Source organism: Pipistrellus kuhlii, unplaced genomic scaffold (assembly GCF_014108245.1).
Source record: "Pipistrellus kuhlii isolate mPipKuh1 unplaced genomic scaffold, mPipKuh1.p scaffold_m20_p_5, whole genome shotgun sequence".
Taxonomy (NCBI): domain Eukaryota; kingdom Metazoa; phylum Chordata; class Mammalia; order Chiroptera; family Vespertilionidae; genus Pipistrellus; species Pipistrellus kuhlii.
In genome coordinates, this window is record NW_023425551.1 from 15,772,365 (window position 1) to 15,894,260 (window position 121,896).

Consider the following 121,896-nt stretch of genomic DNA (forward strand, 5'->3'; position numbering starts at 1 on the left):
GAAGTGATTCTGGGCTTACATGTAAAAGAGGATAGAAAGTTAATTGTGATAACGTCTGGAGGAGATGGAACCACGTGAAAATATCACAGACGCATTAGCCATTTCAAGGTGTATAACTATGGTCATGTCCATATTTTTAAGGCAAAAACATGGAAAATGTGGCTGGAGAGGAGTAAGGGAAAAAAACCACTTGCATTTCATGTTGAAAGGGAAGATGTCATATTTCTTTAGAGGTATAAGGATGGGCTTGAGAGGAGAAGCATATAAAGAATGACTAAGAGAAATGAGAAGAGTCTGAACTAAGCAGTGTGGACAGATAGGAAGGAACAGTCAGGGCTTGTGAGTGGTGTACTAGTAAAGGTAAGTCGAGTCTCCAGTTTCAGCATTGGTGACTATGAATGAAAGTGGCACTACGAGATAGGGAATATAGGAAGCTTGGGAGCAAGGCTGGCCATTTAGTTTGGGACTGGATGACTTTCCATAGTAACAGTGTGACAATGATAAAAAGTTAGATTTATGTCCAGGGGGAGTTCAAGAGAAGACTCCTTCTTCACTCCAGGTAAGGATTCTGTAGTCGTTAGTACAGTGGTACTATGGAATTGCTAAAGTCGAAAAGATCACCCTATTTATTTATTTGTTTGTTTGTTTTTATTATCTTTATTGTTGAAAGTATTACATATATCCCCTTCCCCCCACTGACCCCTTCCAGCCCCCCCACTCCCTTCTGCCCCAGGCCTTCACCACCCTATTGTCTGTGTCCAGGGTTACGTATATATGCATACAAATTGTTTGGTTAATTTCTTCCTTCCCACTCCCACCTCTGCCTTCCCTCTTAGAAGATCACCCTCTTTCAGTTGCTAGGTAGAATGAAAGCAGTGAACAAGAATGGAATCCTGGGAAGTGCACAGTTTGAAGGGTAGGCAGAGGATGATAAGCATAAAGAGAAAGCTGGAAGAAACTAGGCATAAGTGAGAGAAAGGAACCATGGAAAGTGCACTATACTGAAAGCCAAAAATGCAGAGCATTTCAAAAAAAAGAGGGAGTAATCAGTATTGCTAAAATAGTGTGCTAATTCAATACAAAATAACTGAAAATATCCACTGGATCTGATAATTAGATTACTTATGACCGTAACTGAAGTGCTTCCAGCAGACTGCTAGCGGAAGAAGCCCGACAGAGCTGGAGTGTGTATGACTCTATTGAGACATTCAGGTAAGAAGGAGAAAGTGGAAGTCAAGCAGCACACTGGGTGAGAAAAGCATATTTTTATGACGGGCAATACTTGGCATATTTACAGGCTGAGGGGAAGGAGCCAGTAGAGAGAGAGAAGAGGGGATGGCTGAGCAAGGGTGATGAAGTGGCTGCAGGTGATGGAAATAAAAGCAGAGAGGGGGGAATAGATTGATTTCCTATGGCTACTGTAACAAAGTGCCACAAAGTGGGAGTCATGAAACAACAGAATTGTATTCTCTCGATGGAATCTTCTTTAAGTATCCAAGACAAGCTGGTCCCTATCCAAATGCTGTTAGTATGGCAAAACCTCCATTCTTTGGTCTCCAGATGGAGTAATTCGCTTTCAACGCCCCCTTAAAAACTACCAGAAGTCTTTCAGTATGGTGAACAATAATGTATCATTTTTACCAGATCAAAAAGCAGTAGACTGTAGTATCACTAATAGTGTCAAAGCCAGGCTGGAGTGTGTGAAACACTCTCCATCTATTGGGTGGATAAACTCGTCCCAGATGTTTCTCTTAAAGGGGCAACTTTCCATTCATGGTCTGTGAAGTGGGAGCAGTCTACTCCTCCCTTCCTCCTTGCTATAGGAGGCATGGCAGCCAGCTCAGGAGATGGGTCCCCTACCTCAGAGGGTGACTCTTGATTACTTGACTGATGAAAGTGCTGGTTGGTCCCTTTGCCAGCATTTGCAATGTGTTCTATGAAACACTAGTTCAATGTGGTTCCCTTCCCTTCCTTCCCTTCCTTCCTTCCTTCCTTCTTTCCTCCCTCCCTTCCTTCTTTCCTTCCTTCCTTCCTTCCTTCCTTCCTTCCTTCCTTCCTTCCTTCCTTCCTTCCTTCCTTCCTTCCTTCCTTCTTTCCTTCCCTCCTTCTTTCCTTTCTTCCTTTCTTCCTTCCCATTTCAGAGAGGAAGGGAGAGGGGAAGAGAGATAGAAACATCAAAGATGAGAGAGACTCACTAATCCATTGTCTCCTACATTCCCCACACTGAGATTGAGCTCACAACCCAGGCATGTGCCCTGACTGGGATTCAAACCATGACCTCCTGATTCATAGGTCGACAACCTATGAATCATGCCAGGTGGGTATGGTGTTCATTCTTATATAATTTTGGGAAATACCACATTCTCCTTTATCACCTTCTTGGAGACTCAAAACATACATTTTTATATTAATGCCACGTTGAGGTCCTCACTAAGAAAGTTGCTTAATTTATTGTTTTTTTCCATTTGTACTTGATTACTGTTTTCATATTCTACTTGTTACCAGCCATAGAAGTAGACTTTCAAGAAACAGACTTTGGGAAATGTTGCATGAGTATTTAATGATTGCTTTCAAGTGATTTATGCTTTAAAGCACTGGAAGACTGTTTTATAGTCTATTTGCATCTCAATCGTTTACATCTAAAGTATGTCCCTGTAGGCTAATATAAAAATTATCCTTAGCAACTTTATTTTGGAGGAGATGGCTTGGTGAATCCTGTGCCAAAGGAAATTGGCTGAGTTTAAAAAATTCTCTCAAAAGTAAACATTCAATACACAAAGTAATTATTCATTACATAAAGTAAATATTCAATAGTGACTGTACACAGACACTTACAGGACACTTTGGAAGTCCTTACACAACTTTGAACTGTAATAACTTTGTATAAACACTGGCAATGCCTAACATTTTTCTAGAATAGACTTAAACATAACTGCAGTATTATATTATCCATCTGCCAACATGATTTCTCAATCTATTATAAATACACAGCATACCAGTTGGGCTGCTGAGGGGTTTTATAAATTGAATCTTTCATTTAATGAACACTGAACAAAGGTTTTATAAACAAATGCTCCATCACAAACATACAAATAGATAACATATGTATTCCTGCTTATTTTATATTTGATTCTGATAATGAAATCCCACAATTATCACTAAAAAGAACAGTGTGTGACCTGGAATCCACATTTGCTTGACAGGTATTATAGCAATATGGCACAATAGCAATTAGAGAGCTTCTTGAGATGTCCGGGAACTTCATATTTGGCAAAAATATCTCTAGAGCCACTACATGGAGGCCAGAGACCAGAGACAAATCTGGGTCTCTGAAGCAGCCAATTATCTTGCAGAACCTATAGGACATACCTCACAAGTACACAGTATTCCTCAACTATACTGACATGTCCCTGCCTCATGTATTTCAGAGTCATGTGCCTTTTCAGCTGTTCAACTACTGGATGCTGATTTTTCAAAATGTTTTATCCAGATAAGAAGAAAAAAATCCCACCCTGGATGGTTATTAGGTTGCATGGAATTTATAAATAATACTTTATTTAAAGAAAAGGTCTATGTACTTAAATTACAAATGTGATTAAAATTAGGAGAATATCTTGGATTATCTAGGGGGGTCCTAATTGCCTTTATGAGCATCCTTATAAGAGAGCCTTTATGAGTGTCCTTATAAGAGGTACACACAGAGGAGAGAGAAGGGGACGTGAAGATGGAGAAGCCACTAGAAGATGCCTGGACTTTGGTTCTATCCCTGTGGGGGACATGCTGGAGGTGGCCTGACTGATGGTTCTCTCTCATCATTGATGTTTCTATCTCTCCTCCCTTCCTCTCTGCAATCATTAAGAACAAAATAAAATAACGGAGTATGACTTTTAATTGATATTTTTATGTTTCACACTTTGAAGAGGGAGATAAAGGTAATACATCCATCACTCTACATCCTCCACTAACACTCTCCAAATTGTTGGATCTAAAAACCACCCTCATGAGAAGTAGATAATAGTACTTTTGGGGACATTTCCAAATGGAAGCATATGCACCAAAATGCTTCACACATTAATGAAATATCTGTCATCACACTATTTTCATCTAAAGGTTTCAAAACACTTGGAGCACGGATTATGAAATGACATGTAGGCTGAAAAAATATGTCATTTTTAAGGACATTTTACATTTTTGAGGACACCCTACTGACTAAAACTAAAGAAAGAAATGCTTTGTACAAGCCTAAGATGCAGCTGCAGAGTTTCAGCAATCTTTTTCTCATCATGTTGCTCTGCTTAATTTTTTCTTCTTGCCATCTGAAGCATGCATGAAATGACAATATGAAAATTCAATTCTTTTATCCTTGAATCTGACAAGAAGCCAAAGTCACACTATTGCTTACACAGTCATGCAAAATTCCTAAGAAAATTTAACATTGACAAGAAATTAGAAAAGTTAATTTAAATTTTATACATAATAGATGCTCAATAAATATTAGTTGATTTATATTCTAAAAACAAAAATGCTCTTGCCTGGCTGGTATAGCTCAATGGTTAAGTGTTGACTTATGAACCAGCAGGTCATGGTTTGATTCCTGGTCAGGTTGTGGGCTCAATTCTCAGTGTGGGGTGTGCAGGGAGCAGCAGAGTGATGATTCTCTCTCATCATTGATGTTTCTATCTCTTTCCCACTTCCTCTCTAAAAACAATAAAAATAAAATATACTTCACTTGAGGAATGCACTTCCACTGTATTTTTTGAAGTGAGATTACATACAGAAACAAGTATGAAGGAAACACCTTTTTTGGCTACTTTGGAATTAAGAGTATCTCATAATTTATTTTGATTTAGCAATATTTAGTGGTATGAAAATTGATTCATTCTATCTCCATTATAAGATTGAAACCTTTTGGATTAACATTTTTAAGAGACTGAACTTTTAAGATTATCAATCCATAATTGACTCTAATTTAGCACTTTGTCATCACTACATTTTTTAAATAGACATTGAATCAATATCTGATAGCCCACACTAAAGTATCTTACCTATTAAAGAGGGAATGTGCTAATTGATCCTCACACTGTCCCAAAGATGGCAGCACCCACAGCCAATAAGGAGGGAATATGCTAATTGACTGTCCTGCCCTCAAAGCTGGAGGCGTTCGTAGCCACAGATGGCGGCACCCAGTCCCCTCAGCCCTGCCAGAGAAGCAGGCACACGGCAAAGCCAGGCCTACCCTCAGGAAGACCCAGCCACTTCAGACGCCTGCCTCCAGATTCCACCATTCCTCTTAGTCCCCCAGCCACTCAGGGCTGGCCTGAGGCACAGACAAACTTCGGATGGTGGCTGCCCAGCTGCCCAAGGCTGCCCAAGGCTGCCCAAGGCTCAGGTAACCAGGGCCAGCCGAAGCTTGCCCTGCTGGCAGTGGCAGCAGCAGAGGTGTGATGGGGCATTGCCTTCCCCTGATCTCTGGGTTGCCTCCTGCCCCTGAGGGCTCCTGGACTGTGAGAGGTGGCAGGCCAGGCTGAGGGACCGCCCCCTCCAGTGCATGAATTTTTATGTATCTATCTATCTCTCTCTATTAGGGGAGCCTCTAATCTCTCTCTCTTTCTCTCTCTCTCTCTCTCTCTCTCTCTCTCTCTCTCTCTCTCTCTCTCTATATATATATATATATATATATATATATATATATATAATATTATATTATATTTATTAAATAAATAAATATAAAAGGCTAGGTGATCAGCCGACCAACTGGCTGGCACATATGATGTGCACTGACCATCAGGGGGCAGATGCTCAATGTAGGAGTTGCTGAGCTGAGGTGACTTGGCAGCAGAGGTTCTTGGGTGAAGCACCCCGGAACCAGAGAGGAGGGAGCATGATTCCTCTCAGGGCCACTTGATTCCACCTTTGGCCATCAGTTATGTTGTTCCAGGGGAACTGTCGGCCCCGAGTCTGGTTTACTGCTGAGCTGCGGTAATTAATTTCCTTTCAATGTGCACAAATCTGTGCACCAGGCCACTAATGAAATAAATAAAATGATTTGAAGACTATTTAAAAATTATGTCCAGGAACTCTGAACAGGGGGGAAAAACAAACTGTTAGTGTTAAATGGAACTTGGTTAGGAAAAGAGGTAAAATAAGATCTAAAAAAAATGTTGGTTTTTTTGTTTTGTTTTGTATTTTTTGTTTTGTTTTTCAGAATGGAGGACTTTTTTCTTTTGGTTACAAAGTCTTTCTCTAGTCTCTGCATTTTCAGTCAATGGTGCTTGTGACTTATATACACTCAATTCACACTCTTATACTTACTTTAGTGAAATAATTTCTTTACTAGGAATCATTGTGAAAATCATGAAAAATCACCAAGATTTCCTGGAATTGGGGACTCCTAGTTTAAGTTTTTTACTTTCAATGTTAATTTAGTAGGCATGCTTAGCTAAGTTATTTAATTGTTCAAAATCCAGCTTTCCCATCTGTGAAATTAATAATAAAGACCAGGGCTCAGTCCAAAGTGCTGATGCTAATACACCGGTACTTCAGAATAAAATCCAACTTTGCACAGCAGATAACACTGCTCTCCCCTCCTCCTCCCTGTCTCCCCTCACTTCATCTGGTCTTTTTTTTTCTGCCCCTCCTGTATTATCTCAGACATCAAATAGGCTCTGGCCAGATAAGGAAATTCACCAATCCTTGAGTTTACCCTGAAGTTTGTTGATTCTGGTGCTCTAACCTCACTTATTCATGATGGTCTAGACCAGAAAGCCTCAATCCTGGCACATGTTAGGATGACCCAAGGGGCCTAAATCCTACCTCAACCATTTCTCTAGGCATCAGCATTTTGTAAAAGTCCCTTCAATTTGCTTCAAAATTCTAACATAATATGGAGAGTGTGGGACAATGTAAATGTATAGGTGAGACCAGGTTAGCTCTGCCTAAAGAATTGTTGAAATTGGAAGATGAGTACAATGGGGTTCCACAGTGTACTGTATAAATGTTTGAAAGTTTTCATAATGAAATGTATTTTTACAAAAGCTTAAAGGTAAATGAATCAACAGAATCTGTTTCCTGGTGATCTCAACCTTGTAATGGAACTACACTCTTCCTTCTTTTTAACCTTTCTATTAATGAACTATTTCAAGAAATGTTTATACATGTTTGTTCTAGGCTGGAATAGTCCTCGCCCTGTGTCAGGTTTTAGAGACTCTTTAAGAGTCTTAGGCTTAGACTATAGCTAGATGAGACATATCTGCAAACAACTAGGCTATCAGTCCTGGGATCGGTGTGTTCAAAGGAGAGCAGGGCATAAAGGGTGTGTGTGTGTGTGTGTGTGTGTGTGTGTGTGTGTGTGTACAGGTCAGTTGTTCATTGGGAAAGAAAGAATCAAGAACTGCTTCATGGAAAAACGATTCTGAAGATGGGTTTGGTGAGGTCCTACCCACCCTTTAAGATCTAGCTCAAGATAAGTTTTTCATTTTTGTTATTAAACAAAATTAAATTCTGTTATTAAACAAAATTAAACAGTTTCCTCTCTATGTTGTAACCCTTTGCTTTTACAGATATTTTTCAGTTATAGTAGGCCTCATGTTACTGTTTTCTGAGATTAAGAATTGTTTTACTTTGCATCCTTCAAAATCTTGTAGAAAAGTGACCTGAACAATGTAAGAACTCAATAAAATTATGCAAATTCAACAGATTATCCTTGTACTTCATTGCTATTTTAAGCAATTTTGTCTTATCATTTGACATTTGAGTTTACCCAGGTACTTTAATTGGCAATCAATATTAATTTAGGAAAGAGAACTGGTTTAAAGGAAAAATATGTCAAGTTGGAAAGAGAACCCATTTTTTGTTGGTCAAAAATGGAGACTGCTCTTTTCAAAGAGCTATAAATACACTCCCTAATTTTTCTGCTCACTGAAAGAGGCACACTATCTAGCCAAGTGCAGCCTTGAATGTTAATTTTGTCCTATTGAGAGCACCTGGAACTCAAAGGCTTTTCCCTCTGTGGCTTCTACAAGAGCCGTTTTATCTGCTGCACAGAATTTAGAATGACCCCATTCTGTCACTGTGGTGGGAACAAATAATTAAAAGAAAGTTGGTTGACAGAGATAAAAGGCACAGAAAGAGAAAAAAGCAAACCACAGGGGAAAATATCAGTGAGGTGCTTACTTGGCACTTTTGTTTTGAAGAAAGTCCTATTCTTGCTTTGGACTTGATAATACAAGACCATTTCTAACGCTTGGCTTAAAAGTACTGGCATGGCTAGTAAAGTGCCCGAAGGCTCCCACCAGAGTGTGTTAGTAGACCTACAAACCAAGGGTGGAACCAGGAATGACAGTGGCACAAGAAGCACAAGGGAGGATGGATGCCTCCACCTGCTTGTCCGGAGACTGACTAGATTCTTAAGCCTGCTATTCCTTTAACCCGTAAGCCTCATCATTTGCAACTGTCTCATGAAAGCAAGCAATTTAGAGATGAAATCTACGAGAAATAAACAGAAATTCCTAAATAAGTGTGTCGGCTATCAATTACATCTTTTGTGCTTTTTATTTTCCCAACTGCAATGAAGAGAAAACCATGGCATGATAGGTCAGGATGCAGTGTAAGTACATTTACTACAGAAAAGCTTTTTAAACATTAGAAAACCCATACTGTTAGAAAAATCATGAGATATCACAAACAGCCACAGGCATTAAAAAAAAAAATACTTTTGTCTGCTTTTTTGCTGACTTTTGCTCCTGCCAGGAGCAGTTAGAAACACTGGATAAAATATTACAAAACATCTACTTGAAAGTGTCAGAGACCTACCAAGGTGGTCATTGTTTAGGGGGCCAGAATTCCAGAGAGGAAGCAAGTATAATGCTGTGAGCCCAACATTCAGCCAGCCTTATCTCTATGTGCTTGCCAATTCGAGAGCAGCATCGAGAAGCTATGAAACAAAACTCCTATCAGCCTTAGGAGACTGCAATAAAAATAAAAATAATAAAAATAAAATAAAATAATGGATTCAGAATCTACTAAGGCGGTCAGACCTAGGTTTCCAGTTGGGATCTAAAACATGCATACACTGGGGGCAGGAGAAATTAGAGGTGGAGAAGCCCCAAATGATCAGCTTTGAAATAGCTCAATCCGTGATTGGACTAAGGCCGTGGTCAGCAAACTGCGGCTCACGAGCCACATGCGGTTCTTTGGCCCCTTGAGTGTGGCTCTTCCACAAAATACCATGGCCTGGGCAAGTCTATTTTGAAGAAGTGGTATTAGAAAAAGTTTAAGTTTAAAATTTTTGGCTCTCAAAAGAAATTTCAATATTTGTACTGTTGATATTTGGCTCTGTTGACTAGTGAGTTTGCCGACCACTGGACTAAGGCAATTTGTCCTTACTCTGGTTGCCAGAAGGAAAAGCACCATGGAGAACCTTACATTTTACTTATATGTTTTTTTAAATATCCAATATCTGACAACTCAGTAACAGAATATAAGATGAAATGACTAAATACAAAGAGAAAAACAAAATAAAATACAAACTGATTTTGGAATCAGACACAGAATTTAAAACATCTATGATGAATGAGTTAAAACTTTTCAGTAGAGGATTAGAATCCTATATTTAAAAATTCAAACGGAAATTGTGAAAAGGAAAATTTTCAAAACTGAAATTAAGGAACTGGATAAATAGATCAATAAGATGCCAGCTGAAGGGGATAGTGCCTGCCTCTGGGGAATAGGGATGGGGTGGTGACGTGGGCTTCGGGGAGTCTTCCCGGATTCCAGTGATACTCTCATTTTTTTTCTGGTTACATGATGTGCTTACTTTCTAGTAACCTCTCAAGCTTTAGATACATGATTTGTGTTCTGCTATTATGTGTGGTAACTGATGAGACCTACAGAGAAATAGAAATAGATGCATTTTATGAGGATTCTTTTTTCAAATTCTATTATAAAATAATTTTCTGACTTAGGTGAAAACTTGTGCTCTCCCCCAAATGGCCAAATTCTGACTGTATTGAAATCAAGTGACCCCCTAGTAATCATTTGAAATGTATGCAAATTATATGGATTCATAATACTTAAGCTAATTTTCTGTGGAGATAGGAATAGAAAATTAAAAGGGATTGTTCTAGTTGACCCCTGATTTAGCCATAAACTGAACAAGTAAAATAATTCTTGCCCCTCAAGAAATATTTGTATAACTGGAATGGCAACAAAAGTCTACCTAATTGATTTATTTGTGTCTGAATGTGTGAAGTGCTTACTAAACATTTATTGACTAAATGTGCTAACACAAGTTTACTATTTGTGTTGAGAAATTTAATTAAAGGATTATGATGAAGGATGGAATTTGTTCCTCTGAGGCCTTTTGGATTGGGTTAAATTGTCATGTCAGAAGGGGTTTGGGCTAACTCCCGTGAGGTCAGTAGTAGGGACTAGTATAACCTACTGCAATCTTTTTCACAGTTTTGCCTCTAGAACTAATTGTGTTAAACTTGTGGGAAACATCAGAGTGTCATGTACCAGAAGTCATTGTTTTTATCTTATTCTTTCCTGAATTCCATAATCCATTCAATTAGGGCATTTTAGGTTCTAAGAACTTGGATTCAAAGCCTGACTCACCATTTTTCTTCTGGCTCCCAGCTGCTAAGTAACCCTCCAATTAGTAGGTAAAAGGGAAGTTTCACTTAATAACCAGGCTTCTTCAGATCCCTGCTGAAAAGAAATCAGGTTCTTGGAAGGGATCCAAGGCTCAGGATCCAAGGGTGCCATGCCTGGTCCAAGTGGGGGAGGCACAGTTTTGGGAACGGGTAACTAACCTCTCTCTCCACAGTTGGGAGGATGTGAACTGCTGGGCAAGTGAGAATAATTACCTGCAAGTGACTGTCCTGCTGCAGAGAAAGAGGCTGACTCCACCCCATTGCACCGAGAATACCTCTTATTTTGGCTAAAAGTCCATATTGCCACCACCTCCAATCCCTCTCCTGGTTTGGGCCACTCTAGCCACACTGGCCTTGGTGCTATTCAAAGGAGCAACTGATCCCTGCCTCTGCTTTATCATTTGCTGTTCTCTTTACCTGTCAATGATTTCTTCCAGAGCTGTGCACGGCTTCTGCCCTCACTTTTATCAAGTCTTCTCCCTAATACCATTTCTTAAAAAAGGTCTTCCCTGACCACCCTACAGCTCATAGCACCCTACCCTCATCACTCTATTTCCTTATACTGCTCTATTTTAGTGTACCTATCCTGCCTGATGTATTACTTCTTATCTGTTTATTTGCTTAGTATTTCCTGGGTCCCCCACTTGAGAGTAAGCTTCATGAGGACAGAACTTTATACACGGTGGTTCCTCAGCACCTCAAACACTTAGTAGGTACATCGTAAATATTTATAGAATTAATGAGTATTATCTTGTTAGTTCTTAATTTCTGTTTGCATCAGGTAGGTATTTCATATGCACAGAAGTCTGAGAGGGTGTAATTTAAAAGCTGGATTGTGGAAAAGTCTTAAAATCCAACCTTGGATCATCAGAACCTGTGTCTCTCACTGAGGAAGGTGCTTTACAGTGGGTGGTACTACTTTTTAAAATATATTTTTATTGATTTCAGAAAGGAAGGGAGAGGGAGAGATAGACACATCAATGATGAGAGAGAATCATGGATGGGCTGCTTCCTGCATGCCCCCTAATGGGGATCGAGCCAGCAACCCAGGAATGTGCCTTTGATTGGAATTGAACCTGGGACCCTTCCGTCCACAGGCCAACGCTCTATCCACTGAGCCAAATTGCTAGGGCAAGTGGTGGTACTATTATGGAATCTCCTCACCATTTTAATCTTATCTAGATGGGAAAATATGTGTGCACAAAGTGTAATTGGTAATTTTATACTATTTTTAACTATTGAGAAGAAAATTCTCCCACGATAACACATTCATCATTGGTATATGGTTATCAAACATATGCATGTTTTCTGGTTTCCATCCTATGTGAAAGTAAGATAATTCATATTCTTAGGAAAGGAATTGCTTTCCCAGAAATTATATGCATTTTGCCATGGGCCTTGATCCAAAGACATTAATACTTGTATCTCTTATATTCTGTGGAGATGGTGAGGATGGATTATTTTTGTGGGGTGGTTTTTTTTTTGTTTTGTTTTGTTTTGTTTTTTTTGTCAGGGGACTTGACCAAAGTCCACACTACTTGTGTCTTTGCTGAAAACTTAACAAGATGAAAGTTCAGCACTATGTGCAAACTCTGATGGTCAAACTGTATGTGGCATCCCAGCTCATGTGAGAAAAGAAGGTCATACAAAGTTCCCAAGAGGAGCACACATTAAATCCTTCTACCTGACACCGGATGACCACTGCCTCCTGCCTCTGAGACCAGTGCTCCATCATACTCCCCACAGTTGACATTTCCATGGCTTTCCTTACGTAGACCAAGCAGCATTGGGTCAATGTCACCTTCAGATGACAAGTGCTGCAAACCATCTAAGCAGCTGTCCACTGCTTTCCTAAGTAAATTAGACAAAACAAACCCAACTCCTACTTATCTACTTTTCCTCAAGGGCCAGCATTCTCAATGAAGAAAAAGAAAAAAATTGGCTCCAAATTTTCCCTTTTTTATTTAGCATATTATAGTAATATTTTCCATTGTTTATATACCCCAATACAACTTTTTAGGTTAAATTAAATCTTTGAAGGCCATTCTGATGACCTACTTTTTGTGCTCAATATTGTTTCTATGGGTAAATACATTTATAGTTTCAAACTATTGAGTTATTAGAATTGGACTTTTAGTTTATAAACTCCGTATAGTAGTAATTTGGAAGAAAATATACACACACATACTACCACCACCACCAGGTAAGTATTTTACCTCAGGATGAAAAATGCATTATTTTCTTTCACTCTTTAAATAAAATATAATACTTCCCATTTTCCATCTTGCTATAATGTAATCACTCTTTACTAAATTCCCTTTCCCCAGTTCCACTGGGTTATTCAAGGGCTCAAACTTCTCCAGAATGTTCTTTGCCTGTTCTCCCACCACACAATGCCACCTGCCCAGGTGGGGAGGGTCCCTGTTCCTCCATCAGACCCCCAACTGCTTTCCTGGTCAGAGAGAGCTCAGTTCAGGGCACCGTGCACACCCTAAACCCAACCCCAACCCCACAGACCTCCATTCCTCATCCACCACATCCATAAAGCTGACATTTAACAATTTTTAAATTCTGTGCTGGGAGTAAAGGAAGCCACAGGTCTTCTGGACCTAAATCCTTGTTCGTCACGGAGTTCGAGATGTGGGGGAAAGACAGATTCCTGCTTCTTCCAGAGGCAAACAAAATAGGAAGCAAGCAAAAGTAGCAGCGAAAACAAACAAAAAGCCCCACAAAATTATGATCTTCATAAGCTTCCCATCAACAGATGTGTACTTGTGATTGAACTTGGATTTTCTTAATCTTGTAAGATGGTGTTGTCCATACTTTGGGCAATTAAATGTCACACTTTATGAAACTGTCATTGAGTCTGTGAAACGGCTAATGGTAGATACTGTTTGGATTGTTTTTTGTGTGACTCTAAAGAAATATGCTATTCTAATTTTTTCAATTGAGATTATTCTAGAAAGGTTTGTGTAATATTTGAAAATAATTTTTGAGGTGAGAGGCCAGGTTTACTGGCACAGTGGCAGGTACTCTTGAGTGATGCTTCCCATGGAAAGGAAGTGAGCCAGTACTAACTTTTCTTGCTCCCCTCTCGATGCGTGCCTCTCTCTGGAGTCATTAGCATAGTCAGAAAGATTTAAACAAAGCAATGAGGAACAAATCTATTATTTATTTTCCTTCAAAGAAAATTATTTCAAGATAAAGATATTAATGTAAATAATACATTTTAGATTTGAATAAATTTTCGCAATGCCTTTTATCAGATACTTTATTGGCTGTGACTGGTAGAACAGTGAGTCGGTGTCCGAACAGTGTGGGGATGAGGTGACCCTGCTCCTGTAGCACCCCATCTGCTCACAGGGACCACGTGATTCCTCCAGCAGCCAATCACATGTGATAAAGGAGGAGGCAGGGTCACCCTTCACCCTTCACCAGCCTTGTCCAGGACCCATACCTGAGCTGCTCCGTGGAGCCGGAGAAAGTGCATGTTTCCCCCTCAGCCTCTGGGGGCTGAAGAGGCACTGAAAGAGCGTGACACACTGGGACCCAAAACACAAGTCAGAGTGGGAATCAGCGAGCAAGGTTAAGCGCATCTCAGCATTGTTTAAAATAACTAAAGTAGAATAGAGAAGAGACAGAGCTATAGCTGTGTCCGTCTGGTGTAGTAGCATAGGAATTATTTTAAGAAACTTCTGTGTCATGCATTCACACAGAAACAAAAGCATTCAAAAGCCTTTGTGAAGTCTTAAAAAGCAAATGCCTTTCTCTCGGTCATTGTCCTAGCTTTGATACCAAATAATAAAATTCATAATGAAGAATATAGCCTTTAAGAATATATATATATATATATTTTAGTTATTTAATTTCAATTTGGACCCTGAGTCTTTTTAAGAAAAATATATTAGGACAAATTCAGAATATGATGGCCGAGATAGAGAAAATGACAAACCTGTAATGTGTTTTGTCCTTGCCCATCAAACATCAGGACAGTAGATGTCATGAGAGAACTTTAGGTACACACTTCCTATACACATGATGTCTTCAGGCTACAAGGCTAAATAAGCAATGATTATGCTGCAATTGTTGCTACTGGTACAAGTACTTCAGTAGCGGAAACAAAAATATTTGAAATCTACTCAAATCATAAATCTTGGGTAAAATTTTCTTCTTGAGAATATGTTATCAAAAAGTATGTCCTGGATTTCATTGCCCAGATCCAGAATCAATAACCTCCTTCAACGAATCTACTGAGAGGGGCCATGTTCATCCTGCCACTATTCACAATAGTCAAGATCTGGAAACAATCAAAATGTCCAAGGAAAGATGAATGGGCACTAACAGTATATACACAATTGGAATATTCCTTAGCCTTTCAAGGGGGATTCTGCATTATGTAACAACATGATGAACTCTGAAGACATTATGCTTAAGTGAAATAAGCCAGTCATAGAAAGACAAATAGGCATGCTTCTACTTATATGAGGCATCTAAAATAGTCAAATTCATGGAACCAAAGGATGTCATGGTGGTTGTCAGGAGCTGGGGGCAGGGGAGGGGTGGGAGTTACTGATCAACGAGCATAGCATTTCAGTTAATCACGATGTGTATAGTAAGTTCTAGAGATCGGCTGTGCACCCTGTATCTTTGGTTAACAATACTTTATTGTACACTCAACCTTTTGTTAAGAGGGTAAATCTGGTAAGTGTTCTTACTGCAATAAAATAAAAATTTTTTAAAGAAAAAGAGAGAATTGGAGAGGACATGCAGACACAGAGGAAACGATGGAGAGGGAAAGAAAGAGGAGCTTAGACAGAGTCTCTTCTGTGGGAAAAACCAGAGAGAAGCTTGGCCTCCCGTAGAGCAACAGGCAGTGATAGGTCATCAGAGAGGCAAGCAGGGAGAGAGCAGGACACAGACAGGGGGCAGCGAAGATCAAGGGAGGGGAACCGAGGGTTTGAAGTTGTGCAAGCTGACGGGATTATAGGTGGTGCGAAGGGAGAAATAGGGGACAACATAAGCGCCTTGTCCTGTAATGGTAGGCAATCAGTAACCAAGGGGATCAGTCTGCAGTGGCTCAAGCACATCATCACCACATCCAAACCCTGCGCTGAGATCCACCAAACCAGCGTGAGTTCTGGTGCATAAGGCTATGTCCTAGGATGCTCTCCCCACCGTCAAACCCCCATTAGAAAGCTCAGTGCTGCCAGGCCAGAGTAATTTATGGTTTGTTCTAGCTGATACCTGCTAACAGGCCCCTCACTTCCTTTCTTAAAGCAAAATGCTTTTTTCTTTGAAAACTAACTACCTTCAGTTGTTTTTTTGTTTGGCTGGTTTTTGGGGTGTGTTTTTTTTTAAGCCTCCAGAGCTGGTGATGATAAATCCAGCCTTTGGCCAGCTTTGCCTGTGTTGGAGGTGCTGATGTAGTTTCCTTTTTTTAGTTCTTTCAGGGAATTGAGCTCATTTAAATTTCACTATTTTTTAAAAAGCCACACAGTGCTGTTTCATGTTGGTTGAATAATTCACGAATGGGCAGATGGATGTGCACATATAGCTACAAATTGAGTGTCCCCATATAACCATCCTTCTGCTAACCGTTCCCTGCTCTGTTCCATCATGGCTAAAGCTCTCCATGAGAGGATTCAGCAAATCAACTTCTCCATGAAAATACATTTACGCTGATGTATTAGAAACTTCCTAACAAAGCACTGTGTCTCCAATATCTAACAAAACAAGGACAGACTAGTTAGTGAAAGATGAGACAGAGGGGCCTTGCCTGGACTCTCAATTTTTTAAAAATATTACCAAAAGCCTGGAATGACAGATCCTCCCTTCCCCCAATTGATGGATGAAGTATGACGTAAATTGCACCTGCAGCTGGGACATTCCTGAGCACCTAACCAGGCACTTTATATGAACCACCAATCAGTACCTGCCAAATACCCTAAGCCCTTGATTCCTAAGTACCTAAATGCCTAATCATGTGCCTTATATGAAAGCACCAATCAGTGCATGCCAAGTACCCTAAGCCCCATCCCTTCCCATTCCTCCCCTCAAAAGGCGCTTTCACCCCTGCACATGTGCTCTCTTCCTTTGCAAGGCAGCCCGGCATGGTCCTTCTCTAATAAAACCTGTAGTCCTGGTCTTCGGCCCTCTGTCTCATCTTTTAATTAGAATCCAGGCATGGTACTACCAAATAAACATCCTATCAAAGAATTGTGCTCCTGGTTCTGCTTTTCTTTAGTTTAAAAACACTTTTAAAAATACAGTACCCAACTGATTTACCTGTCCAAGAGCATAAACAGAAAAGTATTGATAGTTCTCAAGGCACGGCCATAGGGCCATGTTCTACTGAGGCTCTCAGCCAGGGCCTCCTGCAGAGTAGCAGGGGTGGGGGGTGGGGGTGGGGTGGTTATGACTCAGAGAATTAAGCATGAGCTCAGCTTCCAGTCTTTCTCTAATCTTCAGTGACCTTGTGAAAATTACTTGAAGTGTGTGTGTGTCTCCGCCTGCTTGTAAGGTGAGGAGAAGATCAGCCTCATATTAAGAAAGTATAGGGCTAAATAGCAAATGAGTATAATTGAAAAAGCATTGCTAATACTATGTGGAGAGCCATGTGCAATGCCAAATGAAAACTTACTCAGTCAGGGTTACTGGAAGGTGTGATGACAAATAGCCTGCTGTATTTCACTCACCCTGTAGCTTGGAAGCTGTTTGAAGACTTGGTCGTAGTCTTAAAGGGCATGAATAACTCATTTTAGTCTAAACAAATGAAACTAACGTTTGCATAATTGGGAGTTTCAACAGGAATGTGGGAGAAATATGTCCACTTCCAGTTTAGTCTAAGATTCTGGAGACCTAAGGAGCCACTCAGCCCATCTGCCCCAGTGGTCTAAGAGCCACATCTCTGAGGAGGGCCTTTTCCTAGGAAAGACACTCACCACCTGCTGGTGATTGTGTGAGGCAGCAATTCTTCCTGAGACTGATTTGAATTCTGATTCCTTATCCTGTTTATATGTCGGTTCTAGTTTTACTCTCTGAAGAAACAAAATCAGTCTGTCCCTTCTTCCACGTGACAGACTGTCACTTTTCTGAAGTCTGAACTCCCATTTTTCTTGAGTTTTTATTTTCAGCTAACATACTTGCCATTTCATTCTTGATATGACATGGTGCTGGGGGAATTACTAAAGAATTTATTATATTGGAACCTCAGCCATATTCAGGATTTCAAGCAAGTCTTTCTAAATTGACAGCTCAGTTGTGTCTTAGAGAATGAATAGGCGTTTGCTGGGCAGAGAAAGATATGAGAGAAGACAATTCCAGACCACTTGTTCAACTTATAGGAAGGTCCAGAAACAAAGAAGAGTATGGGATGGTGCTTCAAAGCACTGAAAAAGTTTAAGATGGGCAGCACAAAAAACCCTAAAGGAGAGGGTGGCAAAATGGAACAATTTAAGCAATGGCCAAATTATGAACAGTGTTATAAGCTATGTTTGAGTTAGCTATATATATTTGGAACTTATGGCAGGACCAACTTGATGTGGTGATAGAGAATAGGGATTGTGGTGGAAAGGGAGGTGGCAAGGGGAACTGGGAACTGGGAGAATGGCAGTACCTTTCACAGAGAATAAGGAAAACAAGAGATTAATTGTATCTGAAGGGAAAATATCATTAATGCACTTTTGTGCCTATTTAATCTGAAGTGCCTGGGTCACCAAGTGGAAAAGTCCAGGAAACATTTAAATCACAACCAAAGAATCAAAACTACAAAAGAGCGATGTAGGAGGAGAGATTGGTTTTTGAATTATCGTGGTAATTGAAAGTCGTGCCAGTGGACAATGTCAGCTAAGGAAAACTTGAGGATCAAGAAATACAAGCAAGCCACATAAAAGTCAGAGATAGAGGAATTAAGAGGCTGGTCCTGCATTCTTGGATGAAAGCAGTCATGTGGTAACTGCCATGTGGACATGAGGTAAGGAACTAAGAATGATCTCTGGCCACTAGCTAGCAAACAAAACAAAACAAAACAAAACAAAACAAAACAAAACTTCAGTCACCTTCAGTCATACAGGCACAAGGAAATTAATTCTGCCAACAAGTAGTGAGCTTGAAAGAAGACTGTAAGCCTCAGATGAGAATTGCAGCCACAGCTGACATACTGATCTCAGCCTGGTGAGATGTGACATGAGTCGCCTGGTTACAAAAAGCACCCAGAGTTCTGACCTATAGAAACTGTAAGATAATAAAGAGATGTTGTTTAAGCTACTGAGGAAAGAAAGGCAGAAAGACAACCTATAACTTAGATCCTCTGCTCTGAAGCCCAAGGATAACCTCAGGAAAGTTAGAAGTCCCATTACCCTGATGACTCATGCTGCATTAATGTAAACCTCTGCTCTGCTTCACATAAACTCTAGCCAGGCCACCTAGTTACAAGTGGCAGATACCCAACTCAAACTAGTTTATGGAGAAAAAAAGAAAAAAGAGAGCATGGGCTCAGAAAACAAGAAGATTCAAGGAAGGTTTCAGATATAAGTGCATTCAAGGGCTCAAGAGCTTATTTCTTACTTGCAGCCTTCTTTAGGGAAGCACCTTCTATGTGGTGGACAAGATGAACCCACACAACTCAGCTCACAACCTCAAAGCTTAGCACAATCCATGGAAAGAATATTGTGTTCTTCAAATGTATATATATTAACCATAGAGAAGACACCCATCAGCCCTGCCTAGGTCTTATGTCAACCATAGTACAATCGAGTGGTCAGGATAATGGAGCATTGTCATTGGCCAACCTGGATCAAGAGTTCCAAGAAAAATTAAAATTCTTGAAATCCACTCCAGATCTTCTGAATCAGATTACCTACAAAAGAGTCCCAGAAGTTAATTTTTTTACAAGTTACTAGAGTGATTCTTATTGAAGGGGCTCAGAGATCATGTTTTGAGAAACACTGCAAGCTCTAGAACTAGCTTGGACAGGATTCTGCTTGCGAAGAACTTAGATCTGTACCCTGTCAGTCTTGAGCCTGAATGTCTTGAGTACATATGCATGGACTTGGATCATGTCGGGTCTAAGTCACTATCTTAAATGCATGCCAAGGCAATTCACTTAACTTTCCTGACATTTAGTTCCTCCTTCTCAACAAACAGGGGGGGAAATTACCTAGAGTAATTGTGTAAGGTTAAGTAAAACATTTGTGAGATTTAATTGACAAGTAGCTCTCACCATTGCTCAGGCACCTCAACCTCATGACTAATGTCTAGGACTTCCATTGCTCAGGGTGTAGGTCCTGACTCCTCTATCATCTACCATTTATTGCCCATGACCTCAGTTTTGCATGTTTAGTCATCCTATATCCTCCTGGCCCCTAACTGTACTTCCAAGATGCTAAACTCACCTGGATCCTCACTGCCCCACCTTTGACCTGCCATACCTTCTAGGTGCTCCAACCTCCACACCTTCTAAGTACTCCATCCCAGTACTTCTGAACCCAGGCTACAGGCCTGGAATATATTCTTATGTACAACTTAGTACAGCAGCATTGTCTTAAGATGAAAGCTAATCTGGGCTATTAGAGGGTGGTAGGTTGCAGGAGAAATAGCAATTATTACTCTTTTTCAGGAGAAAACATCTTATATAAAGGACTTGAAAATAGACGGACTCCAGACACACCACCTTGCAGAGCCACACTTAGATAAATATGGGGGGGGGGGAAACCTTACAAATAAAAGATTACATTCTTCATATATTTGGTCCTTAATCACTTTTTATATTCCTTTTTTCCCAGCTGCCATATTGGGAGGAAAAAAAAAAAAAAAAAAAAAAAAAAAAAAGCAGAGAGGACACAGAAAATCAAGCTGTAATGTAAAAAGAAAATGACTCTACTTATGAGAGCCCTGACGGGTCGACATAGCACATTTTAGAACTGGAACAATGAATAAAATGGTGTTAGAACTCTATGACCTCACCTCACCAGAAAGTGTTTCACCAGGCAAATGGGCAGGCTACCAGAATGTCACCACATATGTGCTGAGAAGAGTTTGTATAATGGCCCTTACGTAAGGACGCTGCAAAAGCACAGATTTTTTTCAGCTTCTAACTTTCTTGAACAGTAAATGCACTGTGCTCTATTATGCATATTCTGCCCTTCTGTGCGGTTGTTGGGTTGGTGCCAAAAGACAAGTTAGTGGAACTCTAACCCAAATCATCCAAAGACCTTTGTTCTATACTTTGTTTTTTATACTTAAGTGGCATTTTTCTTCCAAGGAAATCAAAGTGACAAGATATAATTTGGGTATCGTCTTCTACGATCCTATTTTCCCCTTTCTGCATTTTCTTTGTTGAAATGCTTCAGAAGTCTGGCCTTCTTTACCTCCAAAAGGAAAGTGTAGCCCTAGCTGATTTGGCTCAGTGGATAGGGCATCAGCTCAGGGACTGAAGGATCATGGGTTAATTCTAGTCAAGAGCCATGCACCTTGGTTTTGGTTGCGGTTGCAGGCTTGATCCCCACTGCCCTGGTCAGGCATGTGCAGGAATATTTAATCCATATGTCTCTCTCACATCAATGTTTCTCTCTCTGTGTCTCTCCCCCTCCCTTCCACTCTCTCTAAAAACCAATGAAAAAAATATCCTCAGGTGAGGATTAACAAAAAGAAATTAAAAAAAAAAAAAAAAAAAAAAAAAAAGGAGAGAGAGAAAAGAAAGGAAAGGGCAGAATATATTTGGAAAGCCTCTTTTTATTTTCTGAGTCCTAAGCCCTGGAGGAAGGAGAAAATGTGTGAGCTAGGGGAAAGTGACCTTAATAAGCATGGTGGGTAAAGGATTTCACAAGATGAGAAAAACTGCCTAGGGCCAAAGCGCTGGAGAAAGCGATGGCACAGCTCACACCCTGCTTCCTGGTGGTGCCACTGGAATAAAATATATGCTTGTCACCTATACACAGATACTGCTTTTTCTTCACAAATCCAATGGCAAGTTTGGTGTCTTCACCTCCATCCAATGGTGTCTTTGACACGACCACCCTTTGCAGGTCCTCTCACCTGTCCAGAAGCTTCTACATCTTCTCTGAGTGCTTCTCTCTGGCTGCCTTTATCCATCTATGTTTTAAAAGGACCTTTCCCCTAGCCCTCTTCTCTCATGCTTTATTCTCTTCCTAAGCAAAGCATCGAATCTGGTGCCTTCAATGATTATTTAAAAAAAAAAAATCTCAGGCTGTCATTGGAGTCAATCTTATCTTTTTACCTCCTCAACCTCACATAACATGTCTCCAAATCTTTCAAGTCTTCACCCCAGTATTTTAAATCTGGGCACTGTCTCTTGTATCCATTGCCCAAAACTAACTCTAGACTCTTGTCATCTCTCACTAAGACTTGTGAGGGAGCCTCCTGGTTGGGCCTAGTGCCTCTTCTCTTGGTTCCTTCTAATCATCACAGCCAGAGAGGTACTTCTAAAGGAGAGGTAGGCCAGCTTTTTCTGTAAAGGACCAGGTAGTAATTATTTTAGGTTTTGCAAGCCCTATGGTTTCTGTTGTAGCTATTTAGATTTAACTCAGCCATGGACGACATGTAAATAAATGGGCGCAGATGTAATTCAATCATGTTACAAAATAGGCAGTGGACCAGATTTGGCCTATGAGCCCTGGTTTGTTGTTTCCCATTTTAAAACATAAACTTGAACATGTCCTTCCTATTCTCTTAAGGATTAATTAAAATTTCTTGAAAACAGCTTGACTGGTGTTTCTCAGTGGTTGAGCATTGACCCATGAACCAGGATGTCATGGTTCGATTCCTGGTCAGAGCACATGCCCGGGTTGTGGGCTCGATCCCCAGAAGTCAGCAAATCAATGATTCTTTCTCATTGATGTTTCTATCTCTCCTTCTCCCTTCCTCTCACTGAACTCATTAAAAACACATTAAACTTTTTTTCTTGAAAACAGCTTACAAGCCCAACCAGACCTCTCACCACCCACTTGCATTACAATCTCAGCTCCAGACAGATTGGAAGACCTGAATTACTGCACTATTTTCCATCCACAGCTGTCTGGGTAGATTTATTTGTTGCTAATCTTCTAAATAATACAAGCATAAGAGGCACGGAGCGACATAGATTTGAGTTATAGTTCTAGCTTTAGTAATATTGTGATCTTATGAAAGCCTCAATTTCTTCATTTATGAAAATAAATGGGGATAATTATGTTATCTGGGGATAATATCTGCCTCCTAGATAATTCATCTGCTTAAACATGAATGGTGTAGTGAAGACAGAAATAATTCATAAAATGTAAATTGTTATATAAATGTCCATGTTGCCTGCACAGGCTTGGCCGGTTCCTACCCTTTCCCATCCCCATCAGACTGTCTCAGCTGGTGCTCTCTACATCTATCTTCTTTTTGGCAGTGCCACAGCTCACAGGACCCTGGAGGATTCAGGCCACCTGCATCCCACTCTGATCAACCTACTTGTTCCTTTGCCAGACTGGCCCACTCCCATTCCCTGTCCAGCCCCAAGTCTGGTAATGAAAGTCCCAACCCACCAATCCACCCTTCCCCTCGAAGCTCCATTTCTAGAGCAATTACTCACTGCCACAAGAGCCAATTGGAAATGGTGTGTGTGTGTGTGTGTGTGTGTGTGTGTGTGTGTGAGTGTGTGTGTGTGAGAGAGAGAGAGAGAAAGAGAGAGAGAGAGAGAGAGAGAGAGAGAGAGAGAGAGAGAGAGAGAGAAGATGGTAATAGACAAGGGAGGAATCAGGCTACTTACTATACCTGGCCTCATTCCCTCACTATTCCGGAGAGAAGAATATATTTTTAAATGGAGGAATTATGAGCTGAGCAGGTGTAGTAAGTAAAAGAAAGTCAAATTAATGCAAATTTATGAGTCATTTGTGAAACTGGGGATTATTTCCACCTACTTGTAGCAGCAGACTATAGTCCATACTTAAACATTAAACGGGACCTTTTATTTTTTTTTTAATTGATTTCAGAGATGAAGGGAGAGAGAGAAACATCAATGATTAGAGAGAATCACTGATTGGCTGCCTCCTGCATGCCCCCTCCTGGGGATTGAGCCCACAACCTGGGCATGTGCCCTTGACCGGAATTGAACCCAGGACCCTTCAGTCTGCAGGCTGATGGTCTATCCACTGAGCCAAACTGGCTAGAGCAGGATCTTTTATTTTTATATTTGTGTGTGTGATTTTTTTTTAAAGCTCCTTTATACCTTTTAACTTTGGTTGTCTTATTATGTAAAGATTCTTTGACTCATTCGAAGTTCTGTGCTTGCCTACTGAAAGTTTCTGACAGGCATCAGAAGCACAGGGGATTAATCCTCCACATTCCTTAAAGTTTTGAAGAAACAGCAGCTCTCACACCTGGGCACTGGGACCCATTACACAGGAGGACAGTATAAGGAAGCAGCAAAGGAACAGAGCACAGCTGCTTTTCATTTGCTGCCTGGAACTAGTTCAAATTGCTTTTTCATGATAGAGAGGTAGAAAATGTACTTTAAAATGCTTTACAGAGCATTCACCTTTTGGATTGCGAAATTACTAAGAGCGTGATGAGAGACACATAAATAAAATTCATTTGCTGCAAGTGGTGCCTCTTACAAAGAATCCTTTGTATACACATTACATATTGTCACATTTTCACAAAGGAAGAACTTCTGAAGGGTTTCTAGAATTGACTTTCATTTCAGATTTGATTAGGACTCTATTTCATTGTCTTACTCTCTTTTTTCCTGTTTTTAAAAAGTCTACATTCCTTTATGTAAATAAATTAACTATACAAAAGCTTCTAGACCCTAAATTATGTAAATAAATTAACTATACAAAAGTTTCTATATCCTAGCAACTACTGTATGTACCCCAAATATTATGTTAATTTAAACTGGAAAACATAAGGCTATCCAATCTGTTATTAGATTACTTGGGCATTTTGGAAAAAGCTATGGCCCCTTTAAGTTTCTGAATGGATATAGAGAGGTTTCATTATTAAGCAGGGGGCCAGTTGGAATTTTTAAGAGTGGAAGATTTCTGCTGCAACACTGATTGAATTCTTGTCGATGACATTGATGGGCATGCTTTGACCTATATTCTGATCCTCAAAATAGGGTGGTCTGATGGCTTCCATGGCCCATGTTCCTGTGTATGGGTTATACATCACCCAATGCTAATACCTACTCACAGAGTATAAGACCCCCGTTCAGCAGCTACATAAAGTATTCTCAGATATATTTTTTCTTCTTTCAGAAAGTGCTGACAGGGGAGTCTTGTTCCAGCTACACATTGCTACATAATAAACTGCTCCAAAACTCGGTGTCTTAAAAATTTTTTTCAAAAAAATATATTTTATTTATTTATTTATTTATTTATTTATTTATTTATTTATTTTTACAGAGAGGAAGGGAGAGGAATAGAGAGGTAGAAACATCGATGAGAGAGAAACATCAACCAGCTGCCTCCTGCACATCCCCCACTGGGGATGTGTCCGCAACCAAGGAACATACCCCGGAATCGAACCCGGGACCTCTCAGTCCGCAGGCTGATGCTCTATCCACTGAGCCAACTGGTTTTGGCAAAATTAAAAAAAAAAAATTATCTCACCACTTTGTGGGTTATGAATTTGGGCAGGAATCATCAGCTAGTTCATTCTTCTGTTCTACCACATGACTTATGCTAACACTACATGGAACAGAAGGATACTCCAACCAAACCCTGCAGCATTCCTGGCCCACAATACTGAGACATAAGAGAATGGTCTGAAGGTGTTTTCCCTCTCATGTTTTGGATTTTTGGGGAATGGTTGGAAGGCTGGGCTTAGAGCAGGGACTATCAGCTGGAGTGCCTACATGTTGCCTCCCTGGCTGTGTGACTCAAAAGTAGTCAGACTTACATAACCTCTCAGGGTTATATAAGAGCCAAGTGTTGCTGTAAACAAGGTGGAAGCTGTGTAGCCTTTTGTAATCTAAGCTTGGAAGTCACATAAGGTTCACTGACACTCGATTGGTTGAAGAGTCTCTAGTCCCATCCATACTGAAAAGGAGGGGATATAGACCCCCTCCTTTCCATGGCAGGGCTGTCAACAAATTTGTGACTTTGTTTTAAAACTGCAATAAGTTCTTAAGATACTTAGAGGTCTTTTCAGTTGAACTCTAAATCTCTTTGACTTTGATATGTATTTGTCTCATATACTTGATGTATTTTACAAATACATAACTCTTAGAGATATTAAAACAACTGATTAAATTCCAGATATATTGCATGTCATTGTCTGATAATCTGGCCATGACTTTGAAATATCATTCTATGTGATCAAATGAGCTTTAAAGGTCATTCTAGCTGATGTAATCTCATAAGAAAACTAGAGGCCTGTTGCACGATATTCATGTAAGAATAGGTCTTCCTACCTCTGGCTTCACTCTCAGCCAACTGGGAGCCTATAAGTCCTTGCTCCATGGCCACCCGGGAGCCAGCACCTCCCCTTCCCGGACCACCCAGAGCAGGAAAGTCCTCGCTTCTGTCTGGAGCACCACTCCAGTAGCTCCCTCCACTGCCCCTCTTCCCCTCATAGCAGGCTTCACTCCGCTCAGGCTCCATGCCTGCACATGCAAATTAACCTCCATCTTTGTTGGGTTAATTTGCATACTCACTCTGATTGGCTGTGGGCATAGCAGAGTGATGATTGATTTGCATGTTTCTCTTTTATTAGGTAAGATCTCTGTACTTTATTCACTGAGCCACAGATACTATCTCTTGAAATATAAGACTGATTTTACATTGATGATTTCTTTAAATTTCTTAACTGAAAAATGTGCTATAAAAATATTTTATATTCTCATGTACTCAATTCAACAAATATAAAGTGGATATCTTCTATAGTGAAGTGTATGTTAAAGGAAGTTTGGGTTTTATTGATGGTTAGGGAATCATTCATGATGAGTGGAATAAGATGAGCAATTGTACCTGGAAGTCACTCAACATCTTTGAGGATGACCATGCTAAGAAAAAAAGACAAGCAGGTCTGCAACCCACTTCAGTCAGGCTCATGGTCCCAGTTCCTTGTGTGTCTTCTATCTGCTTAGCTCCTATAAGGATCTTGATCTTGATTCTACTATTTAAATAATTTTGTCCATTGCCCCTCAATGAAGTAAGAATACATATTTGTTGACTTAGTGAACAAATGACCAATTTTCAAATAATCTGAAAAATTAAATCTGTTCTTCACACTAAAATACAATGCTTGCAACTTACTTGTTCAGGGATAAGAGAAATTTTAAGTGCTCTGGTTGTGCTCCAGGGTCATCATTCTAAATAATGTTGCCATTGTTTATCCAAGACCATTTGTTCTGCTTTTCTGAGTATTTTGACTCTAGATAAAGAGGCACGCACTATATTTCTCTCCGACTGGATTTTCTATGTAAATGAGATGATAGGAAATTAGGAGTTCAAGAATTCAGAGTGAGCTCACCGATGCACAAATCACCACCAACTCCTCTCAGTGGCTGCTGTCATCAAGTAGAAATAAAATAGCTTCAGGAACGGAGACTCGCTTGGTTTCAGTGAAATGCACTAAAGGGAGCTCAATGTTTGATGTGAGCCAAAGACAAGATCAGGTTACAAACTCTCCATCCCCTGCACTCAGCTGGCTTTGTTCCCTCTAAATTGTGTCCTGTAATGTGGGCCTGGAAAGAGATTTGCTTGATCTGACACTGATTTCCGTAAAGGTGAAGCATTGTCCTGCTTGTCTGTTTCATTGATTGGTTCTACCTTCACATGAATCTCCCCTTAACCTCTAAACACCACGTCCTCTTTGCTTTGTCTTACATGCCTTGTGCAGCTCTTGAAAAATGCTCTACTCTAGTTAAAGGGACCCAAGAGGAAAAGCTGTACTGGTGATTTAGGGTGATGATTTCAAATCTCAAATGCCCTCTAAATATAGAGTCTACTTGCTTTTTTTTTTTTTTTTTTTTTTAAGGTGTTAGAATGGGATCAGCTTGGCAGGTTCCTTGCTTTTAAGGATCTGAAGGGAATTCTGAACAGAGGGGAGGAATGAAATGTGAAGTGAGTTTCACATTTCTGTACCTTGGCAGGCTGAGCTGTGCCATGGTGGGAAGCAATTCAGGGGGAGCAACATGGGCAATTCAGGAGGTGAATGTGTTATGTTATTACAGTTAAATGACTGGAATGTCAAATGTTTCACTGTCGTTTAAAAACAAAAAAAGGGTTCCTGGTAGGAGGGCCTCTTGCCATTTTGATTTATTACCTAATTTTTAGACACTAGAAATTAAAAACAACAAGAGGAAACAAAAATGGACAGAGAATAACAGAAGTTCCGCAATGATGAGTCATTCATATAAATAAATAAATGGCATTCTTTTCAGCATTAAGACAACCAAGCTGTGGCCATTTGAGAATCAGCAAGGTTTCTGCTGTCTTTATTTTTTAGAATTTCATCATTGTGCATTGTATATTATACACTGATGAAATTGTACAAATGCCTGGTTATGAATCTTAGCTATTTTCCCCAAAACTGATCCATTAGATTTTAGTAAGTAGTCTTTTTTGGGGGGGGAGGGGTAGGGGGGAGAAATAACTCAAAAAATTAAGTTTGAGAAAGGAGGATAACTGATCTAATGTACCTAAAATTGTTTTAAAAATTTACTAAGATAACTTTTTATGCACAAAGATTTTAATGCTGATCTGGCATCGTTTTCCATGGAATATGAATTTGTCTGATTCAGCTAATTCTGTCACATGTTTTAAAACCCAGATAGTACAGTAATGCAGAAAGATATTTCAAGTAGAATGTTGATAGCATGATAGCAGGTTGTAATAAGGAAGAATATAATCTCAGGGGGGAAACAACTGGCCAATTTACAAGCAGAATTGAGCAAATAGAATATAAACAATGCTGATGGGATAAAAAATTGTTTCTCAATGAATCATAGCAATGGCTATGGAGACACAGAACAAAGAAAAATAAAAGATTGGACCTATAGCATCATTTGTTACAACCTGAAAAAAAAAGTGGTGCTGGATCCTTTAGCTCTTATATCATAGGTTCATGGCAAGAACTGTGAGGGGTCTGAGACCTTACCCTACTTTCAAGCTAACAAGTTATCATGGGTGATGGCAGAAGACATGAGACTCCTGGAGCAGAGATAAAGAATATTGTGACACACAGTAAAAACAGTAGGCAGATCTTAATGTTCATTTGTGTCAGTTTCCCATGCCCCTCAAGTCCCTCAGGGGCAATGCAAAAAGCCATGATAGATGCCTACAGACACATTGAGCTTCATTACAGAAAAGGAACACTGGTCATGCGGAATCTACCACTCTTTCTTTCTTTCTTTCTTTCTTTCTTTCTTTCTTTCTTTCTTTCTTTCTTTCTTAGCCAGTTGATTTATTTATTTATTTATTTATTTATTTATTTATTTATTTATTTATTTTCCCCAGAGAGGAAGGGAGAAGGAGAGGGAGAGAGAGATAGAAATATCAATGATGAGAGAGACTCATTGATTGGCTGCCTCCTGAAGATCTCCCACTGGGGATTGGTCCTGCAACCTAGCCATGCGCCCTGAGTGGGAATCAAACCACAACCTCCTGGTTCATAGGTCAACACTCAATCACTGAGCCATGCCAGCAAGATGGAATCTACAACTTTTATAGAATATTCTGTTTGTCTGGGAAAGAAGTACCTTATCCCTTAAGGTTGCTTCCTGCAAACACAATCCTGAGAATGGCCCGGGAAAAGAGAGTAAAGACTTGCATTTTGGCCATTCCAAGCAAGGATATGCAGGAATATTCAGGGCCCACGACGAAGTTTCCTCTCCCAACAAGTTTTTATGTGATCATGAGCTGAGAATGGTATTGGCATTTGAACCTCAACTTTTCTTAGTTGGGTTTAAATGCAAGTACCATTTGCCCCATAAAAGAGAATTCTACTCTTCTCATTAGTAGACCTACATTAAAAAGAAGTTTACTCAATTATTATTAAAATACTTTGAATTTCATCAATAAAAAATATCGCTCTTGTTATATAAGTTTCTACAGAATAGCCTTGATTTTGCCTGTTGGCCTGCAAACCCTTTAAACTCTCTGACTCTTGACAGTAAAAAGTTCGCTGGCTTCTAATGTAGGTAATTGAGAAGAAGTTCACAAAGGATCATGTCTATTTGCCATTTGATTTCACAGCTTAGTTTAGAGGAATGTGTGACGGTTTTGTGCTGGTCTCGGCCTAGGCCTATCAGTACCAATGTTGTGGCTAGACAGGCCCTTGCGGTTCTTATTATCACTGCAAGATGACCTTTAGCAGTAACCATTAGGAAACTTGGAAAAGATACAGCCTGAATACTTAGAGGCCTTGGAAATTGCGCACTCCTTGGGGCCACATAGGGAGGTCTTGGAGGAGTTGGGAGGGGGGAGAGAGGGAGGGGTAGGGAAGAGAGAGAGAGGGAAAAGAATGGACTCGAGGTTCTGCTTTAATTGAAGTAGAGGGTGGGGACCTAAGATTTCGAAGGCTCACTCTTTATTGGTGAATATAAAAACATAAGAGTGGGAATCTGAAGCATGGGAAGCAAAAATCAAGTGGCCCAAAGGGTCAGTTATTGAAATCAACCAAGATACCTAAAACAAAGGAGCCTCAGGCAGGGCAGCTGGCCTGGCTCCTGTGTGTTTATGGAGATAGCCATCCTTGAAGTGGACACCCGGGCAATCAAAGCGTAAGTCGGGCACTTGCATTACAAAAAAAGATACCCTCTGTCAGGATTTATACTATACTAACCAAGGCAGTTCAGTTGTCGGCAGATTCTTTTTAAAATATTTTTGGAGAGGCAAGCCTGTGCATTTTATTTAATTCAAATATGAATTTCAAAGGCTTCTTTTCAGCCTTTTTTTCTGCTAGTCATATTGATCTTGGAAGTCCCCATCACAAAAGCTGAGGCTTATCACTTAAAAACACCTTTGCTTTATAGTTAGTCTGATACTAAAAGAGACTAGCATTCTTAAATTAGAGGGATAGAATGCTGCTTATCTCAGTTTCTTTTTGTATCTTTTCCTCTTCTTTCCTGTCTGGATTAATTTTATTTAGGGCACAGCACAAGTGTCAAACTGGCTAGAGTTGGTGCTTCAGTTATGTATTGGTGCAACTACCTCAAAACTTAGTGGCTTAACACAACAACAATGTACTATTATTTCTCACAATTTTATGGGTTGGCCAGGTGGTTGCCCTGCATTCCTGGATGTCAGCTGGGGTGCTGAAATGGCTGGAAGGACTGAACCAGCCTCGCTGGCATTACTGGCCATTGGTGCTAGCTGCAGCGGGGAGCCCAGTTGTGATTGTCAGCTGGTGGGCTCGGCTCTTCACTAATGGGTCTTTTATGTGATTGCCATGGCTTTTAACTTTATGGAAGTTGGACTCTAAGGAAGAGCATTCCAAACCCAGTCTAGGAAATTACATACCGCCATTGGATTCTATTGATCAAAATAGATCAGAGAAATGTATCCTGGTTATGTAAGACTAGTGCACATTAAAAGGGGATTAATTAGAGGAAATAATTTAATATTGCTATTTGCCCTTTCTCTATAATAGAAGTGTCAGAGGTGAAAGAAAATTAGTAAAATGTATATGAAAACCTTCCTCCTGTCAGAATCTGGGGCTCACCACGGGACCCAGAGTCAGGTCCCCTACCACCCACATGCACCTCAAAATTGCATGAGACCCAGACCCACCCAGCCCCCCCCCCCCATTGGGCTCGATCCAGACCTGGCTAGTTCTATCCTTGTCAAGCCCTGCCAGGCAGGGGGCATAGCCTCAGGTCCCCTGGCCTGGTGCCAGGATGGGGGCTTGGCCTGAGATCCCCTGTCAAGCCCCACCAGGCGGGGGTAGGGGGTGCAACCTCAGGTCCCCCATCAAGCCCCACCTGCAGGAGGGCACAACCTCAGGTCCCCCACCAAGCCCCACTGGGTCGGGGGGACAGCCTGAGGTCCCCCAGCCTGGTGCTGGGGCTGGGAGAGCAGCCTGAGGTCTCCTAGCCCAGCACCAGGATGGGAAGCACACCTTGAGGTCCCCTGTCAAGCCCTGCTGGGTGGAAAAGAGCTAGCCTCAGGTCCCTGCTGATTGCTCATTAAAGCTCCTTATGGGAACTTGGCCTCAGCTGCGGGTGCATGATCAATTAGCATATTCCCTATTTATTAGCTAGGATGTTAGGATTGTGAAAAGCTGGGTGAAGGGTAGACAGGAACCCACTGTATTATGTTCACAACTCTTCTACAAATTAATATTTAAAGTAAAAGTTTATCAAGTAATAAGCCATAGGGTCAGCCCAGATTTAAGAGGAGGGAAAAAGACTCCAGTTGTTGATGGGGAAGTGACAAGGTTATGTTGCAAGAGAGCACATAGGGGAGACAATAACCAGACTCCAATGCCTGAGTCATCAGTATATACAGGGGGTACGCATCCAGCAACAAATTCAGACGCTGAGGAGTGGGATTCAAGTAACTCTTCTAAGCACTGCAGGATGACAGACACTGCTGAGGCCAACATGACTACAAGACGAATGCGTCAGCCTTCACTCCCCAAATTCCTACAGGACCCAACCACCACACTCTTTGTTACTGAAGATTATTTAAAAATTTTTATAAACATTTTTTTCACAAGTGACCTTGTCTTTTCTTATAATGTATTTTATTTTTTTTAAATATATTTTATTGATTTTGTACAGAGAAGAAGGGAGAGAGATAGATAGTTAGAAACATCGATGAGAGAGAGTCATCGATCAGCTGCCTCTTGCACAACCCCTACTGGAGATATGCCCACAACCAAGGTACATGCCCTTGGCCGGAATCGAACCCGGGACCCTTCAGTCCCCAGGCCACACTCTATCCATTGAGCCAAACCGGTCCCGGCTGTCTTTTCTTATAATGTATGCACTCTAGTAAACACTAGGTATTTCCATCTGCCAAGATGGGCTAATAGAAAAATAGAGAGAGAGAGAGAGAGAGAGAGAGAGAGAGAGAGAGAGAGAGAGAGAGAGAGAGAGAGAGAGCGCACATAGGGTGGGAGAAGTTGTTGCAGCAACCTAGTGGGCTTCTAAAATCTGTTCAGGACTTCTTAGCCATGGGATGGTTTGGGGTGTGTGTGTGTGTGTGTGTGTGTGTGTGTGTGTGTGGTGAGGAGGGGAGGTGTGTCTGATTTCTAATGCTTTCCCACTTCAATTTGACAATCTTCCTCTTTCACTTTGGAATCGGCTATTAGGAAGTATTTCTGTGTTTATATTGCTACCTAATCCCCCTTGGATCCAATTTTCTGAGCATGATCCAGAAAAAGTAAGTTGTGTTAGAGCAGTGTTTCCCAACCTTCTCTCATGATGAGAATCACCTGGTGGAGTTGTTAAAACACAGATTCCCGGATCCCAACTAAGAAGTGCTAAACTAGAATTTTTGGGAACATATAGGTAAAATTGTATACTTAACTAGTGCTCTAAGACAGATTTTATATACAGAGCACTAGGTTGGGAAACACTGTGTTAGATAAAGCTAAGAGGCAGTCACTGACTTGACCACTGTGGTGTGCTGTCCCCAGGATTAAGAATCAGACATTTAATTTCATTGTATGGAAACTGTAGAGTTAAAGTAGAGAGTATTATTCCCAAAAGACCTGGATCTCTAAGTTGCAATCTCTAGAATCTAAATGAACTTTCAATCATCAGTATTTGTTTTATGAGCTAATAAATCACAAAACACCCCTCCCTCCCCCTTTTTTTTAAAGTCTGGCTGTGGTCATTTCCAAGTCATTGGCAAACCCCTCAGAATTTATTTACAGCTTACATTTTAGATTCTGCCTTGGCCTCCTTTCCTAGAGTTCCAAATTCTACTTGCTGCTTAACCTTCCTTCATACCCCAATACGGGAACAGAGGATTTACACAAAAAAGAGAAAGAACACTGGGATTGTTTTGGCATGGAAATTCGACCAAAATTGTATTGTTTATGAAAGCACCATATTCATAAATGAAATTGGTCTACACTTCATTTTTGTGTGACCTATACCAGATTTGGTATAAGAGCATGCTAGTTTTCTAGAATGAATCAGAAAGGTCTTCATCTTTGTATATTCAGCAATAATTTAAATAACACCAGAGTCATCTGTTCTTTGGAAAGGGCACATATTTTTAAGGTTTGATACGTTTTTCAAATTTTTCACTGATAATTGGTCTACTCAGGTTTTCTATTTATTCTTGAGTCAATTTTTAAAATGTTGATTTGTATAAAATCAGCAATTTGATTTAGATCTTCCAATTTGTTGGCCAAAAGCTATACATGATACTTTATTATGATCTTCCAACTATATGCCTATCTGTGGTTTTACTCGTTTTTCATTACCAACTTTCAAAAAGTTGTATTTTTTTATTTTTGTCTTTTCCTTTATTAATCTTAGCTATTTATTTTCTTTATTGTATTTTTGGAAGAAAAAGTTCTGATTTTTATTTATTAGTTCTACTTTTCTGTTTACTTTCTAATGCATTAATTTTATTAACTTATTTGGCTTTGTGAGGACTCTCAATTTGCGGATAAGATCCGGGAACCAAGATGTCTGCATGATAAATTTCCTACATGGATATAAAAGTTGCCCAGCCCTATCTGGTTTGGCTCAGTGGAGAGAGTGTCAGTCTATCAATGGAAGGGTCCTGGGTTAGCTTCCAGTCAAAGGCATGTATCTTGGTTGCAGGCTCCTCCCTGGACTGGGCCCTTGTCAGGGCTATTGCAGGAGGGCAACCAATAAATGTGTTTCTCTCACATCAATATTTCTCTCTGTCTTTCCCTCCCTTTTCAACTCCCTCTCTCTCAAAAAAAAAAAAAAGTCAATGGAAAAATATTCTCAGGTGATAATAATAATAATAATAATAATAATAATAATAATAAAATAATAATAATTATATAAAAGTTGCCCAAATTAGTGGCAGGGTACATGGTAGAGAGGAAGGCTGCTAGATGTGTAGGGGCTTCTGAAGGGTCAGTAGATAAATTTTGGAATGGTAAGGACTGCTTTTGCTTTTATGAGTGATATGCAAAGATATTTCTTTTGAATAGTTTCTCTGAAGTATAATGAATAATTTAAAGATATTTAGAGTAAGTAGAGCATAAATGACAGAAAGAAAGTAAGATGAGCACATTTAATGGTCTTAGTTTGATCTACCCTGTTCTGGCTGCTGTCAAATTGTTTTAGAGCAATTAAAAGCTTCATGACTTCTAGAAGGTTATATTTCTAAATTCAAATTTGTGAAATATCTTGTTACTCAGTGATATTTTTTCTTCCATCAATGTTATAAATGTCTCACAACATGATGTGGGATCTCTTCCTTCTTGAAACAAAGGCAGATTCCCAGTGAATAGAATGGGAAAAAAAATTTGGGGGAGGTGGGGGTACATCCTCCTGCCCTCTTCAGTACTTAGAGAGATTGAATGAGGAATGTAGAGTTCTGTGAATTTGCTGTTTTTGTAAAATCTTGTCATACATAAATCCTGTTCTGCTAGGAATTCTTACTGTCCAAGAGTTCCCAAGGAATTAAAATCTCAAAGATCAACAATAGTTAGTGAGTTGAAGCACCTCTTCATTAACAGAAGAACAGGTGACTACTGTCCCGAGCTAGTAAGTACTCTGATGAAGTCTGAGGTTAAAGCACACAGACCAGGCTTGAGATATGATCAGATCCTCAGAATTTGTCCTAGAAGGACATTTATAGCGACAGGAATGATTTTGTATGGTGACAACTTGGAGGGAAGAGCAAGAGTTTAGTTACAAATATTCAAAGTTTAAGATATCAGTTACTTAAGTGAAGATGTTACTAAGATCTCTAATAAAACTTGGGTGTCAGCAAAGATACACGCTAGAGATAAAAATTTAAGCATCATCAATTAATAGTTCATATATCTATCATTAGATTGGATGAGATCACAAAAAAGGTATAAATGGATGAGAGGTCCCATGATTTCTTACATTGTTAAATTACTATTGTTTCAGGTGTGCCTGGGGTGGAAAAATGTTAAGGTCGTTATAATAGAACCTTTTTAAAGCTTATTGTGTCACAGATGTAGTTGGTTAAGATCTTTATTTCAATGTTGAAAAGAGTTGAGGGCCTAGTCAATAAAATGAAATAAGATAGAAATGAGTGAAGAATAACTTAAAGATTAAAATAAAATACCAAATCCACTATATGTATTGGACATTGTTCCTTACTCACCAACATATGTTCCACCTCAACCAATTAACCTAAACTGACTATAATAATCCCACCCCCGCCCCCCACCCACCTGTAAATAAAGTTTTGATAGTGGCCAGGCCCAGAACAATTTCAGTCAAAGGCAGGCAAAGAGAAGCTTATCAGGATCATCTGAAAATGAAGTCATATAACTCTTTTTTGTTAATCCTTACCTGAGGATATTTTTCCCATTGATTTTTTATAGAAAGTGAGAGGGAGCGAAGGAGGAGAGAGAGAGAGGGCGGGGGGGGGGGGGGGGGAGAGGGAGAGAGAGGGAGAGAGAGAGAAGGAGAGAAATATCAATGTGAGAGAGACACATCAACTGGTTGCCTCCTGCACATGCCTTGACTCAGGCTGGGATCCAGGTATATGCTCTTGATCAGGAATCAAACCCGGGCCCTTAGGTCTGTGAGCCGATGCTCTAATCACTGATTCAAACCAGCTAGGTCTGAAGTTAGACTCTTAAGAGAAAATGATGGGCTGAAACCAGTTTGGCTCAGTAGATAGAACATCGGCCTGCAGACTGAAAGGTCCCAGGTTTGATTCCGGTCAAGGGCATGTACCTTGGTTGCGGGCACATTCCCAGTAGCAGGTGTGCAAGAGGCAGCTGATCGATGATTCTCTCATCGATGTTTCTAACTCTCTCTCTTCCTCTCTGTAAAAAAATCAATAAAATATGTTTTAAAAAAAGAAGAAAAGAAAAGAAAATGATGGGAAGGGAAACTAAGTTTTCTGTCTTTTCCACTGAAAGTAACAAGAAAATTCATACTGACACTGTAGATGGCCTAGGGGAGACCTGAATACTTGTTTACATCACTGAGCTGTAAAATTAAGCAACACAGAAATCTATTCTACTATGTGAGCTAATAGATACCCGTATTTCTCAAGCCAATTTCAATTGTTTTTCCTGTTGCTAGCAGCTGAAAGTATCCTAATGACTGCATCATGTGCATCACATAAAATGAATTGTCTCTAGCCACTTTAAGACTGCACATGATATGCATAACTCATGGATATAAACAATAGGGTGGTGAGGGCCTGCGGAGTGGTGAGAACGGGCTGGAAGAGGTTAATGGGGGAAAAGGAGGACCTATGTAATGCTTTCAACAAGAAATATTTTTCAAAGAAAGAAAAGATTACACATGAATGTTTCAGATCAATTTGGACTAATTGCATTATTCATAAAATGCTATGATGGTCTGCCTATGAGAACTGTTTTTTTGTTCAACTTCAGATTGTATTTCAAATATCAGTGAATTAGGTTGATTTCAAGAGAAAAAAACTCCATAAAAAATTCCTATGCTGTCCAGACCAACACTACAGTATAATGACAAGGGGCAAGAAGTGAAGGACAATGCTTCCAAATGAAATAAAGACTCAAGAGTGGACAAAATTCAAAGACAATGGTTGTCTGATTAGATCAGGGCCCTATCAGACTCACTTTGTTCCTGGACTCCAAAATCTGATGTGTATGAGATTTCTCAGGATGATTAGTAAGTTATATAATGTCTAATCACTGGGGTATACACCAAAAACTAATATAATATTATATGTCAACTATAATTGAAAAATGAAAAATAAAATTTAAGCTGAAACCAGTTTGGCTCAGTGGATAGAGCATCAGCCTGAAGGGTCCCAGGTTCGATTCCAGTCAAAGGCATATACTTTGGTTGTGGGTGCTTCCCCAGTAGGGAGTGTGCAGGAGGCGGCTGGTCAATATTTCTCTCTCATCGATGTTTCTAGCTCTCTATCCCTATCCCTTCCTCTCTGTAAAAAGTTAATAAAATATACTTTAAAAAATATCTAAAATTTAAAGAAAATAAAATTTAAGAAAAAGAAATACTTTACAAATAGAACGTTCAGTTTTATTCTACCCAAATTTGCCTTACTCTTTTTGGTAATAAAATCAAAGATAATAAACAACATATTAGGGTTTTTTGTTTTTTTTTAGACTTGGGACATAGTCTATTCATGAGGTTTTTATTTAATAGTTCATACAGTGTGTGAGAACTGTCATGAGTACTTAACATTTAGAAACTATTTTGTTCCCTTAACAAGTAGCAGATAACTTTCTAACTGGTAGATGTAAAATTAGATGCCGGAAACTAAAAAAATAAGCAAAAACACCTTTCCTTCCCCCAGGACACTAACAACACAACATCTAATATATTCACGTGTATGGTGCATGAACGTATAAATTTAAAATTAGAGATAATATGATCAGGTAGTGTTACCTTCATTTCTTCTAACACAGACACAAACAATTGTCAATGTCCTTTTATATTTGCAGTTTTAGATTTTACTGTGAGAGTCTCAGCTTGTCACAACACTAAAAAAGCTTAGAACTTGTCAGATGATGAGATAGCTAGGGGAGAAAGAGATAGCACATTAATTCCAGTTGGTGGGTTGTCTTCCAGATACATTTCAAAGTACATTGATAAAGAGGCATTTTCTTTTACTCAGGCAATAAAATGTGCTTTGGGAAAGTTTTCAGAAAAAAAATTTTTTTTTTAATTTACTTTATTTAATTACTAGAGGCCTGATGCATGAAATTTGTGCCTGGGTAGAGTCCCTAGACCTGGCCAGTGATCAGGGCCGATCTATGGGGCGATGTCTCCCCTTCCCCGCTGGCACTCACCTTGGCTGGTCTGGGGCCTGTGGACTTAACAGTACTTAACAGTAACAATGCTCCTGCATTGATCGTCTGCCCCCTGATGGCCAGTGCATGTCATATAGCAACTGGTTGTTCCACCATTTGGTCTATTTGCATATTAGGCTTTTATTATATAGGATATTTTATATTTAGTGGGTTTTTTTTTCCTCAGATTTTTCTAACGATAGAAAGAATATACAGAACTCACTGGTATTGATGATGATGATGATAATGATGATGATGATGATATTACTGAGCACTTAGTATGTGTTAGGCATTTGATCTGCCTATTTATATTCATAACCTCACTTAATCTTTACAAAAATCTGCTAAGGTGTGTACTATCATCAGCCTCATTGTAAAGATGAGGAATCTGTGCTATAAGGAGCTGAAGTAACTTCTTCAGTTCCTAACTGATGGAGGCAAAGTGGAGAGCATTCTGTATTTCATGGGTTTCCATCTTTCTCAGTAAAGGATCCATTTTCATTTATTCTCAAGGTAAGTGTCACATAGACCATTTGTAGCAGAATTTTTACTATGAGTAAATGTTTTATTAAGAGAAGACATTGCTAGTCCTTTGCTATATACCTTGGATTATTTACTTCTCTTTTGTTACTTCCCATCACTCTATAATTCCAAAATATCTCCAGCCAGATTCTGGGACCGAGAATACTGCCTCTGAGGTCACCATAATGGTGCTCTTTCTGTTCAAAACACCCTCCTCTGGAGCCCTGTTCTGCATCCCTGACTCATAGCACATGCTAATGGCTTCAGGTGGCAGGGATACAACCTGCCTAGTTAATTAGCCCATTAGCAGTGAGCATTGCTGTGGGAGGGAGAGAAAATAACTCTCAGGTGGGAGTGAAATCAAAATGCACACTGTACACTAAAGCAACAGAAAGAACCCAGAGTATAGCTGTGGAAGGCACTGTTATTATTCCCTTAGACCTAAGTAGTGTAAAAGCTTATTAAAATATCTTAGTCTCATCTTTTCATGACTGAAAGTTATTATGTCTTAATGTTAAAAACAAAAACAGAAACAAAAAAAAAGAAAAAAACTCTTCTATAATTTGTCAGCTATACATAGTACAAAAATCTCTCTCCCAGTTTATAGCTTACTAGAGGCCTGGTGCACGAATTCATGGGGTCCCTCAGCCTGGCCGGCAGGATACGGCTGAAACCAGCTCTCTGACATCCTCCCAAGGGCCCCGGATTGCTAGAGGGTGCAGGCCAGGCTGAGGGACCCCACTGGTGCACTATCAGGGCCAGGGACTAGTGCGAGAGATTGGGCAGCTGAGAGGTACTGCAGGAGGGCTTCAGAGCACATCCAGTCCATGTCGCTCAGTCTGGAATGGCTAGACCAGAGCAGCAAGCTAACTTAACAGCCAGAGAGTCTGCCTCCTGATGGTCAGTGTACATCATAATGACTGGTTGACTGGTGGATTGTCTGCCCCCTGGTGGTCAGTGCATGTCATAGCAAGCAGCTGAGCAGCTTTAGCATCTAATTAGCATATTATGCTTTGATTGGTTGAACAAATGAATGGACACTTAGCATATTAGGCTTTTATTATATAGCTTATCTTTTCACTTTATTAGTCCTTTATTAAGCAAAGGTCACTAATTTTGATGCTGATAAGTATATCATCCTTTACTTTGTGAAGTGTATATTTTGCATCTCAATTAAGAAATCTCCTCTTGCCCAAACTGGTTTGGCTCAGTAGATAGAGCGTCAGCCTGTGGACTGAAAGGTCCCAGGTTTGATTCCGGTCAAGAGCATGTACCTCGATTGCGGGCACATCCCCAGCAGGGGGTGTGCAAGAGGCAGCTGATCAATGATTCTCTCATCGATGTTTCTAACTCTCTATCCCTTTCTCTTCCTTTCTGTAAAAACTCAATAAAATATATTTTTAAAAAAGAAAACCCCTCTGACCTAAAACTACAAAGATATATATATATTTTACTAAATGCTTAAAGTTTTATTTTTAATTGTAGGTCTTTAATGCACATAGAGATTTTTTTGTTTATGGTCTGAGGTAGGAATCCAATTTCACATTTTTCTATATGAATAATCAGTTGTCCTAATACTCCTGAACCCTAATACTCCAAAACTGATCAGGATTGACACCTCTGTCAATGTCAGTAACCAAATACTTATGAATGCCCCTGTGGTATCTCTTCTCTTCCATTTTGTTTTTTCTTATCACATTGTCTAATTATTACAGTTTTGAAGTCTTAATGTGGGTAAATCTTGACGTAATACAGTACTGTTATCTATAAAGTTTCTTGGGTTTTCTGTGTAGACAACCATAACATCTCATACTGCTAATACTCATTTATCATGCGAGGGTCTGTGATGTTGTCACTTAGCCAAGAACACACAATTTGAGAGTGGAGCAGCTCAGTGCAAGACAAGATCTGTAGTGCTTTGGAGCCTGTGTTCCTTAGCCACTCAGTTACGCTGCCTCTTCATTACCCCAGTTTCAGTTTTTTGGTTCAGTTTTATTGTTCAGTAATCATCCTACTCTGAAGCAAACTGTAGCAATCCTTCCTTTGATTATGTTCCTGCTTACAATATATTTTGAATTATCTCGGAATAAAAAGGAATTTCAGGTGCATTTTAAAATCCAAGGTGCTAGAACCGAGAGTATTTAATAATACTGTGTTATTTGATGTGTATGAGAAATCTCTTTAAAGCTCTTTTTCTGAGGTTAAACAATATGTAATTCCCTTGGAGATTTTAAGCCAAACAACCTAAGACAGTTCGAGATAGCATATTTTTGCATTTTCAGTAGAGCTGAATTTGTCAACAGGAAAAGAATGGGACCTTTGAAATACACATTTAAATAAGGTTGATTTACTTAGTTTCAACGATCAATGTCTGGAAGTTAAGACGACATCCATCACACAGCTGGTGTGGCCCAGTGGTTGAGTATCAACCTATGAACCAGGAGTGAACCGATCAGGGCACATGCCCAGGTTCAGGGCTCAATCTCCAGGAGGGGACATGCAGGAAGCACCCCATCAATGCTTCTCTCTTATCATTGGTGTTTCTATCTCTCTATGCCTCTCCCTTCCTCTTTGAAATCAATAAAAATATATTTAAAAACAAAACAAAACACATCCATCTATCCTTAAACCCTACACCGTTTTTAACTTAGTCTAGTGCGATGGGAGTGGGGAGAGATTAGTAATATTTTTGGTTACCTTTGCAAAGTTATGAGTTGAATATCCAGTCTCTAGTATGAGACTTAGAACTGTGAGCACGTTTTCCCCTTGAACTTTAATTAGAGCTTTACTGATTTTTTTTCTGCTACATAAAATCAAAATTTTATACTTTGGACATTTACTGGGTATATTTGAAATGAGAACTTGAATGTTTCTAAATCTTTTTTTCTCACTCCTGAACATTTTGCTGATTTGGCCTGCTAACTTCTATAAATAACTTTGCGGATGGAGAAGTGTAAAGTCAGGAGGAGCAAGGCTGCTCAAGTGAACTGTGCTTCAGGACCATACATAATTCCCTTGGAGATTTTAAGCCAAACAACTGTGTAAAAGAATAATCTTTTTAAGGACACGCTGCATCGCCAATAGAGTGTATTTATTTTGACAACTGCTTCTAATTACTATTAAACACATTGCATGGGTAAGAAAAATGCTTAATACTATAAGACTTCATTGCTATTTCAGATCAAGTAAGTAGGATGTGTATGTATTTACCAGGCATTTGTGTGTATGTCTGTGTGTGTGAGTGAGGATGTGAGTGTCTGTGTGTATGGGTACTGCAATGATTCATTCAAACAAGGTGGAAATTTAGCTGTAAAGAGAGATTACTTCCCATATGTAATGTGAAAAGATTCTTCGGTTAATAAATATTGTCATCCTCAGCTCTGAAACAAACAATAGCAAAATGTATTTTAGGTCAACTTATTTACTAATGCTACACTAAAGCTAACTAAGTCAATCGTTTGGTGGGGGATCTATTGTATGTTAATCTAGTGCCCCCTTGTGTAATAGTTTTTAATAACAAAGTTTGGGAGTCAGTATTTACACACTATGTTTTGGCTTCTAGTTCTAAAGGAATGTAGTCAGTGGACAGTGGCACTATTTTACGGTTTCTTCTTTGTTGCGGGCTTGGTCCCCAGTTGGGGGCGTGCAAGAGGCAGCCGATCAATGAGTCCCTCTCTCATTGATGTTTCTATCTCTCTCTCCCTCTCCCTTCCTCTTTGAAATCAATAAAAACATATTAAAAAAAAAAAAAAAAAAAAGAGTAAGCTCTACTGACCAGAAGATTAACTAGTAAGCAAAAGTGCAGGAAATTTATTACAGGCAGATGCAGACTCCCCAACGGGGAGGGCGCCCAAATAATGGGCTGTGCCCTGAAGCCTTGTAGTCCCAGGATACATATTTTCTACAAGCCTGCTCTATGTTTATTCATGTCATCACCTGATTGATTCCCTCATTGTTCTTGCCCAGCGACGAACCTGAACTTTCCCTGTTTCTTTGTGTTCTTTCTCTGTTCCTAGGCTGAACTTTCCCTGTTTCTATGTGCTCTTTCTCTGTTCCTAGGCTGAGCTTCCTCTGCTTCTATGTGCCAGTACACCTTATTGTTGCAGGCCCACCCTTGGTTTCCCATGCCTCCCTCTTTGAGCCCAGAAACATTTTATTATTTCTGCTTGGTTGGTTCCTGTGGTTAGGCTGGCTCAAACTACCATGTCTGCCCCTGCCTATGTTCCACCTGCCTTTGTTTTCCACTGGACCCCTGCCCTATCTGCCTGCATTTCAAGTTAACCCTCTAAAAAGCATTTCCCTATATAACTACTAGTAAAATAACATTTTCTCTGTTAAAAATATTGTTTTAATTTTTTTATATTACCTAACAACTAGTCCACATTTAAATGTCTTTCAAATCATATATAATTACAAAACAGGACCCAATCGGAGATCGCACATTTCAGCTGATTGCTAGTTCTTTTAGTTCCTTTCGGTTTTCTCGGTCACAGTCTAATAGCACTGTCCTGCTGAAGAGACTGGCTCACATGATTTATCTGATTGTTGTCTGTGGCATCATTTACATTTTTCCTGTGAGTTGGAAATTAGATATAAAGGCTTGACTAGATTTTAACTTTTTGGCTATAATATATCCTAGATGACATGTGTTTAGTTTATATGCATCTCTTCGGAGGACTCATCATATCTGGTTATCCACCAGTGGAATGCTGGGAGACCACGTGGGGTGGGTATAATGTCTTAATTCCTCCATTAGTGTTATTATAGCCCATAGAGGTGTCCAGTTCCCCACCAATCAATCTTCTAAGGCAGTGGTTCTCAACCTTTCTAATGCCGTGACCCTTTAATTCAGTTCCTCATGTTGTGGTGACCCCCAGCCATAAAATTATTTTCGTTGCTATTTCATTCCTGTAATTTTGCTACTGAACCAGGTTGGCTGGGTTAATCCAGCATCTTTTGAATAGTCTCACTCTGTTAGGGACTGTGTAGTCCCCCAAGGATGGATAAGGCCAAGAAAAATGGATTCTCATGTCCTGCCCCTGCTTTGCAAAACAGTAGCTACAGGGCAAACAGTAGCATCTGGTGCTCTGTGGGCAGCAGTCATGGTGATGAATCCCTGGCAGGCCCCCTGGAGAGTGACGTTTGGGACCATGTTTTCCAGAAAGCCTTGAGTCTGGTTTTGGAGTCCACCAATGTTTCTCTGGTATCCTTTAAATAAATGCCTTTTTTGGTGCTACATTGGCCAGAGTATACTTTTCTTGCTTACAACTAGAAACTCTGACCTAAATATTCTTTATGAAAAAATAATTATTAAATAACGCTAAATATAGAGAGTGAGAAAAAGGAGTGTGCCATCTGTTCTTACTTCTTTCGTAATTATTGTTGACCCACTCTCTAATAACTTGTCCTCAATATTTCCTTTATCCTCATTTTCATTTTATTTTCTTTGAAAAAAAAAAAAGGAAAGAAAAAAGCAGCCAAATTTTGAATTCTGTATTTTTCTTTCTTCTTGTGCACCAGAATAATAATTTGAGATATTAAACTGAAGTTTAGCCCTCTGCCCAGTGCCACCATGTCCTAGTATCCATTACCCTTTTCTCTCCCTCCCCACCTCTCTTTTTTCTCTCTTTTCTTTTTTGTTGATCCTCATCCAAGGATATTTTCTTTCCATTGGTTTTTTGTTTGTTTGTTTGTTTTGAGGGGGAGAGTGGAAGAGAAAGGAAAAGACAGAGAAACATTGATGTGAAAGAAACACATTGATTGGTTGCTTCCTACACGAGCCCCAGCCAGGGCCCCGGGCCAGAGGGGAGCCTGCAACCAAGGTACATGCCCTTTGGTCTGCACGCAGATGCTCTATCCACTGAACTGTACTGGCTAGGGCCCCTTCTCCTCAAGCTCCGGCAACAACGATTGCTCTGAGCATGACAGCACTCAAGCTAAGAATAGTGCAGAGTTAAATTGTTGAGTTTTGATTCCAACAGAGATTCTTGTAAATTTCCCTCAGTTGTGGAGATGTTAATCTTCAAAACTTTATTTTCTTCTTTTTTAAAATATTGATTTCAGAGAAGAAAGGAGAGGGAGAGAGAAAAAATCAATGATAGGAGAGAATCGTTGATTAGCTGCCTTCTGCTCTACTGGGGATCAAGCTCACAACCCGGGCATGTGCCCTTGACAAGAATCAAACCCAGGATCCTTTTGTCTGCAGGCTGATGCTCTACCCTCTGAGCCATGATGGCTAGGGCAAAACTTGGTTTTTAATTTCAAAAGCCAGATATTTGAGGCTCCCAAGAAATTTGTTTAGTTGGAATTTAGAAGTCCAAAAATATTATCTTTGATTATGTAGGGGTGGAAAATTTTCCCCTTCCTCCCTTCTAGGTTCTTTGGCTAATCTAATAATCAAATTGATGCAGGACAGATTAAAAGGAGAAAAACAAATTTAATCACACATATACAGCAGTCTCACAATGACATGAGACTACACTGTAGTCAGGTAATTGAAGCTCACCAGTCACTCTGAGCTGAGGAGAAGGGGGTCAGGTCTGGGCTTCAGGGGGAGGAAGACAGTGCACAGGAAGATGAGAACATCTGCTAAACAATTATTTGCCTGCCATACAGATAAGTCTTTCTGATTTAAAAAGTTATTTCTAAAAGGGGGACATCTGTAATAGTGTCAACAATAAAAATAAAGAAAATAATTTTAAAATAAAAAGTTGTTTCTGGAATAGCTCTATTGTTGGTACACTCCCCAAACTAAATTATTTTAGGCAGCTAACGGGGGAGGGTCTGCTGGGTCTTATTTGCCTTCAGCTCAAAGTAATGCACATACCAAAGAGGCACATTTTGGAGTGGTGTATTCTGCTCCCCCTCAAATATCAAGAGCAAAACTAAGAGAACTCACACCCTCATGTTTATGACAAAACATAGAGCTGAGAAGAATGAAGGGTGCCATTGGGAGGGGCTTGCATTTGTCTTCCACTGGGAAAGGAGCTGTGGCTGGGAGGGTGAGAGGACCAGGAGAACCTTGGGTGGTTCAGGGAATAGGAGAGAGCTTTGTGGATCTGGCTGCTCAAGAGCAGAGATGAGGGCAGGAGCAGTCAACAAGGAACTGTAGGAACAATTAGCGTCAGCAGCAACTGTCCACAGAGAAGTGACCACATGACAGACCCTGGCCTGCCCCTGGCCTTGTTATGTAACACTTAGCCCTCTTCCTGGAATATGGGAGCTAAGCAAGAATGTTACTCCTATTGCTATCACCATCATAGGCAGGAGCACTCCTCAGACACTGCTGAAATCAAGCACTTGCCCAATTACCACTTAAAAGAGGGACTGGCTAATTCCCAAGAGAACACCAGTGCACAAAAGGGCTGGCATACTGAGACCTCCCGGGAGGGTTAGAGTTGGGAATGCAGTGAGACTTTGGATTCTGGGAAGCTAGGAGCCTTATACCTCCCTGGTGACCCCAACTGTCTCTGATGTTGAAGGAGCTGCAATCAGGTGCATAGATTCAGGAAAGGGGAGTTGGGATAAGGTACTGTGAGCCCTGTGGCCAAGAAAGAAGGCTTGGATATTCAGGCATGATGGAACCTTCAGAGACAGGCCTGGGTAAAGACAAGGCTGGTAACCAGGGTCTCAACCTCCTCTTCATTCTCTTGTGCTCTTCTCTAGCAGAGGCCTTGGATGAGTTCCATTATTCCTCCTTCTGCCTCCCCTTCTCCCTGAGCCTCATTACTTCTGTTTTTCATCTCTTGATTCCTCCCCACCTGTCTGTAAGGCTTAGGCTGCTTGGTATGGTTAACATACAAGTTTATTTTTTAAAAGTGGGTGGGGACTTTCACTCTTTTCCTCATAATAGATTGTAAACACCTTTGAGGCAAGGAGTCCACCTTCTACAAGATGTCTTCTGTTGAGTACTGTGCACACAGGGGATATTTTCAAGCATAAAAGGGCTGACATCAATGCTGATGACAGCACTCCTGGCTCTGTCCTCAGCGTCACAGCTGAAAATGTCAAACAGCACTAGATGTTCCAACTGTGTTTGTTTTTGTTTCCCAAGAGGACTAGCTTGCATTTTCCTAAGCAATGTCACCTCAGTGGCTCACCAAACCACAACCTTGTCTAATACCTGTCTGGTACCTGATGTCACAGAAGCTGAAGCTGATAACCTTTCGGACAAACCATGATTGCTGGCTTTCCCTGTTGACTCGAAGTATTGGGAGTGTTTGTTCATGTTTTCTTAGCTTTATTCCACATCTCATTTTATTGAAACCTTTGCAATGATTGGCAAATTGATGAGGTTTAATTTGACACTATATATAAAATATATCACAGCTTTTACACCAAACAAGCTCTCCCAAAGCAAGCTTTTGTTATGACCCTATCTTCAGAGAAGTCATCGTCTTCATCCTTCTCTAATGTAACCACATAATATCAGACAGCAATATCTGAGTTGTTGAACATGCCCCAACTATTTCCACTGCATTTTCTATGTTCTAAAGTGGTGCCATCTAGTAACACAGGAAGAACTACATGAAAAGAAACTGCATTCTCTGTTCAAAATTCATGGCCTCCATTACCCAGAAAGCACTGGCCTTTTTCCTGTTTCCTCAGGGACATTCTGCATAACACATTCAGTATGAGGATATTTTATCCAGCCTAATCTAGACATCCACACAATCTTAAAACTTGATCAGGAAGCCAAAGGCCCTCTTGGAAAATTGATTTGCAAGAAATTTACTGTCTATTTGAGTCGTATGCTCATTCCAATATATATCTCTAAGAGCACTATGATGAGTCTTACATCTGTAAAATGCATACGGGAGAATTTTCTGAGTTGAACATGCTTCTTCTTCAGCCAAGAAAGTAGTGTTACTCTTCCTACCAGGGAGCTTTAAAGGAGGACCAGCAATGCCAGTGTGTGCCTCATCTAGAGGTTCTCAAATTTTCATCTACATGAAAATCACTTGGCAAGTATGAGCAAAGTCAGAGTCCAGGGCCCCTCCATTCCCAGGTACACACGAATTCTAACTCACTAGGTCACGGAGGGCGCCTCCGGAATCTGCCTTTTTACCATAACTAGTGCACCAGGTGACTTGTTGGCAGGTGGTGCACAGAACCACAATCTGAGAAATGCTGGTAAAGTCCATTCACAGCCTCCCATTCAATGAGCATTGACTGAGAGCACAGAACAAAACTGAGCATCCTGAACAAAAACTGTGCATTAGTGTACTAAAAGAATACAAAACACGGATGGAACAGTTTTCAAAGCATGTTCCCATCCTTTCCATGTGAGAAAGGGAGAGTAGCAATTAGTGTTTCCATTTCATGCACAAAAAAGAATTTGAGTAATCGCCCCAGGTTTCTATGGCTACTGGATAATTGACATGGCAAATATCCAGAATTTTTGACATCTGAGGCTGGTAGGAGGAACGTTATAATTATAGGTACGCCCACACCCCTGAAAGACAAGAGCATTGCTATGTTTATCATAGGGAAGAATTGGAAATAAGCTAAGTGTTTATCAATAGAGGCCTGGCTTTAGAAAAAGCAACTATCATGTAGTCATATGATGGAATCTCCTATAGTCCTTCAAAAGGAAAAGGAAGAACTTTATTAAAATATTGTAGAAAAAGATTTCCTTTTATGGAGAAAATTATGCATGAGTTAAAAACACTGAAAGGCCATTTGCTGAAAGACAGAGAGAAAGAGAAAGAGAGAGGTTGGTTTCTTGGCCCTGCTGGAGCACACCAATCAATGGCGACTTCACTGAACCCTCTGGGGAACGGAGCATTGAGATGATAGTTAACTGGGGCTTTTCTCCTTAGACTCACAATTCTGTTCTTAACTGTAAGTATAATATTTTATTTCATATAGCAACAGTATAATATTAATGTATGTATCCAACACAATAATAGAAAAGTACTAGTTTATGAGCCAAATATTATAAAAATAAAAACTAATATTTAAAAAAAATAATTGTTATACACTTTTCAAAGGGGAAGGCTTTTAGGAATTCTCTTAGACAAGAATTGGATGGAAGGAGGGGGGAAAAAACGACAGATAAGATGATATTGTATTAACATTTCTTATATGCTCTTCAGAGTTGAGTAATGTATATAATTAATATCATTCTACTTTAACCAATTACTGTGTCTCTCTCCTCAGCAGGCCCTAAGGGGACTAAGATTATAAGACAAACTCCCTGCCCTGGAGAGAACAGTCTTAATCTTTATTGTTCAAACTGCAATAAATTTTGTTCAAAGTAAAGCAAGCATAGATGCATTCCTCAAAAGATGGACCTTCGTTTGCAAAAAAGCTCTTAGAGGGTAGGCTAGTGTCTTTGGTGTCTGGTTTATTATTTTTAACAATACAAAATGCTTTTTAGGCTTACCAATAATTAAATTTATTTTTTTTAGAAAACAAAAGTCTACTTTTACGCCCCCCACACATACACTTTATTAATGAAAACAAAAGCCTAAAGGAAAATAACATCTATTCCCATAAGAGTGGCTTGTAACATTTCTAGGTCATGAATTTTACACACACACACACACACACACACACACACACGCACATGCACACTCACGCACCTCACCCCCATTAAGAATCTGATTAAAGTAAGGAGCTAAGAAAAGAAAAAGAAAGAAAGAAAGAAAAAGAACACGAGGAGCTGTCCTTTTCATGTACATAGGCCCATGCTCGTGAAAATTGCAGACCATTTCAAGAGCTCATAGACTCAAACACATCAATGGATACCCAATACTCAAGCTTGCTTTAGAAGTTTGCTCTTTTCAAATGCAGACTTGGCATTATTTATTCAACAAACATTTTTAGAGCACCCATGAAAAAGCATTGTTAGGAGTGGGGTAGCAATCTGCATTTACCAAGCCCTCCAGGTGATTCTGATGCACGTTAAAGTTTGAGATCCAATGGCCTAAACCAAATATGCCATACTCAAAGACTGCCCGGCAGATGGTCTGATTTAGTTGGTCTTGGGTAGTGGGCCAATCATTGTTGTGTTTAAACCCACTCCAGGAAAATTCTCATAGGCAGGCATAGTTGAGACTCTGGTTTAAATACTGGAAATGTGTTTTCTCATTCCTAATAAACATTTATATATTGAGTGGCCAGTTATTATGATCTCTGAATGCATAATAATAATAATCTGGCCACTCAGTGTATATACTATATAAAAAAGGCTAATATGCAAATTGTTCCCTCAACCAGGAGTTCTACCAGCAGACAGGCCGGCCATCCACTCATGTCTCCTTCCCGTGGCCATACACGAATTCATGCACCAGGCCTCTAATGCTATCTAATAAAAGAGTAATATGCACAGGGCCTCTATTGTGTGTGTGTGTGTGTGTGTGTGTGTATTCTAAGTGGCCAGATTACTATGTGTTCAGAGATCATAATAATCTGGTTACTCAGTGTAGTCTCAAAAGGAAGAAAGTTTGCTATCCACACCTATGTGCCTATGGCTCCCACATGTATGGTGGCACCAGGCTGGGAGCTCTAAAGGTATCCAAGTAGGACCAGGCAGCCTGCTTCATTCTCGAGGGCACTTTGCGGCTATGTGTCAAAGCTCCCCCGCCCTAACTGACTTACTGTTCAAGAGCAGGAGCCCCAAATCCTGCTCTCCAGTTAATTAGTAAATGCTAATTTCTCTTTTATAATTGTTTTCATAGAAAAGATAAGATACACCCTCTGAACGTGAAACTAGAGGGTGGGAAATCCACTCTTGGGGTGGAGGCTTTCAACTTCCAATTGCTTTCGTTAGTGGCAAATAGATCAATTTTTGTTACTCATCAGCTGTTCTGCTAACAATTCTGTTAAGACAGCGATTTCATAAGTAATGGAGAAATCTTTGTTTTGAAGAGTATGTAGGCTTTTGATTCACATGATAGATAATATTTGCAAGTCACTGTCCTCTGGAATTTCTGCATGGAGTCACTAACATCACTGCCTTGCCCAATTGAGGGATTTTAATTTAATAATGAAATATATATATATATATATATATATATATATATATATATATATATATATATATAATTTAAAAATAATAAAGCCCTGGCTTGTTTGGCTCAATGGATAGAGCATCAGCCTGCGGATTGAAAGGTCCCAGGTTCGATTATGATGGAGGGCACATGCCCAAATTTCAGGCATGTGCCCTCTATCATTGGTAGGAGGTGTTCAGGACGTGTTCAGGAGGCAGCCAATGTTTCGCTGAAGTCAATAAAAATATATACCAGCTTAGCCCTGGCTGATGTGACTTAGCAGTTAGAGCACTGTTGGCCCGTGCAAGGAAGGGTCTCAGGTTCAATTCCTGGTTAAGGGCACATATCTGGGTTGTGGGTTTGATCCCCCTCCCTCTCCCCAGCCCAGCCAAGCCCTGGTAGGGGCACATGTAGGAGGCAACCAAATCAGTGTTTGTCTCACTCTGATTTTTATTTTTCCCTCCTCTTTCTCTTTCTCTCTCTCTACTCTTCCACTCTCTCTGAAAAATGAATGAATAAAATATCCTTGGATGAGGATTAACCAAATAAACAGACAAATACCAGCTCAAGAAAAAAGAAAGTTTAAAGCAAAAAAAAAAAAAAAAAAAAAAGTAACTCCAGTTAGATTCAACACACCCAAATCACCAAAAACCCAGGTCAAAGAGAAAAATCTTAAAAACTAGACAAAATCCACTTTCTTCAGGAAAAGCCTCAATGGAAACTTAAATAAATTAGTTCTCAGAGCATGAACCAATATATTTATTTTAAAAAAAACAAACAAAACTATATCGTTTCTTCAATTAAGACACTTCTTAATTTTTAAGAAGCTTTAAATTAAGGTTTCCCTTAATTAATAATTATAAGACATTGATATCCAGTGTCAATTAATATGTGGATACACTAAAACTCAGGAAAAAATAAATTTCACTTTTAATTTCAATTTAATTTTCCAGAAAAGTTAGACTTTGAGGGCATCCACCGTTTAATAATAGAACAAATCAAAAGAAAGAAATACTGAGGCATAAAGTAACCAACTTGGTTTGACTTTCTGGGTTTGGGGAGAGGACTTGATGAATTCTGTGCAGCTACTTCATCAAATTTTTAAGTGTAGGGTGCACTATCACTCACCAGTTTACATTTCTGAGAGATTCTGGATATCCTTTTTGTCGTTCATAAGCTAAAGGCTGACAGTCTCATTTACGAGAATAAAGGAGTCTTGCAGTTGGAGGGACCTAAGAAATGTGCATTTCAGTCTCAGTTTCAGAGTCAATTAGCTGTGTGATGTGTGTAAGCCACTCTGCCTCAGAAGCTACAGTTATTTCATATGCCCATCACTTATGTTCCAGGCCACATATGCCTTTGAGTAAATCTAGATCCCACCAGTGGGCATGCACAGTAGTTCTTGGGTTCCAATCTTTGCCCAGGAATTCAGGACATTAAGTCCCACACTATTTCTAGGTGGCACCCAGAGGTCACCATTTGTAGCCATGATTTTAGTGATTTTATTTTCTTGTGACTTATACCTTCATCTTTTTCCCTACTGACTGTCTTTGGGCATTTGTAACTTCCAAAGATGTAAATATCTTCCCCAACAAGCCTGCAGTTCAGGGACCCAAATGAATATTAAAACTATGGAGACCTCAATGCACCAAAATGGCGGAGCTCCTCGTTTTGAGTTACTCTCTGTCACCTAGCACAGTGCTCTTTGAGCTCCCTGTGCAGAGATCAGGGACATTGCTCATCCACATTTTGTTTCCTTTTTGTTTTGTTTTATTAATATATTTTTATTGATTTCAGAGAGGAAGGGAGAGGGAGAGAGAGAGAGAAACACCAACAATGAGAGAGAATCATTGATCGGTTACCTCCTGCATACCCCCCATTGGAGATGGAGCCCACAATCTGGGCATGTGCCCTGACCAGGAATCGAACTGTGACCTCCTGGTTCATAGCTCCATGTTCAACCACTGAGTCACATCGGCCATGCCACATTTTGTTTTCTATAGGCTCCACACTCCCAGGAGTTTGGCTGGATAAAGAGAGAGGAAGGCAAAGACAGAGGAGGAAGCTGTAAGATATAGTCATGGGGTGACATGAGTCAGACACTCAGGGTGAACCTCCTGTTGTGGCAACCCTCTCTGCTTAGGCTTCTAGCATGCCTCACAGGGTTAGGACAGCTTCTACCCAGAGACATAACTAGGTCATTCACCAGGGATCATTCAGTTTGAATATTTTCACAAACTCAGGTGTCCCAGAAGCAGGCCCATTGTTACTGTATTGGGTTTAAAGAGTCTTGCAAGTGACTGAACAATTCTCTGAAAGAACTTGTTTAAAGATTCAGTCATTTGGATTTTGAGTATTTTCCAGTCCTCTATAAAAGTGCTAAGATCCCGGGCTTCTTGCATGTTAGCTGGCTGATTTAAAAAAAAAAAAAAAAAAAAAAAAAAAGGCCAAGGGTTGGAGCTTTGGAAGAGGTAGATAATAAGAGCTATGTCATTTTTGTTGTTGCTGTTCCTCTCATTATACAAGCCATTACTCATTCTTTATTATTGCAAAAACCTTCATTGAGGGCTGCTGGCAGCTATAGTATGTTCTCTCAAAAGATACATTCAACTCCTAATATCCAGTGCCTCAGATGTGGCCCTATGTGGAAATAGTGTCATTGTACACTAGAGGAAATGGGCCCTTAACCTAATATGACTTGTGTCCTTATAAGAAGATGGCCATGTAAACACAGAAACACAAGGAGAAGGCAAGGAAGGATTTCCCTGTAGGTTTACGAATCACTTTGGTTTTAGACTTTTAGCCTTCAGAAATGTGGTGTCTGCTCTTTTATGTTATCCAGTTTGTGGTATTTATTATGGTAGCCCTAGGAAACTAATATAAGTTCCTATGTGTCGATTCTTATTCTAGTGGCTTTGGATCTCAGTTAAATAAGATGTGGTTCCATCCTCAGGAAATACCAAATAGAGAGGGAGGGAGGGAGAGAGGGAAGAAGAGCAGAAGAGAGAAAGAGAGATTGGCTAAGAATTCTGTATTATTAAAAGAAGGGGTTTAAAAAGTCAATATATGTGCTTTAAAATAAATAAAAAGATTGATCTATGATCAAGTGACATAAGTAAGATGATCTCCTCTTACTTTAGGAGTCCTTAAATGACAGCTTTGGAGATTAAGAGGATGGTTTATGTTTACAACAAAGAAGGAAGTAGGGATCACTAGAAGTTAGCAAGAGTTTACTAAGAACAAGTTCTGTCAGGGTCAACTCATCACCTTTGACAAGAAAGTCAGACTGGTAGTTGACAAAAGGTAGCAGACTAAGTATAGCAGTAATTTGTTGACACACCTGGTAATTTTCCTTATGATGTCCTTATGGACAAGATGGAGTGATTGACTTGGGAACAGAGTGAACAACTGTATCTATGAACTGATGATTAAATTTTTTAAAAAAATCCTCACCCAAGGATATGTTTCCATTGATTTTCAGAGAGTGGAAAAGAGAGGGAAAGACAAAGAGAAATACCAATGTGAGAGAAACACAATGATTGGTTGCCTCCTGCACACGCCCCAACCAGGACCTGGGCCAGGGAGGAGCCTGCAACTGAGATATGTGCCCTTGACTGGAATCAAACCTGGGACCCTTTGATCCATAGACTGAGGCTCTTCCACTGAGCCAATCCTTCTAGGTCCTATCAGCTAAGGCAATGATTAATTAATGGGTTTATGCCAATCTGGATTGAGGTATCCAAGGAGCTATTACATAAGTGTTGACCCGTTCACTTGTGATCAGTGACCCAAAAAAGTCAGGCATTACCAAATCTGTCTTTGGTGGCCCAGACGACTTCTTCTACACCTGGACATATGCACTTGATTCTGGATGCGACACATAGGCATAGGGAATCCAGAAAATGTTTTGAAGAGAATGATTGAGTTGGTAACCTGAAGGAAAGAATCAATCATGTAATACAAGAAACTGATGAGGTGTCTAGGGATATTCAAGCTAAACAATAGAAGAACCAAGGAATCTGAGACAGCATGTTTTACTTGGATTGAAGGATTGTGGTCAATGGATCAAATAACAGGAAAGCAATCTCAGCTTGATATAAGAGGAACTTTCAGATGCTAGAGTTTTAAAATGCAGGCAATGAGACTGGCCATGGTGACTCAGTGGTTGAGCATCGACCTATGAACCAGGAGGTCATGGTTCGATTCCTGGTCAAGGCACATGCCTGGGCTGTGGGCTCGGAGATCATGCAGGAGGCAACCAATCAATGATTTTCCATCATTGATGATGTTTCCATTTCATTCTCCCTCTCCCTTGCTCTCTGAAATCAATAAAAATGTTTTTTAAAATAAAACAAAATGCAAGCAATGAAATGTGAAAGATAGCAAACTTCTATCGATTAATCTATACATTTAGTAGAAATTCTAGCAGGATTTTTAAAAACCTGACAACTTATTCTAGTATAGAGGCCCATGAATAACTAAATCAATTTTTTAAAAAGAAGATAAAAAATGTTACTCTTGTCAAATAATGAGATACATAAAATCATGATAATAAATCAGTGTGCACTTGGTGCATCAACAGGTAAATAAGCCAATGGAGCAGAAGGAGTTTAGTGACAGATCTGTGTATTTAGGAGAACTTGATATATGATTAAGATACCACTGGAATCAATGACAGAAAATGGATGAACTGTTCAATGAGTTTCATTTAGGAAATTGATAAGGGGACTACATAGGAAAAAATATAGTTGGAGAACTTTTACATTATACCAAGATGAATGCAGATGGATTAAAGAAGTAAATGTAAAAGATAAACTTTAAAGCAAACAAAATAAAATATAGAAACCTATATTTGTAATTTTGGAGTAGGGAGGACTTATTCAAAATTTCCAAAACACAAAAGATAAGGGGGAAATTATTCAGTTGCCTATTTAAAAATTAAGGAGTGGAGGTGACAACCTGTACAAAGTTATGAGAATACTGACACTTAGGAAAGTTTTTTGCAATATCAGCACTAAAAACAAAGATTTTAACCGGTGTGCTGCAAAAAAGTTTTAAAACATGCAATACCTGACTCCTTAGTCAGGGGCACTAACCTATTTTTCCTCAGATTGTCAAATAAAAAAAAATGAGAACAATAGTTGTCTGGTGTCAATGCATCAAAATTATAGCCTTTTTTTTTTTTTTTTTTGTCAGACCAGCAAAAGTATATTTTTTGGTATGCCACAAAATTTTCCTAATTAGTTTTTGTGTGTCATGAGATGAAAAAGGTTGCAAATCTCTGCCATAATTTATTATGTAGCTATACAAAATGCTACAAGTAACTATCTACTAATGCAAGCAAGTCCACAAGTGAAAGATCGGAAGCCTGTTTGGAAACTAGTCCTACTAAAATGGAGCTGTGAGACCTTGGTTTTCTTGTTCACACATGCTACAAATACAATATTTATGGAGGGCCTGTCACATATCAGCATTGTTCTAGGTTCTGGGAATACAACAGACAAAACTCTGCCCTGCTGGAATTTAAATACTCCTCAGTGTTCTCTCTCACCAATAGAAAGAGAGAGAAATTAGTTTCTACTAAGTGAATCTTTCCTCTAAATTACAATAATGTTATTTTCAAGTTGGAAGGATTAGTAGGGTGCATTTTTCCTACATCGGTACTTTTTATGATGATGAAGAGCTCCCCTCACAGATCTGGCAGGCAGGAGGATGTGACATGTGGCCAGGGGTCGGCAACCTTTAAGACATAAAGAGCCACTTGGACCTGTTTTCGAAGGAAAAAAAAAACCTGGGAGCCGCAAAACCATTGCGACATTTAAAACAAATATAACACTGCATATATTGTTTCTTACCTTAATGCTATATACCGGATCGTGCAGTTAGCTGTCAATCTGAAGAAAAAAAGGATTTTTTCACTTAATGTAAAATATATTTTTGCAAATTAATAGCTAATTAAAATATTTAATTTACCTGGTTAATAGGATTTTTGCTCCTGAACCTCAGTGCACAGTGTCTGCACATCAGGGCTGTAAGACGTTACCTTCATTTTCATACAGGCTTGCAAGTTGTCATCTGTGAGGCGTAATCGATGTTTGTTTTTAATATAGTTCATGTTGGAGAAGACCTGCTCACATACATATGTGGAGCCGAAGATCGACAGGACTCCAAATGCATACTTTTTCATGTTTATATAAGTGTTGGGGATGGCATTCCATGTTTTGAATACAAGTTTGTCTTGTTTGGGAAGGTTTTCAATATCACTCCATTTATGATTCTGAGCCAGAATGGCCTTCTGATGGGCAACATCCTCAAGAGTAGCGGCCAAGCATTTGAACTTGGACACCCATATATCTTTGTCGGCTATATCGGCCAGTTCCATCTCAAGATCAGGTAGACTTACACCTGCAAATGCAGTTATATTCAATAGGGATGGATCAATCACCAGGGGAGAGACAGGGAAGGATAATGTGTTTTTTTCCTCTCTGAACTCACAGAATTGTTTCCCAAACGAACTTTGCATTGTGGTGATTGCAGACTTCAAATATTCCAAATTTATCGTATCATGACTTTGTTTGAACTCTCTCAAAGAGGGAAAGTGAGACAGTGTACTTCTCTGTAAATCTTTGACAAACACTGTCAACTTGCGCTCGAATGCCAAAACCTCCTCCAGCATGTGCAGGGCTGTGCTTCCTTTCCCATGAAGGGTTGTATTTAGTGTGTTAAATGTGCTGTCATGTCTACCATAAAATGTAATTTTTCCAGCCACTCTGGTTGTTCCAGCTCAGGAAAGGTGAGCTCTTTGCTGGCCAGGAAAGTTTTTACTTCTTCCAAAGATGAGACAAAGTGTTTTAGCACCTCGCCTCTGGACAGCCACCGGACCTTGTTGTGGAGCAGGAGGTCAGAATATATGCTTTCCACTCACTGTACAGGCCCGACTCCCAGTGACAGTCACACTGCAAGCCCTCTCTCTTTCTCCAGTCCTCTCTGTCCTCTTCTTTTTCCTTCTCCCTTTTTTCTCTTTATTGCTTTTTTATTATTATTATTTTTCAGTGTCCCCTCTGTCAGCACCTCTCTCCTCGCAGCAGTCTCCTCCACCCCAGCTCAGAGGTGCATGCTCAGCATGCCCTCAGTGACATCACACACTGTGATGTGAGGGAGGAGGCTGGGCCAGGAAAGGGAAGCTGTGGTTGCCTAGCGACTGCTATGTCACCGGCAACCTGCCACACAGAGCTCCGGGAGCAGGAGCGCAAGAGCGCCGCCGGAGGCGGCGGAGGGAGGTAAGTGATACAGCTCCCCCCCCACCCCCCACCCCCGCTCCCCTCCCTGCTATCGGTTGCCGACACCTGGGTTAGGCCAATGGTCGGCAAACTCATTAGTCAACAGAGCCAAATATCAACAGTACAACAAATTTAAGTTGAAATTTCTTTAAACTTAAACTTCTTCTAATGCCACTTCTTCAAAATAGTCTCACCCAGACCATGGTATTTTGTGGAAGAGCCACACTCAAGGGGCCAAAGAACTGCAGTTTGCTGACCACGGGGTTAGGTGGATTCACAATGCTTACCAGTGAATCATGGCTCTTCCTCTACAGTTGGCAACCTCTCTGGGCTTCAGTTTCCTCATCAATAAAATGGCATCAAAGATGAGACTTGACATAATATTGGTACAAGGATTAAATGAGATTATATCTAACAGGACAGCATCTGACACATGATAAAAACTCAGTGTTTTTACTATTATGATAGGAATTCCAAAGACTCTTATTTTCTTATTCACTGTATTTAAAAATCAGTATGGCAACACCTCCGGGTATTAATGAGGCAATTAAGATCTCCTTTAATAATAAGCAGGAAAGGAAGTCAGATGCTTTCCCTGGCGGTGTGGGGTATGTGTCTCACTGATTAACCATTAATCCCAGTGTGTGAAACTTGCACTCAGGATTGTAGGGCTTGAAGGGATGTGAGAAGATCATCTTCCCAGCCCCAGCCCTTCTTTGACACGGAAGGACTCCAAGCCCCGGAGGAAGTAAGTGCCCTTCCCTGAATTAGTCCACCTGGAACCAAGGCATTGTTTAGGTAACAAGGAAGACTTGATTGGATTAGAAAGAGTATTATGATTAGGAAATAAAGATTATAATTAGAGAAGGTATTAACCTAGTTGACTTGTCAAATGGCTGTGAATTGGGGACATGAATAATCTTCCTTCATTAAAGACCAAGTTCTCCCACACGTGAAGAACTTACTGGATTTCCAGTTGACTGTCACTCTTTGGTTCAGTAGGTGGAGCCAATCTCCCTTATTAGAATAAGATAAACAGATTCAGCCCAATTATAAGTGGAAAAAATATGTGCCTCTTGTCATTGAGGGTTGCAGGCGTTGGTGACTGGCTGGGGACCTCAGGTGCAGTGGCCAGGAACGTCAGAGCATGAGTTCCAAGTCAAAATCCATAGGGGTCATCGGAGCTCCTTTCTCAAAGGGACAGGTGAGTAACAAGCCTTCCTTTGAATAGCTGGGATTTATTAGACAGTTTCAGGCTTTAAACTTAGTAAGGAGTTATTTTTCTGGTTAAGTTCCCTAAGAAAACCTGGCCCTGAAATATCATAGAGTTTAAAGTTGTCTCACCAGTTTGTAAGATTGTATAATTATGGTCTTAAACCCAGTTATTTTTGTGGCTCCTAATCTCAGCCACAGCCAATTTTATTTGAATCTACTACCTTTCCCTCATCTTTTAAAAAGAAAATATTTTTTATTTGAATGGAAATGGATTACTTCTGCATTTTAGCTTCTCATTTAGATTTCCTTGTTCTCATTGTTTTTGGTGTTACTCTGTATGTTTGTAGAGAGAAAGAATTTTAAGAAAACACATTTGTTTAGCTAGGTAATGAATGACTAGAAAAATGTCATAGAGTTCTTTTAATTTGGGTAGCTTACATATGATTGCTTTATGCAGCCTTGTGAATGATTCCTATTTTTAAGGGTTTTAGTAATTCTATACAAGTCTTAGTTCATGGACTAAGTCGAATCCTTTGGGTACCTTTCTTTGAGAGAGGAAAAAAGAAAGAAAATCTGACTGTAAGTTAGTAATGTTGAAAGGACTGATGGATTTATGAAACTCCCAGATTGCCAAACATGCCAGTAACATTATAATAAAGTATTTTATTTTCCTGCCCTGGCCACATTCATTCTGATAAATATAATGAGATTGCAGACACCTTAGAGTTCAACACTTATCTGTTCTTAAAAGAAAAAGAAAAAAAAGCAAACAAGACAAGTGTGAATTGAAACTCCTAAAGTTTTTTTCTTGTTATTGTTTTAAATGGAGTTTCCTACAAGTTTCTTAGAACTATTTTGCCCACCTGGGTAGTGTTTTATACTCCTCTTACTTCCTTTTTTTTTTTTTAATTCTTACCTAGGAGTGAGGATATTTTCTCTATTGATTTCTAGAGAGAGTGGAAGAGGAGGAGGGGAAGGGGGGGAGGAGGAGGAGGTGGTGGGATATATTGGTTGCCTCACACAGGTGCCCTGACCAAGCCCAGGATGAGGTATGGGTGCCCTTGACTGGGGCACCTTTCAGTCCATGGGCCCACTCTCTAACCATAGAACCAAGCCGGCCAGGGCCCTCCTCCTAGTTTTGAACTTTTACTTTGCACTCTGGCTTCTTATTGCAAAACCAAACAGGACAGATCAGAGGTGAGAGACCCAAACTGCACGTGGACTCTCAGTAAATACTGATTCACTTTCCCTGAAAACCCTTTAAAGGTCTTTCCCAGAATGCAAAAAGATGCTGCTGACACAGAAATTGTTCTTTTAAATGATTAATTGCAAAATTCACAATATGCTCACTTATTCTTGGGCAGGTTCTAACAAAGATAGAATTGAAAAAACTGACAAAAGAAATGGAGCAAGGGAAATGGAAGGAAGGGAGGGAGGGAGGGAAGAAGAGAGGGAGGGAGGACGGAAGCAGCATGAACATGCTTTAGTCCCTGGACATTAGCAGAAAGCCTTAGGCTGATGGTAACAGCCCTCTAGGGGAGATAGCCTGATGCATTTTCTGTCTTCAGTTAATTCTGTTTCTTTTGCACTACAGCCCTTCCCCCATTAAAACATGGCCCAGTGATAATGAAGCTATTGTCTCATTCATGATAATAAGGACACAGAGAGATATTTTTCTACACTAAGCCATAGAATAGAGGGGGAAAATGGCCAACATATAAGCATCTGTCCTCACCTAAAGGAAGTAAAAGTTTAACAAACAAGCAAGGGAGAGAGTTAGAGGACAAATGACTAAAAGGTTGAGTCTGAGAAAGAACTCTCTCCTATCTCACCCTCTTGCGAGGCAGTGGGAGATAGGAGAGAGGTAGTGGCAAAAAATGAGGTAGCTTTTATATTTATTTTACAGTTGAGTTAACTAAGGCTCAGAGAGGTTTGGAAATCTGCTCAGGGTCACATAGCCTCGAGTGTGTGATTCCAGACACGACTGTTTAATCCCAAAGCCAGGCGAAAAGGGAATGGACTGAAGGAGAAAATGTGTCAGGCAGCGCATGTGGTGGCCCTTCCTGCTAGGGACAGGAATTGGACATCGAGGATTTGCTTGGCAGCCAGGCCAAGGCATCTGCTAATTTGAATTGGGAAGAAATATTTGCTTGGTTTGGTGCCACAGCCCAATCCTAGGGCCAACACAGGTGTCTTTGGCACTTCCACTCTCTGACAACAGGAAGTAACTTTATATGTAAAAACCATGTTGGAGCCCTGGCTGGTTTGGCTCAGTGGATAGAGCATGGCCTGTGGACTGGGGGGGTCCTGGGTTCTATTCCAGTCAAGGGCACATGCCCGGGTTGCAGGCTTGATCTCCATTAGGGGATGTGCAGGAGGCAGCCAATCAATGGTTCTCTTTCGTTATTGATATTTCTATCTCTCTCCCTCTCCCTTCCTCTCTAAATAAATAAAAAATATATATAAAAAACAAAAACTATGTTGGAAGTTAGAGTCAGAGAGATACATGAAAGAACTGTTTCTTTAAGGTCACTAATCTGCCACGAGGCTGGCTTCCTGGATATAAAAACAGCAAGGCTAGAATTCTTGCTCACTGTGTTTATTAAGCAGGTCAAAAGTTGAAATACCAGGTTGGTCTTTGTGGGTTCAGCCAACTGCCAGGTGATTTTCCCTGTTGCCTGCTTTGTCCCATAGAACCCTCCCTTACTATTGTGAGGATCTGCACATGACTGTCTCCCATGCTACCTTTAAAAAAATGCCTTTACTGGCCTGGCTGGAGTGGCCCGGTAGTTGAGTGTTGACCTATGAACTAGGAAGTCACAATTACCAAGAGGTCACATGTAAATATTTCTTTCTTTTCCACATCCAGCGTAGCTAGAGAGTGGTCCAGTTCCTGAGTAGGGACGGCTGGGGATTGAGAAAATGAAAGAAAGAGATAGACACAGAGATAGAAGGAAAAAGCTGGAGCCAGGTGGGACCACTGTCCTCTGACATTGAGAGGGACAGGGACAGTGACCCCAGGTCAATACAGCATGTTTATTTTATACAGAAAAAAAAAAAAAAAGAAGAAGAAGAAGTTTTACTAAAAGTCAAGACAAAGGAGATTTATGTACATTCTTGGGTGGGCCCAAGTCATATTCATTCATGGTGCTTGGCTGGATTTCAATAACAAAATCCACCCCCTGGCACCTGGGCTGAAGGTCAAGCTGACAACACTCCTGCCTTTTGGCAAAGCGTGTTTCCAGGATGTGGCTTTGCCGAAGCCACTGGATTCAGCTGACAATAATTAAAGAAATGCCCATGTGCCTTCCCAGGTTCCCTCTATAGTCACGGTTCAAATCCTGGTCAGGGCACATGCTCAGATTTTGGGCTCAATCCCCAGGAGGGGGTATGTAGGAGGAAGCTGATCAATGATTCTCTCTCCATCATTGATGTTTCTCTCTCTCTCTCCCTTTCCCTTCCTCTCTGAAATTAATAATAATTATATTTGAGTAAATGCCTTTACTCAAGCTATTGACCTGATTTACAAAGTTCCTCCAGCACCCCCATCCATCGTCCTGAACTCATGTTGCAACACAATGCTGAAATGTCCATCTGCTCCACCTGACACCCTCTGTCCCTAGCAGAGATAGAAGCATCCTGTTTTGTTGTTATGGCATCATGTATCTACTTTGAAGACAATTTCCCAGTGCCATAGTTGATCTTAAATATCCAAATTCCCTTTTAGCTGTTGAGTTAATCAAAGACAAACACCCTCTCTTTTTAATTGTAGTGTCTCCATTTATCATAGTGCTTTTGCACAAAACAAATGCTCACTAAGTTGGTAACATAGGGTGATGGGAAGAGGAGATGCAGGTTTTGGAATCCAAAGGACTAGGTTAAGGTCCTAAGGCTCTGCCACTTGTTAGCTGCGTGAGGGAAGGATCGTTAGATAACCTTTCTGATTCTAGACCATTATATTTGACATGGGAGTAATCCAATCTACCTTGCTGTGGTAGTTAAATGTAAAATCCTGGCTCTTTAGGAACTCAAGAAGATCCTGTTACTACTATTCAACAGATTAAACAATGAATTTTCTATTCTGTGCGTCTGATGACCAAGATGATGTCTGAATTCCCTTCTTTTTCAATTGTTCAGCCTCGAGGAGGAGTGGAAGAAGGCCCTAAAGTACTGAGAAAGGCTGGCCTGCTTGAGAAGCTTAAAGAACAAGGTAATGTTTAGCTTGAAATGTTGCAGAAGATTGGAGAAAAACCAAGCAACGCTTAGAGAGATGAAGTTCCACTTTATTATACACCGGTGGGCTCAGAGAAAATGTCTTTCAAATTCTGAGCAAAGCAACAAGCAGGAGTTTTCTTTTTACTAAAGAGCCAGCCCTATGTGTGCTTAGTGGTTATCTTGCTGGAAGCTTGTGGCCTTGAAAACAAGACAGTTCCATTCAATTAAAAAATACATTTGGCACAAGAGCGTGGAAGTATCTAGTCTCTGGCCTACAAGGTCAGACAGCTAAGTTTATCTTCCTTATTATTCAAGCAGGCTAGAAAGCAAAGGTATTTTTCAGAATAAGGGACTTTCTAAAAATGGCAGAGTTGACTTTACAGAGTAAGGGACTATCTAAATAGCAGAGAATTTCAAACAGTAGTTTTACAAAATAGGGATTAGCCTTCTCAGAAAGATGATCTGCCTGAATTCTTTCCTGTTCTGAAGGATGCACAGGCTCCTGCTAACATGGGGACTGTCTGCAATGATATCTATACCACAGAATTCAGCGCTGGCTAGAACCTTAGATGTGCACCCTATACAGAGAAGCAGTGTGTGGAAAGAATGCACAATCAATTACTCAGATATCTTGTCTTTCCAGTCAGACTACTTTGTAAGAGAATGTGTGTGCGTAGGAATTGGGGTTGGGTGGGTGGGAAGGGAGTTGGGGGTATTAAAAATGGAAGGCAAGGGGCAGCAACAGAAAGAACACTACTACCAAGAGGAGCCCCATTTGTAAGAGGAAATAAAACAGTAATAGCACAGAGTCTCGGTTTGATGCCTCCATTTTCCTTGGTGGGGGTTTGAGGCAACAGAGGAGCTGTGAGTCCCAGGAAGTCAAGTTTGGACAGGAAAGTGAGCACCTCAGATGAGTGAGTTGTGGAACCAGGCTCCCAGGGCATGGTTCTCTAAGGGGAGGGGCACTGGGAATTCCTATGCAAGGAAGAAGGGGCCCCCAGCCTTCCCAGCTCTTAGAGGAGGAGGAGGAAGAGGAGGAGGAGGAGGAGGAAGAGGAGGAGGAGGAGGAGAAAGAAAAAGAGGAAAAGGAGGAGAAAGAGGAGTAGGAGGAGGAACAGAAGGAGGAAGAGAGGGAGGAGGGGGAGGGGAGGAGGAAGAGAAACAAGCAGAGAAGGAGAAGGAAGAAGAGGAGGGAGGAGGAGGAGGGGGAGGAGGAGGAAGGGGAGGAGGAAGAGGAAGTGAGGTAGTTGCTTAGTCTCAAGGCTTTTCCAAACCCTGTGCCACCCGGAACCAGTGAACTGGGCAGCCTGTTGTATCAACAGGCTTCCTCGGAACCCATCCTTCTGTCATAACTTCTGAAAACTGGGCCATGAGAGAAAGGTTAGGGGAAATGGGATGGACCTGGGGCTTCTGAGTCAGTATCACAGTATCAGGTGATTGAGTTGTTTGTTCTAGGTATGTGATACCTAGAAAACTTTCAGCAGTTCGACCACGGCCCAGAGGGCTATGCCAAATTCCACTTTTCCACAGTGTTGAATAGTAACAGTAAACCTTCCTGTAGATGGCCAGCTACATCCACAAATGCCTACCACAAACATCAGAAAGAGCTATTAAGTCAAAACTTTATTTCCTTCCAGTTTCTGCCTTTCTCTCCAGGCACGTCCTTGAACCCGCTGGAGTAGTTCGCTTCTCTTGGTTGTTGCAAGAACTGCTACTTATTTTTCTTTAAGGGGAGGGCTAAACTCTGAGAATGTGCCCATGGAAATTCACTACAATATCAGAAATAATAAGGGAGTATTAAGTTACAACACTTTTATTAATAAACATGGGGAGTGTAAGCAAAAAGATGCCCTAGTAATAATACTGCGTGTATGATTACTCATATTATACACATATATATTTGCATATGTGAGCATGCAAATGAAAAATACTTGTATCTTAAAAAGTACAGCTAAAAAAAAAAACTAAAAGCAAAAACAACAAAACAAAAAAAGTACAACTAAAGTAAGTGTCATCTTTATATGTAAAACCTGGATAAAGTGTTGGTGAGGATATGGAGCAACAGGAAACGCTCATATATTTCTGATGAGAATGCATAATGATACATCGAGCCACTTGGCAAAGACGGCCAGTTTCTTAAAGAAAGGTACATTTATCCTTTGACCCAGCAAATCTACTCCAAGGTCTTTAACCAAAAGAAATGAAAACATGTTCTTACAAGGCCTTGTCTGTACTTGAAGGCATAGAGCAGCATTGTTTATAACAGCCAGACTGGAAACAACAGAATGCCCCCAACTGGTAAATAAAGAAAGGGCACAACCATCCCATGAGATGCACTGACTATCTCTGGCTGCTTATGGGCGTGAGGGAACTTAGGGGAAATGGAGGTATTCTAAATCTTGATTGTGCTGGTGGTTAAAAGACTGTAGATATTTCTAAAACTCACTGACTGGTAAGCTGAAAAGGAATACGTTTTGGTAAATAAGAATTATGCATCATAAATCTAAGAAAAAAAAGAGAGAGACCCCGATAGAGAACAAAAAGCCTGGGTAAATGAACTGGACTAGTCCGTCAGTGAACAAGCATAATTTGCTCACATTTTATATCAGGTTAAATCTCTTGAAGGTGTTATTGAATCACAGTCACATACAGACAGGCATGAATACAATACACAATGACCGCTTAGTTCAGAACATTGAATTGAGCCCGCATCAACGTGTTACACGAAGCTCTGCACCTTGAGGCATAACGTATGGCCTTTGAGGAAGTGCAGCAAGGTCCTTAGGAACTTTGGGTTACCGTATTGGAACAGTGTGATAACAAAGTCTTTCTTTCCTGGCTTGCTAAAGTGTTAGGACTGAAGGTAACCACCTACTCGTATTGAATTCTGACAATAGCACTGTGAGGCAGGTACAATGGGCAGAAGAGGGAGCTGGACTGCTTCAGTAGGTGAAGGATTGGAAGGAAACCGAGGATTGTTAACAAAATAATGGTGTGTTTTCTTCTTTTTAAATATGGTTTCTTTACTATAAATACAATACACGCTTATTGTGGAAAAGTAGAAAGCACATGAGCACAGAGACAAAGACAGCGACACCACCTACTAAATCCAGACCAGGTCACTCTGCTGTACTTACAGCCTAACTGGCAGATTCGAGCATTTACCGAAAACCCAGCATACAGCAGGCGCGAGTGCAGCCAAGGTGAGATGATGTCAGGCAAAAGTAGATGTGGTGTTTACCTTCACAATTTTCAAGTCTGTTCAGACTCTTTCTGTGCTTATATTTTGGAAAATAGGCCTCTTTTGTACATTTAAAATCAGGCTTGCATAGACTGTTTTGTAGTCTTTATGTAGTAACCTGCAACTTTTAATTTTAACGACAGAGTGTGACGTGAAGGATTATGGGGACCTGCCCTTTGCCGATGTCCCTAATGACAGTCCATTTCAAATCGTGAAAAATCCAAGGTCCGTGGGAAAAGCCAACGAGCAGCTGGCCGACGTGGTGGCAGAAGCCAAGAAAAATGGAAGGGTCAGCGTGGTGCTGGGTGGAGACCACAGGTACTGTTTAATGAGGGGCTATGGGAGATTGGCACTGATGGCATGAAGGTTTAACCAAAAACGTGGGAAGAGAGAACATATGGGAGGGAAAGCACTGATCAAGAATTTATATCAAATTTTCTATTTAAAAAATATTGCTGGTTACGACTTTATTTTGGAAACACACTTAGCTCTATTTGAAATCTTGAATTATCTTTTTATTACAACAGAAAATACATTACATGTGAATGAATTACAGTACAATATTCAGCAGAGGCTTACATTTCTAAATAAGCACCGAGGAAATTTACAGTCAACTTATTGCGCTTGATTACTGATCATGGGAACAACCCATGTAGGTCAACATTTAAAAATGTTTTCCATTATAAAAGTAATAATTAGAAAAATTTTTGAAATACACACACATGTACTGGTAGATGTTTCTCTCTCATCGACGTTTCTAGCTCTCTATCTCTCTTCCTTCCTCTCTGTAAAAAATCAATAAAATATATTTAAAAAAAAGAGAAAGAAATACACACACATGTAAAAGTAAAAAACAAACAAACAACAACCAGTGGGAATTGTAGTTTTTCCTAACAACCATTTCAACCGGAATTTCCCTGACATGATTTTGTTTAACAATGGTGTGTGTGTGTGTGTGTTATCCTGCTTTGTTCTTAATCCACAGTTGAAATTTCCTTTTCTTTACTTCATGATATACAAGCATATTTTTACTGTTGCATAATTTTTCATTACATATTGTCCAATACTCAAGTAATTTTCAAAATTACAAATAATGTGCCAAAGACAATTTCTGTGCGTGAGCCTCTTTATTTCTTTAAAGACTAGTTTATTGATTTTTTTTTTTTTTTAAGAGAGAGGGGCACAATTGCTTCCACTTTGATAATTGAGAAGTTCACGATTCTCTGAATGGTACTAAAAACATTCACAGATAGGGTATTGAATAGCCAATCCTAACCTTTTAACTTTTGTGTAAGATATTGCTGAGCTGTTCTATTCAGGCACATTTTCCGGAGCTTGGAGTGCTGGATATGAACTTGGAGGGTTCTGACCCGGCTAAAAGTGGATCCTTAGAGGAGGAAGTTCAAGCAGAGGATTTGATTGAATAGTATGAACACCTGGGATATGCTTACTCAGGTGGATGTAAGGGCTGCAGAGTCAAGCTCTCCAATGGGTTTAAGAAAAATGGAAGGACTCTGTCATGACTCACTGGGGAGAATTAAGTACTTACCCAGAGAAATGAGAGTGCAAAAAATAAGCCTGATTCAACCCTGAATGTGGAATAGTCTCATGCTAAGGAATTCTTTGTGTGGTAGTGTTTTTACACATTATTTAATTTTGGTGAAACTATAATTTACAATTTTATTAGAAGGTGGTTTTGAAAAGTATCACAAATTACGTAGTGATACCTTTGTGTAACTATAACTTCTTGGTAACTATGAAGGGTAGGCTCTACTTTCTCTGTTGCTACAATTGTTTAATTGGCATCTCCCATTTAAAACTATGAGCAATATCAGCAGGGACCGGTTTGGCTCAGTGGATAGAGCATCGGCTTGGGGACTGAAGGGTCCCAGGTTCGATTCCGGTCAAGGGCATGTACCTTGGTTGCGGGCATATTCCCGGTGGGGGGTGTGCAGGAGGCAGCTGATTGATGACTCTCTCTCATCGATGTTTCTGGCTCTCTGTCTCTCTCCCTTCCTCTCTGTATAAAATCAATTAAAAAAAAAATAAAACTATGAGCAATATCAGCTGACTTAAAGGAAAATCAAGCATGAGCATTAAGTGAGTTAATAATATGATGCCTGTAAGGTGCTCACACAAACTCTTTCCTCTGAAGTTTGGCCATCGGAAGCATCTCCGGCCACGCCAAGGTCCACCCGGATCTCTGTGTCATTTGGGTGGATGCTCACACAGATATCAACACTCCACAGACAACCTCAAGTGGGAACTTGCATGGACAGCCTGTGTCTTTCCTCCTGAAGGAACTAAAGGGAAAGGTAAGAGGCTGGTTGGCATTTTATTCAGGAGGTGGAGGGACGTAAGAACCATTCTGCCATCGTATTCTTGGAATAATCTCAAACTCTTTTCTTGGCAGCAGATAAGCAAAGGGTTGGAGAAATAAAATGGTGAAGCTAGCTAGGTACCTCTCCCTTCTTTGATGGCTTGCAAACTGACCTTGTATCTTCCCTTTTGATTCTTAAACGACCCTTTTTAGGTGGAGCAGAGGATAATTCTAAGCAAGTCAGCAGAGGTTCAGACATTGATCAACTCACCTAAGATCACACACCAGGCGAGGGCTAGAACTGGTCTCCTAGGGCCGACCTTTTTCTACTACATGCCACACAGCCTCTCATGGTACCAAGTGTCCCCTCCACATAATAGGGCCTTTTAAAAAACAGAGTTCTTGAAATGCAGATCACAGTGGTTTATTTAACATCTTCACTGTGAGGAGCACATAGCTAAACCATAAGCAGAACTGCCTCCTGGCTCCCTAGAAACTTACTTTCTAAAAGATGCAAGATGAAATTCCATATTAAGACTTAACATTGTGGCTCGTCATTTTTATTGATATGCTTAGTAGTATGCCAATAAAACAATGTTTATTACTTTACCTGTAGCATATTGGTCTTTATGATGATACCTGGAAATGTTAGGTTTAATGCCCAGAAGTAATGTTTTCTGAAGTGAGAACCAACCGATAGGTCTATACACTTGCAAAATGTGCAGCTAGCCTACGGAAACAGCCAAGCTCAACTCCAGAACATGCGAAGAGCAACCAAAGGGTTGGGCAAACATTTTCCTTTAGCCACTCGAAGCCATCTTCTGGGCTTTGAGAAAGAGAAGTAAAGAAGGAATGGAAAGTAATGGAAGTACACTGACTTCCTTACAGAAGAGTGCTGGGAAAGCAGGGCCCAATAGAAATGGTGCAGGTTAGGTCTGGGCCACAGGGTGAGGCTGGGTAGGGCCAAAGCAACCATGGGGACCACCAGAGGGGGCAGGCATTCTCTTCGTCGTTTTGTATTGTCTTTTAATGATTCCTAAACACGTATGTTCTAAATAGAAGATCTACCCAACAAGTGCTCTTCACTGCCAATGTAAGATTTGCTCAAGAGACGTATACATGACCAAATGGAAATTTGCAATTTTAGATCCCTGATGTACCAGGATTCTCCTGGGTGACGCCCTGCATAACTGCCAAAGATATTGTGTATATTGGCCTGAGAGACGTGGACCCTGGGGAACAGTAAGTTTATTCCTTGATGCAATTTGCCTTCATTTTTGTCCTTTTGCATGCTAGGTGCACTGGCCAAACCTATGGTAAAAAATTATTTTAAGTACCAAGTATTTGGTACATCCACGTATGTATATATATTCAAATGATTCTTATATTGACTTGCTGGTAAAAATATATTGATGTATACATAGAGTTCATAGAACTTACATATTTTATGTATCTTAGCACATTGATCTTTTCTTAAAAGGAGAGGAGAGGGCATAGGGTAAGCCTCCATGTTAATTATAAACTACTTACTCTCTCTTCTTTAATAGCTACCTTTTGAAAACTCTGGATATTAAGTACTTTTCAATGACTGAAGTGGATAGACTGGGAATTGGCAAGGTGATGGAAGAAACACTCAGCTACCTACTAGGAAGGTATGATGCTTGTGTGTGCAACATAAATATTGTTAAGCAAACTGGCTACTGGTACTAATCAATGTAAGTTATTAATAAAGCCTTTATGTAAAACCATGGAACTTCACTAGGTTGTTCCTTATTACAGAGCAAAGTAAGAACTATATTTATCTAGTACATAATAAGCCACCAACTTTAACCTGAATTGCTTTCCCTCTTCTTAAAAGAAAGAAAAGGCCAATTCATCTGAGCTATGATGTTGATGGATTGGATCCATCTGTCACACCAGCTACTGGCACACCAGTCATAGGGGGTCTGTCTTACAGAGAAGGTCTCTACATTACAGAAGAAATTTGCAAAACAGGTAGGTATAAATCTAAGTGAATAAAGAATCAAGTGTACACATGGCCAATATATACTTATTAGAAGCCTGAACGAAATTCCTGCACTGGGGTGTGGGAGTCCCTCAGCCCGGCTTGTGTACTCTCACAGTCTGGGAGGCCCGCAAACAATTGCCCAAAGAGGTAGGCCACACCCACCTAGCCCGGGCTCTGCGATGGATTGCCCCAGCAGAGGGAGGCCCAGGATGATCATGGGGCAATGGCTGGGCCCCTGACCAATTGCATTGCACCTGCCTTGGCTGACTTGGCACCAGGTGGGTGTCATAGTGTGGTCATCTGGATGATCATTCCGCTGTTTGACCATTCGGTCAATTAGCATATTGCATTTTTGTTATAGAAACTGCCTGGTCTGAAAATCAAGACCCGGTTGATACTTCCAGAATGCCCACTGCATGAGGCAGTAACCAAAATGGTTTCAGTTGGTTACCCCCTCTTTACACTCCTGAGTAACATTTCAGAGATACTGAATTAAAAATGTCAACTATTTAACAAATTACTTTATTTCTGTTTGTTGCTGTAGGGCTACTGTCGGGATTGGACATAATGGAAGTGAATCCATCTCTGGGGAAGACACCAGAAGAAGTAACTCGAACAGTCAACACAGCAGTAGCAATAACCTTGTCTTGTTTTGGAGTTGCTCGAGAGGGCAACCATAAGCCTATTGACTACCTTAACCCACCAAAGTAAATGTGGATACATTATGTGAAAATCTCAGAGATTATAACTTAGCAAATCAAATAATTTACCTAAGCTTACGGTTATCTCCTTATAGATTTGGTGTTTCAGGAAAATGTTTTACCTGAGGAAATATTAGAACAATTAGTATAAACTGCATCAATTCCCTATTGGTATAAAATATTTGGAAATTCAAGTTTTTGTAAATTTAAAAAGCTTATATTTCCCATTTTGGCAAAAGACTTATCCTTACAAATGGAAGTACATATTAATTCCCTAACAAAAATTTGCTGGCATTAAAAATAAACACACTCCCAGAAGATAATGGCAAGAAATATTCAAAGTGATGAAAAGCAAGAACCTACAACCAAGATTACTCTCCCAGCAAAGCTATCATTTAGAATCAAAGGACAGATAAAGAGCTTCCCAGACAAGAAAAAGCTAAAGGAGTTCATCACTACTAAACCAGTATTACATGAAATGTTAAAGTATCTTCTTGAAGAAGTAGAAGAGACAAAAATATGAACAATAAAGTGGCAATAAATAGATGTCTATCAACAATTCAATCTAAAAAAAATAAATAAATTAACAAGCAGAACTGAAACAAACTCATAGATACAGAGGAAATTTTGACAGTTGACAGATGGCAGGGGAATTGGGCAATGGGTGAAAAAGGTAAAGGGATTAAGAAGTACAAATTGGTAGTTATAGAATAGTCATAGGGATGTAAAATACAGCATAGGGAATGTAGTTATTAATATTCTAATAATTACGGATGGTGTCAGAAGGGTACAAGATGTCATAATATGTCTAATCACTTAGTAAATTATATAATATCTAATCACTTAGTAAATTATATAATATCTAGTCCTTTGTAAATTACACAATGTTTAACTGGGGTGTACACCTAAAGCTAAACCTGAAACTAATATAATGCTGTGTGTCAGCTGCAATTAAAAAAAGATTAAATGGCAAAAAACACACACCAACATAGTGGGACTCCTGGTATCAGGAGGTAAAGGTGCCACACTTAAAAATGGACCGTACTCCCACGTTGTTCAAAAGATGTGATTTTTAGCTGGGCCAGCATGGCTCAGTGGTTGAGCATTGACCTATGAATCAGGTCATGATTCGATTCCCAGTCAGGGCACATGCCAGGCTACAGAGTTGATCCCCAGTAAGGGGTGAGCAGGAGGTAGCCAATCAATGATTCTCTCATCCTTGATGTCTCTATCTCTCTCTCCTTTCCCCTTCCTCTCTGAAATCAATAAAAATATATATATTTAAAAAGATGTGATTTTTATAATACTCTTTATATAAGATCCTATCATGTCTACATATTTCTAAATATATGCAAAACACACACACACACACACACACACACACACACACACACACACATCTTGCTTAAAACTACTATAAAGATTTTAAAAACCACAGTGAAATCATCATCCCCCAAACACTGGTGAGATATTGGTGAAGTTAAACTCTTTGGCTCTGGTTTCTTCATCTGTAAAATGGGTAATCATAAGGATTGGGTAATCTCCAAGTCCATGAATGACAGATGACCTTTATTTTTTCTAAACCTTGAACATGGCATTGTATCCTTTTGGGAGATGGAAGAAAGAAACCAAATAGCTATTTTATTTCTAAGATCATCTAACTCTGACAAGGATTTCACCCAACATGATCTGTGACTTCCTAACATGCCGCCCCCACTCATGACAATTACAGTGTGTCTCATTTGCTGAAATCTTTAATCACCCTAAAACGTTCATCTTCGCTCTGGAATACAATGAGGAGGTAGAAAAAAATGAGAGTAACCTATAACCAAAACCAAGGAAACAATCTCTTCCCCTTCTCCACAACTTACACAGAACTCATGTGGGCTTTGCAGTGAGGAAGGCCCCATGAAAGGATCTGTTTGTTGTTGTTAAAATAGCTATATGTCACCCAGCTGATGTGGCTCTGTGGTTGAGCATCAACCTATAAACCAGGAGGTCACAGTTTGATTTCCTCAGGGCACGTGCTCAGGTTGCCTGCTCTACCCCAACAGGGGGCAAGCATGAGGCAGCCAATCTCATCATTGGTGTTTCTCTCTCTCCTTCCTCTCTAAAATCATTAAACTATATATTAAACTGCTTGATCCCCCCTAACCGCCTCTGCCTACCTGACCCTCCCTAACCCCTCTGCCTGCCTGATTGCACCTAACCACTCACCTGCCTGCCTGATCACTCCTAACCGCCTCTGCCTGCCTGATTGCCACTAACCACTTGCCTGCCTGCCTGATCACCCCTGCCTCTGTTTGCCTGATCACCTTTGTCTGCCTGATCACCCCTAAGTACTCTGCCTGCCTGATTGTCTCTAACCGACTCTGCCTGCATGACTGTTCCCTAACCACCTCTGCCTGCTTGACCACCCCTAACTGCTCACTGGGGAGCAGCTGGCGAGTGAGGGGCTGTGGTCATGCTGGTCTTTGGTCATTCCGCTATTTCAGTCACTGGGCTTTTATTATATAGGATTATCCCATTTTGAAGATGGTGGAGACTGTAGGAATTGGCTTTCCTTTTTCCATTTAGGACACTGATGAGTTCCTTTATGTCATAGGTCCAACCTGAAATTCAACATTTCTCTCATTACCATATATCTCCCCTATACCCTCTTCCACCACCCCCATCACCACACTGTTGTCTGTGTCCATGAGTTATTTTTTCTAAAAAGTTCAATACTTCCGCCCCCCAATATCCCCCCTCCTCTAATATCCCTGTCACTGGAGCTGTCTGCCTGTTCTCTATCTTTAAGTCTATCTCTATTTTGCTTATCCATTTCTTAGGATTCTGCATGTTTTCCTTGTTTAAATATTGTTTATATATATATATATATATATATATATATATATATATATGTATATTAAAAAAACAAATAAAACTCAGCCATATGTCAGAGCCTCCTCTAACCTTTGATTTTTCATAAGCAGCTGAGAAATTTTAAAACCGTTGACATATGGAATTTGTAAGATAAATATTTTACTGAATTGCTTTTAGATAAGAGCGATTATGCCGAATCATTCATGCTTTAGAGTAGGGGTGTCGAACTCAATCAGAGAAGGGGCCAAAATCTAAAATCCAGCCTAAATCGTAGGCCGAATGGTTTACTGAACAGTCATAAACTGTCATTGTGATGGAAACGCAGCAGAGTGCAGTGATGAAAGCATAGTGCGGGCCACATTGCAAGGCCTGGCGAGACGGATTTGGCCCGCGGGCCTTGTGTTTGACACATGTGCTTTAGAGTATACTGTCACATGTAATGACATGTAGTTATTTAAATTAAAGCTTAATAAAATTAAAAATTCAGTTCCACATTTCAAGTGCTCAGTAGGCATTTGTGGCTACTAACCACTGTACTGAATAGCACAGATAGTCTTTCCACTCATGTCCTATTGGACTGAGTGGATTTAAAGGTACTATTAAAGAAAAAAAAAACTTTTAGGATGTATTGAATATAAAGGCATTTTACCCCCTCAGAAGCACTCTAAACCCAAATAAAGTGTCTGCCTTCTATTAATGTCTCTGGTTAATAATTCTTTAAAAAACCCATTTGGGGAAAATCATATTCCTCTTTTTATAAGCTAAAGAAAAAATCAATTGTTAATAAATGAACTGGAATGGACATATCCTTAGAAAGTGATATTTTCACTTCCTTTATTCTATTTGTATAATACCAGTTCATAATTATTCCCGTTTTAGGATCTCAAAACATATTCCTTGAGATAGAGACTATATTGAGATTCTGTTAATAGGTACACTTGAATTCATTTCTCGCATAAAATTTCTGGAGAATTTTAACAATATTACTAACTTAGAAAAATTACTTAAACTATCCTATCTAATAAAAGAATGATATGCAAATTAACCATCACTCCACTACACCCACAAGCCACGTCCACCAGCCAATCTGAGCAAGTATGCAAATAAATCCAACCAAGATGGCTACCAGGAGGGAGACTTGGGTTTCCCTGGCAATGGAGGAAGCCAAGCTTTCCACACACCCTGGTGAGCCCAGGTCTCCACTCAAGGCTACAAAGTTCAAATATAGAAGGTAAACAAATCCGAACAGAAATGGCGGCAGCCGGAGCATGCAGGAGGCTACAAAGTTTCAATAAAGAAGGTAAATGAATTCCAGATACCAGGGCCTCTGCTTGGGTTGCCAAGGGGTGTGGCTAGCCTGCAAACCACCATAGGCCCCTAGCCCAGGCCATCCCACGCCCCAAGGGAACCCTACCCTGATCCAGGACACCCTTCAGGGCAAACCAGCTGGCCCCCTCCTGTGCACCAGATCTCTATCCTTATAAAAGAGTAATATGCAGATTGACCATCACTCCAACACTCAATATGGCTGCCCCCATGTGGACAAAGATCTTGCCCCCATGTGGACACAAGATGGCCACCACAAGTTGGCCAGCAGGGGAGGGCATTTTGGAGGCACCAGGGCTGAAAGGGAGGGCAGTTGGAAGCAATCAAGCCTTCAGGGGAGAGCAGTTAGGGGTGACCACGCCAGCAGAGGATGGAAGTTGGGGACAAACAGGCTGGCAGGGGAGCAGTTAGACATCAATCAGGCTGGCATGGGAGTGGTTAGGTGATCAGGCTGGTAGGCAGAAGTGGTTAGGGGCAATCACAAAGGCGAGCAATTGTGAGCCAGCAGTCCTGGATTTTGAGAGATATCTGACTGCCCGTTTAGGCCTGATCCCACTGGCAGTTGGACATCCCTCAAGCCAACCTCTCCAATCAAGGGGTCCCAGATTGGAGAGGGTGCAAGTTGGGCTGAGGGACATCCTCTCCCCCAACCCCCCAGCCCCTGTACATGAATTTCATGCACTGGGCCTCTAGTTATATATAAATATTTAAGCTGAATTGCATGGCAAATGATTTAGTGATTATAAGCTCTGGCCAGGTAGCTTGATACACCAAGGTTGCAGGTTTGATTCTCAATCAGAGTACATACAAAAATCAACCAATGAATGCACAAATAAGTGGAACAAATCGATGTTTCTCTCTTCTTACTTCTTTCTCTATAAAATCAACTTTAAAAAATGTAGTGATTATAATATGAACCATGAAGGTAAGGTCTAGGATCATGTATTTGGAAATAAAAAATTGAAGTATAGTTGGTTAAACTTCACTAATTCTTTTTTTATTGATTTTTGAGAGAGAGAGAGAGAGAGAGAGAGAGAGAGAGAGAGAGAGAGAGAGAGAGAGAGAGAGAGAGAGAAAGAGAGAATATGAGAGATTTATTATTCCACATATGTATACATTTACTGGCTGATTCTTGTATTTGCCCTGACCAGATATCAACTCACAACCTTAGGTTATTGGGACAATGCTCTAAACAACTGAGTTACCTGGCCTGGGTAGTTCATTTTTATTTTAAAGCAGTACTAATTTTTTTTTAATTAGTACTCTTAATTTCTAGGTCAATGTCAGTCACCAGCTGTACTGTACAACCCATGGAAGTAAACTAGGTCTCTCTTTCACAACCCAGCAAACACACTGCCTGGCACCCAGTAGATGCTCATTCAAATTGAGTAATCAATCACACAATGTATTCATTTAACAGATTTTACTAATTATTTTTGAAGTGTTTTACAATCTTAATGTCATTTCTTCCCAAAATTAACATTAAGTCTCTCAAAATTTAATAAACCCTAAAGAACCAAAATGTACACTGCATTTAAAAAATAAATACTTAAAATCTTTAAGATTATAAAAATTCAAAGAATAACATTATTTGCTGGGTAAGTGTCAACCTGGAAAAGCAATTATTTTTAAAAAGATTGGAGAATCACCATTTAAACATGAGTTTATTAAGTTTGTGCATTTCTATCTATGTTATCTACTTACAAAACTTCCAACTCATTTCATATAGTAAAGTTCAAGTCCCTAGCAAAGGCAAAAATTTGCCAAACTACCTTGATTAGAAACATTAGCTTATTTACTTAAAAATCTATGATAAAAATTTTAAGACATTTAAAAATATGAAAGTTTACTTCTGCAATGCAATGAAATTTTCAGTTCTTTATTTGACAAAATTCTCTTATCCCAAAGACACACCAAAAGAGATTTATATATAAAAGGATCTGAATAACTACTACATATGTAGTGCATTTAAAACAATGGATAAGTTGCCCAGCCAGTTTGGCTCAGTGGATAGAGCATCGGCCTGTGGACTGAAAAGTCCCAGGTTCAATTCCAGTCAAGGGCATATACCTTGGTTGTGGGCAGAAGGCAGCTGATCAATGTTTCTCTCTCATCAATGTTTCTAGCTCTCTATACCTCTCCCTTCCTCTCTGTAAAAAATCAATAAAATGTATTAAAAAAAATAAAACGAGTTAAGTCATTAATTATAAAATATAAAACCAAACCAATTGCTAGACTAGGAAAGATTGAGAGTATCTAATAAAAGTCTTTTGATCACAGATACCTCAATGTTCCTAGGCAGCTCTAATAAATTGTTGTAGGAATGAACAACATGTAGTTTATTTGACCTCTTAGAAACATAAGTGTTCCTAGGCAGCGCTAATAAATCACTATGCATACAGACAACATATAGTCTACTTCATCTCTTAGAGACATAAGTATAGACAAGGAGATGGGAGTTATAAGATGTCAACAGATTCACCATTTGAATCAAAATAAAACAATCTGAACGTCACTGCTTCTACTACATCACTATGTAGTATGACCACGTTCAGATTTAACAGGTCCACTCTGAAAGACAGGTGTTATCTCCATTGCAGCACGGTGCATGCTGACTTCACTGAGTGACTGGTAAAGACACTGGCACTTGGTTAGACTGAGGGGCTGGAGACCCACTATTTATGGCTTGTGGAGGTACTGTAGTTGGTTCCATCTTGCTAATGTGTGTGATGAATCGAAGACGAAGTTTTAAAGCTGGTTTTAAATTACAGATAATCTTCTCTACCTAAAAAATGAAAATACATGGAAAAATATTTTTAACCAGAAACTTTAATTTCCCACTTTAAAGAAGTGACTTAATACATATTCTGAGACAATATACTAGGGAGTGGGATGGATGAGAAGTTTATCTATATGCTCTATGTTTTAACAAAAGCAGATAAAACTATTTCTCTCACACGAGAAAAACTGTGTTCTTCCTCACACACATTATATATATGTATAGGTGTGTATATGCATATATCTATGTATATAAACATATACTTACAAAAACACATATACTTCCCTGGCTAGCCAGTAATCCTACTGCCAAAAGCTAGTATAATTTACACTGAAAATATTACACATGCAATAGGTGGTCATCCTTTTAAAATACCATCTTCACAGAAGCATGAAGCACAATTACATTCTGAAGTTCTTTGAATAATATGTCTGTAACATATATCTACAAATCTAATTTTTTTAAATTCTGATTTATACTTGGAATTTAAACTATATATTAGACTACTCTTACTTAAAACACTTTAAAGAAATAAATACATCAAGCAGTTTCACAGCTTTTTTACTCAAATGCTCTTTGACCTTGCCAGGAAATATCAGCCTATTAATAATTTTTCCGCCGAAATTGGGTTGGCTCAGTGGATAGAGCGTCGGCCTGAGGACTAAAGGGTCCCAGGTTCGATTCTGGTCAAGGGCACGTACCTTGGTTGCGGGCCTATCTCCAGTGGGAGGTGTGCAGGAGGCAACTGATCGATGTTTCTCTCTCACCGATGTTTCTAACTCTCTATCCCTCTCAATTCCTCTCTGTAAAAAAAATCAATAAAATATATTTAAATAATAATAATAATAATTTTTCCTTTCTGTAATTACCTTGTGTCAAAGTGTCTTAAGCCCAAATATAAAGGATATGCTAAATAAAGCATGCCTGAGCCCAGCTGGTGTGGCTCAGCATCAACCTATGAACCAGGAGGTCATGGTTCAATCCCAGTCAGGGCACATGCCCAGGTTGCAGGCTTGACCTCCAGTGTGGGGCATGTGGGAGGCAGCCAATCGATGATTCTCATCATTGGTGTTTCTAGCTCTCTCTCTCCCCCTTCCCTTCTGAAATCAATAAAAATATATTTTTTAAAAATAAATAAAACAAAGCATGCCTTATTGGTTCCCACTCAACTTTCCTGGACGATTCTGTTGAGGCATAAAGGAGTCAAACCCTCCCCAGCTGCAAGGGAAGAATCCAGCAGACTAGGATTCATATGCTTTTATATCAGTTTCTCTCTCTTGGCCATTATAGAAGGAAGTAACCTTGAAGTATGGAGGGGAGGTTATTTAATTTCTCCTGAAACAGCCAACACTGTTTCCTACAGATAGAAAACTCTGTTATGGCTCAAGGTCCTTTCTACTTTCAGACAGCTCTACTAGGAAGTGGCTCTTCATATGTTGAGTCAGAATGCACCTCCTTTTAACTTCACCAGAGTTTATATGTCCTTTGAAGTCACACAGAACAGATGTAATACTGAACCCAAATGCAACCCTCTCAAAAGTGAGGACATAATTAATTAATGAGTTTGGTGTGGGATGTGCTAAATTGGAGATGCAGGGAGAAATACCAATCTTCAGGTTGAGAAGAAAGTTAAGGATGAACCTTAAAGTTCAAATCAAACTTTCCCAGTTCCTTCCAATACCCTTCAAGAAATCACTCTCTGGTCTCTCCTGGCTTTAGTCTTCTCGTTATGCTGCAATTGTTTAATGTTCCCATAGTGTATCCTAATCACCGTCCGGAAAAAGCAGGATCTCCTTCACATAACACAACACCTGTCTGGTCTTTTCAGTAGCAATGCTGTACTGTTTCTTCCTAAGGAAATTACTGTTAACTAACTCCCCTCGGTCTTTTTCAGATGTCTTGATGCAAATATCAAGGGCAAAATGTAAGAAGTTATAACATGTATTTACTTTTACTTTAATACTATATCCAGAATATGCTCATGTAGCCTAAGAGACTGATATCAATCTTTTCTCCTCAAAAGAAAATAAACGAAACCACTCACCCAAACAAATAAGTCTATCACCATATGTTCAAGGTTTCTAAACTAAACATCACTAAAAGTAATTAAAGGCAACTTACTTGCTCTTTCACGCTGTCACCAGTAAACATATATTTCACATGGTATAGGAAGTCACAGATGGGATCCATGTAATTCAAGTGGGTGCTGCACTGGTCTACATTCAGCAACATGTCATAAAATGCCACACCAATCTAGTTAAAAATAACCAAAAATTATTTATATGTCAAAAGTGGTTCAATAATTCAGCATGATATACTGGACTCCATTCCAAGACAGAGGAATAACAGGTTTATAGAACTGTCACTGACCACACAAGATGTGTGCATGGAAATATGACATAGCCTGCATTATAGTAGACTCGATAGTGCTACAAATGCCCCAATAGGGCATAAATGAAATTTCTCTTTACAGTTTAGGAATTTTTCTTAAAATTAAAAGACAGATGATCCCCTTTCAGGAAATCATATTTCAATTTCTGGGATAATCGCAACCTCAGGGATATTTTATATTGTACCTTTAGTTCTATCTGGTGGCTTATACTTTAAGGTTCTATTCCTGGTTCATTTTCTTTTCTCTGTACTCTGTTCTAGATGATTTTAATTAATTCTTCTCTACTGTAGTGCAGGTTCTCAAACGCATTTCTCCTTCCTTAACTTTCTTCTTAACTTTGAAGATATGTATTTCTCTCTGCATCTCCAATTCAACACATCCCACACCAAACTCATTATAGTTACTTAAGTCATGGGTACACTAAGTCCTCCATAACCACTCTCTGATCCTACTAAGCTGACTTCACTACTAATGGATTATAAAATGAAACTTGGAAAACAATGGGGAAAAAACCCAAATAGATATTTTAGAACTTAATTTTATCACAGAAAACCCAGATTATATTTTACCTCTATCATACACCGAGTTCTCTCTTGCTGAAATCTTTGTAAAAATGGTCCCACAAGATGGTACACATAAAGCAATTGGAATTCAGTCTTCACTATAGGAAGAAGTACTTCAGTGAGAAACCTAAAATGCGAAGATAATAATTTATTGTGATTTGAAATCAGTGAATTATTTGAATTTTGTTAATATAGCCTATCCTAGTATTTGTAAAAGTCATAATTATTTTTTTTAATTTGTTTAGATTTTGGTAACCTTTTAAATTATTCTCGTCTCTCACTGGCTCTTATTTTCATTTGATTACTGGAATAAATTTAGATTTAAAGTCATTCTTAGAAATAAAATTACTGCCATGACTGTGAATAGAGAGGTCTGCAGACTGAAAGGTCCCAGGTTCGATTCCAGTCAGGGGCATGTACCTTGGTTGCAGGCATATCCCCAGTAGGGGTATGCAGGAGGCAGCTGAATGATGATTCTCTCTCATTGATGTTTCTCTCTATCTCTCTCCCTCCCTCTCTCTGTAAAAAATCATTAAAATAAAAATAAATAAATAAAATAAAATTACTGAATGACACAGGTGCATATAAATGACAGAGTCTTATATAAATGCCATTCTCAAGAAAGTTGAATCTAGTTAATACCAATTTTATAGTTAAGGTAAATAATGAGAAAATAGGCTGATATCAGTTATTTAGTTCAAAAAGGCAACTTCTGGAATACATCCTGGGGAAAAGCCTCCTTAAAATGTAATGGAAAACTAGATACCAAATTATTACTTGCATGTACAAATTACATTTTTTTCAAACAATTCTGAAGTAAAAGAGTTTTTCTGATTATCTAGAAATTCTACATCACTCTCACTTTCCAAGTTGTTCTTACATGTCCGTGAGGTTAAAGAACAAAACAAAAACATCACATAAGTAAAATTTATTTTAAAAATCATAATACCTACTTGGGAATGAGAGAAAGTTGCCCAATGCTAGAATGGTGCCACACAGCATGCGCTAGAGCTAACGTATAGCTACAGCTCATCTCGGAGTAGGACTGATGACAAGCAGTGAAGTCAAAGAGGCGGAATGGATAGCCAACCCACTCAGTTTCAGATGTCAAGCTGGGACTACTGATGACACTCACAATTTGATCATGAAGGACAATCCAATATGGCTCCTTTAAAACCAGAGGAAAGCCCGATGAAAAATATCACGTATCTAGTATTCCACCCCAGATTCATTTTCATACTCTAACCCCTAAAATAATAGCACTTTCTCATTCTTTAATGTTTTATACTTATCCAGCTTGTGTCCTTGTGTAATGGAGATTTTGCCATCAAAAGAGGGCAGCTTCATAATAAGTCATTATTATGCTTGTGAGTTGGAGGGTTCCATACACGCATCTACCTGTTCATTAGTACCTGATACTGACTACACAGTAAATCTACTTTAACAATATTTATCACACAGACACTACTGATACACATTTGTAACTCAAAAACAAATACATATATTTGGGAGGTGGGTAAGGAGACAGTAACTTAACTCACTGGTAGAGCAGTGATGATCAATCCAATTGCATTCATCCATGCTGTAATGTTCTCTCGTGGCACTAAAGGCTGACTACAAAGTGGGAACAAATAATAAAAATGTGGAATTATAAAAACATTTTATATGGTTGATAATGAATCTTATTTTGAGAACATATATAATTCAGGGGCTGACCTCTACATTCAGTAGGAGTCATCCAATAAAACAATAGACTTTTATTGAGTAAAAATTTACTATACAGAAACAAAAGCAAAATAGGAATTTTGTTTTGGGTTGTTTCCTTTAACAAATGGGCTGAAAGACTATTTCCATTTATTTATACTTCTTCTCTAATCATTATCCCATCCTTTATGTTGGTCTTTAAGAAAGGACTCTTCAAAGACAGTCTTTATTGAGAGGTTAACATTATTCTTAAATTAAATACCAAACAACTAATAAAAAATATAAGTAGGAATAAACTCAGGTCTCCTGACACTGTCTAGGGCCAACTCCATTACACATATATCGTAAGGACAAGATCTAGAACCAAAAGACAGTTACTATCCAATATGTATCAGCCTTGGGACAATAGGTTTATCTGACAGCTCCAAATAAAATATCAATTTCTTTACAAATAAACAGTAAATCTTATTGCATACAACAGTATACATACCTTTTTAGCACAACATTTAGAAGAGCATTTCCAACTTCTTTGCCCGAAACAGCTAAGGCCATGAGCTCCACACAAGTAACATGCAGTGCATGGGCAGCTGGATTGGGAAACTCATTGAATCTCCAGTCACAGTTTGGAAATGGACCAGGAGACTTGCCAGCCATCGGTGCAAATGATTAAAGCAATAACTACTAGGTTATTTTAAGATTAATGGCTCATATTTGAATAGTGCTTTACAGTTTTCAAAATGTTTCACATGTAAACATCTCATTTGATTATCAATTTATCTGATTATGAACCTCCAAGAAATGATTTACCTGAGAGGTTAGAAAACAAATAATACATACCAAATACAAATAAACTTGATATGACAAATATATTGACTGCAACCATATGATCAATCGTCAAGTATACGGTAAAATGGTCGGTCTTATATAGGTGGGCTCTTATAACTGTGATGTGATAGCTATAGCAACCAAAGTACTACTATAACTATCAACTTATTCCTTCTAATAGTTATAGGACAATTAATAAGAAAGTTACTCCACCTAGCCAGTTTGGCTCAGTGGATAGAGCGTCAGCCTACGGACTGAAGGTTCTGGGTTCAATTCTGGTCATGGGCACATGCCCAGGTTGTGGGCTCGGTCCCCAATAGGTGGTGTGCAAGAGACAGCCAATTAATGATTCTCTTTCATCATTGATGTTTCTATCTTTCTCTCCAACTCCCTTCCTCTCTGAAAAAAAAGAAAAAAAGAAAAAAAAAGTTCTTTATAATAAGTAATTCTTCTATTTCACAAAATAAGTTTCTTTGTGTATAGAAAAATAAATCATGACCATTTATATAAAACTGCTCTAAATAGTGGCATGGTATATAGACATACTAAGTATAATGTGCTGAAAACTTAAGACATGAAATCAAAATGAAGAAATAAAAATACCAGTATAGTGGCATTTTTTAACAGAAAAGAGAGAAAATAAAGTTTATTATCCTCTATTAACATTTTTAAAAAATTCAATTACTTACTTAAAGCAACAAATTTCTATTTTCTCCAGTAGCAAACAAATGCACATACTACAATAGTAAATTTATTTAGAAATAGGATTGTTTTCTTTGAAACAAATCTTATAAGGCCTGCTTTACTTATTTATTTATTTTTTAAAAATATATTTTATTGATTTTTTACAGAGAGGAAAGGAGAGAGATAGAGAGCTAGAAATGTCGATGAAAGAGAATCATCGACCAGCTGCCTCCTGCATACCCCCCACCGGGGATGTGCCCACAACCAATGTACATGCCCTTGACTGGAATCGAACCTGGGACCCTTCAGTCCGCAGACCGACACTCTACCACTGAGCCAAACCGGTTTCAGCATAAGGCCTGCTTTAAATATAAATTTTAATGGAGTGGATTTCTGTCTCTCTGTCATGATGCTGTTAAGATTCCAAACTTTTCAGAAGTAAAAGGAGAAACAATCTTCAAGAAATCTGAAGTCTTAGAATACATAAAAATATTATCTTGAAAAGACAACACAGCTCACGTTCTCACAAATCATACATGCCCTTATTTCTACAGAACCTGGCAAATCACCATAAAAAGGATATTATCCACTAGTCGGCCAATCAGTCTGCAATAGTAGGAGTCATCTGGGACCCAAGGATTGTCTTCTCGGGCATTCATAGCACATTTCAGGTAAGTGTCACTTAGACACCAGCCCTGCGGTCGATTATCCTTCAGAGAGCCGATGATCGCGTGAACAAGTTTTCGTTTGAGAAATGCACGATCTCTCAGGTGCATTTCATAATAGTGCAGAGTATTATACAAATAAGTCACTGGACGATCTGCCAAGAAGAAAACAAATCACCATGATGCGATCTGGTTACCGACAATGTGAAAAAACAAATCCTATTTTCAGATTACCCAAAAACAGCTAAGATTATGAAATTATTTCACATGCTGGGTAATTAGAGACAGTGAATATTTTAATTTTAGGACAAGGCAGCAAGCTTCCAATAATATATATCTCTGTACTTAAAGATATTCATTACAGTCTGAGGTAGCAATTTCACTTCTGGAAATGTATCCTGCAAAAGTGAAACATGTGCTAGGACATTCCTTTCTAGAGGGCAGGGATGGGACATTTTTTGGCATAACCCTCTGTATCATGTGCATTTATCACCTAATCCAAATGGAAAATGCTTTCAAGGAATGTTCACTTTAACTTCATACCTAATCTGCAGTGCTAAAAGACAATTCTAGCTTCTGCACTGGACGAAAACATCTTAGATCAACGTCTAGAAAGCACTGCCCCAGAAAAAGACACTTTGTCCCCATAGTGGCTCCCCTGGGGCTCCCCTGCTTCTGTCACTGACTCTGCTGTTCTCTAGGACCAGAGTTAACACTTCAGACTTGTCTTGATTTCTTTCTTTTCATATTCTCCCCACAACCAGCCACACAAGCCCTATTTCTTCTTCCCTGACTGTCTGTCCCTTCTATATCATTTCCAATGCCATCATACTTGTTTATCATACACCTGAGCTTTCTGACATAATGTGTCGAAATGGCTTCCTTCTTCCAAGACATGCTGCCAACTACAACTGGACTTATCTAAAAGAAATGTTTTCCACTTATGCTTTCCATGTAATTATCTTACTCAATAACTTCTAGTTGATCCTTGATCACCTGCGTTATAAAATCAAAACTTCCCAAGCAGGCATTTAAGATGATCTGTCAGGTACAATACATAAATTTTCAATTTAGTCCAATGAGGCTATTGTTTTCAAGATGTCTTGTTTTTAATACCTTCATGTTTTCCCAAAGTATTATTTCTGCCTAGTCTTCCCCCTCCTTTCTGTTTATACAAATCACATACATCACAGTGAGATTCTATCCATCCAAGAAGCTGCCAAAATTCAATTTGTTCCCAGTAACGTCAGTCTGTTGTGAACACATATTTTTTTTCCTTCTACAGTCTTTGGCAATTAATCACACTCTGTGTCAAATAAGGCAACTCTCACATATCACTTTTTTTCTATTTAATACATTTGTTATGATTAACTATTCATATTTTTATGTCGTCGATTTTAGACTTCCTGGTACCAACGCATGGCACTTAACCTCAAAACACTTTAATAAAACAAGATCTTTAGAACCACTGTTACCCATATGGTCATGCCTAGCCCACTTATGTTTACTCTGAGATGCGATTAAATTTGAAAAAGCTCACCATGAAATTTATACAGCCCTCCTAGGTGATCTAGGAGAGTCTCCAGTGATTTGGAGACGGGAAGCAACTCTAAAAACCTGTGGATTACTATATCAAATACAGGAAGGAATCGGAGACACACGTTGCCAAAATAGATGGGCAGATAGGGTGACTGGATCTGCACGGGAGGATCGACCTGCTCCGCCAGGCCCTCAAAATACAGCTTCTCAGGATATTTCTGTGGAAATGAGGAAATGGTAAATGTTTAGGCCATTTTTTTTTCTCTTAAAAAAAAGAGCTAAATAACCTTGCCGTTTAAAAAAGAACATGAAACCATGCTTGCTCCTACAATGCAATGAAAACAAGAGTCATTTACTTGGTAAAAATCTTTTATCCCCAAAATACACCAGAAATGATTATGTATAAAAGGATTTGTAGTAACTCTTTTCATTTTGTACTGTATGTATCCATGTCTATAAAAACTGCAATTTTAATTTATTCATAATTTTAGAGATACTCTAGAACCTTGAAGAAATTTAGAGACCAGAGAGAAAGAGTAGAACCACAGAGACTACAGCCAAGCATGGTTAGACAGGATTAACTGAAACACTAATCTGAATGAGTACCTTGTGGTAATTCATGTGCTTGGTGTGCCAGTCGTTCTGCAGCCAGTGCTCTGGGGAATTTTCCTTCACAAAGTCACTTACTCGGTTTCGAAAATCATTTGGTTTGAGTAACAGCAACTGAATTATGAAATAACAAACCTGGGCTTCATTTCCTTCATGGCTACGCATGGCCTTTGGAGAAGAACAGAAAATTCTATGAAAATGTCTAACCTATGCAATAGTATGGGTCTGCCACTTGATACTCTAAATCCAAATAAATAAAATGTTACTATATCTCTATTTTATCCTTTTACTGATTTATAGATTTGCGTTATTTCCCCTAGTAAATTGTAATTATCTTTTTTTTAAAGGAGCTTCTTTAAAAATTTTTATTTATTTATTTGTGTGTGTGTGTGTGTGTGTGAGAGAGAGAGAGAGAGAGAGAGAGAAAGAGAGAGAGAGAGAGAAACACTGATGTGTTGTTACACTTATTTATGCATTCATTGGTTGATTCTTTTATGTAACCTGATCGGGGATCAAACCCACAATCTAGGTATATCGGGAAGATACTAGAACCAACTGAGCTACCTGGCCGCGGTAGACTGTAACCATCTTTACATCTGTGCTCCACAGCTAAGAGGTTAATGTTAACCTATCAGCTACCCCAAATATCACCACTATAGTATTTTTATAAATGTAGTATTACCCACCCTGATTTAGTGTCTTTTTCTTAAGTTTTTGCCTGCAATAGAATCAAGTCAATAGAAAAAAACATTTGGGGAATGTTGGGTGGCAATGAGAAAATCCAGTTCTGACTGTGGCTACCAAACTGCACAAATGGTTATTAGCACATACAAAGGAATGCAGTGACTTACAAATTCCTGACCCTAGTGGGAAACTTTGAGAATCAACTCAGGTCTAACGGCTCATATTTTTAGAGCATCATAAGGCCAGGGTCATATCTGTCTTATTTACTCCATACCTTCTGTGCATAGAACATAGTATATATTCAATACACACTTATTAAATTAATGAGTAAAGAAACTGGGAAATATCTAGTTCTTTAGGAAAGTGATAGCAATGCTTAATTATTGTACAAATTTATTAAATCCTTAGAAGCAAGATCTATCAATCACACACATTGATCCAAAAGAGAATAGACAGCTTAGAAACATTCTTAAGTAAGCATATTCTTACCAGGCAGAGAATTAATCTGTCCAATGTAACAATATTGTACTTCCATACCATGTCATTAAGAATTTCAATGCATTTGTTGAGTTGCTGACCCCCAGCTGATGTAGAGAATTCATATACCAGGAAATCTGCAAAGGTTCTCACATGGGCAACCAAGGCCCTGGCTCCAATTCTTTCTAATACCCTGGAAAGCAGAGTAAAAAATAAATTATATTGCTGTATGGTATAATGGGTTGCCAAATGGATTGCAGATCTAGGTTTTGGGCTTACCTGTAACCAATCTGATTAATATGATCTGTTTCCAAGAGCATTTTCCAGAGAAGACAAAGGAAGAGAGGAGAGCCTTGATTAGAAAAGTGGGCGATGATGTTATTTTCATTGCTCATTGACTTCCACTTCCTATACTCCTCCTCCACATTTTTTTTCAGATTAAAACGGCTTTCCTGAGGTACATTATTTTGTTTGAAGAATGCCTAAAAGGAAGACCAGAAATTTACTTCAATGGCTGTAGTAAAAAGGGCACTGGTATAGAGTTAAGAAACCAGTTCTAGACTTGACTCTGACAGTACAACACTGTTGGTGTCTCAAACAACTCAGTAACCAAGGCCAGAATTTCTATTAGTATATTGGGAAAATATGCAGACTTGACTAGATTATCACTGAGATTCCGTTCTTAGATTTCCTAAAGAGGAATTCCAAGCAAGCCTGAATTCAAAGTCTCTTCATAATCGTTGATACTTCTATTCACCTTGGGGAGAAAAGAAAGAAAAATTTATGTGCCTGTTGGTTACATATTTCCCTATCGCTATAAGGAAAATCCGTTATATTAGCTCAGTGGTTCTCTGAGTATGGCAGTGTCAGCAGCAATCTGTATTTAAACAATCTTCCAGGAGATTCTGAAAAGTTTGAGAGCTACTGCTCTACCCCTATTAGAATTTATATGTTCACTGCGCCTAAAATTTTCTCTGAAAAGTAGATGAGGTTTCTTTCTCTGTATTATAAAGGCCAAGTTTATAGTTTTTCTCTCTGTGTGATTTCTTTTAAATGCACTCAAGTGTAGCATATGTGCATTAAATTATATTTCTCTGTATTTCAGTACTATGAGAGAAAAAATTTTCAGTTAATGTATTAATTCTCACAAGTATTAACTAATTAGATAAAACCATAATAATTAAAATTTAAGAAACATACAGTCCTAGAATAGGACAAGGAACAACAACCCAAGATTTTGAAATAGCGAAGATTTATAAAAACAATAAGAAAATCTAACTTTCCTTTGGCTGTCACCAAAAGTGACTCTTTGAATAACATTATAAAGGGGAAGAATGATTTCATATATATTCAATATATAATTCAAGACCAAATTACCTGTAGTGGGCCTGGAAAACAGCTAAGAGTATGTGAAGCCCAGTTATGAGGAGTAAAACTCATAATGGTCTGAAGTATGTCTTTACACCAAGTTCCCTGAATTGAGTCAGAGCCTGTAAAAAAATCTAAACAAAAACAAACAGATATAATCTAGATCTAAATGATCACATCCATAATTCATAACAAAATCATAAAGTCACAAACAACTAGATACACTGAGAGAATTTCACTGCAATGCATTTACTACTAAGCTAGTAATATTCAGCTTAGGACCTAAATTTGAATGATATGAACACACATGAAAAGACAAAGACAATGGGAATCTTTTTAAGTTACAGAACATCAATGATACAATTGTTGTACAAGTCTACCATTATTGCTCACTTAATTCACTCTGACAGTAAGGTATTAGTACTCTTTGAGCTAAGAGAACAGAATTAAGAAAGCAGATATTGTGCCTGGCTGGGGTTGCTCAGTGGTGAGCATCAACCAATGAACCAGGAGGTCATGTTTCAATTCCTGGTCAGGGCTCATGTGCAGGTTGCTGGCTCAATCCCTAATAAGGGGCATGCAGGAGGCAGCCGATCAATGATTCTCTCTCATCAGTGATGTTTCTCTCTGTCTCTCCCCCTCTGAAATCAATAAAATATTTTTTTTTAAAAAGAGGGTAAAGCTCAAGAACCATTACTGAAAAGTGGCTAAAAACTGATGCTCATCCTGGTTAAAGTGACAGTACACAGAAGAATCTATATCAATAACTGAAATGGTGAGACTATCAAAACAACTGTATTTGCTTGAACAAATAAATGAAAAGTATCTTTTTAGCATCTCATCCCCTTAATAATCAGTAGAGACCTGGCACACTCCAATTTCACTATTTTGTTAGTGGTGGTGGATTCACTGTACCTGTCACGTGAGTTGCTCTAGCTAAGGTCAATATCAATGCTCGGTTCAGTTCTTCGGATTCCGCGGACAGCACTGTTTTGGGGTCATTAAGGAAGCGTGTGAACTGTGGCTGTAACTCGGAGCTACCTAAGGCTGTTATAAGCCTAAGAGCAGTGCTCTCAACACTGAAATGTGGGAGAACAACAACAACAAAAAAAACATGAAAGAGTTAACTTGCATATAAACTTCAGAATTATGGAATTAAATCTAATTCTAGGCTAATTAAAATGGGAAAACATGCAAACTATGAATTTCCCTTCTTTAATATTTTTTCTCTATTTTTAAAATTCTTACCTGCGGTTATTTTTCCATTGATTTTTTTTTTTGGGGGGGTGGGGAGGGTTGGGTAGTGGGGAGAGTAGAAGAGAAAGGGTAAGACAGAAACAAACATTGTTGCCCCCTGCAGGAGCCCCAACCAGGGCCCCGGCCTGGAAGGAGCCTGCAACCAAGGTACCTGCCCTTGACTAGAATCGATCCCATGACCCTTCAGTCCACAGGCCAACAACTCTATCCACCGAGCGAAACTGGATAGGGCCCTTCTTTAATTTAAATAAATAAATAAAATAAAAAAACCTTTTTTTGTATGAGATGAGCTTTGCTTAATTTTTTAAAAAACTTAAAGTGGCAAATTTTATAGTGAAAACTACTTGACTTGCTTACACATTTGAAAATTTGAAAAAGCCTATAGCCTATAAGACTAAAACACTTCACTTAAATAAACAGCATTTCAAAAATTACATTATTTTTACTTGTGATATATGGTATTTTCGCTTAGAGCAAAATCAAAATAATATGATTGATACTTTAACCATAATTCGAAGTATGTTTAAATCTAGTATCCTAAAAGGCTAAGTTAGAACATAATGCTAAAGGTCTTGGAAGTACTTGTTCTCAGTCCAAAGATCCCAAGGAAAGGATTCAACTATCTTCATAAATTTCTGTTTAAAATGCTGAAGGGAAAAAAAAAAAAAAAAAAAAAAGCCGAAACCCGTTTGGCTCAGTGGACTGAAAGGTCTATGGACTGAAAGGTCCCAGGTTTGATTCCGGTCAAGGGTATGTACAGGCACATCCCCCAGGCAGCTGGTCGATGTTTCTCTCTCATCGATGTTTCTAGCTCTCTATCTCTTTCCCTATAATAAAATATATTAAATAATAAATAAATAAATAAATAAATAAATAAATAAAATAAAAAGCTGAACTCTGGGAGAACCCTATTTGCCAGTGATGCATCTGATAAGGTTTAATATATGAAATCTATAAAAAGCTTATAAAACTCAACACAAAATCACAAACAATTCAATTAAAAAATGGGCAAAGAACCTGAATAGACACTCTCCAGAGAAAACATAGCTGTCCTAGCTAGTCTAGCTCAGAGGAGAGAATGTTGGCCTTGGGGCTGAAGGGTCTGGGGTTCGATTCCAGTCAAGGGTGCATACTTTTGGTTGCAGGCTCAACCCTGGCCCTGGTCGGGCAGCCAATGGATGTATCTCTGTGTCTCTCCCAATCGCTTCAACTCTCTCTAAAAATCATACGGAAAAATATCCTCGGGTGAAGATTAACAAAAACAAAACAAAGAGAACATACAGATGGCTGATAGACATGAAAAGATGCTTAACATCACTAGCCATTAGAGAAATGCAAAGTAGAACAATGACATATCACCTCACATCTGTCAGAATGATTCTCATCAATAAATCAACAAACAAGTATTGACCAGGATATGGAGAAAAGGGAACCCCTTGTGCACGGTTGGTGGGAAAGCAGATTGGTGCAGCCACTGTAGAAAGCAATATTAAATAACCTCAAAAAATTAAAAATGGAATTGCCTTATGACACAGTGACTCCTCTTTAGGGAATATATCTGAAGAAACCCAAAACAATATATGCACCCCTATGTTCATTGCAGCATTGTTTACAATAGCCAAGACTTGGAAGCAGCCCAAGTGTCCAATGGTAAGATGAGTGGCTAAAAAAAGCTGTGGTACATTTACACAATGGAATACTACCCTGCTGTAAAAAAAAAAAAAAAAAGGAAATCTAACCATTTGCAACAGCATGTTTGGACCTGGAGAGCATTATGCTAAGTGAAATAAGCCAATCAATGAAAGACAAATGCCATATGATTTCATATGTGGAATCTAATGAACAAAATAAATTAATAAACAAAACAGAAACAGATTCATAGATAGAAAACAGACTGACAGCTGTCCGAGGGGAAGGGCTGGGTAAAAAATGTGAAGAAATTAAGCAAATACAAACAAAAAATAAACAAACAGAAAACCTCACAGAACACAGAAAACCTCATACACACTGATGACAGTATGGTGATTACCAGAGGGAAAGGGGGATGGGTAAAACAGGGTGAACAGGGGGATAAATGGTGATGGAAGGAGACTTGACTTGGGGTGGAAAATACATAAAATATACAGATAATGTGTTATAGAACTGCACACCTAAAACCTATATTATTTTGTCAACCAATGTCATCACAATAAATTCAATAACAAACTTTAAAAAATAAAACGCTAGGACACAAAACTCTGGGGAGGGAGGGCATGAATGGGGGGGGGGGGCAATGGTATATGTACACAGATAATAATTTAATAAAAAATATATATATAAAAATAAAATAAAATAAAACGCTGGACTCTACTCATTCTATACTGGAAATAATATGCTTCAGAAGCAGAGGGGTTTTATGACAAATTAATAAAAATATTGTAAGGCAAAGATTTAAGTTTCCATTTCCAACTAAGTTTCTTATGAATCTTAAAGAAAAACAATCTTCAGTGAGCTCACCAGAGATGGAGCTGGTTCTGATTTGTTTGTGCAACTGCAGCCAAAGTATGAAGATGACTCAAGAGCTGAACTCTGTAATGAGGCTGAATGTGGTGCATCCGGTAGCTGAACATCTCAAGAAGTGTGTGTAAGATCCCCCAGGCGTGAGACTTGAAAACGGTTGGCAAAAGCTGACCTTAAGGAACAAGATCATTTAAGACACCAATTAGTAAAAGCTGTGCATGAAAAGACACGAAAGTCACAGAGAAAAATCGATGTAAAGATTTGATTGTGAATACACATGCTCAGAGGCATACATAAGTGCATGTATTTCCCAAATGTTCTCTATAACTTCTATTTTAATTGTAAGGAAAAAAATCCAGATCATAGTTATAATATGAAGTTTGCTTTTTCCCCCTGGAATTTGACAACTGATAATCCAATTCATCTGGAAAAATAAAACACAAGGTATGTCTGGAAAAAAAAATTTATTTTAGCTGAATCCAGTTTGGCTCAGTTTGGCCTGTGGACTGAAAGGTCCCAGGATCGATTCCGGTCAATGGCAAGTACATTGGTTGCGAGCACATCCCCAGTACAGGGTATGTAGGAGACAGCTGGTCGATGTTTCTCTCTCATCTATGTTTCTAGCTCTATATTCCTCTCCCTTTCTCTCTGTAAAAAAATCAATAAAATATATTTTAAAAAATATTCTAACCATTCTCACTTCTCTATTATTTTCAAAATCATTTTTAATGAAATTAAGGTTCCCAGTGTTTTAAAGCAAGAGGACTCACTTTTTAACACATAAATTGTATCACACATGTTCTTATTCCCTCCTCCCTCCTAAGAAAGTTTTATTCATATCTCAATTATCTGGTAAAAAGAGTAACTATGTTTAGAATTAAAATTACATTATATTGGTGAAAGTTAGAATTACCATGAATCAGAATAACACTTCCATACTAGACAGTATCTATTATTCAGAACAGCAAAATAACTAACAGATATTATAAGCCGTCCTCTGTAATGCAGGAAAACGCTTTCCATATTGCCACTCAGATTCAGTATTCATTGCTACCCAAGGAGCAAACCAGAAAGAGGCAAACAGGACCATGATTCTTGCATGAAAACAGTGACAATGTCCTGCTCACTGTATCCCAAGCAGCTAGTACAATACCCTTTTCTTACCATAACTTTATATAAAAATGCAACTCACCACCCTGACCCTATCCCTCTTGTTTATTTTATTTTTCTCTATAAGACTTATCACCTGAGCCTGGCCTATGAGCACTGACCATTGGCCTATGAGCCAGGAGGTCACGGTTTAATTTCCTGTCAAGGCACATACCCAGTTTGCAGGCTCGATCCCCAGGAGGAGGCCTGCGGGAGGCAGGCTATCAATCTCTCTCATCACTGATGTTTCTCTCTCTCTCTCTCCCTTCCTCTCTGAAATCCATAAAAATATATTTTTAAAAAATCATCTGACATACTTCAATTTATTATTTTTTTTTGTCTCTGTCATTAGTAGTCTCTATGATGGCAGTAACACTGCTATATCCCAGCACCTAGAAGAGTACTTGTTGAATTAATGAATGGATCAATAGTTATAAACATCAGAAGGTCCTGGCTTACTGATAAATCCTTTGATGCCCAAAGACTCTATTTCCATATAGACCAATAGACGACTGTAAGTTTCCACCAGGGCTGGAGCCAAGGCCACACTGGACTTTGCATGAGCAAGTTTTATCACTCTGGTAGCAATGCTGTGGATAAGGCTGAGGAGAAACAAAAGGAAAGCAAATAAAAATTCCTATTTCTGAAATAAATACAGGAGTTATCTATTGATAGGGAACTTGGTGTAAGTCTGAACTTAAATATATGAAATGAATCAGTCCCACTTTAATCATTTAGGTTGGCAGGACACTGGTGGTGAGTGAGCGCTGTACACTCTAAAACCTATTCTGGTTTCCATGGTGCTTCAATGTGCCTATGTAGTATATGACTATATAGTATTTGAAGTTCGAGCCAATGTGACTATATAGTATTTAAAGTTCGAGCCAATACTTAAGAGCTGAGCATTGAACTATGAACCAGAAGTCATGGTTTGATCCCGTCAGGGTACATGCCTGGGTTGCAGTCTCAATCCCCAGTGAGGACCATGCAGGAGGCAGCTGATCAGTAATTTTCTCTTATCATTGATGTTTCTATGTCTCTCTCCCTCTCCAAAATCAATTAAAAAATACATTAAAAAAAAAATAACCTCAATGTCCAACGATGTGGAACTGGTTAAATAATCATTTAGAGCCAACCTTGGCCAGGTAACTTGGTTGGTTAGAGCATCGCCCTAATATGCCAAGATTGTGGGTTAGATTCCAGTCAGGGCACATATAAGAATCAACTAATGAATGCATAAATAAGTGAAACAACAAACTGATCTCTCTCTCTCTCTCTCTCTGTCAAATCAATCAAATAACAACAACAAAAAATTGTTTAAATTACTTACAGTCATACAAAAGACCTCGCTGTAGCAAAAAAGGTATTTTTGAAGAACACTAAACTTAAAAAGGTGTTTAATGGATTATGGAGGAAAAGAATGATTATTAAATTGTAGTAAGAGCCCATTTTCTTAAAAAAAAATCCATATATTCATTCATTTATATACAAAGAAAAATGACTCAGAATATACACAAACATTTTATAATGCTTATTTTTCACGGAGGGATTATGGTAATTATTTTCTTTGGGTTTATTTATATATTCTACAATAAAAATCCTATAATAAAAAATTATAATTTTATAATAAAAAACCCTAATTATTTTTTTAAAATGTACTTGACCATAAAACACACACATAATCATGAAATCAAGTCAATAGTATACTGATATCAATTACATGACACAGGACCAAGTTAACAGCCCATACCTCATTTTGGCATGAACTGTCAGTGAATCCAGGAGGTTCATTGGTAAGGGAGTAATAGATGCTGAAGCCAAACAGCTCGTTCCAGGAAGAGGTATCCTCATAATTCCATTTCCATAAATAGTTTCTACTAGAGCTCCCATGGGTAATGTAAAACATTCTGAATTTGTAGAGTAGGCATTACACAGCAGGGCAATCTTATAATCATTCATCTGTAAACTTTTATTTCTAAGACTCTGCTGTAGGAACCTAAAATTTCAAGTCCCATTAAAGAGGAAAAAATGCAAATAATTTCCAGGAAGTTAACTTGCACTTTTAGAAGAGTTTAATTTCATGCAATGATTTACTAATACTATATTTATTCTTACAGGTTTTATAGATTCTGCCAAAAACATAATGTAGAAACACATATAAAAGTATAAGTAGCACTTCAGAAAGAATTTAAATAATTATTTGTAAGTATGTATTACAGATATAGCACTAATATTCAGAAAGAAATAATTCATCCATTCATGAACTAGGGTTATATTTATTATCTGCTTAAGCACAATGATTTGCCTTCGTTATAGATGTCACTATGTAAAGATGCTTAAGGGTGTCTCATAAAATGGAAGCTAAATGAAATGTGAAGTGTGACTATCCTATAGTCTCTTATGAAGTTTTTTTTTTAGAAGTTCTGGGTGGGAAGTTCAGCTATTCCTCATACCTCTGACTGAAGCCCCATCTTATCTAAGAAGGACACCTCTGAGTAATCACAGCTTAGGGAATGATGTAAGGGAGCACACCAGACAGACGAGCCCAAGGCCCTGGAAGCCCAGGGAGTGAAAGCCACCTCAGTCAGATCATGATCAAATCCCAAGTACTTAAAAAATTTTGAAACACATTAGCATATTTTTTTAAATTAAGTACTTTAATTAAAGTAAACATATAAAAGTAAAGATTAGGCCTGGTTAAATATATATATATTTATATAATCTTTACACACACACACACACACACACACATACATAATGTAAATAGGATTAATCTTCTAGTTGTTCTCTGATGCAGATATTGGTCAGTTTCTCTTGATGTGACATACACATTAAATGTTTGCCCTTACTGCCAATGAATGTGGCGGGATTTCCATCCATTCTTTACACAAATACTAAGAATAATATTAGTCTATAATCCACCACTTATAAAATAAAAAATTAACTGTTCAGCTACAAATACTTACTCATGGTGAAGGTTTAGGGAATGAGGTATTGGAATCTGTAGTTTGGAGTTGTCATTTTGGGCTTTTCTATTAAGATGAATCCAAATGCAAGTCATTGCAAAGGCATGAGTTGACTGAGGTTTGTTAATATCAGGAACTGGGATACACTAAAAAATATTTTCAGAAAGAAAAATTAACTAATTAAAACTATTTTACTAATCTACTTCTTATATAGCTCTTTTAAAAATATGCTATAGCCCTAGCTGGTTTGGCTCAGTGGATAGAGCATCGGCCTGCAGACTGAAAGGTCCCAGGTTTGATTACGGTCAAGGGCATGTACCTTGGTTGCGGGCATATCCCCAATAGGGGGTGTGCAGGAGGCAGCTGATCGATGTTTTTCTCTCATCAATGTTTCTAACTTTCTATCCCTCTCTCTTCCTCTCTGTAAAAAAATCAATAAAATATATATTTAAAAAAACAACAACACCCAACAAGCTACATAAAACAAAAACAAACTCATAATACAGATAATAGAATATGGTTATTAGAGGAGAAAGGTGGGTGAGAGGGATAAAGAGAGTCAACTATATGGTGATAGATAGAGACTAGATTTTTTTGGGGTGATCGCTTTGTAGTGTATACAGATGCCAAATTATAATATTGTACACTTGAAGCTTATATAATTAAAAAAGAAAAAGAAATGATGAAAATTCCCATAAAATGTTTTAAAAATGGCAATCATAAGTACATAACATATTTTACTCAAATACTTTATGTAATAAAACAATGACAGGGACACACTCAATTAACAAACAAACAAAAGATATTCACAGACACTAATATTATGTGACCATTCAATGATGTGTATAGATAAAAACAGTATAATGCTTTTTAAAACTGTAAGCCTACTTAAAATGTAGGGGGGAAAATTGCTATACTAAATGTTCCATTGTGATTCAAGATAAACTTCAAAAATAATTTCATTCAATTTCTTCATTAGATGTGAGTAGAATAATAAGAGAGACCTAATTTCATCCCATGATTGTGGCTAGTTAGAGAACTGAGGTTAAAAACTCAGATTTTCAGCTTCTAAATCCAGTGCTCTTTTCACAAAACCACACTAAAATCCTTAAGCATAATTTAGACATAATTCACTTACTATATCATTAACCATTTAGTAAAACTTACTTCTTTTTCTGGGTACAGAAGGTCAAAGAGTTTCATGACAGGGAGAAAATCAGCTAGTGCATTTTTCTGAATACTTCCAGAAATAAATTGCAGGAGAACCCACATCAGATGATCTCTGCCTTTGATCAGTCCTCGCCCTGCTAACTGTAAAAGATGGTTAAATATACATCTACACAGCTAAAGAGTTGGATGCAACATTTAAAGAAAAAAACAAAAAGGAGAAACTCTGCTTTCAGAATGTTAGCATCTAACTTTGGCATTTGCTAATTACTTAGTCTCAACTCAAGACACACCAAGGAAAGCCTTTTAAATTATTTTAATATAATATATATCTTTCCTCCCTGACCCCCACTGCAACTATACATATACTTGTTACTATGAAAACACTTTCCCAGTTTTTCTTCTTGGTAAATTTCTATTAGTCCTTTAATGCTGACTAGCTTCAAGATCTCTTTAGTAAAGCCACTCCTGTGTCTTTAATTGGGACTCTTCATTCCCTTTAGGGAAACATTCTTCCACTATGAAAACTATTAAATTATAATCAAATTGTTTATATCTCTATTTTTCCACCAGTAAGGCGCTCATTGAGGGTCCTATAGTGTCTTTTCCTCTTGTACCCCCTGATCTTTGCACTGAAAATATACAGAATGAATTACAAAATCCAGTTTCTATAATGGTAAGAAAGTGAAGTCAAGAAATCACATAAGCACTGAACAAAACCTATGGTAGGAATCAGAACTTCTTCCAGGGCTGAAATCAGGAGACAAATTCCATACCAGTATAAAACATACTAATCAACAGGGGGAAGCACTCTAAAAAGATTTAGTACTAACCTTCTGATGAAGAGAAAGGACCATATGTGGAAAACTTGCAAACTGGAAAAGCACAAAGAAAATGAGCTGACTCGAGAGATGCTGCCACAGGAGTTGGCTTGTTCCCCCATCATCAAACTTCTCCTCAGTCTCGGATCGCTCCATGGCATAGACCACCAGATCCACCAGCTGGTCCTCCAGCACAGGGCAGCGCTGCTTGTGCTGTAGGACAGAGATTAAATACAGTATTCCAAAAGCCTCCTGGTTAGTTTCCCACGTTTCCAGTTAATGGCCATTATTTGTAACAAGAGGCTGAGAAGCATGAAATGAAGTTGAACTTAGAAGGTTAAGGTTAGATTTAGTCTATTAAAGCTGCATGATGTTACATAATCATAGAGGATGAGTACCATAAAACATTTTTTTTTCAGGTCTCATACAAGACAGACTTCTCATTAACTTTTGACTGTCACTAAAGACATCATTATTTCAATTTGACAAAGAGCACTGCAGAGTATAAAATTTTGTTATTTATCCTTTGAAAGAAGTTAATTTAAAAGGTATATGAAATGGGGATAGCAGTATTAATTTCACAATCTAACTCAAATTATGAAAACCCTGGATTTCCAGGAATCAGATATTGTGATAAGAAAGCCAAGAAGTGTGTGAATTTATTTTAAAGTAAGCACCACAAGTTTACTCTAACTTTAGATGCAGAGGTATACATAAAGAGCTGCCCGTCTACTCAATACTTTTCAATGTGTGTCACTAATTCTGATACTGAAATGGAAACTTCCTTTTAAAAAAACTGGTCTCAAAGTTCATCTCTGCTCTTTTATAAGTCAAACATAATGCAGCTTTAATTGTAAATTAGACTATTTTAAATTCTAAAACAAGAAAAAGAACTGAGTTTAAACACTAAAAATGAAAATGCAACTTCCCTTTCTAGAGGCAAAATGATTTATAATTTTTAAAGTGATTTAAAAAAATATATATTTTTACCAAAAGATATATGTAAAGCCATACTTTCTACATTTTCATGTTTCCTTTATAAAATATATAATAAGGCTTAATAGCCAGGCAGTTAGATGCCTTTCTAGTGAATACAATTACTAATATACATGCTTTCCTTCTAAACTTTAGATGTAATTGTTCATCTTTTGCCATGAAAAAGGGATATGACTTCTTTAAATTTAGTGGGGGTGGGGGGGGGAATGCAAAATGGGGATGAATTTGGAAAAAAACAAAACATAATGAACAGCATCCCCTCTTTTGCATGCTCTTTGCCAGCTCCAAACTTGTAAAGCTCCAAGATAGCTATACTTTCTTAAAGCATGCAAGTAAAACAAACGTCTCTCCAAAACAGTAAGCATCGATGGTTGTTTCGTCTTTTTTTCCCCGAAAACACAATGCCATGTTCACAGTTCAACCACGTTACAGTTTTACAAAGAGCAATAGTAACACCACCGGTTGGGACTACAGTACTTTTCCTCCAAATGTAATTGTCATTATGAAGCAGAGCAAAGTGCAACGGACAACACTACAAACTATTTCTTAAACCAGCATGCAAAACTACTGTGTACAGGGCTTGAAATTCACTAGTTCTGCCAACCACCAACAACCTAAGAAATGTGTCAGACAACACAAATTTAGAGTGAGGTCATTCAAAGTAAGAGTCAGAAAAATTTGTGAAAAGAAGTAAAGCCATTATTTCCAGTAGGAATTTTTCATTAGTGGTGGGAATTTGCTTCTAGTTTAGAAACTAACCAATGTGTCACCTATTCCTCCATCCATGATGGTCTTTCATCAATCTGCTTTAGGAAAAAAGAGAAAACTAAATAAAATTGGTTTTAGCATCTGAGTCATTTAGGAGTTGACCTTTTTAATATTAGCTATTTGTTTTTTTTAAAAAAACACAACTGGATTTTTACCTATATATTTTAGGGGTGTAGTGATGGTCATACAGTTAATGATTTAAGGAGAAAAACCAAAAATATTAAGATTTTGACAAAGAAGGAAATTTAGTTAAAGTTGACGTTTTTTCCATATAAACCATGACTCAAGATGAGATCCAAATTTTCTGTAAAGAATTAAATCACTCAGGAATCTCTATGAAGCTTAACTCCCCTGGTGATGAGGATGGCAGGATTAACTCTATATTTCCCAGGTATGTTTTATTAAAGCCAAGGATATTTCTCAAACCAATTTTAGGGATAGCTTAAATATGTTTGTTTACTTGCCAATTTTAATAATGCAAAAAATAAAATAAAAATCCGTACTACTATTTTAAAATAATAAGTTTGGCTTTTGTTTTCAATTACTAAGTTAAGTACTCTAAAATTAAGACTTTCCATCACACAGGTTGATTATTTCATTTAACAAATGAAAATTTGCAAAGCAGTTAAATAATTTGTAAATGAAGGTTAATTATCCATCACTAGGCTATGATAATTCTGTAAGCCAATGGACACTATGTGTATGGTTACTCATAACTTGTTTCCTGAAAACTTTTATAAATTTAAGTCTTCATTATACAAGCATATAAACTGAATTAGTTTACATCATTTCTATATGCATGTTTTAACCTCTTTTAACAATATGAATCTAAATTCAATATTTTAACAATTCACATTCTGCATAATGGCTCAAACTATATTGGAACATTTTAAATTTTCTGCTTTTATTAAAAAGCTTAAGCATTGAGAAACATTAATAGTAACCTCTACCCATGCTCGCGATTCTTTCCCATCATGACTACAAGTGGCAAATGATAAGGCTTTTTTCAGTCTTAGTAAACATACTTTAGCTAAGTAATCTCTAACACGTGTATATAACAGTTCTGGTAGAGCTTTTGTGGTGAAATTTTAACATGTACTTAGGTGGACTTAATTAATTTTAAATAATTATTTCAGTGCTAGAAAACAAATTTTACTTAATCCTCACGCCATATTTTTTTCCATTGATTTTCAGAGTGGAGAGAGAGAGAGAGAGAGAGAGAGAGAGAGAGAGAGAGAGAGAGAGAGAGAGAGAGAAACATGGATGTAGAGAGACATCAATTGGTTGCCTCCTGCATGTGCCCCTATTGGGGCCGGGTTTTAACCTGCAACCCAGATACCTGCCCTTGACTGGAATAGAACCCATGACCGTTCCATGCGCAGACCGATGCTCTAACCAGTGAGCAATGCTGGCTAGAGATAGAAAACAATTTTAAAGGAATACCTATTCAGGACCAGCTGGGGAAAAATATCCCTTTGTATGTCATTTTATTATATTCTCTGCCAATAAGAACAGGAGCGCTGTGCCAGTTCATACAACTTGAATGGTGACTTTCAAAGATAAACAGTGATGAGTCTAGGACTTTACTGTCTCAGGGTAGCCAGAGTTCATACATCACCACGCAAGAACTTGAGTAGCATATGGTTTGTAATGCTCTTATTCAGTAGAAAGAACACAAACTCGTGTATACACGCGAAACAGTATCCTTTCACTGTGAACACTCCACTTTGCTGGTCACAGAACTGGGCTATTTATGACCTTCTAAATGTGACCAATTTTAAGATAAAAGATAGCCCAATTCCTACTGGAAAATTCCATATCGACAGCTCTTTAAAGGTTTCAAGCTTTCATTAATTACTGCATTGCTAGAGAAAGGACAAGAAAGTACAGTGCAGGATATAATTTTGTAATGATAAAAGACGTGATGACTTATTTTTAACCATATGCTTCTTATACTGTGTGTTCTCATTTTCTTTATTTTCCAGATGGTGAAAATAACATATCAAGTCAATTCAGCATATAGCTTCCATCTACAAGTTCACTCACTACAGTTTTCTACAAAACAACTACTGATATGAATTGTAAAGTTTTGACAATGTTTACACTTCAGTGGGACCAGTAATAATGATGTTCTGTCAGCATTTCCATTATAAACTTTATTTTTTATGGATTTATGTCTTAGTCATAAACTTTTTTTAGGTTGAAACTTGTTATTAAAATGATGGGATCAGAGATACTCTTCTTTGAGTTGTTTTGCCAATTTTTGGTTTGAGAAGAGCTGTGCCCCCAAAAGACAGCAGCTAATGACAGCTAAGGCTCTCTGGGGGAGGGTACTTGCAGCTCAAGTGACCACTGGTATATTTATCCACCAACTCAAATATTGAGTTGTTGGATTTAAAGTTCATTGCAAAAATGAGCTTTAAGAAGCAGTATAAAGCATTCTTTCAAAGTTAATTCAATACTTACCTCTAACTCAAGTGAAAGTTGGTCAGAATTAATGACTGTGTATTTAAGGTGTTAAATTGACAAATTGATTATATGAGGTAACTTTCATATACTGTGAAGCAGTTTCACTTTTCACATGTACAGAGGCTCATCCAAACAAGGAAACTTGGTAAATTTTTCAGAAGAAAAAACTTAAAATAATGAGATACTGCTACCAGGGTGAGGTTTGGCATGCAAAGTTTCAACACTGAGCAAGTTTTATGGCCAAGCTATATGTCCTTAAAAATAGGGCTTTATAAATGGAAGCACTGGCACAACCTTCACTATAGTATTGCAAACAGTAACGCTAGTTTTTATAACCTAGACAAGAACGTCTTTTTAAAAGAAAAAAGCTGGTCTATTTTAACATGTTGGGCTCAAAAATTCTTAACAAAAATAATTGGAACAGCTATTTTGCTTAAAATCTCCAAGGTGAAAAGTCCAGGAACAGAGTTGGGACTGTAGAAGAATTTGATTTATAAAGTTTGGCCATAGTGTCCTTTTCTGCCATAGGTGAGCTTCTGCTGGGAGGAGCTCACTCTAGGAGGACACATCCGGCAAAGACTGACCAAGAAGGGTGCTTGTCAGGCAGGTGTGGAGTCACCTAAGAAAGCGACATTTCTTAGTCAATCCCCGTGTTTCCAAAAAAAGCCTTCTCTGTGTAAGGTTTACCACTCCAACTTTTAAAAGTAGCATATCTCTATTAAAGTGCTTTTTCTCTTCTTTGTTTTGTTTTTAATTTTTTTTTTTAAGCCAAAGCAACGTAAGTAATTTTATTGGTGTTGTTATTTATTTATGTTTTAAAAGTCTGGAAAGATAAAGGCCACCACAAATCTTTCCATCTCTAAAAATGCCACCAGGCTCACGTCAGTCCTAAAGCATGAAAAACAGTAAAATGGAGTGGGGAGAAAAACAACCCATCAAAAAAGTGAAAGGCTTTATGGTGTGCCAGGTGTTGTCTCTTTGTTAAAAAGAAAAAAAGAAGAAGAAGAAAAACCAAAACAGCAAAAACCAAAACCAAAAACAATCCACCAAAAACAACTCTCATATCCCAAGAAGAATTTGTTCTGGTGGCCTTGGTCTTAGCATGGTCCTGCCAATTTCAAGCCCCGACCATACATGAATTCTCTAAACGGAATCAGTGGCTACAAAGCGGCCAGCGTATCGTTAGTCACAATACAACAGTAAGGTTGTGAACATACCTGAGCAATGTTCAAGGTCTAGAGCATTGGAGGATGGGCAGGACAAGACAGGACAGAACAAAAATAAAGGAAGAAAAAAAGAAAAGACAAAACAGTGACTATGAGGCCAGCCTCAAGGAACCGAGTCAGCACAAACCCTCCCACATGTTAAACCACCAAAAATATATCACCCCCCTCAAAAAAAACAACAAAAAAAAAAACTACCAAAAAGTCAGCAATGAGGTCATGCTGAAGATATGATGGGTTATAAGGACACCCAAACGACAACAAAAATAAAAAAAAATTAGGGTTAAGTCATGTGTAGGTTTCTCTGGCAAAAGGTATACTTGAAACTGGCCTTATAGAAAAAAAAGCAATGCAAAATAAACCAACTTTCAAAATATCTTCTTTTTAATTTAAACATTCTGAAAGCAATATATATATATATGATAGAAACAAGACATTGTTTAATAATTCATGTATTTTTTTAAAATCACCAAATAATTTTTAACTGTTTTGCTCAGTTAGCTATAGCAAAGAAAAGAGAAAAGAATAGCGCAGATTCTACACAGAATTTACTAGGTTTCCATCACAGTACAGTACCTGCTTATTTAAACCTAGCATATTGCAGACCATATCCCTGGAATAAGGCTGCTCCAATACATATCTCAACAAAGCAGTCTGTGGTTCAAACAGATCCTTTAAAGAAAATAAAAAACAATTATTGCTTCAAGATCAAAGTAAATTCAAATAATTTGAGATTGGGACCAAAAAATCCTTTAGAGGCACTTGTTAACTGCACACTGTAGGCAGTATCTAGTAAAAAAATAAATAAAAATCATACAATTTTAGTGTTCGTCGAAATTAATCTATTCCATCCCTCATTTGGGTAAGTGATGACTTCGGCAGAGGGACTTGCCCAAAAAATGACTTCAGTTGTAAGGAAAGGATTTCCTGCTCAGAAATCTAATCAAAGAGAAGCGGAGGCAGGTCCAATCACCTCACACAAGTGAAAACAAACACTATTTTCACATCTGGAGATGACAAATGACTTGATAGCACAGGGTTTAAGAGTGTAGGTTCTAGCATCATACTGCCTGAGTTCAAATTCTGTTTCTACCACTTCCTAAACACGGGCCTTAGTCAAGTTACTACCCACTTTGTGTCTCAGTTGCAACATCTGTACAATGGAGATATTAAGATGATAGTTAAAAATAAGAATTTCACAAAGTAACGTTTTTAGAACACTGTCTGGCACACAATAAATTTATCTGTTTTTGTTATTATTGCTATCATGATGACAATGAAAGTAAATTCCATTGAGTTTATCACACTTTCACATTCCAAAAATTTCTGACTAATATGCCAAGACCTCAGGTTGTCACCTTACATTCACTATTTAGCCCTCCTCACTTTTGAACAATCTTGCTACTTACTCTACATATCACTTTTGACATAAAACATGTACATAAAAAATATCCAGTCCTCCCCATACCCTGCTCTGTTATCAATCCAACACCCAAAATAATATAATGATCTATCAAATCTCATTATGGAAGTATGTTTTTACCTCGTTCATTTCATTAATATTTGTGGATTTTTTCCCCTTTGTTTTCCATTCCTCTTGTGTCCCATTTCCCCTTTTTAAAAATCTAACAAATATGAGGCTCACTTTTCAAATTTTAAGGGCATTGGAAATTCATTTTTGGTCTTCCCTTTGTGAAGAAGGAATGAAAGCAAATAATCAACTGAAAGTCAGTTTCTAATTCTAAGTACTTTGGCAGAGGTGGACCACTGGAGCCTAAACACCTGAAATATCCCAAACCAGAGTATATGGGAACATACATTAAACACACACTATCTTTCACTGAGTATTTACTACTTCAGCCCTGGCTGAGTGGCTCAGTTGTTTGGAGCATTGTCCCAATACACCACGGTTGTCTGTTTGGTCCCCAGTCAGACCAACTGAATGGGGAATCAACCAATGGATGCACAAATAAGTGGAACAACAAATCAATGTCTGTCTGTCTCTAAAAAAAATAAATAAATAAAATAAAAATTAAAAAAGTAATTATTTACTTCACTATTATGAAGAGATAAAGAGATGACAATTTAGCATCACACATATATTATAGGATGAAGGCTGTTAGGCTGATAGTTCCATTATGTTTAACAACATACCTTATCATATGGCAGAAGGCCTTTCAAAGGAAAACGAAGAGTTGTAGGATCCAATTTCCATGAATTACACATGGCGCCTGAGTTATTTACAACTGGCAGAAGGCTGCAACGGCCTGTATGTATTACAAAATATGTTTTTAAATAATTGTTAACACAATATTGGCCCTTCATTCACTTTTTGAATATTTAATGAACATCTATGCTGAATCAGATGCTGGTTTAAAAAAAATGTTTGAATTAGATAAAAATTTAGAAAATGTTTTATTTTTAGTCCAGATGGCTGGAGACCAATATGTAAGATTGTGAACATATTGTGGGCCTGAAGGTATCCACAAAGTCTGATACCAATCTGTACAGGCCTTCCAAACTCAAACATGTTGCATTTGTCCAAGTATCTAGGACAGAGGTCAGCAAACTATAATCCATGGTCAATTCTAGCTTGCTACCAATTTTTGTGAAGTTTAGTTAATTGCACTTCCTATGAGCCCGGTGCTATTCTGCAGACTGAAATACAAAAAATAAACTAAATAAATGGGTTCACTGCTGCTTTTGCTGCCACGACAGAACTGAGTAGCTAGCTGCAACAGTTTGAACAGCCCACAGAACCCAAAATATTCACTGTATCACCATTTATAGAAAAAAACTGCAGACCTGACTAGTATAGGGTCAACATGATTGACTACAAGCATGATGTTCCTAGAGGCCTTAGCTGTAGCATATGACTACTAGCACATATATCTAACTGCCTGATGAATCCTGCCACTTGGGTGGCTCATGGGTACAGCAAGTTCAACAAGTATTAAATTGCACTCATCATCATCATCCTTCTCAAACACGCATTATTTCAATAATTCATTAAATTATATCAATATCCACTCAGTTACAAGAGCTAGAAGCCTGAGAATTATCTGTCTGGTGTTTACTTAGTTTATTTTTGAATTTCAGTCTGCAGAAAAGCCCTGGCTCATAGGAAGTGCTATTGGCTAAACAATGGTCTATATTCCCAGACAGTTTCGAGGCCAGCATGATGTCTAGAAACAATTCAGGAATATATATGCGCACTGCAATCACTGCCAAATCACATGCTTATTTTTAAAAGAAAACTCTTTTAAATAAAAATTTATTTTTAACACAACATGAAAAAATGGAAAATAAGTGAAATAGAGAGCAAAGGTGTGAACTGAAATGGGCTTAAAGAGCCTGGTAGCTTTGTGTATTGTGGACACGGAGGGACAGGTCCGTAAGGATACTCAATTGTGTAGAGACTCCATGCTTTACTAGCTCTATTCAAAATTCCCTCTAAGCACCACGATATACATCTAGGATGGTTCTGTTTGAAGCTTAAACCCCATCCAGACATGTGCTTTTCCCTCCTTTCATTCAGCACATAAAGTACTTGAAAACAAGTCAAAGGATTTGAAGCTCCTAGAGAGTTACCAAGACATGTGTAAGACACTGTCATCTTTGTTCCATGGTCAGATCATTCCAAATCACACACTGTTTAGTATATTTTAAATTACAATCCTACCACAAATGGAGTTTATCCTTGCTGTGGGCCTGAAGGTATCCACAAAGTCTGACACTAGGTTTCCAAGTAACTAAAAACAAAACGAAAAACAAGCAAGTATAAAAATAAAATCAAGACTGCTCTGAATATAATGATCATTTATATAAAATGAGATAATAAGTAAAGATTTAGTATAAAGCCTAGCACATTGGAATTATTCAAAGGTTGGTGTTCTTTTGCTTCTTTCTAAACAATTACCAGTTTCTCGGCCTCTTAATTAGGCCAAATGGTATCACAATGTCCTTAGCTATTTGATAAAGCTATGAATATTTTATCACGTGATATATAAACTGTGACAACAGGACAGCAGAGAAATGCAATAGAAAATAATGATAGCCCAGCCAGTGTGGCACAGTGGGCTATCAACCCACTGAGCATTGAACTATGCACCTGGAGGTCATGGTTCAATTCTGGTCAGGGTAGGTGCCTGGGTTTCTAGCTCTAATCTCAGTAAGGGGCATGCAGGAGGCAGCCAGTCAATGATTCTTTCTCATCAATGATATTTCTGTCTCTCTCTCCCTCTCCCTTCCTCATTGAATCAATAAAAATATATTTTAAAAAATATATATTGATAAAGAAGACATAGCACCTAAGGATAAAATTAAGCATTTTAAAAATAAGCACACAAAAAATAAGATTAACCTATTTTTTATAAAAAATGTTATTAAAAACTTTGGGAAATATCCAATTTACCCAATGTGGAAGTTTTCCCTCAGGATACAGTTTTCTGATCTCTGTGACTGCAAAATACGCTGGTAACAAACAGGCATTTCTTTCCAAGATATATGCTATCACCTGAGGAAAAGAAAAGGGCAACATTGTTATTCTTGACTAGTCCTACAGATGAGCCTTTTAAATGCAACAATAACAATATGTTAAAAAGTAGACAGATTACTTCAGTAATTTATTAGGTTTAAACTATAGCACAAAGGAGTTCACTTACAGGTGAAGAATCTCTAAAAATGAAGATTAATAAACAATGGAACAACTGTTGATGGTTAGTAAATAACATGAAAATGCTTTAAACATTATCAGACTCCAATAGGAGAGCAAGAGACCAACGTAACAATACTTGCAAAAAGCACAATGGTCTTTAATATGGTCCACAGTCTGACATCTTACAATTGTTGGAAGGACTTTAACATCTACATTATTACTTTTTATAATTAAAAACCATGAAAAGTAAAACAGCATCCTTAAAACTCAAAGTGATTTTGGAGCATGCTCCCAAGAGGCATGCATCTCCTAAAGTCTAAGGGTCCCCAGGAGACTTCCACGCAGGAGAGCAATGGGCAATAGCTAACATCATCCCACCCCTGAACCTGTCTCCACGGACCCTTTTCTCTGACTTTCCAATGAGCCAAAGCAGCCCCACCGAGACTCTATCCGGTCACTCCTTCTAGCCTAAGCCCTTCCTTGTTTCACTGTTCCCAGCTTTAATACATGTACTTTAAAACAAAAAAGTGACTTTTGTAGAAGTAAACCAATGGAACATGCCACAAATTACCATGAGTTTTAAAAGCCCAGAACTGCACATAACAATTTTTTGAGGCTATGATCAAGGTTTAAATTACCTCTCTTGCTGTTAGAAGCTGTTGTACAACAGCTGAGCTCACTGTATTGGGAATTGTCAAGATTTTCTCCAAAATCACTTTTAAGAGATCTCGAACACCCTGACATAAGAAAAAAAGTCATAGGTTAAAATTAAGTAATGTCTCACTGTGCTAAACTTCTAAAGGTTTCAATATTACACACTCAGGAAAAAAGTTCCCTTCCAAACCACATCTCAATTATTCTAAACGAGAGTTAATATTCAAGTCTCCAGTTGGTCCGAAGGTTGTGGGTTATTGTTAAGCTAATATTCAAGTCCCTAACATTAACCCAGGGGATGTCATGTTCCCAAACAGAATTCTAAAGAATACCTGGTCATATCAATGAACAAAGAAAGTTACTAATAAATAAAAATTAAACTTTCCATGCTCTGCTTAACTTTTTTGACCTTCAGAACACAAGTTTGTTGTCAAAAAAGCTTGATTTGGGTTTACAGACAGAAATATATTTGAATGGAACTTGAAAATAATCTGCAAATATGAAGAAAAATGTTAAACTTTCTGGCAGATGACCTTTTCTGCTCACTCCCTTTGGCATCTCTAACCTTATTCTCCACTTTTACTTATCACATACCTTAACCCTTCAAATTTACCCAACAAGGCTATTCTGTTAACTATTCATCCCCTTATACTATTACAAGTTGCATTATTTCAGAGCAGAATATGATACATAGAGAAGAAATTTCATTCAATGTGCATTTATTGAATATAAACTATGTGGTGAATCTTGTAAAAAAAAGATAGAGAAAACATATACATAAGAGAAATTAGAAACAATTATAAAGCATCATATAAATAAAAAGTAAAACTGCACATTAACCTGCTAGGGAAACTGAAATAAGTAGAAAAATAATCAGAAAAAAACTTCTTAGAATGAAATTTGTATTAAATCATAATTCAAATTAAATAATTATCAACTAACTCATTTTAGATGACAGGAAATACAGAAATAAAACACAGGGTCAGGTATTGATAATTCTTTTAAATATATTTTTATTGATTTCAGAGAGGAAAGGAGAGGGAGATAGAAACATACATAAGAGAGAATCATGGGTCGGCTGCCTCCTGCAAGTCCCCCACTGGGGATCGAGCCCACAACCCAGGCATGTGCCCTTGACTGGAACTGAACCTGGGACCCTTCAGTTTGCAGGCTGATGCTCTATCCATTGAGCCAAACTCGCTAGAGCGATAATGTTTTTCAAAAATAAAAATAATAGCCTTGGCCGATGTGCATCGGCCAGCAAACCAAAGGATCTTGGCTTCAATTCCCCCATTAAGGGAACATATCTGGGCTGCAAGGTTTTATTCCTGCCCCATTCAGGGTGGCAGGAGGCAACCAATCAATGTCTCCTGTCCTTTCTTCTCCTTCCCTTCCTTCTCCCTCCCTTTCTTCCTTCCACTCTAAAAAAACAAACAGCCAAAACTGGTTTGGCTCAGTGGTAGAGCGTTGGTCTGTGGACTAAAAGATCCCAGGTTTGATTCCGGTCAAGGGTATGTACATTGGTTGCGGGCATATCCCCGGTGGGGGGTGTGCAAGAGGCAGCTGGTCAATGTTTCTCTCTCATCGACGTTTCTAGCTCTCTATCTCTCTCTTCCTCTCTGTAAAAAATCAATAAAATATATTTAAAAAATAAAAAAATAAAAAATAAAACAAACAAAAAAACCCACACAAAACAAACAAAAAACACAAAAAAAAACCAAAAACTAAAAGTAAAAAAAAAAAAAAAATCAATGGGAAAAATAACCTTGGGTGAGAATTAATAAGTAAATAAAAAGTAAATGAAATATTGTGTTCCTCCTCACTAGCATGGTAAAGAATTTAAAAAAATAAAATAAAAACAAACATGGCTTGAATGAAGCAGAATGGCTTTTGCTGCTATTGAAATACTGCAATATGAGACACAATTAGAAAGGATATGCTATAGTTTTGGGTAAGAGCAGAGCGCTAAAGATACTAATGGAGAAAGGACACCTGTGCAGGGAAGGTCCAGGTAACGGTGAAGTAGGGCTTGCTCCCTCCATCATTTGATGTCTACATCCCTTCCCAGCTCCACACACCCCTCTGTGCTTTTATTTGAAAAGGGCCCAACATCGTAAGATGTGTGGCATGAGGAAACCCAAAGTCTGCTCGGCAACTTCCTGACTCATCATAAAAACATATAAGCCACCTGCACTTCCATGTTGGGGAGTGAGCAGGGAGCTGAGGGAAACATTTTAAATCCATTTAGGAAATAAGCAACACAAAACAGATTTTGTAAATGCTTCCACTTAATTTCTCCCACCTGAAATTAAGATGTCTACAACTGAAAAATTAATCTTGCCTGACAGCGGTTACTTTTTATAATTAGTAAAAAAAAAATAATGTAACAATAATACCTTATAATCCACTCCACCAATTATTTTCCGAACCAGTTTAAAAGTTAGGGCCCAAAGTTGTGTTCTTTCCCATTCAAGAGTATCAGTGTTTATCAGGGATTCACACACCATCCTAGAAAGAAACCAACAACATTCCAATTATAAGACAGAATTTTACAAGTTCTCTAGCAGCCAAGGTCTGTATATTCTGGCTGTAGTTATTTTTCATAAAACCACATTATTACTCAAGCACACTTTTTAAAAGTATGTATAGTATTTTATATATTTTACTTGTATGTAAGAATAAACACAAAGTACTAGTAGAACTAAACAGTACTCAATATTTTTACTAGAAAGAAATCTAAAGATAGATGGTTAAATGTTTACCATCTATCAGCTTGCAGCAGATTGTATTTTTCCAAGATGGCTGCAACAAGATTTTTGATCCTTATGTTCTTCTGAATTGTGAACTGATATTCTGCCTGGAAGAGGGTGGAGGAGAGTCTACCGTCTCTTCGCTTAAATCTGGACAGGCCTCAGACCATGGCAAAAGGATTCTGTGTGACTTCCAAAGCAAGACGAGACAGCTTTGGCCTGGCCCTCTTTGGAAAACTTGCTCTTGGAGTCCACCATGCTTTGGGCAAGTCCAGGTCACACAGAGAGGGCATGGGCAGGCTCCAGCCAACAGACCCAACTGAGGTCCCAGATAATGGCCCGGCATCAATCACCAGACATAGGAATGGAGAAGCCTTTGTCATGACTCGTCCTAGCTACCGTCTGACTGTAACAATGAGACCCTGAGGAAACACTGTCTCGTAAGCTCAGTCAGCCACCATTACTAATAAGTGTTACTAATAAAATGATTATTACTGTTTTAGAGGATGGTGTTTAAGTGCAACAAATGTTTACTAGAACAAGCTCGTTCAAGAGAGTGATGTAGCTCTTGAGCTGAAAGGCACAGCCAGTCTGTTTTTGAGCCTCTAACTAAACAATTCTAAGAATACTGTACCCCAGCCCTGGCTGGGTAGCTCAGTTTGCTAGAGCATCATCCCACTATGCCAAGGTTGCTACTTTGATCCCCGGTCAGGATACATACAAGAATCAACTAATGAATGCATAAATAAGTGGAACATCACATTGATGTGTTTTCCTCTCTCTCTCTCTCTCTCTCTCTCTCTCTCTCTCTCTCTCTCTCTAAAAAAATAAAATAAAATAAATTAATCAATAATTTTTTTGAAAAAAGAATACTGTATACTAGCAAAACCTGAGGTATTATGAAGAACTGGTTGTTTTTGTTCTTTTTAATTGTTATTTATTGATTTTAGAGAGAGGAAGGGAGAGAGAATGGGAGAAACATCAATTTGTTGTTCCACTTATTTATGTATTCACTGGTTGATTGTTATATGTGCCCTGATGGGAGATTCAACCCACAACCCTGGCACAGCGGGACAATGCTCTAACCAACTGAGCTACTCAGCCAGGGTTTAAGGATTGCTTATTGAACCTAACTTCCTTCTTCATTTCCTTAACCTTTTACAACAATCTCGATCAATTTCCAAACATTATTAAAAAAATAATAATAATTCTTTGGATTGCTTACATTCACCAGTAAACATACCTGGGTGGAAGGAGACCAGTCTCAACTGCCATTGCTAAGCAGTCATAAAGAAAAGAAATTCTTTTAGGACTATGCTGGCCATGAATGAATTTAACAATCCACTGGATGCACTGTAAATGAGATTCCTGGAAAATTAAAAAAATGATTATATTTTAAGTCTAAAGTCATATCTTATAACTAACAAACAGCTAATACGACACACCTGGGAGTTCTGTGTATCAAGACTATGAATGAGATACTCTACTATAAACATTCATTGATAAAGACAATAAAAAAAATAATTCAGGCTTAGCACTTCAATTATATTAGTATTAAGCATAAAACCGTACAATTATAAACATTAAAATTCCCACCATTTTTATTTCATGGGACCTCTAAAAGGAGTAAGATATCATTAACATATTTGTGGTCAATAGAAAACTAACACAGCCGAAACCGGTTTGGCTCAGTGGATAGAGCGTCGGCCTGCGGACTGAAAGGTCCCGGGGTCAATTCCAGTCCAGGGCATGTACCTTGGTTGCCGGCACATCCCCAGAAGGGGGTATGCAAGAGGCAGCTGATCGATGATTCTCTCTCATTGATGTTTCTAATTCTCTATCCCTCTCTCCTCCTCTCAGTAAACAATCAATAAAATATATTTAAAAAAAAGAAAACTCTAACACAGATAATAAGCAGTAACCTATTTAATGGCAAATAGAAATATTCCTGTCATGAGGGGGGGTGGTGTTCTTTATAGGTTAATATATCAGCCTCATGAAATTTAGTGTAAGTCTAATCCCTATGAGCCAAAAAAATGAATCCAATGACATAGCAAATTTCTGGAATTCTATAGCTTTAAATCAGATACAGAAATGCAGTGCCATATAAGTCTGTCTTCTAAGATGTCCTCAAGAATCGCCTATGTCCTGTTCCTCTGCACTACCACTGTCCTGCATCCATACTTCTGTTGTTGAACATATCATGCTGACTTAGAAATATCTATTTTCTTCCTGGCTCCCCGTACAATATAATCTTCTTGAAGACTAGGGCCATACCTTAACCTCATACAAATAAACGTACCCTCTGACCCAGCATTAGTACTTCCAAGAATTTGTCCTGTGTCTGTAAATAGTATTATTCATTTTGCATCGTTTAAGGTAGGAAAGATAAGAAGCAACTTCAATGTCAGTTAGCAGAAGACTGGTTAAATAAAGGAAGGTACAGCCAGAACATATAATATTATGCTCCAAGAAAGGAGGGCAGAAAATTTAACTTTTAGTGGATTGCTGTAGAATTACTCGCTTAAGCAGAATTTATAAGGGGGGGTGGGGGGGGGGAAGCAAGGTGGGAATGAACAGTGCACATAGTATATGGCCATTCTGTAAAAATAATTCTATATGCACTACACTTCTAGAAGGAAACATAAACTGAGCATACTGGTTGCAGAGAGAACACTTTAAAAAAATAAATGTATTGCCACTATGTGATCCATGTCTGAGTAGCAAGTCTTGCCACCAGCACCTCAACTGCAAACATTTCCCTACCTATAAGGAACCATGAGAAGAAAAGGCACTACTGGAACATACTCTTAAAGGACCACATAGCCAAAACTGGTTTGTATCATCGGTCTGCGGACTGAAAGGTCCCGGGTTCGATTCCAGTCAAGGGCATGTACGTTGGTTGCGGGCACGTTCCTTGGTTGCGGGCACATCCCCAGTAGGGGGGTGTGCAGGAGGCAACTGGTCAATGTTTCTCTCTCATCGACATTTCTGGCTATCTCTCTCCCTTCCTCTCTGTAAAAAATCAATAAAATATATTAAAAAAAGAAGAAAATATGTGTTGCTTACTTTATAAAAAAAAAAAAAAAGGACCACATAGTTTGCCTTTTTCAAGGATACATTTCCTGGTGACTGTTCTTTGTCACTAAGTGTTACTACTCTTTTCCTCACTTTTATTTTTTGAAAATATATCTTTATTGATTTCAGAGAGGAAGGGACAGGGAAAGAGAGAGAGAAACATCAATGACGGGAGAGAATCATTGATCGGCTGCCTCCTGCACGTCCCTACTGATGATCAAGACTGCAACCCAGGCATGTGCCGTTGACCGGAATCGAATCCAGGACCCTTCAGTCCACAAGCTGACGCCCTATCCACTGAGCCAAACCAGCTAGGGCTCTTCACTTTTCTTATAGCTTTATATCCTTACTAGTGGCCCGGTGCACAAAAATCGTGCATGGGGAAGGGGGTGTCCCTCAGCCTGGCCTGAACCCTCTCCAATCTGAGACCCCTCCGGGGATGTCTGACTGGCAGACATCCGTCTCGTAATCCATCACCACTGGCTCCTAACTGCTCGCCTGCATGCCTGCCTGATTGCCCCTAACCACTCTGCCTACCAGCCTTCTCACCCTCAACTGCCCTCTCTTGCCAGACTGATCGCCCCCAACCATCCCCCCCACCAGCCTGCTTGCCCCCAACTGTCATCCGTGTCCCCCCGCCACCGCCTGCCTGCTTGCCCCCAACTGCCCCCCGCCTGGTAGCCTGCTTGCCCCCAACCTCTCTCCCCTCCGGGCCTGATTGTCCCAAACCGCCTCTGCCTTGGCCCTGCCACCATGGGTTCGTTCGAAAGGACGTCCAGAAGGTTTCCCGGGAGCATATTACCCTTTTATTAGTACAGAAGATTATAAAAGCAGGCATCCTTACTGTGGCATTTCTGTATCTTTAATATAGTAGTAGCTTCATTAAACTGTACCAATTCTTTTGAGAAAATGAATGAAAATTTTATTCTTTATAATCCCTAAGACAGCTGTTTTCAAAGGCACCAAATAAATCAGAATAGGGTGAAAATGGTGTTACATAGTCTAACACGGGGTAGATTTTTAACATCTGTGCTATCAACTTGGCTTCTCAATATACAGCTTCTCCACTGGAAGAATGCAAACTGGATCGAATGGAAACAAGAAAGAACAAATAAAAGCTGATGACAATGTTATATCTCCCTTCCCGGAAACACTCTAACAGCAACAACAAAGTAAATTTTTTTAAAAAAGAAGGGGTCTAAAACCATCAGCTGTCTGTATAAAAAATGCGGTACTCACCAGAGGAAGGCCACCCCAAAACTGTCGGAAGGCCCCCAAACAGCTAATGAGTTTCGTTTTCTCATCTTCAGGCGTGTCCATAAACATTCTAGAAACAAAAACCGCATCACTGACCACCAGTTTGAAAAAGGTAACTCAACTGAGCCTAAGAATGGAGTTGATTGGAAAGATACAGTGTATATTAATAATGTGTATGGCGTTCAAAGGATGGTAAACATTGTTAATTTCATTGTTAATGGATGTTTTCAATTAAATTTAAGTTTGCGTTTTAAAAAAAGAAAAAGGTAACTCAACCTATAAAATAATTCCACTAGAACAGTGGATCTTATAAATCTCCACGGCGAAAACTACTATGCAAAATCTTACAAAGATGTCGTCACATAGAAACACAAAAACCTGCCACGCCGGTACGCACCCAGGGAAAGCCTCTTCTATAATCTCCGTTTTCTGTAAAACAAACATATGAATTACATTTTTTAAAAGAATGAAAAAGCGGGGCCCCCTGGAGGAAACGATCCCCGGGGGAGCCAGGGCCAGTCCTCCCCAGCAGCCCCTGGCAGAGCTCCCAGCCCCTGGGGCCCCCGGCAGAGGACGGCGCGGCGAGGCTGCGGGGGCCGGTGCCGGGCTCCCCCTCAGCCTCACCCCCGGGGCCCCGCCATCGTCCCGGACGCCGGGCCCTCGCACTCACCACCACCTCCTCAAAAATGCTCTGGAGCTGCGTCTCCATCTGCACCATCGCCCGCCTCCCCCGGGCGCCCGGCCCGCGGCCCGGGAAGCGGCCCGAGCTCCGGCCACGGACCCGCGCAGGGGCGGGGGCGCCGCGGGGATCGGCGCGGGGACAGGGTCGCTTCCCGCTCCCGCGCTCGGCGGAGTCCCCCTGGGGCCCAGCGCAGCGCCGAGGCCGCAGCGGAAGCGCCGGGAAGGGCTTGGTGTTTCCCGATCACCGCACGCCCGGAAACCGGGGAGCCAGCAGAGGGTTCCGCCGGAGGGGAAGGACGGCTCGCGAGCTAGACCCGAGCGCCCCACAGTGGAGCCGCGAAGCTATTATAAGTGGCTCCGAGGTGTTTTGTGGCCGAGGCCGCCCCCTCCAGGCCGGAGCGGGATTGCGCAGAAGGAGCAGCACCCCTCCTGAGGGCTGTGCTGTTTGATAAGCTGTGACCCCCCCATCGCTGTTAGAGGATTATCCCTGTTCTGTCACTGTGTGATCCAAGACAGCCTTTGGGAGCGTGAGCGGGAGGTGATCGACCAAGGGACTTGTGTGCCTACATGCATAACCCATGGACAGAGGCAATAAATAGGGTGGTAAAGGCCTGGGGGTTGGGGCCAGGGGCGGGCTAGAGGGGTTAATAGGGGGAAGAGGGGAATATATATATATTTTTATTTATTTATTTTTTACAGAGAGGAAGAGAGAGTGACAGAAAGAAACATCGATGAGAGAGAAACATCGATCAGCTGCCTCCTGCACACCCCCTCCTGGGGATATGCCTGCAACCAAGGTACATGCCCTTGGCCTGAATCAAACCTGGGACTTTCTAGTCTGCAGACCGATGCTCTGTCTACTGAGAAAAACCGGTTTTGGCAGAAATATTAAAAAAATAATAATAATAAAGATTTTTTAAAAGACAAAAAACGGCCTTTTGAAATTTTATTTTTACTTTATAAACAATTTTCTTTAATTTTGTATATTATTATAGATATTTCCTGCATGGTGTATCTCCTCAGCCATTGTCCACAGGACTCTGAAAAGCTGTGGGATAAGCAGGTCAGAGTCAAGGCTGGCTTTCTCTCCAACGCTGTGGAAGGGACAGTACATCAGGGGCAGAGCCTGGGGAAGCTGACCTCCATGGGGTATCCATGCTGGACAGCCTGTTTATTCTCTAAAGCAGAGCTAACTAGGACCTGGTAAATGCTCGGTTATATTACCTTTATTTTCACCTCACAACCCCACTTGCTTGATCACTGAGGCAGCCAACCATTGAAATCTCAGTTGCCCCTTTCCCTCCCCCCCCCCCCCCACACACACACACTAAATCAGAAAACCAATTATGTTAGTTTATGGTCCAGTTAACCCTAGAAAGCCATCTCTGATCAACAACTCCTTTTGACTTTTGCCTTTGTAAACCCGGTCCTATGCCCTCCATTTTGGAATGTATTTTTGCTTTGCACTAAGAGCAAATCATTATCTGAATAAACTCTCTTTAATTTTTAAAAATTGATTTCAGAGAGGCAGGAAAAGGGAGAGAGGGAGAAATAGAAACATTAATGATGAGAGAATCATTGATTGGTTGCTTGCCTCTTGCATCCCCACCTGGGATCGAGCCTGCAACCTGGGCATGCTCCCTAACTACAAATCGAACCATGACCTCCTGGTTCATAGGTCAACACTCAGCCACTGAGCCATACTGGCCAGGCTAATTTGTTTTTTAATTATAGCCCCAGATGTTTGTTTACAGTGGATATTTATTTTATTTTCAATTTGTAACTATTTTGAGTAAAGTTGTTATGAACATTCTCAACCAAGTCTTCTGTGGACATGTTCTCCTTTCTGTTGGGTAAACACCTAGGAGCAGAATTTGGGGATCAAATGACAAGCATATGTTTAACTTAATAAGAAATTGTTAAACAGTTCTTCAACGTAGTGTTACCATTTTTACATTCTAATGCTACTAATGTGTGAGAGTTCCAATTGTTCCACATCATTTTCAACAACTGGTGTTGAAGCATCAATCTTATATAAAAACTGCAGTTTGAAATCTTAACCCTGCTGTTTGGCCTCTGTAAATGCTTGCTTGCTTAAATAATAAGGAAAATAAGATTACTCCCATTCCAGAGAGGCTGTGGACTATGCCCCAGACAGAGTTGTCAGTGCTGACACCAGGTTGGGTCTTGAGATATGGTCTCATGGCCCCTTCCCAGCACGTAGGCCTTCTTTCCCAGAAGGCCTGGAAGTCTCATTCCAAATTTGGGAGTCAAAAGAGCTAGGAAAATATAAATATAAAAGGTTTTCTCCGTGTGGGGGAGCCCAGAATTTGAAAGACACATGTGTCTCTGGCCCTTGTGCTTAATAAAATCTAACTCCCTTTCTCTAAGCATGGCTTGGTTTTTTCCTGGTCCTCTGTAACAGTGTCAATCTTTACACTTTAGCCTTTCTATTGGATGAACATTACCCTAGTGACTAATGATGTTGATATTATATTTTTAGATGTATACCTTATAAGCTATTTAGATACCTTTTGTGAAAAGCCTGTTCAAGTCTTTTGCTCACTATTATGCTAATCAGGTGGTTTCTTATGCTCTTTTTTTTATTTGTAGGAATCCTATATAATAAAAAGCTAATATGCAAATCAACTGAACAGTGGAATGACTGGTTGCTATGACATGCACTGACCACCTGGGGGCAGACTCTCAATGCAGGAGTTTCCCCCTGGTGGTCAGTGCCCTCCCACAGAGGGAGTGCCACTTAGCCAGAAGTTGGACTCTTGGCTGGGGAGTACAGCAGCATTGGTGGGAGCCTCTCCCACCTCTGCAGCAGTGCTAAGGATGTACAACTGATGACTTAGGCCTGCTTCCCCGAGGACTCCTGGGGACTGCGAGAGGGCACAGGCTGGGCTGAGGGACCCTCCCCCCTGCCCCAAGTGCATGAATTTCATGCACCTGTCCTCTAGTACTTATATATTGCCAACACAAG

At 39.0% G+C, this 121,896-nt stretch overlaps 2 protein-coding genes, 1 long non-coding RNA gene and 1 pseudogene across 14 annotated transcripts; 2 read left to right on the forward strand and 2 right to left on the reverse strand.

Annotated features, from left to right (window-relative positions):
• The first annotated feature begins 59,394 nt into the window (after positions 1–59,394).
• On the forward strand, positions 59,395–72,340 carry ARG1 (arginase 1). Its single transcript, XM_036413486.2, has 8 exons — positions 59,395–59,539; positions 63,688–63,760; positions 67,150–67,324; positions 69,162–69,321; positions 70,474–70,568; positions 70,874–70,978; positions 71,185–71,321; positions 71,879–72,340. Exons 1-8 carry the CDS (start codon positions 59,483–59,485, stop codon positions 72,043–72,045), a joined length of 969 nt encoding a protein of 322 aa, XP_036269379.1. The 5' UTR covers positions 59,395–59,482; the 3' UTR covers positions 72,046–72,340.
• A 2,978-nt stretch (positions 72,341–75,318) lies between these two features.
• LOC123651324 lies at positions 75,319–98,662 on the forward strand. The gene is made up of 3 exons (XR_006739948.1): positions 75,319–75,525; positions 89,030–89,033; positions 98,629–98,662. It is a non-coding gene; the product is annotated as an uncharacterized LOC123651324 (long non-coding RNA).
• MED23 (mediator complex subunit 23) lies at positions 78,746–119,136 on the reverse strand. Of its 12 annotated transcripts, XM_036413475.2 has the most exons (30): positions 118,897–119,134; positions 118,624–118,655; positions 118,209–118,296; positions 115,135–115,259; positions 113,538–113,649; positions 111,126–111,224; positions 110,245–110,346; positions 109,513–109,582; positions 107,985–108,097; positions 106,407–106,502; positions 105,825–105,842; positions 100,387–100,587; positions 99,554–99,697; positions 98,387–98,532; positions 97,171–97,416; positions 95,880–96,022; positions 94,269–94,443; positions 91,431–91,594; positions 90,525–90,649; positions 89,427–89,629; positions 89,160–89,340; positions 87,984–88,154; positions 87,379–87,595; positions 85,757–85,993; positions 84,155–84,320; positions 83,502–83,574; positions 82,914–83,128; positions 81,967–82,087; positions 81,127–81,258; positions 78,746–79,011 (listed from the first exon to the last, which is right to left on the reverse strand). In XM_036413475.2, the coding sequence occupies exons 1-30, from the start codon at positions 118,942–118,944 to the stop codon at positions 78,844–78,846; spliced, it is 4,131 nt and encodes a 1,376-aa protein (XP_036269368.1). In that variant the 5' UTR covers positions 118,945–119,134; the 3' UTR covers positions 78,746–78,843. The 12 variants fall into 12 exon arrangements, 11 of the variants coding, with proteins under 11 accessions (XP_036269368.1, XP_036269373.1, XP_036269371.1 ...); XM_036413480.2 differs by lacking the exon at positions 87,984–88,154 and having other exon boundaries at positions 118,897–119,135; XM_036413478.2 differs by lacking the exon at positions 111,126–111,224.
• Positions 119,137–119,900: 764 nt separating this feature from the next.
• Positions 119,901–120,069, reverse strand: LOC118706214 (annotated as a pseudogene).
• Between the last annotated feature and the right edge of the window lie 1,827 nt (positions 120,070–121,896).

Coding starts and splice junctions, on each gene's coding strand:
- MED23 (XM_036413475.2), bottom strand. CDS start 118,944: ATGGTGCAGATGGAGACGCAGCTCCAGAGCATTTTTGAGGAGGTGGTG. Junction 97,417..98,386: donor TCCCTAAACCTTCACCATGA/GTAAGTATTTGT, acceptor TTGAAATTTTAG/GTTCCTACAGCAGAGTCTTA. Junction 82,088..82,913: donor CAACTTTCTCTCATTCCCAA/GTAGGTATTATG, acceptor TTCGCATTTTAG/GTTTCTCACTGAAGTACTTC.
- ARG1 (XM_036413486.2), top strand. CDS start 59,483: ATGAGTTCCAAGTCAAAATCCATAGGGGTCATCGGAGCTCCTTTCTCA. Junction 63,761..67,149: donor TGAGAAGCTTAAAGAACAAG/GTAATGTTTAGC, acceptor TTTTAACGACAG/AGTGTGACGTGAAGGATTAT. Junction 71,322..71,878: donor AGAAGAAATTTGCAAAACAG/GTAGGTATAAAT, acceptor TTGTTGCTGTAG/GGCTACTGTCGGGATTGGAC.